This window comes from Gymnoscopelus braueri (assembly GCF_963280865.1).
Source record: "Gymnoscopelus braueri genome assembly, chromosome: 2".
Classification (NCBI taxonomy): domain Eukaryota; kingdom Metazoa; phylum Chordata; class Actinopteri; order Myctophiformes; family Myctophidae; genus Gymnoscopelus; species Gymnoscopelus braueri.
Genome location: NC_137604.1, coordinates 54,230,903 through 54,370,561, shown reverse-complemented (window position 1 = coordinate 54,370,561; position 139,659 = coordinate 54,230,903). Strand labels below are relative to the sequence as shown.

Genomic DNA, 139,659 nt, shown 5'->3' with positions numbered 1-139,659 from the left:
TGAATTCCGTAACCACTTGGTGCAATGTACTTCACAAGCAAAGCAGCTTAAAAAGCAGATTAAACTATTCATCATGGAAATAATACAATGGCCAAATTCTAATAATACGAAGTTACTTGCATCAACCTTTTTATTGCAATTTTGTGTTATTTCCCCCTTGTTTGCAGGCATACTGATTGCTTTGTCTCTACCAGAGTCAGACTACGTGTTATCTAAGCTTTTTCCGGCTCTGCATTCCTAATTGGTTCACCTTGAGACATCTGTCTGACATACGACCTTGGGGAAGAACTTAAAAACATCTCCCATGTTTTATCTCCCAGGTAGGAGGAGTCCAGGCTTTGGGAGGGACCGGTGCCCTGAGGATCGGGGCAGAGTTCCTGCGTCGCTGGTACAATGGAGTCAACAATACGGAAACTCCCATTTATGTCTCGGCGCCCACCTGGGGTTAGTATGAAGCTCGGGGCCCTCATACTTCCGTAGCAGTATTTTCCTTTAGACAAGAGGAAACGTTTCAAGGGCAAGAACACTTTGGTAGAGGTTTGGGTTGTGTAGTTGCCTAGCACATGATGTAACTCCAAGAAAGGTGTGCAAGAAATAAAAAATAATAGCTGACTTGAAATTGATAAATCTAAATATGCTCCTCATTGACTCTGCACAGGGAAGAGGCCAAACAAACGCAAACAAAGCTAATTCTGACAATACAGAACTTCACCAAACCCGGTACAATCTTTTTTATAAAATGTCAACTTCCTATTGATTTTACTAAATTTGACGCTCCGGATGTGTGGATCCAGTCTGGGTTTTCTTCCTTATAAAAATGGCTAAATCAACAGGAAGCTGACATTTTTATTAAAGTGTGTATTTGAGAGCGGTTTCACTGTACAATGCGAGTCAGTGAGGAGCATATTTTGAATTATCAATCACTAGTCAATGGAGCAATTATTGTTGGTTTCTTGCACACCTTTGGAGTTACATCATGGCATGGTAACTACACAATCCAAACCTCTACCAAATCAGTCTTGCCCTTTTTAAATGGTCACGTGTTCACCTGAATCTCATCGTTCTGTTGTCATTTCATTTATTTTGTTTATTTGGGAAGGACAGTGTACATTAATAAACGGAACATTCAAATACAGCTTAGATTGCGGTGTAAATATACAGGAGTTGGCAAGAAAGAATCCTTAGTCCCTGACATGAAACAATAAAATTGTTTGCAAAAGTGGAAAGTGTAGATTAAAGTTCTCAGTCGTCACGACTGATTTCAGTCATTTGGATTCCATAGAAGCCAGCATGTATTCAATGGAAGCATGTTGCGCACCGAAAATAGCAGATCTACAAGCTCACGACGTGTTGTGAGCTTGTTGATCGGCTATTTTCGGTCATTAGTTATTTTAAGATGAAAGAGTATTTGAAATGGTCAAACTAGCAATAGAATACAAGGTTTAGAAGCATCTTCCATTAACATGAATGGTCTCAGAAATGTCATGAAAGCAAAAGGTTAAAGGCTCAACCTGTGATTTCTTCAACTTGTTGCCTGTATGTAGAACAGCAGCAACAACATAGGTTTACAATGATAATACCTTAACATCATTACATTTGCAGTCATGAGATTTTTATTTAGCTTTCTTCCATGGGAAAAGCTTCCCTGTGGCTTTGAGAACACACTGGAATGTGTCCTTCAGCTTGTGATAGGTTGTGACTGATTCTTGTACTTGTGCCCAAACAATATTGGATTTGTACTCCTCTGTTGATAGATGTGACCATCTCAGATATTTGTTTGACTTCATGGTATGACAAATACTGTCATTACCTTGGCTAACCACTTGGCACAATGTACTTCACAAGCAAAACAACTCAAGACTTTTCTTTAAAAAAAAAAGTTAGGAATATGATGGCTGATTCCATCACTATTATTATTATTTGAACAGGGTATAATTTTGAGTTTACTTTTCATGAAATGCTTGCATGGCAATGCGTGCTTGAGCAGACAAGGGCGTTCACAAATGATTGCAAATGGCATCCAAACATCGGTAGCATCCAAACATACATCAGTTTTCCTCATATACCATCTGTCTGAAACTGAAAACTAACTGAATGCTTATCTAGCAACACACTCTTTTTTTTTAATTTTTTTTTTTAATTTTTATCCCACGATTTTGTAACCCTATTTTTTACACCCAGTGCCAATTGTCTATGTAATCCTGGGCACGACCTTCCCTCTGCCAACCTAGGGAGGCCAGGGCCGAGCTCATGCCTCCTTCAATGCATGAGAGCCAACTGACCTTCTTGTCACCTGACAGGGGAGAGTTTCCCTGGTAGGACGTAGCGCGTGGAAGGAACACGTTATTCCAACCAGTTCCCTTCCCCTCCATCAGGCGCCCCGGCTGGCCAGGGGGGGGCAGTATAGTGACCAGGATTACTGCATGTTTTTGTGAGGGTACCTACCCTAGGAGACACGGGGAGAACATGCAAACTCTACACAGAAAGGCCCTTTCGCCAACCCCACCTAGGGTATGGGCACTGATGACGCGGAGGAGAGAACACACCCCCAGCGCCCACAGCGTCCCCTGCGGGAATCAAACCCAGGACCTTCTAGCTGTGAGGCGACAGCACTACCGACTGCGCCACCGTGCCCCCCTAGCAACACACTCTTGTGGGATCTAGTATACATACTGTAGGACGTTCGCGAGATCAGACGCCCACACAGGAGACCATTTGTAGGATTTGGGTACCATTTTGCCTCTAGTGGTTCCAATTGGGATGGTGTATCTTCATAAATTAACCATCTTTGATTCAGTCTAGTAGCCTTCAGATTTTGTACATGTAGTGTAATGTGTGTTCTCTTGTCCCCTTCCTTCCAGAGAACCACAATGCGGTGTTTGCCGACGCTGGCTTCAAAGACATCAGGCCCTACCATTACTGGGACGCAGCCAACAGAGGTCTGGACATCACTGGTCTCCTGAACGACCTAGAGGTATGTCTGGGAAGGAGAGGCACAGCAACATCCTGAGTTAATTTAACTCTGAAGTAATGTAGACATGGACCTAGGGATGGGACGATAATCGCTATTCTCGTTTATCGTGAAAAAACGTATCGCAGAGATTTGAATTTATCGTGAAATTGTCCTCCAGTCATACACTAGGATTAATTGGCTTCTGTTGAGCTGCAAATTCAGTACCACTTAAACCCTCTATACTTGATAAAACTGACCTGTAAAGAGCACATTTGGTACACTCTTTTTTTCACTCTACACAAATCAATTCGGCAAATCTACAAGCTCACAATGTTGTGAGCTTGTAGATCGGCTATTTTTGGCGAACGTTTCCCCAAGAATAGGGATGCTGGGGTTCAAATGGTTAACAAAAGCTGCATTTTAAGTTTTAAGCATGTTTTGATTATCGTGATGATATCGTTAATCACAATTATTTTTACCACAATAATCGTGACATGTAATTTTCATATCGTCCCATCCCTACACGGACCTGTAATGTTTACACATACATACTTTTTACTGTGTAGTCAGACTAGGTTGAAAATAAAATTGGGTGATTATTTTCAGTGATGACTTGGATAAGAGAAAGTAGAGGAAAGGATATTAATAAGGGACAAATGTCATGATGTGACCATGTCATTTCATCCTCCCAATCTTCATCTACAGACCGCTCCAGAACATTCCGTGTTTGTCCTTCACGCCTGCGCCCACAACCCAACGGGAACAGACCCCACCCCGGACCAGTGGAAGAAGATCTCAGAAATCATGAAGGTAAAACTCATAAAAAAACCTTCAGTTCAACCTTCCACCTCCCTGAGAATCAAGTCAGACATGGCAACCAGTGTTGCCATGTTTTTCTATTAGTTGCTTGTAAATATTGGTAGTTGGCGGTTATCATTCTTTTGGGGCTTGTTGGGGCTTGTTTCAAAAGTGTAGTTGCTTATTTGGGCTTGCTTCCAAACTTTGTAATTATTGTTTAACCCAGTGGTTCTCACTCAAACATTTTCATGTCGAGGGCCAGAAAGATTTTTTTTTGGGGGGGGGAAATAGCCGATCTAGAAGCTCACAATGCGTCGCGATATGCGACGCATTGTGAGCTTGTTGATCGACTATTTTCAAATGGCCAATCTACATGGGTTTAAAGTGCTCATGTGGCCTACAGTCGTTTCTTTTGGGCTTGTTTTCATAGACCTGAAACGCATATTAACATCTGCATGCTTTTCTGTCTTTCTGTCTTTCTGTCTCTCTCTCTTTCTGTGTCTATAGAGGAGGAATCTGTTTGTGTTCTTTGACTCAGCCTACCAGGGCTTTGCCACTGGCTGTCTGGATAAGGATGCTTGGGCCATTCGTTACTTCGTGTCTGAGGGCTTTGAGCTTCTTATTGCCCAGTCATTCTCTAAGAACTTCGGCCTTTACAGTAAGTATTCTGAAATGTACCAACCTCCTGGGGCAAATACTACTTGGGGAGAAATATTACTAGCCAAATAGTGGTATATTTTGGATTTTCTTTTTCTTAACCTCGGCTGCTTGCCAAGTGTGTCAGGTAGCCAACTATCATTCTCGGGTTTTATTCTGTTAAAAAAAAAACCTAGTTGTGTTTGTAATGAAAATATCAGATGGTTAGGTAGTATGTTGTGCTTGACATTAAAAAAATAGTCTTTTGGTTTAGGGTCCTTGAATTTGAGACACACACACACACTGCAGGCTTTGCACTGAAACACATTTGTTGTTTCCTACAGTACTTTAAACATAGGACATTCTGCATATATTTCAGTGTGGGTATTCATGAATTCATTCAATATCTGAGATGAGTTGTCCATCTATAACAAAGGTTAAGTACATTGAGTTTTAAATGCTGTCCTGTGATTGCAATTTGGACACTGAGAAATGCAAGTCCTTAAGCATCTGTCTCTGTGCTCCTCAGATGAGAGAGTGGGGAACCTGACAGTGGTTGTCAAGGACAAGGAGAACCTGGCCCGTATCCAGTCCCAGATGGAGAAGATCGTCAGAACCACCTGGTCCAACCCTCCATCCCAGGGTGCACGCATCGTCGGCAAGACCCTCAACTGCCCCGAGCTCTTCGCCGAATGGTACGCTCCACAACGATGTGACATAACAAACATTATTATAAAATAATATTTTTGTATTCATATTTTCTCACATTTTGTGACTATCATAATCTCAGATATACCGTACTACAGTCGCTCCATGTTTGGGCAAGACTGACCTCATCAATATGAATTCAGATATTCACACATGCTGTTATTAGACCCCATCTTGTTTTACTGTTATGGAAACATTGTTATAGACCACCGAAGTCCTGACGTCACTCGTTCATCCCCAGGTTCGTAAAGTAATTTCGCTATGGAGAATAACATTGGGTCATCTTAGAATCGTCTCATATAAGAATTGTGGTCCAAAAATAAACAAACTGTCTCGGCGAAATTGTCAGGGAGGAGGTTCTGTATAGTTTATGATAGTCAGTCACTTATATTTGATACAGTCTGTTTCTGGGGGGAAAAAAAACTAATTCGGCGGAAGTAACATTAGCGTTTTCTCACCGTCAGTTGATGCTTCGTATCCATAAGAGTAAAACCGCCGGGGTCATTTGTTTATTTTTGGAACACAGTTCTTATTTGACGCGATATTAAATACGTCTATGGGATTCAGAATAGGGGTGGAAAACTGCGAACCAAGTAGACAAACAAAGGATGTGTAAATTACGTCAGACTTCGGTGGGCTATTATTTCCACCGAGGTTGAGGTGTGGACATTTTATTGAGGAAGACCGGAGCATGAAACAAAGAAGCAGCAGCAAAGTTTTAGGTCTCACTGTCCTGTCCCTGTTGTTGACTGGACTCGATGAATAGATGGGTGACAGAATTCAAGACGCTAATGTTTTTGAACAAACCGTATTATGCACATTTGACATTCTCAAAATTTCTCCCACAAAACTCTATTGCACCAGTGAGCCCTGCAAAAGCCCATCCAGGGCGACTGTTTGCGACTGTGATGAAAACGCATTTACATTCCATCCACTGAAGTCTGGCGAAATGAGTTGTTTGTAGGGTTGCAATCGACTGTTAAATAGGATTACTGAAGAAATGTACGGGCCTCCTTGTGTGTGTGATGAAGCTTTTGGATTCAATTTTCACTCCCGTCTCACTCTACCCTATTATAGTTTTTACTCTCATTATTTTCCCATAGGAAAGGCAATGTGAAGACCATGGCTGACAGAGTTCTGCTGATGAGGGATCAGTTGCAGGCCAAGCTGCAGGGTCTGGGGACCCCTGGAACCTGGGACCACATCACCCAGCAGATTGGCATGTTCAGCTTCACTGGGCTTAATCGTGAGTAACATGCACTGCCACACACACACACACACACATGCTGACATATCGTTGCTGTCGGGCAGAAACCTCATATCTCATTTTTTTTGTAAATTAATGCCCTAATTTGTCATACTACAGTGTTGCACTAAAGTAGCAAAAATAGCAGAGCTTGTAGATCGGCTATTTTAGAAAAAAAAATCAGGTGGAAGTTGTTAAGTTGTACCTTTTCGTGACACAAATCCTGAAACGGAAAGGTTTCTTTCCTTGGTTTTCCCGAATAGGTTGATTATAAATTTAGACTTTTTTCACCTAACAAGCCTGTTTTTCTAATCAAGACTTGCCCCTTACTACTCACTCTCTGCACCCTGACACGGCATACTTGCAGTGTTTTGTAAGCTACCGCCTCCACCTGGCACTTTGTTATTCTGTTCAGGCTTTATCCCAGGGGGGAACGCCCCTAATTCAACCTGCTTACTGCTGGATAAGAGCAGCAGGCTTCTGGACACAATCATACTGCCAAACATACTGTAAATATATTGCATCGTTTAAGCTGCTACTATATGCAAGCTTTGACGAGAGTGGTCCTGACTGAATTGGGTTTTTGGGTCAGAAAGTCAGCAGAGGATTTTGTCCTTGTTGCTGCATTAGCGACTCCTGCTGGTTGGTCGGGGCATCTGTTCATTGGGTAGCTATATGCTCTACTTCAGGGATCTTCAACAGGGGGTCCTCAGAGTTACTACAGGGGGGCATCAACATTTTTGGGTGATCTCCCCTATTCTGAGGGGAACATTAGAGCTTGTAGATCTGCTATTTTTGAAGCAAAAATCTAAAATGCCTTTCCCGGGTTTAAGGTGTTGGAGATTCTGAATGAGCGTGGTTATGTTCTGTTTTCCTACTATAGCCAAGCAGGTGGAGTACATGATCAAGGAGAGGCACGTGTACCTCATGGCCAGCGGTCGCATCAACATGTGTGGCCTGACCTCCAAGAACATCGACTACGTCGCCCAGTCCATCCACGAGACCGTCACCAAGGTCCAGTAGAAGAAGACACCTACACTCCGCCCAATTCCCGCTTCCTGTCTGCTGCAGGAAGCATCATGTGAGCCCCCCCCTTCCCCCCCTCCTTGTGTTTGTGTGAATGTTGCACTTTTCTCGACTTCTCTGATTGGCTAAACTGCTACACTGATTGTTTTATGTGATAGAACCAGCTGGGATGCCTTTCAGTTAAGGAGTCAGAAGAGTGCGTATGACTCCTCCAATCTAATGAAGTGATATTTAGAACAAAACGCACACTCACACTGTTCTCTGTGTACGTAATACTCTGTACAGTACCAGCACATAAAGTTGTAGAAGTTCAGACATTTCAGATGGTATAATTCTAGTTCTCATTGTCACCACATTACTGTGCCATCTATGGACAATACCACTCCTGTCAAATCATTTCTGGTCACACTCCTACATTTTTGTTTACCCCAATAGATTTGGTTTTTGTGTCATGTTTTGTCCCAACTATAAAGTCAGACCTGCACTTCAGTGGGTGGCGTTTGGCCCATTATTTGTCTATAGCACTGAACAAAATGACAGTGCTTTTGAGTTACTGTGAAGGAAAGGCACAAAGTCACAAAACCTTTAAATGTAACATTGGTGTATTATAGCCTTATCCTCCCTATTTTAACTGTTTTTAAAAATGCTTTTAGATTAGCTGTTGGAACAAACGGCTTAGAAGCACATTCAACTCGCTCTAGGGCGGTCGAAAGCCTGATCTATACTTGATTACGTGCCAAAAATAGCAGATCTGCAAGCTTGAAGATCCGACTATTTTCGGCGTGTGACATGTATACTCTCTATAAATCAGGCATAATATTGATTTGTCATGAGAAAGGCATTATCGGTACAGCTCTTATTGTCCCTTCCTTGTGACTGGAATGACAGCTCTTTTCTGTGTGCCTACAGGTCAAGTTGTTTTGTGTGTCTTATTTTTCTGTACCTTGTGAAACCTGTGCAGCTACAGCACATACTGTATGATTTTTACCACCCGACAAAGTTGTAACGGGCTCTGAACTCCTACTTGGTGTGCCGACAACAAACAAATAACGACTACAAATTGTTGTTGGTTGTATTTCTGTTGCAGTGCCCTTATGTTACTGAAACCCTGACTCAAAGTTGTTTGTTGTAATGAACAACTGATTAGCACATAGTCACACTCCTTCATGTGCCACTGTTTATGGCATAGAAAAATGTGTATTCAAATAAATTATAAACTATGGAACTAAGCGTCTGCTCTGTTTTCTTTTCATTACTAAAACGACCAACCAAGAAATGTGCACACAGACAAGCCTTGAAATGCTAAACCTCAATATCAGTTTGCATGATCTTTTGTCATCTAGGAAACGTAATGCAGCGAAGTGTTCAAATGCAATCTTTTTCATCCTATGACGAATATAGCTTAGAAGTTATGAAAGACAATCCGTTGATCAATAATTGTAACGTTATGTGCTCATGCTCATCCACAAAAAAGTATTTTACTTCAATGCTGTGCTGGATCCATAGCAAAGAGACTCTAGTGGAGTTTAATATGATCCCCACTCAGGAAACATTTTCATCTCTCTGTCTTGACAACCTGACCTTTAAAGAACATGATGTCCATTTTGTGTGCAGCCACGTTGGGGCTTCTGTCTTCCCCAGGAGCAACATCAGGGAGGAAGACTGAAACCGTTTGGCTGCACACAAAATGGACATCTTGTTTTAACCACATGAACCCTAGCGTCCTATTCTGGGCATGTCACAATAGGCAAATATTCACCAACAATAGCAGCATCAACAAGCTCACGTTGTGAGCTTTGTAGATATGCTATTTTGGATGGGACCAAGTACCCCGCGGGACCCCAGTCAATGAAGTATACAGGGTTTAAGTTGTTAAAAGTCACTTTGCGACTCAAATAACAGTTTATCATACTGTAACGCAATAACTCACATTTGATAAGGTGAGGAAATTCACATTGAAAGTTGGATTTGGTTCTTGATTAGTTTGGCATACCAGAAATTGTTACTTTTAAGTCACAATGAATAGGAGTGTCAGGCCAATTTCTAAAATATAATTGGACTGTAGAAAGAGGACTTAAATGTACATTCTGATGCAAAAAGCATTGCTTTTTTTGTTGTCATTTGTCAGTAGTCATAATACATTACCGTAAAATCATGAACCCATATCCAGACTTAATTTCTTTCTGTTAAAAAGGATTAATCTGTAATCCATCTGGAACATACAGTAATATCCATCTCTAGCACATATCAGAAAACTCAAAACTGAAAAGACTTGTTGGGATGCACGCTCAGAAATATTTGAAATGTGTAAATTAAGTGAAGGAAGGCCGTCGGGAATCAAAGAGGTTTGTTGAATCTTTAGCTTTTTGCGGTGTGATATAATTGGGTTTGCTGAAGGTTCAGTCAGGACCTTGGATATCTCTATTTGTTTTGTTTTTAGAATGTGGATAGCTGTTTCAAATGCTGTGTAATAAGGTGTAGATTTCTTAAATTGAATTGCAGAGTCCAAAGTGAGAGGCTAACGGAACCACTCTCATCCTCCAAGCTTATAGGCTGAACATCAATGGGACAGTGTTTTAATCAGAGCAAAGTAGTCGTCCACATCTACAAACCAAGTAAAAGCAGGTGCTGGATCAAAGGAAGACTTATCATAAAAGAAGCAGAGGAGATTCACACATTGTTGTGCAAATGTGTTGGCATATCCTATATATAACAAAGGTATTTCCACAAGCAGCTACAGTGTAGCAAATCTCCTTTTGTTTCTTCAGGCAGTGTATTTATCTCAATGAAGGTTTGGTTTTGTGACTGTGACCTTATTATGATTGCCTGTAGCCTCTGCTCCAATGCAGTAAAGTGACTCAGCATCTTTGTTCCAGTGCATTCCTCCCCCTTGCATTAGCCAATGGGTTGAGTTGAAAGCATCCCTCCCACTCCTCCGCCCCTCCTCCACTCCTCCCCTTCCTCCTGTCCCTCCATCCAACAGCCAGATCCTCCTCTCCTCTCATCTTTCTCTGTTATCTTGTCTCTACCACCGCCTCCTCCTCCTCCTCCCCTCTGATAGAGCCATGCATTTGTCCGGTCCTCACCGTGTGGAAAATCAAGGCTGATTTATACGTTGTTGCCAGTGGTGTAAAGTAACTAAGTACATTTACTCAAGTACTGTACTTAAGTACAATTGTTTTGGTATTTTTACTTTACAGGAGCATTTCCAACTTTCAGTACTTTTACTTCTACTCCACTACATCTCAGAGGCAAATATTGTACTTTATACTCCACTACAATTATTTGAAAACTTTAGTTACTTGCAGATTTTCAAACATTTTAATACTTTTACTTTTGGTACTTTAAGTATATTTTGATGCCAATGCTTTTGTACTTTTACTCAAGTAACATTTTGAACACAGGCATTTTACTTGTAAAAATATTTTTATATTGTGGTATTGCTACAAGTATTGCTACTTTTACTTAAGTAAAATATCTGAGTACTTTTTCCACCACTGGTTGCGTAACGTGGGCAGCCAGCCAAGTATAAATCAAGCTTTACAGAGTAGTACAGGAAACCTGTCCAGGCAGAAATGGCTTTCACCAACAGCTTGTTTTGTGAGTAGAGCACCTCTCTAGCCAGAGAGGCATTTAAACAATGTGGGGGACCACAGTCATACGTTGAGCTCCATAACTGCCTGATTAAGCAACACAAAAATCAAGTAATGATCATTGTAGCTCCATACCCAGTGATTCAGTGCAGTTGTTCTTCTTAAAGTGGGGTCCAGGGACCTTCAGGGTTCCTTGAGGTAGTGTGGTAAGCTGATGGTAGGTGTGGAGCTCCACCTCAGTAAATCGTCTCCCAGGGGTCTACTCTAGCGCTTTGTAACAGGGATAAACTCCCACGCACTGGCTGATATCGACAATAAGCCTCTCCGACCTACTTACTTATACTCTCAGAGTTATGGCGGTCCTGAAATTTTTGTCTGAGAACCACAGATTTTGTGTTAAAAAGGTTTGTCTGGGTGGCGTGTTGATTGTTTGAATACTTCAATTAGTAGTTTGCAAAAAAAAAGCACAGGAAAGTACAGTTCAATACAAGGTCTATTTAGAGGATTTAAACCCAAGAAAGCCTATGGCTTGTTTCCATTGGGGTCCTTTGTACTCAATTCATCTAAACATTAATGACAGACAAATATACAATACTATGCAAAACATATCAACAGTTAGAAGTCAAAAAGAAAAATATGTACAGTAAACAGTGGGGGGGGGGAGGGGGGTTACACTCCTTTACGACTGTTGGTAGGGTGTTCCACAATTCAGTGGCATAGCAGGAGAAATAATTTAACCCCTTGTTTGAGCCAAATCTGGGTTGAACGTGATTAGTGGAGCTCCCTCTGGTGTTGCGATTGTGGACTTCATTGACGTTTTTGAAGTAGTTTGACAGGTACATGGGTGTCTTTGTGTTTGAGGTGTGGTGTATTTTGTAGAACAGGCCCATTGCAAGTTGCTGTATTGTCCTCTATTCTGAGCCAGCCGACCCTAGCAAAATAAGCAGGGGTTAAATGAGTTGTAGGTGTAAGGCCAAGCTATAGCCTGACCAGTTAGTTTTGGGATGTCTGGAGCCTTGTTTTTAAGGCCTTTGTGGTGCTATGGTACCATGAGGTGCATGCATAGTCGAAGTGACTTTGGATGAGTGCTCCTGTTAGAGTCCTCAATGTAGGCTATTCTTACTGACCAGTCAGGTGAAACTCATGCCCACCAGTGGTGCCTCCGGCTTGGGCCGGGCGCTCCGACACAAACCAACTCAATTAGCAGTGCTGGCAGCAGGTGGCACACGGGCCCCGGGCAGGAGATGTTGTCCTCGTCTGTCCCTGCATTATTAGCAACTGGTTGGTGCCTGTTCCCCGTGAGCCTCCTCCTTGCTGTCAGATGAAAAGAAGCAGCTGGGGACTCCATGTGTATCAGAGAGGAGGCATCTGGTTGTCTCTAGAACACCCTCCTCCACAGGACAACAGGTGGGGGGGTTGGCACACAATGGAATGAGGAGGACCACAATGAAAATAAGCCTTCTGGCTTTATTGATTGATTGAATAAATACTTTAACAGTTTGCAAATAGTACAGTGGTACGATTATACAATGATGCTAAAAGGATGATACCAAACAAACCTAAGGGCCTGTTTCCATTGTGGTCCTGTGAAAGCTATGGTTCCACTGGGACTGATTTCATTCCAGATGGTTAAGTTTAGGTAAATGTGTTTAAGGTCAGGTTAAGAATCTGGGGGGACATTCGCCGGGGGAAACACTGGGGCATTGAACTCAACAGAACACTGGCTGACGGCTTGTATCCTGAGCTAGGTTGGCCTAGACTTGTTTTCACATAGGTACTATTAGTTTTTATTTCCTTTTAATAGACTTTTGTAAATCGTAAAGTGTTTATAAATGTATATAAATTACATCAGTCTGATACAACTTTCTACTTATGAAGACATATTAAAATCAAGTTTAGCTGTCATTCTGTGTTTTAACCTCAAGGTGTCACCTCACATTCAAGTATGGAGCAGTGTGCTACTTCTCTTAATCGATATGGAGGCTACTTACCATTCATCTCCATCATCCTTCATTCACATTGTGCTTCGTGAGGAGAATGTTAAACTATGCTGGATAGAAAAGGGTGACCAGAACGCTCGCCCCCAAAACACACTCACCCCAGCGGTTCTTGTATTTGTTTCACTGAGGTTAAGGTTAGGAATAAGTTTAGCCTGGGTTAGGCATAGTTTTACTGAGGTTACTATTAGGAATAAGGCTAGGTTTAGGCATAGTTTTACTGAGGTTACGTGTAGGAATAAGGCTAGGTTTGGGCATAGTTTTACTGAGGTTACGTGTAGGAATAAGGTTAGGATTAGGCATAGTTTTACTGAGGTTACATTTAGGAATAAGGTTAGGGTTAGGCATACTTTTACTGAGGTAACGTTTAGGAATAAGGCTAGGTTTAGGCATAGTTTTACTGAGGTTACTATTAGGAATAAGGCTAGGTTTGGGCATAGTTTTACTGAGGTTACGTGTAGGAATAAGGTTAGGATTAGGCATAGTTTTACTGAGGTTACGTTTAGGAATAAGGTTAGGGTTAGGCATAGTTTTACTGAGGTAACGTTTAGGAATAAGGCTAGGTTTAGGCAAAGTTTTGCTGAGGTTACTATTAGGAGTAAGCTTAGGTTTAGGCATAGTTTTGCTGAGGTTACGTTTAGGAATACCTGACTGCGACCGTTCCGAGCTCGCCGGATTTGACCCCGGGGCGAGCGTGTTTTGGGGCGAGCGTTCTTGTATTCTAGAAAAGTAGTAATAATGGATGAGTGAGACCTCAACATTCAGAGAGAAAGGAAGCCACGGTAAAGTGGAGCAGGCATTTTTTTTAATCCAGTGAAGAAAAAGGCTAACATTGTACAGAACACTTGAAATGTTTTATTATGGTCTCTTGATCCCTTCAAAAAAAATAAGCTCTGTGTGGACTGGACACCAATACACAACATTCTCTTGGACATATAATACTCTTTTGTCCATAAATTCACATTCAAATCTCTGTCATCTGGGTGTTCAGTATTGCTCTCATACATATTTTTTTGGGGGTAGCGATGGCTTTGTTCAGGCGATGGCTTTGTTTCATTTGCAAGAAAGAAAAAAAGAAGTACGCTTGGTGAACGCTAGCCACTTTCCCCTCCCTCTCCCCTCTACCCACTTTGTCTTTCCTGCCCCAATTTAGTCATGGCCTGTCATTGGCAGACTTTACTTGTTGGTCTTGTGGAGAGTGTGTAACCCAGTGGTTATCAAACGTTTTCATGTCGGGGACCCCCAAATTAATAGGCATCATTTGGCCCGCGGACCCCCATCTGACAAGGTTTTGTGCCAGGGATCCCCCATACAAGATTTGTGTTGTTAAACTATTTAAAGAATATTCTAAATATTTCAAATCTTTTCAAGATATTTTGAAAATAGCAAATCTATAAACTCAAGGGGGATATCCCATTTTGAAAAGTCAAAGTTCTCAAAGTGGGGTCCGGGGACCCCCAGGGGTCCTTGAGGGGGTTCCAGGGGGTCCCCAGCCAAATGATTGATAGCTTAAGTAGGTACCAGTTGGACTCTTATGGGTCTGATTAACACAGATGATACTACAGAGTAGATTTGTGTCCGAGAGATGCTCTGCTGGCACATCTTTTCAAATGGAGGTCCACGGGCCAATATGTGTCAATTTGGGGGTCCTTGACATGAAAACCTTTGAGAACCACCGGTGTAGACAACCACCTGTTTCTTCCGATACACGATGGCCACTTCTTTCCAGCTGACAGTGAGTGGGAGTTTCACCCGGAGCACCTGAGGCATGTGGAGGAACATGCTATCCTCGGTTCCACTTCCTGTGGAACAGGTGCCCTGACCAACCAGAGGGTGTTGCTATTGCTGAGACAGAAAACCCCCCAGCGGGGGGCGGTGGGGCACATGCCAATAGGCTCTATGCACAGCAGCCATATTGGAAAGAAATTGAGCCCCTTCCTTACTTCCTTAACAGGTGTTACCAATGATACTGATGAAGGCTCGTTCCATTTAGTGGAGCACAGTGGTTCTCAAACTTTTTGATTTCAAGGACCCCCAAAACTCTGAAAGTGTACAAATGGAACCAAATGGTAAGGGTCCATTTGGTTCCATTTGTACACTCTCAGAGTTACACACCCGTAAGGAGCCATTTGGAACCCCCTCAGGGAACCATGAGGGGTCCCTGGACCACACTTTGAGACCCACTGGTGTAGCAGAGTGTTTCCAGTGAGCCAACATGCACAATATCAGCACCCTGACTTCGTTTGACCAGAATGGAACAGAGCCTTCATTAGTATCATTGGTAACACCTGTGAAGGAAGTAAGGAAGATCGAGGCCCAATTTCTTTCCAATATGGTGGCTGTGCATAGAGCCTATTGTGTTCGTTGGCGCGCCTGGCCAAGCCGGAGCTGTGGATGAATTGAACCCCAGTCTCCACAGCGGTGGGCATGACCTTTACCCCTGTGCCACCCGGACCCCCCACTTTTAAGTGGAGTATGTTCACAATCACCCATTGAAACTCTGAAAAGTGAGCACCATGCTGAGTTGGCAATAACTAAAGCATGCATAATTGCATATTGGCAGAGACTCTGTGGTAAAAAGGACTTTTAACATTTTCATTGTAAACCTTAAAGGACGACTTCACCCATTTTCAACCTATCTTCATATCGTTGGTCCTCGCTAATGCTCATTATAATAGGGTACCATTTTTGTCTATTCACTCTGTGTCTCAGAGGAGGGCTGTGGACGGTTCAGAAACCCGCCTACCAGTGACATCATCGATGGGGAATCCAAGCTAATAGAAACTGCAGGCTTTCTACTCCTGGAAAGTTACCATGCTATTAATGGAAGCCATTGTTCTCGCGATAATAAAAATCTAAATATTTTGTTTAAAAAAAGAAATCGGCCTAACGATGATGTCACTGGTAGGCGGGTTTCAGAACTGCCCACAGGCGGAGTAGAATTTATTTTTGTAATTTTATCATGAACATTAGTGAGGAGGACCAATTACCGTATATGAAGATAGGTTGAAAATGGATCGTCCTTTAACCCACCCCAGCCTAAGTATCCATAGTATTGGTCCATGCAGCCAAAAGGTATCATCATTTCAACTTGAAATATAATACAACAATATAGTATATATCATCAATGAACGGATATATCGCACACAAAAAAAGAGATTGATAAACACATCCCATCTTGGATTCCATCCATTAATCTTGTCTTCATAGATGAGACGTTTGGAAATGATAAATGATTGAGGTGAGATGTTCTGGGCTAAATGTGTCTCTGTCGTGTATAGGTCTGGAATGCGTGAGAGATCATAAATATCGTCTCTGTCGGGTGGAAACCTCATATGTTCAAAAGTAGCAGATCTACAATCTCGAAATGCGGCACATTTTGAGATTGTAGATCTGCAACTTTTGATGCTTTTGTATGATCAAGTAGTAAGATTTTTTTTTTAAACCCTAAAAGTTAAAATATGGAGATATGAGGTTTCTCCCCGACAGCGACACTATGTTCTTTTTACGGCATGGCTCTGAAGGAGTCTAGCCTATAAGGGTTTATAAGGGGGTCTGTGTGTGTGATTGTCCGGAGGTCCCCTCGCAAACAGCTGGACCGATCAGCACTAGAGTTCTCAACAGGCCTGAAAAGTAAGGCCTGGCCCTAACTGGGCCCGGCCCGAACAATTACCATAATTTTAGGCCCGAAAACCAGAAAAAAAACAGAAAGAAAAATAATTAGCATACATTATAGCCCCGGCCCGAAAAGGTCAGGTCGGGTAGGGTCGGGGTCGGGTTGATACTTTTACTACTTAAGTAAAAAATAAATCCACCACTGCCTGTATTTGGGCACGACTGACATCCACATGGCATCCCCGCCGGTCTTGTTATTTTATTGTAGATGCTATTTGGTGGACTCAAATGTACCTAATGTATAAGCGAGATAAAAAAAAAGTACCTAAATATTCAGTAAAGGGTTTAAAGCTGCATTGTGTGATGTTTTGGATAGTCACAAGTTCTGAAAATATTATGGGGGCTCTTAAGTAATTTTTTCATGCAACGTGCTTTCCCATGAAAAACAAACAAATTTGCATTAAGGCAACAAAAATGGTTATAGTAGCTTAATTTCACTTTGAACAAGAGCACTCATTTATGAGTGACTGCTTTCTCACTTCAGGGGACCTTATGAAAGTGAACAATTTCACCCGAAACAGAACCCAACACAACTCTATCTAATAGTCGGGTCACACTCAGAGTAGGCCTATTACTGATGTGTACAGTTTAAGCCTAAATTATAATTTGTTGTAAGCCTGCCTCGCTCAGTGAAAATAACATATTTCCAAGTGAAAATTGTGATACAACGACGCGTCATGTTAAAGGGATAGTTCACCCATTTTTTCTATCAATTACACACCCCATGAAGCCTTGAATTCATGGATTTTTTTCAGTTTTTGTCGCATTCCTAAGCCAATAATTTGATGACCGGGTGTATTTCCGGTAGGAGACACAAAAAAGAGTCTACTTTGTGTCTCCTACCGGATACATTAGAACCTTTCTGCTGGTAATCAAATTATTGGCTTAGGAATGCGACAAAAAAAAAATCCATGAATTCAAGGCTTCATGGGATGATAGAAAATAAGTATTATTTTGGCTGAACTACTCCTTTAAGTATAAATTACACTTTACAGTATACCTCTTCGCAAGAAATGCTGTACCGTTGCACTATACTGTGTTGTTCAGACAGAAAGAGCTGGATGTCCAATAAATACAAGTACGAGAGTGTTAGTGCTTTGGATGAGGAGACGCCACAGGAATGACACAGATTCTGCATGAGAGGACTCTGGGTGCAATTGGCTGAACACTATGGCGTGCAAGGTGACATCTAAATGTCTGGTTTCAGAGCTCTCCTCTCCTGTGCATTTGAGAGCGATATAAAAAGATGAATGTCTTTGGTGTCCTTCAGCTTTAGCTTTCCCCTTCACATCCAAAGAAAGTAGCGGTGAGGAAATACGAGCGTATATGTATATTTGTATAATAAACTCTAATCTTATTCCGCAATTTCCCTTTACATTCAGTCATTCAGGAGCATCAACATTATGAGGCTTCTGAGAATGAAAGGCATAACAGTATAATGACATAATTGCCAAAAACCACTCCTGCTTTTTTTTTTGCTGAAATGGTATCTTCCAGCTCACCGGGGTCGTCCCCCACACAGGACCACTCCATCTTGAGCTGAAGTGGGGGTGTGTCTGCAAGTATCGATCTCAGATGAAACTCTGATAGAGGTTGTTTACCAGCCGACCAACAGTGTCTTCTTAACGATCAACCTGAAGAACAATCTGCTCTGTGTGTGTCTTCTCTCTTCTGAACCGCATAGAGACACACACACATGCGCTAGGTTTTCATCAGTGGCTGTTCTTGAATGTCCTCGGGCGTCTTCTCCCCCTCCCGAGACTTTTTCCTCTTTTTGTGACCTGTTTGGGACAAAGGAGGTTGGTACTGTATCAGCAGACAGTCAGATTTAAAGGACCACATTTTTTGTGTTTGTGTCTCAGAGGAGGCACTATCATTAGACATCATCGTTAGGCAGGGTTTTTTTTTTCAAACAAGATTTCAAATTTTTCTATTTAAATTTGTATTAATGCGAGAACAATGGCTTCTATTATAGCGTGCTAACTTTACAGGAATAGAAAGCCTGCAGTTTCTATTAGCCTGGATTCCCCATCGATGATGTCACTGGTAGGTGGGTTTCTGAAGTGTCCACACAGACACAGACCAAGTAGACCAATTATATGAAGATAGGTTGAAAATGGGTGAAGTCGTCCTTTAACAACATACTATATTGGTTCTTCTATTTGTTTTAAAAGGAAAGTGGGCAGTTCACTCATTATTTAGTTTTTCTAACTGAGACAGTAGGATGGCTGAGTGGGAGTCAAAATACAGTAAAAACAAGATATGTTGTTATTTTTACAAAAAACGTTATGTTGCTAATTGGATTTTGGTTATGCTATTGGGTTATCGTGATTATACAATCAGGAGAACTGCATTGCCTTCCAATCGGGTGTTCCAAATCAACAGTATTATATAACATTAATGTATAATTTATACTGTATATATGATATAAATGTTGACTGAGGGTTGACTCTGGCAAAATGGGAAGCGGGCCTAATCTCTGTCTTTGTGACAACAGAAACCATGAGGGGCCTTGAGGGGAGGCCGCCCTGTTGCCAAGAGTGTGTGTTTGTGTTGATGTGTGTGTTTGCGTGCATGTGCGTGTGTGTGTGTGACTTTCAGTGCAAATGTGTGTGAATGGAAGCCAAAGGGGCCGACCTGGTATTTTTTGGCCACGGAAAACAGAGAGAGAGAGAGAAAAGGTTCAGTGAATGAGTTGCCAGGATACAGCTTTCCATAAGTAGCTCTCAGAAAACGCACACTGATGCTGTGTGTGTGTGTGTGTGTGTGTGTGTGTGTGTGTGTGTGTGTGTGTGTGTGTGTGTGTGTGTGTGTGTGTGTGTGTGTGTGTGTGTGTGTGTGTGTGTGTGTGTGTGTGTGTGTGTGTGTGTGTGGGTGGGGTGTGTCCTTGTATTACTATACTTGAGGGCCAAATGTCCCCACAAGTATGGCAGAATGTGAGACAGACATTGCGAGGATCATTTTCTTGGTCTTTCTTGAAGAAATGGTTGTTTTATTTCTTTTTTATTTGGGGAGTTAGGTTTATAATTGGGAAACGATTCAGGTTGGGTTCAGGACTAGGCATTTAGAGGTTAGGTTTGGGGTTAGAATTAAGCCTGATTTGCACTTAGTTGCATGCGGGTGCACACCAACAATAGCTGATGTACAAGCTGACAATGTTGTAGATCTGCTATTTTTGACTTTAAGGTTACGATTTTAAATGGCATTCATGAAATCGCCGTCCTAAAATGTTTATGTCCTCGCAAGTATAGTGGATACAAATCTATGTGTGTGTGTGTGTGTGTGTGTGTGTGTGTGTGTGTGTGTGTGTGTGTGTGTGTGTGTGTGTGTGTGTGTGTGTGACTCACTGATTTTGAGCAGTAGTTTCTTTCCCAGTGTGTCCTCTGAGCCGCTCAGCGACAGAGCACTGATGAAGGGAGATGTGTCCGTTTCTATGGGAACAGAGGTGTCTGAGAGAGAGGGAGAGAGAGAGAGAGAGAGAGGGGGAGGTAGGGGGAAGAGAGAGAGAGAGAGAGAGTGAGAGAGAGAGAGAGAGAGCCTCTATTTACATCTTGTCATGTGTGCTGTTATTTATAATAAACGTGGGGAAGCAGCTTTTAGCTTTCATGCACCACATATCTGGAACAAACCCTCAGAAAACAGCAGGTCTGCTGCCGCTCTTATTTCTTTCAAAACACAACTAAAGACCTCTCTGTTTGCCACTGCCTTTGATTGAGTTACTTTTCTTTTTTCTTTCTCTTCTAGCTTGCACTGCTTTGCATGGTCAGGCCCCGAAATACCTAACCGACCTGGTCCCACGTTATGTGCCAGGGAGGGCCCTTAGGTCTGCTGAAGAGGGTCTGTAATAGTTCCCAACACAAATCTAATTACAAAAGGTGACAGAGCCTTTCGGGCTGTAGCTGCCAAGCTGTGGAATGCTCTTCCACATGCCTTGAGAACGGCAGCCTCTGTTGACATTCTTTAAAACAATCTTAAAACGCTATTATTTGAACAAGCTTTTGCAAATGTTATTTGATTGTATGTCCACGTTGTATCATTACTTGCTGTATACTTGAGATTATTGTACAGGCTTTTACTGTTCTACTTATTTTAATACCTTGTTTTGTTTTTAATCTCTATGTATGTGAAGCACTTTGTGAGCCATCTCTGTGAGAAGTGCTGTATAAATAAAATGTACTTACTTACTTACTTACACTGTAACTGTTTCTTTTTTTGTATTTTTTCTTCTTTTGTTTTACGCATCCTGCATAATTGTGTTTAATTTGCTTGATGTTCTGTGTGAATTGCCTTATGTTGTAATGTGCCAAACAAATAAAACTGCCGTGCCTAAAACTGCCTAGAACCATTTCATCATATCTCTGTGTCAGACAGCTGCCTTTTCATAAGCTGTATGTTCCCCTGTAACAGTTCTTCCACTGTTGTTTTACTCTCTGTTTACTGCTGCTGCCCCTAGACTCTGGAGTAGTCTTTCATCCCACATTCAAGTCCTGTCCTCTTGGCTCTAACAAGGGATTACATTCGTTCTACTGCTATGCCACCAAAATGTGGAATGCCCTACCAACAGTTATAAAAGCATGTGAATCCTTACTCTCCTTCAAAACCGCTCCAAAAGTAGCCTGGTTCCAGACGAATCTGCCTTTGCAAAATTGCATCGCACTTTAGCCCTCGGCAGATTAGGTCTGGCCCCCCTCAATAGAGATTTCATTTCTCTCCCTCCGAAGTCGTGAGGGACCAATCAGGGCCCAGTATCCAAATGTGGGCGGGCTTATCACCTTATTTGGAGCAATGACGTACAAGGAAGCACTGCTCTGATTGGTTCGTACAAGGAAGCACTGCTCTGATTGGTTTAGGTCTAACCAATAGAGTCCGTTTGGATCTTTTTGTAAAAAAATCTATCGTTGATAGGGACCAGACTAATATCCACGCAGTGTGTCGTGTGATATTGTCTGGCCACGCGAGGCTACTCCAAAAGAGCACTTACAGGTGGCTGCAATTCGGAACTGGCCCCTGTAAAAAGTCAAAGCCTTGTCTGTCATTAAATGTTTCGATGAATTGAGTACAAGGACCCCAATGGAAACAAGCCATAGTGCTTTCTTGGGTTTAAAATCCTCTTAACAGACCTTGTATTGAACTGTACTTCCCTTTTTTTTCTCTTTGGCTTTTAGTTCAGTTGCGTCGTGGTTTTTGTTTCAAGTCCAATTTATTTTCAACGTCCTCTCGCAGAGTTTTCATCTGTTTGTTTTATTTAGTTTCTCTTTAACTTTAGCATTTTTACAACACCCCATGTTATGTGTATAAAACTCTGTATCTCTGTTTTTACGTCAGAAGAATATATCTGGAACCATACTTTTCCGGCGCTTGTAAGATCTCTTCTCTGGAATAAACCAAAATACTATTATAATACGTTTCCTTCCTCCGTTTATTGATGTAATTAATTCACATCTGACCGATAGATATAGACCAGTATTTACTAGGGAAAAATAAAGCTATCACATGCTTTTTATCGTTTCATTGCAATTGTATAGATTATGATTCATTATAGCTATGTTTTTAGTTTGGTCATCTGCCACGATTGGAAAGAACTTTGGGGTAACTCCTGTTGTTTTTAAATTAGCTATAGTGGTTCTCAAAGTGGGGTCCGGGGACCCCCAGGGTTCCTTGGGGGGGTTCCCCAGCTAAAGGAGTTAATATAGCATCACAATCATTTTAACCACTTTATCCATTTATACGTTGCCTACTCAAAAACAGCAGATCTGCTATTCTTGAAACTATCGACTGTAGTTTCCAGTATTTATGGGTCCTTCTTTCATTGCATTTCATGGACTTCAGTGGCCAAGCAGGTCTTCTTTGTTTCATTCATTATTCAGACTGAGCAGCAGTACTGTGAATGGTTTCAGTGGTTCTTACCGGTGGTGGCTTCACTCTCAGAGCGGTCCTCTCTGATGTAGGGAATCTCATCCATCCTCAGGAACACAGAGTCACTGGGACTCTTCTGGCCGTCCGACTTACTGCCTGCCATGAGCCAAACAAACACACACACACACACACACACACACACACACACGCACGCACACACACACGCACATACACACACACACACACACACACACACACACACGTTACATTAATGTGTATTAATGAGCGTTGCGTACAGACATGCGCAGAGCAAGTTCTGTCAGGAAACTCAGTGCAGTTGCTGGCGGCCGACCATTGGGCCGCCTCAGCTCCACGTTCACATCCACTCATCCAATCACACTCATTTCCTTCTCAGACCGCTCTATTCAAACTGGAAGTTTGCACAACTCATTCCTGCTTGCTTTTGCTGCCGCTCATGCTGATGCTGCTGTCTTGTGCTCAAACATGGCTGCTCACCCTGCACCACCCCAGCTACCACCTGTCGTTTTGGATCTACTGTTTATGTACGGGGGATTCGGAGTCCCTATGGTTGGGAGATGCGCTTTATCAGAGTACCTAAAAGCAGATCCAATTCATTGTCAAACCATAATAAATGTATTGCTCATTTTATATTCAATACAAATATTTTATCCATTCATGAGTTGTCCTGACTGAACTATACTTGTGACGACATGAGTTATGAATGACATTACAACATTTTTGCTAATGAAAATAGCATATCTACAAGCTTGCGGGTAGCCTATAGTGCCTATAATACAATGTACTGTATGTATGATCAAGTAGGGCGTTCATTTGCAAAAAAAACACAAAAAGTTAGAATATGGAGATAAGCGGTTTCTGTACGACAACGATAATTATATTATTGAAGATGATGGATCATAACCAATTAGAATACAAATAGAACAAATCCCCTTGTTATGAGGGGGACATACACCGTCGCCCTGTTTTTCTCCTCCTTAATATTTTATCCTCTGTTGAATTGAATACATAGGACCACAATGAAAACAACGTCCTAATAATAATATCAGTCCAGGCTACTTACGGACGATGCAGTTCTTCTCGTTGAGCAGCGAGGTGCTGTGAGGGACGCTGGACTGCTGGGCTCGGGTTCGGGCCGAGGCGGGCCGACCCATGTGGTGGTCCCTGGGGGGCATGAGGGTCCCGGCGTACTCTGGTGCCGGGGGGTCCGGGGTGGGCGTGTTCCCCTCCGTGGGACGTCCCTCCGCATCGGGGGTCTGGGGAGAGCTGTCCATGCGGGTGGCCGTCAGAGCGTTCTGGTACTGGCTCCGTGTGATCTGAAAACACAGAGTAACCAAGGATTATTACGGTGGCATTCTGACTACATTTGAGACATTTCGGTGCTCTTATGGAAATTAAGTTTAAACAACTGAGCTACTTGGCAGTTGATGAGACATTGATCAGCTGTTGTGGGGCTTATGTTTGTTATAGTATCTTTTGGTTATGGTTCCTCTAACCACTCACCTTTTATTCGCATTATACCATCTCCCTAATACTGAGTTGTTATGAACTCTTTTGCTAAATCAAATCCTTCCCTTACATTTTCATCTACATTTGTGATGTTTCCATGTACATGGGTGACGTTATATATATACAGTATACTATATATATACTATTAAGTATATTATTTTTTTAAAGCTGGGAGCTACAGTAGATGCTTCATAAATCATTGTGCATAGTGTATTTGACTTAAGTAAAGTGACATTGTTTATTAGTGTTTTGTTGTTCTAATTAATTCTATGAAAACATCTTGCAATGATAACAGTAGCTTGCCCATTTTTAAATTAAACTAAATGAAATATGTTTTATTTCAGTATGGTCAAAGGAGAGGGCATCAACACAATCTAGCTGTGGTTGATGCTAGCTTTAACAGGGTCAATTTTGATTATGTAATCAAAACAACTATGCTTGTGTGTGAAACGGAAAAAAAACATTCAAGTCTATGGAGGAGCTTTCTGCGTGGGAAACCCGTCTCTATCACGTTCATTTCTAGGTGTCACAGCCAGTCAATGGACTCGTCTGCTTTTGCAGATAGAAGTCTTTGTCTAGGGGACTTCACTCTTATCATGAGTGTCTACATTCTGTCCTGTTGAGTTATTGCAGCCAAGGTCATTTTTAACAATAAAGTCTTATGTGTGCGTATGAGAAACGTCCTCCCAACTCTTGAGCGTATGAGAAACATCCTCCCAACTCTTGAAATCTCACCAGCCCCCCGACAGACACAGAGATACTCCCATGTGTCAAAACTCAAAACATGCTCACCAGCTTTAAACTAGACCAGTGTTCTCAGACTTTTTAATTTCAAGGACCTCCATACAGTAACTGTCTGTGTAAAAAGTGTAAAAAAAATTGGTTCCGTTTGTACACTCTCAGAGTTACAGACCTGTAATAATCCATTTGGAACCCCCTAAAGGAGTCCCTGGACCCCACTATATGGAAGCACTGAACTAGACCAAGAGTGATGTGTGGAAAACTGTGCATTCATCTGTATTGATTCATTTAACCAGTATACAGGGTTCATTAAGTGTGCAGTGGAACTTATCCATGTCCACTGTGAAAAGGTTCCATCAGCTGTTTCTCTGTTTTTTTATTTGTCTTCCATAGAAAACCAATTGGTTCTCGATCATGGTGGCGAGGTATTTATTACATTTATTTCTATGTTTATTTGACAGGCACAATGCAATAAAAACATTGTTACAAGTTACGATAACATGAGACCGATGTATAGCATAATATATAGGGTTTCTGGCCAAGGCTAATTTGCGACCCCTGTCCCTGGTTAAAGGCCTTTATACAGCTACTAAAAAATACTCCAGTTAAAATAAAGACATGAAAAGTGATCTGATTAAAACAAACACAAAAAGCGATAACATTCCCAAAATGATCCCAAAATAAACCCACAAAAACAATGACATTCTTAACATTATAGAGTAATTAAATCACATTTCTGCGTGTGTATGTTTGCATGCGCCTATACGTGCAGGGCAAGCATATGGCTAAGCGTGCATGCGATTATTAACACAAAAACTAACAAAACGCACCTGGGGTGATAGGGCTTTTTCAGTTGCAGCCCCCTCCCTTTGGAACTCACTCCCACCCACTCCCACCTCACATCAAATCCGTGTTCAAAGCCTCCCACCTTTTCAGACTCGCTTTCCCGTGTTCGCTTACAAAGTGCTTAACAACTTCAAATCAAACAGTACAGTCTGCATGGCAGCGTGGCCCCAGAGAAAAAGCACAGATGCAGCTGAGCACCCTGAGTGACTCCCAAGTCGGAAATAGCAAGACATGCCATCTCTGGTTTACTTCCCGTATCTGCGTGACGTAGGCCGACGCCTTTTTAGGAGACCGTAAGCAAGTTGGAGTCTATTGATTCCAATGGAAGAGTGAACGTGAACACAGGTTCTGAACCATTCTTTAGCTCTATGGCCACTCAACTAAATATTTGACCCGATCGTCAAGCCACACAATCTTCCCAAGATTTTCATACTAAAATGGCTTTTTAGAGAGACAAAACAAGAGAAAATCTACTTTATTATCAACCTTTCTCTGTCCCATGCAACACACTCTCACGGGATTGAGCACCAGTAAACATCGGACGTTCGCCGGCGCCCATAGGAGACCATTTGTAGAATTTATGTACCATTTCGCCTCTAGTGGCTCCAATTGGGATGGTCTATTTTTATAAATTAACCATCTTTGGTGACTCTTACCTTGATGACCTGCAGGTGTGTCAGCTGTCTCACTGAGTAGTCCGGCAGGTAGACGTTGCCCCCTCCGTTGAGTTGGCTCATGCTGCCTCCATACAGCATGGATTCAGAGCGGTCCAAACCACTGCTGCGAGAGGGGGATCTATGGACTGGAATATTGGCAGAAAGAAACCCTAGGATGAGAGCAGGGAAGGTGTTTTTACATCTAGCCCTCTTGGTTTGGAACAGCATGGTCTTGTTGTTGGAAGAATATCATTGCTGTCAGGCAGAAACCTCTTATCTCCATATTTTAACGCTTTTTGTGTTTTTTTCGTTAATTAACGCCCTACTTGATCATACTACAGCGTCACACAAAAACATCAAAAGAAGCTAATCTAAAAGGTGGAAATGTGGCGTGAAGCTTGTAGATCTGCTACTTTTGCTGTTTTCGAATTTGAATCCTGACATTTTGAACATATGAGGTTTCCACCCGACAGAGACGATATACATATTCATGATATACCGTATATTATACGGTTGTACCCAATACCATTGTCAAAGTACTTAGTAGTAAGTAGCAAACGTGGAAGAAGATACTGGAGCAGTTCGCACAATAAGCCTCTTTATTGACAAAGGTTATATTAATAAAGAGGCTTATTATGAAATAAGAGGCTTATTAACGTATATACACACCTGTGGGCATAATTGCAGGCACACCGTAGTAGGCAAACGCTCCGTTCTCGAACCTCAAGGCCTCTTTACCGAACTCCACCTCCACTCGACCCTGAAGCACAGACAGAAGATGATACACAGCCAGGTTTACCTAACTGAGTTGACCATATGGCTATAATTACATTTGTTTTACTGTATCTAATAAGAACCATGCAATAATTAGGATATGACACAAATAACGATGAGAAGTCCAGTAAATGTTTGGTGATTGTCTCATTCTGTGCAGTCTAATGGATAACTTTTAACCACGATTGCACACTTAGTCGTACGATGGTCTCATGTGAAAATAGTGAGCTGCTCTACAAGCTATATAGGAACTTTAGTGTTCCTATTAGTTAGTACCTGGAGGACCAGGATGAAGTAATCCACTGGTTTGTTGCGTTGGAACAGGAAGTGCTGCGGAGCTCGTTTGTGCTTGTCGTCATACTTCAGGTCCTGCACCACACTGGGATGTTTGATCAAACGCAGCAAGATCTTCTCTGACAGGCTGGCTGGTTTGAAGGGCTCCACCTCTGATGGAGAGAGAGAGAGAGAGAGAGAGAGAGAGAGAGAGAGAGAGAGAGAGAGGAGAGAGAGATGAATGAATGAATGAAGTGATCAAACAGTCGCATGCTCCTGGGTGGCGGTGGGTGGGAGGTATATTTTCTATTTCGGTGGCTCTCAAACAGTTTCATATCAAGGGAATCCTACTTGAAAGGATTGTGTGGCAGGTAACCCCCATAGGAGAAGATTAGTCAAGATTTGTCGAAAAAATAGCAGCTCACGTTGTGTGTCAAAATAGTAAAAACTGTCAAAATATTAAAAAGGGCTTAATTGTTATTTTCTGGGGACCCCTGGCTGGAACCCCCTCGAGGACCCCTCGAGATCCCCAGACGGTTCTATACTAGAACCGTCGCACGCACGCACGCACGCACGCACGCACGCACGCACGCACGCACGCACGCACGCACGCACGCACGCACGCACGCACGCACGCACGCACACACACACACACACACACACACACACACATAGAGAAGGCAGTTGATACCTGTTGAGAGGAAGCGATGCGTGGCTAGCAGCAGCTGAGGAGAGATCTTCACCAGGTCGTTCTGTGCCAGTTTGAAAATAGAGAAGTCCTGGTGCTTCCTCTCATGGTGGGAGACACGCCGCTTGCTACGGTTGTCAGCTGGACACACACACGCGCACACACACGCACACACACGCGCACACACACACACACACACACACACACACACACACACACACACACACATCATACAAATGATATTAGAGTAATATTAAACAAATATCACAAGAAAGTGGTAAGTCCATTATTATGATTGTGTCTTGAGTGTGATTTTGTTCTCCTTGTGTATGAGCTTGTGTGTGTGCATACATTATATTCCAACTGTGTGTGTGTGTGTGTGTGTGTGTGTGTGTGTGTGTGTGTGTGTGTGTGTGTGTGTGTGTGTGTGTGTGGACGAAGCAAAATTATATTATTATATTGCTTAGCATTGATGAGCTTGTTTTCCTAAAAAGCTGTGCAATGAGAAACAGGGCTTAGTCTGCTATCTGCTTATGTAGGGCCAGAATGTATAGGAGTACAGGTCGTAGGTCACACCGCTGCCGCCAGTAGAGTAAGCTTTTGTTTTATGGCTGTGCAGGGGAGAGATATGTTTTAGCTCAGTAGAAGAGATCAAAATAATTTATTATTGTTTTCCTTTAGCCAATTATAAGCTGACAGTCAGGGAAGAGCAAGTCAGTCTATCTGTGTGCTTTGCTGGTGTAGGAAGTACGTGTATGTTGTGTGTGTGTGTGTGTGTGTGTGTGTGTGTGTGTGTGTGTGTGTGTGTGTGTGTGTGTGTGTGTGCGTGTGTTTAGATTAGATTTTTAGATAGGCAATTGCATTTTTTTTATTTGAAGTTCTGTGTTGTAATAATCAGCAAAATAATTCAGTGTTTTTAATGGCACCTGTCTTTTTTTAAACCTGTGATCATGCTGAGAGCTGAATAAACATAAACAATAAACATACTGTAGAAGTCTGTCTCGTCCAGGATCTCAGATTTGATGATTTCTTCGATGACGTCCTCCAGGGTGACGATGCCCAACACCTCGTAGAAGGGGTCTCCCTCGCCCTCGTTGTTCACACGCTGCACGATGGCCAGGTGGGACTTCCCTGTGTGAGACCACCCAACAGTTACAACCAGTGGTGGAAAAAGTAATCACATTTCTTACTTAAATAAAAGTATCAATGCTGCAATGTAGAAATACTCTGTTACAAGTAAAAGTCCAGAATTTACTTGAGTAAAAGTACAAAAAGTATTGGTACCAAAAGTAGAAAGTACTCATTATGCAGAATGTCCCATTACACAAGTTTTCAAATGTATAAAAACCTTTTGAAAATAGCCGATCTACAAGCTCAGAGAGAGAGAGAGAGAGAGAGAGAGAGAGAGAGAGAGAGAGAGAGAGAGAGAGAGAGAGAGAGAGAGAGAGAGAGAGAGAGAGAGAGAGAGAGAGAGAGAGAGAGAGAGAGAGAGAGAGAGAGAGAGACAGAGAGACAGAGAGAGAGAGAGAGAGAGAGACAGACAGAGCACTCACACCATCCAACAAAAAAAACAATCAAATACTGCCATGGCAATTTGCATATAAAAACGCAAATTAATATTAATGTGGCTGCATTATGTGGCCCTTTGACACATGGGTTGCCACGCTAAAAGGCTGAAATCCCCCAAAAACAGGGGAAAAAAATGAGAAATGACCGTCAAGGAGTCGTCAAGGAGGAATGGTAAAATAAAAGGAATCTCCTTGAGGATGCAGGAGAGTTGGCAAGTATGCATAATGAAGTACATACTATTATTATTCATTGTCAAACATGATACAAACAAGGGCACCCTTGAGGTGTTTGACTTCATCTTACATCATGTAGGAACAATGCAGAGATGTGATGAAATGGTTTGAGACAAACTTTCAACTGCAATCAGTCTCATCCTGCTGTGATGAATTAGTTCAGACATGAAGTAATGTGTTCATCAATAACTGACCTTGATATTGAGTTATAGATCTCATAATATGACGTTATGATGAGTGTATTGAGTCATTACAGACAGCTGACTACATACATACAGCAATGGTTCTCAAAGTGGGGTCTGGGGATCCCAGGGTCCTTGGGGGGGGGGGGGTAACAGGGGGTCCACAGTCACTGTTTCACTATTATTTCAACAGCTAGAAGTTAGTCCAATGAGAGAATGTAAAAGAATGACTATTGAGATCATAGCCGATGTCATCAGTATATGCCCGGTTATGGGCATGCATGCCCCCTTTTGTGCCTATAATATGGAGCTGACTGATTTGTTTGCGCCTGATGCCATGGTGACACATTGAGGTTAGACAACACACTCCATTTTTGGGCGTAGCTGGGTATCATTAGGAACTCATTAGGTTATGGCTGAGTCATGGTGACACGAGCGTGACAGCGTGGTCCCCCGCCTGCTGGTCCTCCCTTAAGCCAATTAATAGAAGAAAAATATCTTCTATGACTCAGTGGGAGTGGAAATGCAGTGGGTTGTCAATTATTAATGTCTCTGTCTTTAATATCAGGAGGTCAGATGGTCAGAGATTACAGAGCACAATTATTGAAAACACAGTTTCAATGCATCGTTAAGCATTTTGGAAACACATTCCTAGTAAAGTCCTTTTGCACATGCACATACTTAGGACAGGTGCGTATAGGAGTGAACAGCTAACGCATAGGAAGAGGAAAGATTCCTGCACTCTGTCTTCACTTACAGCAGCGTTTATTGAAGAGAACACAACCTTTTGGTCGAGTCTGTGACTCAGTAGACCTTATAGTTATTATTGTGTTCTCTTCCATTTACTGACTTGCTGAAATGTTTTTGTTGTATTATGTAGTCATGTTTTAATATTTACAGTGGACTTAAAGGGATGGTTCAAACCCAAAATGACTATTTTTCTATCGATTAGTCTCCCCATGGAGACTTGAATTCATGGATATTTTTTTGTTTTTGTCGCATTCCTAAGCCAATAACTTGATGACCGGCAGCGGTACCGGTAGGAGACACAAAGAGTCTCCTTTGTGTCTCCTAACGGTACCGCTGTCTACCGGTCCACTGGTCATCAAATTATTGGCTTAGGAATGCGACAAAAACAAAAAAATATCCATGAATTCAAGTCTCCATGGGGTGACTAATGGCCCATACTACTTGTATGAGCCATCCTCTTCCATGGTAACTGATTGGCGTGGCTCCATCATTGGACTTATGTATGTGTGTCTGTCAATCAATTCATTCAGACACCTGATGAAGGTCAGTTGACCGAAACGTTGTGTTCTCTTCAATACATTTCTGCTGTAAGTGCAGACAGTAGTGCAGGATTTCTTCCTCTTCCTATGTGGAAACACATTCCTATAATGTGCTGAATTTCGCTGAAATGTAATTAATTAGACGCGGTGACAAGTCTATTTCTAGAGATACAGTGGGTGGTGAGGCAATTAAAAATGCATAATCCTCGTAGCTCTGCTTGCTGCAAAACTACTCATATTCTGCTCCAGAATTTACAGAGGAAATAAAAACAGAAAAACTGAGCAGAGATATTTGTGAAACAGAGCATTTGGCCTGCAGTCCCGGGGCAGGATACCACTGCACTCTAGTCTAAATGTAATAGAGATATCACTGAAGGAAGATCGCTTGGTAAGCTTTAGGAAGGATACGGGCTGTGTGTGTGTGTGTGTGTGTGTGTGTGTGTGTGTGTGTGTGTGTGTGTGTGTGTGTGTGTGTGTGTGTGTGTGTGTGTGTGTGTGTGTGTGTGTGTGTGTGTGTGTGTGTGTGTGTGTGTGTGTGTGTGTGTGTGTGTGTGGGGCAGACGTCAGACAGAAAGGTGGCGGGGCTGCAGACTGCAGCCGGTGTGTATTATTCATCATCCGGTCATTACATAACTCACAGCTGATGCTTCACACACGTGCTTCACACGCACACACGCACACGCACGCACACATGCACACACACACAAAGGATCCTTGTCCCTGGCCATCGCCCCCCCCCCCCCAAGGTTGGCTCAACTTGCTTTCTCTGCTGCCCACTCTGACTGCCAAATACTACCTCAATCACTTTATTGCACATACACACACGCACGCACGCACGCACGCACGCGCACACACACACACACACACACACACACACACACACACACACACACACACACACACACACACACACACACACACACACACACACACACGCTGACAGACACTATTCTGGCAGTGCTGTGGATATGGCTAAAATGGGTCACTCTTTAGATACAGTACAGAGAGAGAGAGGAAGAGAGAAGCATTAACCACTTCAACCTGACATCCCAAAAAACAGCAGATCTACAAGATCACGACGCGTGGCGAGCTTGTAGATCGGCTCTTTTCATCACACTACACAAGTTCAAAAATGTTAAATACATTTGCAAAACCTTAAAGAAAAAAGCTAAAATAGTAGATCTACTGTTAAACGTGACACACTGTGAGCGTGTAGCTATTCTGTGAGCTTTAGCTAATTTTGAAAGTTTTTAATGTGTATAATTATTAAAGCCTGTATTTTGATTATTGATACCGTTCACTGTCAGTCACTTTCACTCATTTGTCTTTTTATATAAATTATTTGTCATAATCTGCCCTGGGCAATGTTTATTTACAAAGCCTTTAAAGGCAAACAGAAATGTATATATTTTTTTACATTCCAGTGTTCAATGTAAAGAGGAGATTGTGTGCACATCGTGTAGGCTACCTGCATCGTGTAGGCTACCTGTATGTTTAGTTGACAATGTCAATTGTCAACTAAAATGTTATAATTGTGACAACCCTACCGGTATGTACTGTAGGGCAGTGGTTCTCAAACTTTTTTTGTGTCAAGGACCCCCAAATTGATATGTATTTTGCCGCGGACCCTCATCTGAAAATGTTTGTGCCAGCTAGGGGACCCCCAGAATTTGTGATAAAAGAAAAATCCATACTATTCAAAACTTTTCAAACACTGTGACGCTGTGAGCTTATATATCTGCTATTTTTAAATAGCCACGGTAACAAATTTAGCTGGGGACCCCCTGGAACCCATCCAAAGACCCCTGGGGGTCCCCGGACCCCACTTTGAGAATGTATGTCCTAAATCTTGGAAAGACCCAACTCAAATGAAGGCAAATGGCTAAGTAAAATCCTAGTCAAAACTTGTGATATGCATCCAGTATTGGTCTGACTGCGTGAGACCTTGTAGTGATGATGAATAATGAACGTTCATTTAGTTACTCTCTGATTGGACATTAACGTCTATGTAACGTGAACACAGGCCAGATGGCAGTGAGAGTGCACACTGCACAGTGAATATTTATCATCCTGGGGGGAATGTATGGTGACAAGGACAGAGGACAGAGAGTACAGTGGAGACCGGCGCCTGTTTAATTAAAGGACACTGTGTCCCCCCACTATTCAGTCCAGCCAAAAAAAAAATAATAATAATAAAGTTTTTTTGTATCAATTTTTTTATAAATAATAAAATCAGTCCAGTCCCCCGCACCTCGCGACCACCGCGAGCCCGAGGCGAACCGAATAAACCGAAATAACCGAATTATCCCCCCCCAAAATCAACAAACCCACCCGAAGTAACCGGGGGCTTCGCGCGCGGTCCATATGCACAGGTCATATTCCATTCCGGCGCCCCTGAGAGGCATACAGTACAAGAGGGAGGTTCCCAAACATATGGGGTCATGACCCATTTTGGTGTCGCAGACCTGGTTTTCTGGGTGGCAAATTTGTAAATCAAACCTTTTCATGTCAAATACCCCCAAAATGATATGTATTTGGGGATATATATTTTGTGCCAGGGACCTCCAGAAGCAAAGATTTTAGTAAAAGAGATAAGGCCAATGTCTGACTGTACCACGTGCTGTTTACATTTCTGACTAATAAAGAATTCAATCAATCAATCAATCAATCAATCAATCAATCAATCAATCAATCAATAAATCAAAGACTTTGAGAGAGAGAGAGAGAGAGAGAGAGAGAGAGAGAGAGAGAGAGAGAGAGAGAGAGAGAGAGAGAGAGAGAGAGAGCGTGCATGGGAGGCAGAAGAGGGGCCATTGTAAGAAACATCCTCCTTATATTTTTATAGAGCTCAGCATTTAGAGAAAGTGTGTGTGTGTGTGTGTGTGTGTGTGTGTGTGTGTGTGTGTGTGTGTGTGTGTGTGTGTGTGTGTGTGTGTGTGTGTGTGTGAGAGAGAGTATTGAGTGACATGCTTATTGTATCATGAAGACATATGCCATGATTTTGTGAATGTAACCTTAGTGCACCTATAATATTTGTGTCCTTGTATGTTTCTTCTTTATGTGGACAAAAATAAATGATTCAAATGTCAGTGTCTGTCTGTCTGTCTGTCTGTCTTGTCTGTGTGTGTGCGCGTGCGCGTGCGTGCGTGTGTGTGTCTGTGTGTGTGTGTGTGTGTGTGTGTGTGTGTGTGTGTGCGTGTGCGTGTGCGTCTGCGTGTGCCTGTGCCTGTGCCTGTGCCTGTGCGTGTGCGTGCGTGCGTGCGTGCGTGCGTGCGTGCGCGTGTGTGTATGTAAGAGAAGTAGTGAAGTAAGGGAAGGGAATTAGACAGAGAGAGAGAGAGGCAGAGAGCTCACAGCTCAGCCCCTGTGAGCATGAAGGTGTCCTCTGGTGTTTACCTCCCTGTCTTCATGTTCTCCTCTCTCTCTCAGTACAAACCCTGCAGAACAGAGTGCTGACTCTGCTCTCCGCAAACACCCTGCCAGAAGGGGATGTCTGTCTGTGATTGGCCGCTGGGAACCCCACCTCTTTTAACCATTTTGAGCATTGGTTCTCAAAGTAGGGTCCGGGGACCCCCAGGGGTCCTTGGGGGGTTCCAGGGCATATAAGAGGCATCATTTTAACCTCTTTATCTATTTATATGTTGGCTATTCAAAAATAGCAGATCTACAAGCTCACGGCATTTACATACATTTTCTCTTCTGGGGGTCCCCACGCTCTCATACTGATGCACACATTAACGCTTTGAACTTTAGAGCAACCGATGCCTTCTAGTGTTAAAGTTAAACTTTCAACGGTACCCCGACAGCAGAAAAAAAACAGGTGTTCACGGGCGATAAAAGTAGTAAATACAGTAAATACTACAAAAGTCCTGGTGGGGCTTCAAGAATCAGCAGAATGAAACACAGAAGAAAGAAAGAAGAGATCCGAGCATTAAAAAAAAATCAATAGCAATGAGAGCAAAAGTGAACTGGTCTTCATCAGGTCAAGAGCTTAGTGGGTATTTCAATGGGTCTTAAGCCTACGCAACTCTAACCTGAAAACGTTATTATATATCGTTGCTGTCGGGCATAAACCTCCTATCTCCATATTCTAACTTTTTGTGTTTTTTCGTAAATTAACCCCTACTTGATCATACTACAGCGTCACACAAAAGCATCAAAAGTAGCTTTTTTTTTTAGCTTGTCGATCTGCTTCTTTTGCTATTTTTGAATTTGAATCCCGAAAAGTAACAGTTTTGGAGGTTTCCACCCGACAGAGTCACAGAGACGATATATGGCGTCTGCCATCACACATTAAGTGAGATATATGGTGACTGGCAACTGTCCTAAACAAGAATAAAGGGTGCAAAGCTTTAACCATCACAACAGGAGCCAAGACATTATGCACATCTCCATGGTAACCATTAATGACCCACTAATTGGGTTTATTCAGGCCCTGCTCTGCCCTGCACCGGCTCATTGGAGCTGTAAGGCTTGACTGAGAGAGATCTAGGGCCACAACTATCCATTATTCAAGAAGCATTTTTTTATTTAAAAAAATATATATATATCAACAAATAAATTAAACATTTAAGCCCTATTTTAAGTCGCACAACGGTGTCATAAAAATGGACGATCTATAAGAGTAACTCTCAAGAGTTATGGGCGTCCTTGAAATCAAAACGTTTGAGAAAGACTGCTCTTACAGATGGCTGACCTCCTGCAGAGTCATGCCATAAGAAGGACAAGGACCCTGATTATTTGTCATCAGGGGGATTGTGATGGTGTGACACCAGGTACATGGCAGATGGGGGGTCAGGGAACATCTGTGTGATGCAGGACACCTCCCCTCCCCCATAGGCTCCCTCTGAATCGTCTCCCCACTGTGACAGCCCTGCCCCTCTGCCTCCACTGTTGGCTAGTGGGCAGCCTCAGTGGTGATCAGTGCAGAGTAGAGCAGGCTGTCAGACCAACTCAGTACAGCTGGGTGAGGGGTTTTGGGAAAGTATATAACAAACTACCTCTCCTATCATCCACTGACTATCTCTCGCTTTCTCTGTCCTCCTTTTGAAGCATTGCCTTACATCTTTTTATACAACACTCACACAGCACACTCCATACATCCATACACTAGACATGACTGATTACTGACTTGCTCACACCTCATACCAGTTTATGTTTTGATTAGTGTCATTCTTTATTTAATTTAAATCAATAAATATAACTTTAAACGTTTGACTTGTGTGTGGACTCCCTTGTTTTGCCATCTGTTCCCTAGTACATGACACCACCCAGTGCAATTTGGTGGGTTTAGAGTTTCACTTTCCTTTCCTTTCCTTTCATTTCATTTTCTAGAATGCAACATTGCAACATCCATCTCACCATCATTCCCTATCAGCAGCTCACTTATGAACACATCCCACATTGTATCAGTGTTTAAGCCCCTTTTCACTTATGTTTGGTAATACATTTTCAAATAAAAACAAATGATTTGCGTCTGCTTTTACAGTATGTTGTACCTGTACACAAGATGTAACACTAAAGCACAACCTTGAATACAGACAGACAGACAGACAGACAGGCAGACAGACAGACAGACAGACAGACAGACAGACCGACAGGCCGACAGACCGACAGACCGACAGACAGACAGACAGACAGACAGACAGACTGACTGACTGACTGATTTATTGATTGATTGATTGACCCAGTGACCCTCCTGTCACTTTAGGCTACCTCCCCCCTAATTAAGTTCTCAGGGCTAACCTAACTCCACACTCACTGAGTGAATATCATCATATCATATTGCAACAACCCATACAGAAAAAAAATTATACTGTTAAGAACAGTAGCCAATATAATAAGTACTGTACACCTAGGTCTATGATGGACCTAATCCCAGACCTTTCCAAGTACTTGGAAATCATTTTCACTTAAGATAGACCGTCTGTCTTTAAATGAAAATGATTTCCTATTACTTGATTACTTGACTCCTGCCAAGTTTAGCCTACATTGGCTCAGATATTCCATATCATATGGAACAAACAACAAATTAATGTAATCATATTGAACATCAAATGTTCAGTTGTTTTCCTGTGCATTCACTTGGCCTACATTCATGCTGGCCAGGCTACAACAGCCAACATCAGGTTCTCATAGTGAGGTCCAGACAGAGGGTTCCTTGGGTTGAGTCCAAATGTATCCTTACATGCAGGTCTGTAACTGAGAGTATACAAATGGAACCAAATGGACCCGTATGGGTTATATTTGAACACTCTCAGAGTTATGGGAGTCTTAGAAATTAAAAAAAAGTTTGAGAACCACTGACCAACTGTAAATACTGTATCTTACTGCACATATATTTTTTCTTGTATTACTACGAGTAGGCTATATATGATGTTTTGCATTATTGTTTGTCTTTAAATGTCTCGATGAATTGAATACACAGGACCACAATGGAAATAAGCCCTCAGGGCTTTTTGTGTTATCCTTTTAGCACCTTCTGTATAAATCTGTACCACTGTATACCTTTTTTGCTGGAGAAATCGGCCCATGTCGGCCCATTGTTCGTGGCCTATGCCCAAAGTTTGGCTATAGGCATAAGTAAGTACCTTTTTTGCAAACTGTTAATAAAGTATTCAATCAATCAATCAACCAACCAACATGTTTGAACGGTGCCCTACCTTTCTTGAACTCCTCCAGCATGGCGTCCAGCTTGGTGTCGTTGAACACGCAGTGCAGCGGGTGCTTGTAGAACTGCGTGATGGTCTTCAGCGGCGTGCAGTCGTCCGAGTCCACGAACGCCAGGTCCTTGACGAACAGGATGTCGATGATGTTGCTCCGCTCGTTCTCGAACACGGGGATGCGCGTGTAGCCGCTCTGCATGATCTCCGACATGGCGTTGAAGTCCAGCACGCCGTCCGCGGGCAGCATGAAGCAGTCCATGAGCGGCGTCAGCACGTCCTCCACTGTCTTGGTGCGGAGCTCCAGCGCGCCCTGGATGATGTTCAGCTCCTCCTTCACCAGGTCGTTGTAGCGGTCGGTGACGCGCAGCATCTCCAGCAGCTTCTCGCGCGTGTAGAAGTTGGAGATCTCCTGCTGCAGGAAGAGGTCCAGCAGCTTGCTGATGGGGTAGGAGATGGGGAAGGAGAGCACCATGAGGAGGCGCGTCAGCCAGATGGTCTTGGAGGCGATGGCCAGGCCGTGGCGCGACGCCACCGACTGCGGCAGGATCTCGCCGACGAAGAAGATGCCGAAGGCGCAGGTGACGGTGGAGATCCAGGTCATGCCCAGGATCTGGCACGTCCACACGGCCAGCGAGGCGTTGATCAGCGCGTTGCCCAGCAGCAGCGTGCACAGCACGTAGTTGCCGTGGCGACGCACGGACTCGATCTTGCGCGCGTGGTTCTGCTCCTTGTCCGTGCCGCTGTTCTGCAGCACCTGCAGCTCCACGGGGTCCAGGGCCAGCAGGCTCAGGTTCAGCCCGCTGAACAGCGCCGACAGGCCGAGCAGCAGCACCGACACCAGGACCTGGGGAGAAGAGGAAAGAGCACTTAACAGGTGGCTGTGATTCTGAACTGGCCCCTGTAAAAAGTCCAAGCCTATCACCAGTGGTGGAAAATGTACTCACATTTTTTACTTAAGTAAAAGTATCAATACTGCAATATAGAAATACTCTGTTACAAGTAAAAAGTACGGAATTAAAAATGTACTTGAGTAAAAGTACAAAAGTATTGGTATCAAAATGTACTTAAAGTACCACAAGTAAAAGTAGTCATTATGCAGAATGTCCCATTTCAAGTTTTGTATAAAAATCTTTTGAAAATAGCTGATCTACAAGCTCACAATGCATCGCCATGCTTGAGCTTGTAGATCAGCTATTTTCAAATGGCCGAAATGCATATCGGGCTTAATTGGTTAATGTATGTTTTGTAATAATAATCAGAATCTACCAAGTAACTATAGTAACTAAAAATTTCAAATAATTGTAGTGGAGTAAAAGTAGAATATTTGCCTCTGAGATGTAGTGGAGTAGAAGTAAAAGTATTGGATATTGGAAACCACTGGAAAAGAGCACTTACAGGTGGCTGCAATTCTGAACTGGCCCCTGTAAAAAGGCCTATCACCAGAAATGCCCCCATTTTTCTGTTATTTTTTATTTTTTTATGTTTTATGTTTATGTTAAAAGGTTAAACCTCTATATTCATTGCTATAGAGTGTTTGTTCAGTAACAGGAGTCTCTCCCTGTCTCTCCAGCTCTTTAATAAACAGAAAATACATTTTCAGGTAGGTGCACAATTTCAGCCAATCAGGAGAGTACCCATTTATCAGCTTCATTTTGATAGTGATCCAGTTCCAATTTTGTCTGCTCATTTATTTGTGTCATCACTTCCAGTTGCACGTGTTTAATCAGTATCCTGACTGAGTTCTCTATCCTGATTAGAAACAAATTGTATCCTGACCTGAAAATGCATTTTCTGTTTAATAAAGAGCGGTAGAGACATGGAGACACCTGTTACTGAACAAACACTTTATAGCAATGAGTACTATCAAAATATAGAGCTATTTAACACTCATTCTAGCCAAAGAAAATCACTTACCCTACCTTTAAATGTTTTGAGGAATTGAATACACATGGATCACGGACCACAATGGAAACAAGCCATAGTGCTTTCTTGGGTTTAATCCTTTTAGCAGACCTTCTATAGAACTGTACTTTCTGTGCTTTTTTTGGCCAAACTATTAATAAAGTATTCAATCAATCAATCAATCAATCAATCAATCAATCAATCAATCAATCAACCAATCAAATGGCAGTAGTACTGTGCAGCTGACATGCTTGTTCAATCCTCCAGCTATGTGAACATAAAATAAAATAAAAACTTGACCACAAAAAAAGAATCAATCAATCAAATCAAACCTGCAGCCAGAGGTCCGGCGCCGACGAGCGCTCCACCACCGCCACCCAGAAGTCCCGCGTCCGGTAGTGTTCCCACTTGGAGCCGTCGAAGGCGCACATCGAGTAGTGCTTGATCTTCTCTCCTTTCCGCAGGTCCTTGGCGATCAGCTCCACCAGCACCGAGTTCTGGCTGGAGGCCGACCTGAACGAGCCCATCACCTCGATGTCCGACGTCCGGGCGTGCTTGTCCATGCACAGGTTCCTCTTCGGGTGCATGACCTGCCCCTCTCTCCCGGGAATCGGCTCCTCGATGAAGGCGATCCAGGGCGCGGCGTTGTTGGCCCGGGGAGGCTGCTGAGCCCCCTGAGCCCCCTGAGACCCCCCCGCTGCGGTGCCGGTGCGGTTGATCTTCTGCGCCGGGGACGCGGAGGAGTAGTAGACCCGCAGCATGAAGCGGGTTCCCTCGGTGGCTTTCAGCACCCCGTCCTCCACGGACAGCTCCGCGCCGGTCTCTTCGGGACGGAAGCCCAGCATGCGGCCGTGGGCCGGCTGGGCCGCCAAGGGGAGCAGGACGACCAGCCACAGGGAGAGGAGGAGAGAGAGGGAGGGAGCCCTCCGGCCCCGGGAGGAGGAGAAGAGGCAGAGGACGGCCGCATCCTCCGCAGCCATGATGCGGTGTGAGGAGCCTGTCTGTAAGTGAGGAGGTGCTCGGTCACTCCGAAATGAGCCAAAGTCACGTGAGACTAGGGACTGTGTCGTTCTGCTTCTCACGCGCCATCTGCTCAAGACTCTCCATCTGCTTCTGCTCGTTGGTTTAGAAGGGGGGGAGGGGGGGATGATGATGATGATGATGATGATGATGATGATATTATTGTTGTAGCCTACTACTGTATCCTACCACAGCGCCCTCGTGCAATTTCGTTCGGAAATAGTCACTCAAAACTATGGGTGGAATAAAATGTATAGGCCTACAATCAATTAAAAGACAGAAGGGCTTTTGCTAAAAAATAAAATATATTACGTATGTTTACTTTTTTTTCACCACTTTTATCAATCCTGTCCTTTGGTCTGTTCCGAACAATGTCATCATGTCAACTAAATGGAAGTTATAGGCTATAAATCTTCTAGCCTATAGTCGATGGTAAACCTCCCTTTGAGAGTTTTGGTCGTAGGCACTCTTCTCTTCGCAGATGAGTGAGGTTGGGAACGAGGCTAGGTCATAGGGGGCTTGTCTGGGCTTGTCTCAGCCAATTAAATCCAATGATGATGATTTGCTGAAAAAACAGGTGATTCTTCGAGAATCATTCTGACATAAGTTATAATCTTTTACTATCTTCAGTTATATATATTGTTAAAATCCAATTGATGAGTAATATACTAATTTCAGTAGACTTAAGGTCCTTGCACACTGGTGCGTCTTTTCGTTGCGTTTTATTTTTTTTCATTGTTTTTTCAATTTTTTTCATTGTTGTAAAAAAAACGCAACGAAAAGACGCACCAGTGTGCAAGGACCTTTACTGCTTGTCCATGAATTTATAGAAGAAATGTATTCTGCCACTGCAGGGACTGGCCTGGATTTCAAAATAAGTGTAATGTAGTGTTTGTCCACTTGGGGGCAGTATTGTATAGGCAAATCGTGGAGTATTGCCTCAAAATAAATTCATGCAACTATGCAGCAGGACTGAACCTAAACTTTACCGTACAATTAACAGAGGAATGACCTTTTAACAATTCACCTGGAAAAGGTGAATTAGGATGGGAGGGATGAAAGTCATACAATCATTCATCATAGCCTGGACATGTTCGAACATGTTCAGTTCAGACAGAGAGACAGTCCTACACTAACACCCAGTGGTGGACAGATATAGTACTCAACCCCGCAGTACTTCAGTCTAAGAATATTATAGGCTACTCAACTACAAGTGTACGTTGCTCAGTCTTGTAATTGAGTTAAAGCACTCGAGCACTTCCTCAAAAGTAGGCCTACATGCTTAACAAAGTAGCTTTGATTGATTGATGTACTTTATTTAGTAAGACATGAGAACATCAGTACATGGAAGTACACATTCACAATACAAGGTCTACTAAACTGGGAGACTCATTAAGCACTGAGCTTGTTTAAGATGAGATCCCAGCTTACAGGTTACTGGTATGAAGAGTGAAAAAAAATTACAAGAGAAGAAAAAGAAATGGGGGGGGGGGGTAGGGGGGGTAGGTTAAGACTTAGACAGGGGCCATTTTCGAATTGCAGCCTCCTGAAGGTGTATCTTTAGGGCAGTTTTTAAAGTGAGTAGGGTTTTACACTCCTTTACTCCTTTTGGTAGGGCATTCCACATTTCTGATGACTAGCATGAGTTCATTCCCTTTGTTGAGCCAAATCTGTTGCACATGATTTGTGGAGCTGCCTCTGGTGTTATGATCGTGGACTTCATTAACATTTAGGAAGTATTTAGACAAATACAGGGGGATCCCAATGTTGTGGTGTATCTTGAAGACCAGGCCCATAGCAAGTTGCTGTACTCTGTCCTCAACCCTAAGCCATCCAATCCTAGCAAAATGAGCAGGGGTTAGATGGGTTTTGTGATTGAGGCCAAGAAGTAGCCTTACTAGTTTGTTTTGGGATGTTTGGAGCCTTGTTTTTAAGGCCTTACGTTTTCTTCTTTAATATCATTTCATTTCTGTACACAGAAATACTATAACGTAGCCTAGTACTTCCCCCCCGCCCCAAATGCAAGATTTTCCAGAAATTCAGTTCAAAGAATATCAATAATAGTTTAAATGGGGCTTAGGTTAATTCAATTCAGAAATGTAGGCTAGTGGTCTGGAGTCCTACAAAAGTTGTCTTTGAAATGTGATGGAGTGAAAGTCATTTAATACTTTATTAACAGTTTGCAAAAAAAGGTACAGGTACAGATAATACAATTCAATTCAATTCAATTCAATTCAATTCAATTCAATTCAATTCAACAAATAAGCTACTCAAGTAAAGTAGGCCTATACATTTACGCAACAAAAATTACAGTACTCAATGTTGGCTACTGTGTTACTGTCCACCACTGTACAATCCTACTAACACTTTAAGCTGCTTTTAATTTAGACTGATGACAGGCGTTTTGGGGGCGGAGATCTCTAAACCGTAAATAAACTACAATCATGGCGCTCAGCATGCACTGCAACCCAACGTCAACTAACTCTCAACTGTAAAACGCGTTGACTTGACTTTCAAGTAACATTTGGGTTTGTCATGTTAGTTATAATGAAGTTATGGTACGTGCAGTCTGTGTGCATGTGGAGGATCTCGTATATGGGGGCGACATATTGTTAAGACACCTCTTAAGTTAACTGCTGTCTGTGGTGTGGTGTGCTATAGTTGCTACTACTAGTAGCCTAGCCTGCAGAGGTTAGAGCAGGGAGCAAGTTCTTTCAGTGAACTGTTTGTGACCATTTCAAAGTTCATCAAATCACAGAGTTTGTCAATATTTAGTGAGGGAGTTAGTCATTAACTGAGAGAGAGAGAGAGAGAGAGAGAGGGAGCTGCAGTTGCAGTTGCAGTTGTGGAGTAGCTTTGTGCACTGAGACTGAGTAGCAAACAGGTTGTCTGTTCTCAGTGGTGCAAAGTAACTAAGTACATTTACAAGTACTGTACTTAAGTACAATTTTGAGGTATTTTTTTGTTTTTACTTTACTGGAGTATTTCCAATTTTCAGTACTTTAACTTCTACTCCACATACATCTCAGAGGTAAATATTATACTTTTTACTCCACTACAATGATTTGAAAACTTAAAGGTAGGGTAAGTGATTTTCTTTTGTTAAAATAAGTGTTAAATAGCTCTATATTCTGATAGTACTCATTGCTGTAGAGTGTTTGTTCAGTAAAAGGAGTCTCCTTCTCTCCAGCTCTTTATAAAACAGAACATGCATTTTCGTTTCAGTTTCAGTTTCATTTCCAATTTTATCCAATCAGGATAGAGAACTCAATCAGGATATAGATTAAACAAGTGAAATTGGAAGTGATGACACTAAGAAATGAGCATGCAAATTTGGAACTGGAACACTATAAAAATGAAGCTTAAAAATGGGTACTTTCTCCTGATTGGCTGAGATTTTGACACCTACCGGAAAATGTATTTTCTGTTTATTAAAGAGCTGGAGAGACGGGGAAACTCCTGTTACTGAACAAACACTCTATAGCAATGATTACTATCAGAATATAGTGCTTTAACCTTTTAACAAAATACTTTTTGTTTTAACAAAAAAATATCACTTACCCTACCTTAAGTTAGTAGTTACTTTGTAGATTTTGATTATTATTACAAAACATGCATTAACCACTTCAGCCCTCCATTTGAAAATAGCCTATCTACAAGCTCACAATGCGTTGCGATGCATTGTGAGCTTGTAGATCTGCTATTTTCAAAAGATTTTTTTATACATTTGAAAACTTGTGGAATGGGACATTCTGTATAATGAGTACTTCATACTTTTGGTACTTCAAGTACATTTTGATGCCAATACTTTTGTACTTTTATTCAGGTACATTTTGAATTCCGGACTTGTACTTGTAACTGCAGTATTTCTACATTGCGGTATTGATACTTTTACTTAAAAAATTAGTACTTTTTCCACCACTGTTCTGTTTCTGTTGTCAGAATGTTTGGTGTCCGAGCTTTACGAGGTCTCGGTCCACTGGTCAGAGGATGTGGTCAGTCTGGTGGTCAGTCTGGTCACTGGAAACGGACCAGAGCTCACAGACTGGACATCGGAGGGATCAGAACCCACACAGCGGCTCACAAGCTGGACATCGGAGGGATCTATCCGCCCATCGCTACTCCGTTCACCGTTAAAGAAGAAGTGGACTATCAGAAACTTGAAGAGAACCTGAAGAAGTATGCGCAGATACCGTTTAGAGGTAAACAACAATACAGATTATGCTTAAAGGGGTAGTTCACCCAAAAAACTACTTATTTTTTAATCAATTATACACCCCATGAAGCCTTGAATTCATGGCATTTTTTAAGTTTTTGTCGCATTCCTAAGCCAATAATTTGATGACCGGCGGAGTCTCCGTTAGGAGACCCAATGGAGGCTCTTTGTGTCTCCTACCAGAAGCTCCGCCGGTCATCAAATTATTGGTTTAGGAATCCGACAAAAACAAAATACTCCATGAATTCAAGGCTTCATGGGGTGAGTAATTTTTGGGTGAACTACCTCTTTAAATATGAACTCACGTCACACTGAACCTTTAAATCTCCTTTAAACCCTCAGCTTAGGGTTCTTTGGGGGGGGGGGGGGGGGTTCTTAATGCACCTCTATAGGTCTGATCTGATTGTACAAATGGAACCAAATGTACCCTTATACGGCCCATTTGTACACTCTCAGAGTTATGAGGGTCCTTGACATAAAAATAAAAATAATTCAGAACTACTGTTTTAGATGAATATAGCCTACAATTTCTGAGATCTTACGTGTGCATTAATAGGCCTACAACTTATGTTGCTTGCAAGCCAAATTGAGTTTAATTTTTTTGTCATATTCAAATGGCAGAAAATGTTGAATCTGAATCTGGAAGCAGTGTTTTATGAGGCAATGCATGCAGTCAGTTTGCTTAGGGGCCAGAAGGGCCAAAGTGCTCCCTTCATTCTGCCAAACAAATGGAAAAGGCATTCCCTTCCTCAGTGTGTGTGCGCCCTCTGGTGGATTCTATCGTGTAGGACATTTCAGGACCGGTGCTGTCCACCACTGGTTCATGGGTTTATGGGCACACTTTTCAGAGCATCCTATTGTAAGCTCTCTGTCAGCAATACTGTGCTTTATATTCATAGATTTTAACACATTAAACCATTAAGAACCTGCATGAGGCCGATTCTACAAATGTCTTCTAAAACCTAACGTTTCTTTTTGTTGCTATTTCAGTGGTTCTCCAACTTTTTCATGTTAAGGACCACCCAAAATGTATTTGGCCGCCGACCCTCATTCAAAATATTTTGTTCCAGGGACCCCCAGAAGCAAAGATTTGAGTTAGAAATGTTCGCTTAAAGAATATATATATTCAAAAGATTTGCAGTTGCACACATCTTCACGATTTTTTGCCGCGCTATGAGCTTGAATATCTGCTATTTTTGAATGGCCAAAGTATAAAGATATGGTTAAAGTGGTTACAATGATTGTGACACAGATGCGTTCCCGGATTGAATGGGTTAACCACATTGTGAGCTACCCTATAAAACGACATTGCTAGTAAAGCATGGCCTATTATCCTATAAAGCAATATTTTCCACACAAAATTGTTATCTGTTGTAAGACCCGAAACACCCAGTGACTCCAGGAAACAACACTGATGATGTGTCCAAGGTTGTGCATAAGTACTAGCCTGGTTCCAGACCACTCTCTGAGTGGACATTATCAGCCTGAAGCTCCATGCAGCTTCAGGCTGATAATCAGGCTACATCAGTACATGTTTCTGTTAACTCTTTTAATTTGGCAGAAGACTATTTTGGTACTGTAAGTTCAGCTAGGCCTACGTAAACTCTATATACTTCGTTGGCTATATGGTACTGGTCCCCTCCTTTTTTTGCCCCTACAACAGATCTCCAAAAATAGCAGATCTACCAGCTTTGAAGCAAGGTTTGAAGTGGTTTTGTGTGGACCCCAGAAAGACTAATGGGGATCCAAATAAAGAATGAAAGAATTAATTACAATTAAAGTACAAGCTCACGTGACGTGTTGTAGATCTGCTTTATTCTGCAAATGTTCGTCTATTGTGACTGAGAATAGGGACGATAGGGTTAATGTGTTTAATTTGAATTAATTAGTATAGCACATCCTGGAATCACATTAAACACACCTTACTATTTAATTCCATATCATTCTTAATCAATATTGTGTGCTGTGCGTGTGTGCGCTCGTGTGCATGCGCTCGTGCGTATTCTGCAAATGTTCGTCTGTTATGACGTTCCCAGAATAGGGACGATAGGGTTAACATGTTTAATTGTAATTAATTAGCACAACACGTCCTGGTATCACATTAAACACACCTTACTATTTAATTCCATATCATTCTTAATCAATATTGTGTAGTCCTTATAACAGGAAAGTGATTTCATGTGAAGGTCATGGAATGAGCTAATTTAGCTCATCATTTCTATAATTGTGACTGCAGGTTTTGTTTTGTTATATTTTATATATATATATATATATATATATATATATATATATATATATATATATATTTTTTTAAAGTATTGTATTTGTTTTTATATACGTCACTGCTATTATTATTGTTAATTTATTTTCTTACATTTTTTTCTCTCTTTTCAAATTCTCATACTTTCACTTATTAATTATTCCCCTGATCTCTTTAAATTATGTACCCAATTTATTAGATTTTATTATTGTTGTTTGTATGTCCGGCCTTGTGGGGAAAGATGGTGGGTGGATGAGGAGGAATGGGGAGGGGTGGAAGGGAGTCGTGGAAGAAAATGTAAAACCAAAGAGTTGTTTTATTTTTTGTAACCTGAATACAATGTCATGTGTACTCTTTGAATACATTTTTCTTAAAAAATATATTGTGCAGTCCTAATTGCGTGTGTGTGTTGCAGGGCTGGTGGTGCAAGGCTCCAATGGGGAGTACCCCTATCTGAGTGAGGGGGAGAGGGTGGAGGTGGTCCGACGGGTCAGGCAGTCTTTGCCCGGTGACAAACTGGTTATGGCTGGATCTGGCTGCGAATGTAAGTCTGTGTGCGTGTTACTGAACTTGTGAGAGCCAAATATCCTCACAAATATATATAATAGAATTTTAGCGCAGTGGTTCTCAAACTTTTTCATGTCAAGGACCCCCAAATTGACACTTTTTAGCCCACGGACCCCCATTTGAAAAAATATACCAGGGACCCCCATAAGAGAAGATTTTTACAGCATAGCAGTGATTCTCAACCATTTTAATTCAAGAACCCCCAATTTGACATGTATATTAGGCTATATACGGACCGTCGGACCCCCATTTAATGGAATTTCTATCTCGGACCCCAATTTATATTGTAAAATCAATGTTAATTTAACTCTGAGAGTGTACAAATTTGGTTCCATTTGTCTCCTTGATTTGGCTCCTAACTATCTATCATTTAGGTGGGGAGTGGGGACCCCTGGAACTCCCTCAAGGACCCCACTTTGAGAACCACTGTTTTAGAGGACACCATTTTTTTTGGTCCTCACAAGATAAATGGTTGTTTAACAATAACGAAAAAACATCACATGGATGCACCTGGGACGTATCATCTGTGTTGTAGCCTGGGGTCATAGGATGTTTCAGGTCTCGCAACATACACCCTCGCCCAGGTGACCCAGCCAGGGTTGATCAAGCCCGACTTACGTCCCAGGTAGCTACCCACGGTCAGTCCTAAATTGGGAAAGACAGGGCCACTCAATACGCTTGTCCGAAACTACTCTGCCAGGAATGGGGGAGAGGAGAGGCTCTGGCACGTGGAGGGACTAGGCTCTGTGGATGGCCTCCTGGCCGGGCTCCTCCTCCATCTCACCAGGTCCAGGACCTGAGCGTTGCACCAGACTCCCCCGCTCCAAACATTTCATTCTGGTGTGATGGTGTCTTGGCCCGTGGTGGTACTGCAGGCTCCCTTTGCGGCTTGCTTGAATGGTCCTCCTAAAGGCCTCACCGTGGATTTGTTGGGCTTCTTCCTCACGGAAGACGCAGACTGAGGCGCCAACCCAAACTGCTCCCGGATGCCGTTGTTTTAGGGTTAATAAAGATTTGGGGAGTTAGGTTTACATTTTAGGAAAAGATTCAGGATGTGGTTAGGGGTTAAGATTAGACATTTAGAGGTTAGGTTTTTAGGGGTTGGAGTTATTTATGCCTGATTTATTCTTAATTTGTGCTGGTGTCATGCATCGCAAATAGCGGATCTACAAGCTTGTAGATGCCATTTTCAGCTTTAGGGTTAGGGTAAAAAACTGCCTTAATACATAATTGCCCTCTATAACTAAAATAAAAAATTTAAAACACTAACATTTGTATTTATTTTATAAATAGTTCATCTTTCACTCAAGGGGGACAACGCCCGTCGCAAGTAGTTGATGTCATTTGTCCATGTGTGGTCCAGCCCTAAGGAATGTTATTAGCATGTCTTAATAAAAAACTACTTAATACTTCCTAAGGTTAATATGAGCATCAAAACAATATTTTAAATACATTTTATTAGCACATGCATTCCATACATTCCATAGGGCTGGACCACACATGGACAAATGACATCATCAAATACTATATTTAAGCAGGGTCCCCACGGTCATGAAATTCCTGGAAATATTTTGAAATTGAAAAAAAAAAAATCCAGTACTGGAAAAGTTTTGGAATTGATCAAAGGTCCTGGAATTGATCAAGGGTCCTGGAAAAATATTTGGCTATGCATTGTTTTTGGCTATTGATTTTGTTAATACAAAACATTTTCATAAACATGTATAACATTACACGAAATTAGTAGTAGAAAGTAGTTTTTCGCCGAACGGGCTGTGTGATGGCAGCCTAATGTATGTCTCAATTAGCCTGGGCACCATTCCTTTTCGGGTATATGATCCGGTCGGGAGCTCTACGTCATCCGCGTCATCAGCGACCGGATCGCGACAAACCGGAAAGACGTCTCACCCCAAAATAGGTCCGTCCTATAAAATCCTTGATGTGGCGTAGTTTAGCTTATTTTTTAAATATAAATGTGAGTGTACTTTCCGGAGACTATTTAGCGTCTGTATTATCCGTATTATCCCACGGGGAAATTCTATTCCATTTAAATAGGGATTGGGGAACCAAAACAAAGCGGCACCGCAAAACCGGATCGCGACAATCCGGAAAGAGGATTCTTTTTTCTTTTTTCTTTTTTCTTTTTCAGTAGGCGTGGCCTAGACCGGATCATATGGGTCTTTAGTAACGAACACCAGGCTTTCCTCCGAGGTGGAAAGACTGGTGATGCGAGGTTAGTCTCAATTGTTAGGTTGCACTGCATAGGGTGCCAGGTTGGTGTCACGTGATAAAAATAACAGATCTACAAGCACACAACGTGCTGCAGCGTGATGAGTAGTTAGCTTGTAGAGCTGTTCGTTTTGTCACGTGACACCAACCTGGCAACTTGTGCAGGTTGTGTGTTTGCTGTCCCAACAAACAATTGCGAGCAACACGTGAATCGTCGGTGAAGCGTAAACGATTGAATGCAGTTAAAATATATCGGTTGAACTAGTAGTATGATCCACAATGCCGGGGAAATGTTCGTTTAATAATTTGTGGATTACAAATGAAAAGTTTAAAGACTGGATAAAGCGAGATGAGGACCCGAATAGAGCTGGCTGCAAGTTATGAAAAAAAAAAAGAAACATAGGAAACCAACAACAAAAGTGTAATTTAAAACGCCCTTGCATCCTTCATTACTTTTGAATTAATAAATGGGGCAAATGCAAGGCAATATTATTTAAATAAAAGAAGTCAAATAATGAGTCTTCTAGTGAGCTATGCCCTAATTTTGCACGAAATTTTGAATGAAATTGTACTATTCTATATTCTATGCTTTATTTTTGCTACACTGCCTATCTTTGGGCATTCTACATAGGAGTAAGAGACACATTATTGCGCTGAATGATTGTTATGTAGGCCTGGAAATTGGGCTAAATATTCTGGAAAAGTTTTGGAAAAGTTTTGGAAATTCATTGCTAAAAATGTGTGGGGACCCTGTTTAAGGTGTTTTACATTTTAAATGTTTTTCTTCAGCAAGGAAATATGACCACACGCATTTACGTATGAATTTCCAAATGAACACTGAGGATTTTACTGTGTAGTGTCGAAAAATTTAAGGAGAAAGGTCCAAGGGATGTGATTAAGGGTGGGTAGAAGAAAACGGAGAGAATGCAAAAAACAAAAGAGCAAAAATGAAGAAAAGGTAATAAAAAATGATGGCTTTGAACCTGGGTTTTTCCACATGGGGGTATTCCCATGTGGAAATAAGGAAGTGGAGCTTTACATTTTGACATATGGCTGAGACTTATCCGGGGCGACTTAAAATAGCTATGTTTATATCCAAGTAATTTTATGCAAATTACAATGTATCACATAAGGAAAGCTGAAGGATAATGGAAAATATCCACTATAACACAAATGTTTTCACCCAACGCTTGAACTCTTTGTTCACAACAAATTGTTCCGATAAAGGAAGCTAGGAGGAAGGTAAAACGTATTTGTCACCTTAATAACGTGCCAACATTTAAACAGTAATTTTGCCCCAAAATTTTAACTCTGTTTCTTCCCAGTGATGTGTTTTCTAATGTAGCTTTGGTGGTCTATTTGCTCCAACCCAGCTGTAAGAGATAAAAACAAATTGTATTCGATCTTGGCAATGTTTCAGAGGTTTGAAGTTGTCAATTTGATGAAAACTTATATTCAAATGAACACAGGAGTGGAACAAGGTAAACTATATATATTATCCACTTAAACCATGGGGCCTGAGGAAGAATTATACATTATATTATATTGTTATTATGGTCGTTTATATCGCATCACGTCGCGTTTTGAGCTAGCGGATCTGATACTTTTGATGCTTTCGTCTGACACTGTACTAGTATGATCAAGTAGGGCGTCAATTTGCGAAAAAAACACAAAAAGTTAGAATATGGAGTTAAGAGGTTTCTGGGTCCCTCGGCAGAGATGGTGATGATCGTCCGCATGTTCATTTCGACCGCATGTTCATTTCGATCAGCTATCTTCGACGAAGTATGAATGGGGCTTAATGTGTGTGTTGGGTCCCTCCCTCTGAGCCGTGCAGCCACCAGAGCCACAGTCCACATGACTGAACAGATGGCGGGAGCCGGGGCGGACGCAGTCCTCGTTGTGACGCCGTGTTTCTATAAGGGCAAGATGGACAGCCAGGCTCTCATCCAACACTTCACAAAGGTTAGCTTCTTACCACACACACACACACACACACACACACACACACACACAATCTCAACATTGCTATTTCCACTATTTTATTATATTTCTGTTTGAAAATAGATGAAAAATGTTCAACATGGAAATGATTATGATGATTATGCAAAAAGTTTTGTGATTAATTTGTGACAGGCCTAGCCCTAGTCTCACCAGTGGTGGAAAAAGTACTCAAATTCTTTACTTAAGTAAAAGTACCAATACTGCAATATACAAGTAAAAGTCCAGAAATAGAAATGAACTAAAAGTACAAAAGTATTGGCATCAAAATGTACTTAAAGTACCAAAAGTAAAAGTACTAAAATATTTGAAAATAGCCGATCTACAAGCTCACAACGCGTCGCAGCTTGTAGATCGGCTATTTTCAAATAGGTCTAAATAAAATGGGCTAAAGTGGTTAATGTACTGTATGTTTCATAATATAATCATTTATATCTGAAAAGTAACTAAAGTTTTCAAATAATTGTAGTGGAGTAAAAGTACAATATTTGCCTCTGAGATGTAGTGGAGTACAAGTATTGGAAATACTCAAGTAAAGTACAAATACCTCAACATTTTACTTAAGTGCAGTACTTGAGTAAATGTACTTAGTTACTTTCCACCACTTAGTCTCACTAGGGCAGATGGTGATGGCTGATGAGACTAGACAGGTCCTGACCCAGTCTCTGTGTGCCCTTTACTGCAGGTGGCTGACAGCAGCCCGGTGCCAGTGGTTCTGTACAGTGTGCCAGCCAACACGGGCCTGGACCTCCCGGTGGACGCTGTGGTCCACCTGGCCCAGCACCCCAACATCCTGGGCCTCAAGGACAGCGGAGGAGACGTAAGAACCCCAAAGACACAACCACTTCATTCATTCTAAACCAAGTACAGTGATGCAGTGTTGATTTCGTCGACTAAAACTATGACGAAAAATGTTCGTCGACTACCTTTTTTTACTGACGAAAACGAAATAAAAACTGAGCTATGATGACTAAAACTAAGACTAAATATATTGACAATTTCTTCAAGTGAAAATAGCAGATCTACAACCTCACAAACTCGTCGCGCTACGACACGTTGTGAGCTTGTAGATCGGCTATTTTCAGCATGCAACCAAGTGTAAATCAGCCATTACGACGCCATCGAGGCACCGGCAAAATATATTTTAGTCTACTAAATCAACTGCAGATTTAGTCGACTATAATCTTATGATATTTAGTCAACTAAAACTCAATCTGGGAACCCATCGTCAAATAAAAAGGAAAAACAGCGCCCTCTGCTGTTTTTCACTTTTCCATTTGACTCTGGGCTGAGCTGTACGGAGGACCCATGCTCACGGGAAACCGGGGTTTCTTCTGCCCTCAGCCCTCCACTTCCGGTGGTGCGCCTATGTTTTCATTCCCACGAACAAAATTTCTCCACGGAACACTAACACCATTTCTCCCAAAGAACATGGATTGTTTTGGTTATAAGCCCACTTGTTTCTATGATGAAAGACCAAGTTAAAATGTTACTAACTTTCCGTGGTTTTGTCGGCTCCGAGGACGCTATTGTTAAATGAGTTTCGGTTTGTTTCCAGTGGGAAACGAGCCGCACACATGTAAATCCCGCCCACTACATTTGATTGGGTAAAGCGTGGCCTGCTTCCTGATCTGAAGGCATGCCCACTTGTAGCCAATGTGCATGGGTTGTCAACACGGCTCCCGACAGATCCAAGCGCAGCTGGATCTGTTCTTGAGAGATGAACTAAAACTAGACAAAAACTAAAACATTTCAGATGTCTAAAATATGACAAACTAAATGGAATTTTATTCAAAAGAATATGACTAAAACTGAATAAAAAATTGCTGTCAAAATCAACACTGCATTGATGTGGACATGGCAGGACAGAGCCACATGACTATGATATGATTATTTCAAACCTTTGCTTCGATTACGGTTAATGAACAATTATTTTAAAAACAAAAAGATGTAAAGTGAAAATAGCAGATCAACTATTTTCGCGAAGTAGCATTCCAGCTGTTCCACACGGCTACATATTTGGTCAAGACTGATGTCCAATTGAAGATGCCATATCTTTCATCTGGGCTGTCTGGTAGGGTTTTTCGGACCGTGTTTCTTTAAATGATTTCAGCATCCTCTGCCTAAATGACTGAAACTCTTGTCACAGTATTTACAGAGGAAAGGTTTTTCTCCGGTGTGGATACGCTGGTGTGTCTTCAGGTTACCTAACTCACTGAAACACTTTCTGCATTGTTTACAGTAGAAAGGTTTTTCCCCAGTGTGGATACGCTGGTGTGTCTCCAGGTTACAAAAATGACTGAAACTCTTGTCACATTGATTACAGTGGAAAGGTTTACGCTGGTTTACGCTGGTGTCTCTCCAGGTTCGAAAAATAACTAACACTCTTGTCACATTGTTTACAGATGTGAATTGTCTTTCCTGTGTAAGTCAGCTGACGTCTCTTTTCCTCAGATTGAGTTAAACTCTTGGTAAACGGTTGATTGTTTGTAGATCTTGATTCTTCTGTGCCTCCTTGCTGCTTGCTCATTGTCGGGAACAGCCAAGCTGATTCGATGCATGTGTCATCATATGATGTCATTGCGTCGTCACGATGATATCAGTCCAAATATAGAGTTCCATGGCAGTCATCCTATTTGTTCCCCGGCAAATGCACATATATGGAGTCAAATGCACATAATGGAGATCAACACTGCACTGCACAACACAGCACTGAAGTTAGACAAAACATAAACCAAATGCACATATATGAAGATTTGAGTTTCAACATGCACTGATGTCAGAGACAACAAAAACCCCAGGGTCCTCTGTCAAATGCATATACATGGAGTCAAATGCCCCCGTGTTTGAAAAAACGGGTACATTGGCCAACCAAAACGACGGGTGCAAATGTTGACTTGACATGTTAATGTGCGTCTCCACCCCCAGAAGACACACTGACACACAAAAACCCAGTGGTGTCGACTACAGCCCAATTTAAGATACTTAACACATTCCCTGCCATAGACGGAGATCTCCGTCATTTCAAATCCAACCGTCGTTGACCGCCATTGATGGAGATACATTTTTGAAAATTCCACAAGAGGGCGCTAACACAACTTAGGAATGATCCCTTGACTCTGAGAGAAGGAATGGACGGATTTGACGTCATCCCAAAATACGTCACCTTCGTCCACTCCTATGTTGTTTTTTGTAGAAAAACACCTAACTCGGATTTCTCTTTTTTTTTGTGAAAACAAGCCTTGTTCAACGGGCGATAGCAACAAAATGGCCGATCGCGGTAAAAAAAAGTTTTGTTCCGTTGGATAGAGGAGACCCTCCCCCACCCCTCAGACACTCTTTGTTTACATCTGCGTGCACAACTTGGCTCCCTCGGCTCTCCGAAGATGGCTTGATATGTGCTTCTCCACCCCCAGAAGACACACTGACACACACAACCCAGTGGTGTCGACTACAGCCCAATTTAAGCTACTTAATTATTATATGGTTCTTACAGAGACCTATTTTCTTAATTTCCACGATTTCAAGAATTTAAGAAATGAGTCACATTCTACCAGTCCCAGTCATATACCTTCTATTCCAAATCTGTTCCAGTCATTATTCCAGATCCCTTCCAGCTGTTCCACATGGCTACATATTTGGTCAAGACTGATGTCCAATTGAAGATGCCATATATTTCATCTGGGCTGTCTGGTAGTGTTTTTCGGACCGTGTTTCTTTAAATGATTTCAGCATCCTCTGGAGGACAGAGTTGTGAAGTGTGGATACGCTGCTGGTGTGTCTTCAGGCTGTTTAAATGACTGAAACTCTTGTCACAGTATTTACAGAGGAAAGGTTTTTCTCCAGTGTGGATACGCTGGTGTCTCTTCAGGCTACCTAACTCACTGAAACACTTTCTGCATTGTTTACAGAGGAAAGGTTTTTCTCCGGTGTGGATACGCTGGTGTGTCTTCAGGCTAACTAATTGACTGAAACTCTTGACACACTGTTTACAGTGGAAAGGTTTTTCTCCGGTATGAATACGCTGGAGTGTTTCCAGGTTACAAAAATGACGGAAACTCTTGTCACATTGATTACAGTGGAAAGGTCTTTCTCCGGTGTGGATACGCTGGTGTCTCTCCAGTTTCGAAAAATAACTGAAACTCTTGTCACATTGTTTACAGATGTAAATTGTCTTTCCTGTGTAAGTCAGCTGACCTCTCTGTACCTCGGATTGAGTTAAACTCTTGGTAAACGGTTGATTGTTTGTAGATCTTGGTTCTCTCTGTCTCCTTGCTGCTTGCTCATTGTCGGGAGCAGCTGTTCATTGTCAAAGCTGCTGCTATCCATGGTATGTGGGCCAAGAATCTAACTTGTGATGTCTGACCTTACAATACAGGAATTATTACAGTGTGATTACCAGTAGAATATTAAGTCTATGGATCTCTTCTGGAATTTTCCTCTTGTAGACGGTAAAGGCTTGCTTGATGTCTGTCCTCATTCACGGCGTGTCGTCTACCTTTAAGCCAAGCTGATTCGATGCATGTGTCGTCATATGATGTCATTGCGTCGTCACGATGATGTCAGTCCAAATATAGAGTTCCATGGCAGTCATCCTATTTGCCCCCCGGTAAATGCACATATATGGAGTCAAATGCACATATGGAGATCAACATGCACTGATGTTAGACAAAACATAAACCAAATGCACATATATGGAGATTTGAGATTCAACATGCACTGATGTCAGAGACAACAAAAACCCCAGGGTCCTCTGTCAAATGCATATACATGGAGTCAAATGCCCCCGTGTTTGAAAAAATCACACCCAGTGTGAAGTGGGCGGTGTGGTCACAGTGGTCATCACAGTAATGGAAGTTCACTTAAAGAAAAGTAATATTGTGGACCAACCATTGTACACCCCTAACTTAAAAAAACCCATAAATGTGTTTTTTTTTAAGTGCATAGTCCTATTTATAGGGCTATGCACATGTGTCATGTTTCACTAGCCAATCACAGTCCTGAATAGACTGTGATTGGCCAATCACGGTGCAGGGTTAGGGGGGTACACTGGTGGCCAATCACAGCGCAGGGTTGGGGGGGTGCAAATCCCAAACCTCACATATAGGGGGGGTTTCACCGCCCAAAAACGGGTACATTGGCCAACCAAAACGACGGGCGCAAATGTTGACTTGACATGTTAATGTGCGTCTCCACCCCCAGAATACACACTGACACACAAAAACCCAGTGGTGTCGACTACAGCCCAATTTAAGCTACTTAACACATTTCCTGCCATAGACGGAGATCTCCGTCAATTCAAATCCAACCTTTGACCGCCATTGATGGAGATCATTTTTTGAAAAATCCACAAGAGGGCGCTTTAACACAACTTAGGAATGATCCCTTGACTCTGAGAGAAGGAATGGACGGATTTGACGTCATCCCAAAATACTTCACTTCCGATGTTATTTATTGTAGAAAAACACCTAGCTCGGATTTCTATTTTTTTTTGTGAAAACAAGCCTTGTTCAACGGGTGATAGCAACAAAATGGCCGATCGCGGTAAAAATGTTTTTGTTGCGTTGGATAGAGGAGACCCTCCCCCACCCCTCAGACACTCTTTGTTTACATCTGCGTGCACAACTTGGCTCCCGCGGCTCTCCAAAGATCGTCGATATAAGGTAAAATAAAGCTGGCAGAAGCTGATGAATTAATTAAATAATCCTTGGCAGCGAATGTGTTAATTATTATAAGGTTCTTAAACAGAAACCACGGGTGCCAAAACCACGGGTGCAAATGTTGGCTTAACATGTGCCTCTGCACCCCCAGAAGACACACTGACACACACAACCCAGTGGTGTCGACTACAGCTCAATTTAAGCTACTTAATTATTATAAGGTTCTTACACAGACCTATTTTCTTAATTTCCACGATTTCAAGAATTTAAGAAATGAGTCACATTCTACCAGTCCCAGTCATATACCTTCTATTCCAAATCTGTTCCAGTCATTATTCCAGATCCCTTCACGGCTACATATTTGGTCAAGACTGATGTCCAATTGAAGATGCCATATATTTCATCTGGGCTGTCTGGTAGTGTTTTTCGGAACGTGTTTCTTTAAATGATTTCAGCATCCTCTGGAGGACAGAGTTGTGGAGTGTGGATACGCTGCTGGTGTTTCTTCAGGAAGCCTAACTGACGGAAGCTCTTGTCACACTGTTTACAGTGGAAAGGTTTTTCTCCGGTGTGGATACGCTGGTGTGTCTCCAGGATACAAAAACGACTGAAACTCTTGTCACATTGATTACACTGGAAAGGTTTTTCTCCGGTGTGGATACGCTGGTGTGTCTTCAGGTTACTTAACTCACTGAAACACTTTCTGCATTGTTTACAGTGGAAAGGTTTTTCTCCGGTGTGGATACGCTGGTGTTTCTTCAGGTTACCTAACTCACTGAAACACTTTCTGCATTGTTTACAGTGGAAAGGTTTTTCTCCGGTGTGGATACGCTGATGTGTCTTCAGGCTGCCTAACTGACTGAAACTCTTGTCACATTGATTACACTGGAAAGGTTTTTCTCCGGTGTGGATACGCTGGTGTCTCTCCAGGTGCCAAAAATGACTGAAACTCTTGTCACATTGATTACACTGGAAAGGTTTTTCTCCGGAGTGGATACGCTGGTGTCTCTCCAGGCTCGAAAAATAACTGAAACTCTTGTCACAATGTTGACAGTGGAAAGGTTTTTCTCCGGTGTGGATACGCTGGTGTCTCTCCAGGTTCGAAAAATAACTGAAACTCTTGTCACATTGTTTACAGATGTGAATTGTCTTTCCCGTGTAAGTCAGCTGACCTCTCTGTACCTCGGATTGAGTTAAACTCTTGGTAAACGGTTGATTGTTTGTAGATCTTGGTTCTTCTCTGCCTCCTTGCTGCTTGCTCATTGTCGGGAGCAGCTGTTCATTGTCGAAGCTGCTGCTATCCATGGTATGTTATGGGCCAAGAATCTAACTTATGATGTTTGACCTTACAATACAGGAATGGTTACAGTGTGATTACCAGTAGAATATTAAGTCTTTGGATCTCTCTGGAATTTTACTCTTGTAGACGGTACAAGCTTGCTTGATGTCTGTCCTCATTCACGGCGTGTCGTCTACTTTTAAGCTAAGCTGATTCGATGCTTGTGTTGTCATATGATGTCATTGCGTCGTCACGATGATGTCAGTCCAAATATAGAGTTCCATGGCAGTCATCCTATTTGCCCCCCGGCAAATGCACATATATGGAGTCAAAAGCACTAGGGGTCTGCCGATATATCGTCCCGCGATATATTGCGATACATTTTCGTGACAATATGTATCGTTTTGGAAGAAAAAAATCGTATATATATATATCTATATATTTTTTTTACAATAATAATAATCAGGCATGCAAACAGCCCCGAGGTGAAAAGGGTGACAACATGTTTTTTTTTTTGGGGTCAGGTGTCACACTATTGCCCTATTTGCATGTCTGAATAATGCAAAAACAGAAATATTTATTTGCATTTGCTTTTTTTCTCCCCCATATATTTTCATAATAAAAAAGTGCGTATCGTATCGAAATCGCATCGAAATCGTATCAAAGTTGTGTGCCCAATATCGTATCGTTTCGTGAAATTAGTGTATCGGCACACCCCTAATGGAGATCAACATGCACTTATATTAGACAAAACAAAATGCCCCCGTGTTTGAAAAAACGGGTACATTGGCCAACCAAAACGACAGGTGCAAATGTTGACTTGACATGTTAATGTGCGTCTCCACCCCCAGAAGACACACTGACACACAAAAACCCAGTGGTGTCGACTACAGCCCAATTTAAGCTACTTAACACATTCCCTGCCATAGACGGAGATCTCCGTCAATTCAAATCCAACCGTTGACCCCAATGGTTGGAGATCAATTTTAGAAAATTCCACAAGAGGGCGCTTTAACACAACTTAGGAATGATCCCTTGACTCTGAGAGAAGGAATGGACGGATTTGACGTCATCCCAAAATACGTCAGTTCTCTCCACTCCATGTTTTTTTTTGTGTGAAAACAAGCTTTGTTCAACGGGCGATAGCAACGAAATGCCCGATCGCGGTAAAAATGTTTTTGTTCCGTTGGATAGAGGAGACCCTCCCCCACCCCTCAGACACTCTTTGTTTACATCTGCGTGCACAACTTGGCTCCCGCGGCTCTCCAAAGATCGTCGATATAAGGTAAAAAAAACGCTGGCAGCAGCTGATGAATTAATTAAATAATACTTGGCAGTGAATGTCTTAATTATTATAAGGTTCTTAAACAGAAATCACGGGTGCCAAAACCACGGGTGCAAATGTTGGCTTAACATGTGCCTCTCCACCCCCAGAAGACACACTGACACACACAACCCAGTGGTGTCGACTACAACCCAATTTAAGCTACTTAATTATTATAAGGTTCTTAAACAGAATTATTTTCTTAATTTCCGCAATTTCAAGAATTCAAGAAATTAGTCACATTCTACCAGTCCCAATCATATACTTTCTATTCCAAATATGTTCTAGCCATTATTCCAGATCCCTTCCAGCTGTACCACTCGGCTGCATATCTGGTCAAGACCGATGTCCAATTGAAGATGCCATATCTTTCATCTGGGCTGTCTGGTAGTGTTTTTCGGACCGTGTTTCTTTAAATGATTTCAGAATCCTCTGGAGGACAGAGTTGTGGAGTGTGGATACGCTGCTGGTGTGTCTTCAGGCTGCCTAATTGACTGAAACTCTTGACACACTGTTTACAGTGGAAAGGTTTCTCTCCAGTGTGGATACGCTGGTGTGTCTTCAGGCCGCCTAATTGACTGAAACTCTTGACACACTGTTTACAGTGGAAAGGTTTTTCTCCGGTGTGGACACGCTGGTGTTTCTTCAGGTTACTTAACCCACTGAAACACTTTCTGCAGTGTTTACAGTGGAAAGGTTTTTCTCCGGTGTGGATACGCTGGTGTGTCTCCAGGTTACAAAAATGACTGAAACTCTTGTCACAAAGTTTACAGTGGAAAGGTTTTTCTCCGGTGTGGACACGCTGGTGTTTCTTCAGGTTACTTAACCCACTGAAACACTTTCTGCAGTGTTTACAGTGGAAAGGTTTTTCTCCGGTGTGGATACCCTGGTGTGTCTTCAGGCTGCCTAACTGACTGAAACTCTTGACACACTGTTTACAGTGGAAAGGTTTTTCTCCGGTATGAATACGCTGGTGTGTCTTCAGTTTACAAAAATGACTAAAACTCTTGTCACATTGATTACACTGGAAAGGTTTTTCTCCGCTGTGGATACGCTGGTGTCTCTCCAGGTTCGAAAACAAACTGAAACTCTTTCCTGTCTTTCCTGTGTCAGTCAGCTGACCTCTCTGTACCTCGGATTGAGTTAAACTCTTGGTAAACGGTTGATTGTTTGTAGATCTTGGTTCTTCTCTGTCTCCTTGCTGCTTGCTCATTGTCGGGAGCAGCTGTTCATTGTCGAAGCTGCTGCTATCCATGGGATGTAATGGTCCAAGAATATAACTAATGATGTGTGATCTTACAATACAGGAATGGTTACAGTATGAATACCAGTAGAATATTAAGTCTATGGTTCTCTTCTGGAATGGTCCCTCTTGTAGACGGTAGAGGCTTGCTTGATGTCTGTCCTCATACAGGCTGTGTCGTCTACTTTTAAGCCAAGTTGATTCGATGCTCGTTTCGTCACTATGATGTCAGTCCAATTAAAATGGACTAATAGGTGGGTCGGTCGGTGGAGCACGGCCCCTGAAGTAGGTGCCCCCCGGCAAATGCACATATGGAGATCAACATGCACTGATGTCAGACAAAACATAAACCAAATGCACATACATGGAGATTTGACATGCGCTGATGTCAGACACAACAGAAACCTCAAGGTCAGCTGTCAAATGCACATACATTACATGGAGTCAAATGCCCTTGTCTTATTGCCAGACCCAAGGGGTCGGCCTACATGAGGCGTTGACCCATTTCGTCCATACATGGGCATAAAAGTATGTCCATCTTGTCCCTTTTTTGACCATATATGGACACATTCTGGGTCTGGCAGAACCAGGTCACCTGGTCTTGTTTTTAGGTGTGTGGGCCACGTGGCTACTGTACGTGGCCCACACACCTACGTGACTGTCGCACCACCGATCTGACTGATATGCCCATATACAGTATGGAGATCTCTGTATATATCAGTCCTTGCCCCTTTTATTCCCATAAATGGAGATCCCTGATGTCATCAGTATATGCCCATATATGGAAATACTGATATGCTCATATATGGAGATCTCTGTATCCGTCAGTCCCAAGCCCCCAGAGCCATGGTAGAACAGTGAAGCTGCCGTCGCCTGGTGGTGGTGGAAGTAGAGCGTTCTTCCAGGTGCTTCAAACGCCAGTGAGCAACTTTCATTGAATAGCTGATCTGCCAACCTTGTCCCTTTTATGCCCATATATGGTGATCCCTGATGTCATCAGTACATGCCCATATATGGGCATGCCTCCTTTTGTTCCCATATGCGGAGCTGACATAGCCTGGGATCAGACGAATCTGCCAGTGCAAAAAGAAAATTGCCCTCTGCGATTTGGATCTGGCACCGCTCAGTTGTGAATCCATTTCCTGCTCCTGAAGTCTGGGGTGATCAATCAGGGGCCAGTATTCAAATATGGGAGACTGCAATTGGTAGTTTGTTTGCGTCCAGAGGCATTGTTTTGATGCTGCCCCCTTGGAAAAAAACCTTCCTCATAGAAGCACCAGACTCATATCCACGCAGCGATATAGTCTGGCTACGTGAGGCTAGAGCTGACTGATTTTTTTGCTGATGCCATGACGACACTAAGCCAATTTTAATATAGGATAACACAACGACACGTTGTGAGCTTATAGATCGACTATTTTAGAATAGCTAAAGTATACATTTGGGGTTAAGTGGTTAATAATGCATGTTTTGTAATAATAATCTAAATCTGCAAAGTAACTTAGTAACCAGTGCTGTACTTGAGTAAATGTACTTAGTTACTTAACCTGCTGGTCTTTCCAAGGTTACAGACACTTTGTGTGGTGTGTAGTGCAGCAGTGATTGGATGACTCAAACAAAAGCAAAAACATATTGTTTTAATTAATGATTATTAAAAGAGGACATGCGGTTTCATATTCACCAAATGTAAACAAACCTCCTCTGGGTCAGGCAGGGTTAGGTTGCTATGGTAACAACAACGCGCACTGTCGCTGAACCATAATTGTGAAACATCTTACGGCAAAGTTCTGACGATTGACGACTTATCCCCACCTTATGACCACCTGAATCTTAGCGTCCCTGTTCTGGTCATGTCATAATGGGTGTTGTGACTTGTTGTGAGCTTGAAGATCAGGTATTTTTGGGAAAGAGACTTGTTGGGACCCTAACTATATTTTGAAAAACATTTAAAAAATAGTGAAAATAGCCGATCTCCTAGCTCACAACGCGGCTATTTTCACTATTTTAACCCATTATAACAGGGAAAGCATCTTTGTAATTTTAGATTTTGGTTATATATCGTTGTTGTCGGGCAGAAGCCTCTCATCTCTGTTTTACTTTTTGTTTACTTTAAAAAAAACAAAACAATTATTGTGTATTAAAAAGCCAATCTTAATTACTTCCTATGAACACTATATGTATCTGAAAACATTTTAGGTTAGAAATAAGCAACTTGGTAACGAACACAGGTTCTTCTACCGTGCCATAGCCTGAAGGGATGGAACCTTTTGATTGGTTGGGAGGCCGTTTCAGACTGAAACTTCAAAATAAAATGTCCGAAAATGTCATTGCACTGGACCTTTAAGAAAACTTAGGTCAGGATTTAGAAGGCGTTTCTAGAATCAGCCTCAGGTCTAAATGGGTTAAAAATGTTTTTAAAAAACAAAAGAAAATGGCTTAATAAGATTAGGCGCCGCGCAAGATAGGGCCCTTGGTGTACAGTGAAAAAAGAAAAACCAGTCAGCAAAAACATCGGGCATTTGTCACATTGGAGAAACACAAACAGGGTACAAAGCTTTGAGCATTAAAAAAACAACAACAGTGAGTCCCAGATAAAGACGCAAACATTCATTTTCCTTAGATGAACCACTTATTTTTCAAGTATAAATTTAGACGTAGTCAGTGTGGCAGAAAATAGACTACAGTGGGTTCAGCGAACCTCAAAGCATGTGGGAACCCTCAGCTGTGGCTTTGAGCGAGTCCCGCGTGGTTTCCCACAACAAGAGGTGCAATCATAACAGTATTGACGTTATTTATTTCTGTACTCATTTGCACAATGTGGACTTGCTGTTGTCAACTGAATGGGTGATCTGACCATGAATTGATTGATGATGTTCAAAATCTATGTTTTGTGGCCTTGGTCGATCCACCCTTTTGCATACAAGGTAAGTAAAATAAAGGGCACTGAAACATTGAAATGATAAACTACATGGATATGTCATGATGCCATTACATGAAACCGTTTAAAGAGAGTCTTCACTAACATATTATGTACGGCTATGTATTTACACACAAGCGCGCGCACACACACAGACACACAGACACACAGACACACAGACAGACACACAGACACACAGACACACACACACACACACGCACACGCACACGCGCACACGCACACACACACACACACACACACACACACACACACGGAGGAACAAGAGAACAAGTTCCAATCAACGAGCCAGGGGAATCAATTAGCATCATAATGGTCAATTAGCACGTAGAAGGAGACCTATCCAGGTGAAGGTAAAGGTAATGACAGATGTTAACATAATTTATAAATATAAAGTAAAACATCAGAAAATAATCAACACAACTGGAAAAGTATTTTATTTAATTGTTTACAAATGTAAATGGTGCACAGCAGCAGTCTCACAGTAAACATGATCAAAATGTAAATAAAAAGATGTACCCCAGCATTCAAGCGTGAATCTAAATATTACGTCCTGGTGGGTTATGCATCAATAGCAGTATATACATTTAGGGTATAGTTCACGATCAAAGGATCAAACATATTCAGACATTACCAACAGTATGATCAGTTGTGCCACATACTGTAGAAGCACAATAACAGGGGCATCGCATAATAAAAAAAGGACCCCATTGAGTTAAAACATACAGCATATCGTTGCTGTCAGATATAAACCTCTTATCTCCGTATTTTAACTTTTCAAGCTTGAAAAGCAACGCGTTTTGAGCGTTTTGAGCTATTTTTAAATTTTTATCCTGAAAAATAACAGTTTTGCATATGAGGTTTCCATCCGACAGAGATGATATACTGCTACTACTAATATAAGAACAAAAAGAACAAAAAGAACAAAAAGAACATAGTGGAATTGTAAAATAGAGTAGAATGAGACAGATACATGAATATGCATCACCGCTGATTTTGAAAAGGACTCTAAAATGAAAAAGCCATGAAAATATTATAACGATTACACTGGGGTAATAATTCTTCATTAAGGCCCTCAGGAGATCCGGTTTGCTAAGTAAATATCCAATAAGCTTCCCTTCTCTTCAATAGTAAGTCACGGTCTCTGCCTCTTGAGTGGTAGCGAGAGACCTTCTCAACGCCACAAAGCCAGAGGGAGGATATGTCATGTTTCATATCATTATAATGCACAGCTAGAGGGTAATCCCTATCTGTGCTTTCTGTAAATTGCACTCTTATGCTCGCCATTTGTGATCATATGAATCACTGGTTGTCAACGTTGGGCCCGGGGACCACCAGGGGTCCAAAATGGACCTTTTACGGGTCGGTAACTCTGAAGAGCATACACACACGGAAGGTTTAGAATCGCAGAATTTTAAATCATATGAGACCTGCATGTGATTACAATCTTGATCGGGAATTAAAGAATGTTTAGTTAAACAATCCTATATGAATGGCCTCCTATTAGCCAATTTTAATATAGGATTGTTTAACTAAACATTCTTTAATTCCCGATCAATTCCCGAATTCCCGATCAAGCGGGCCGGCGGGCGGACGTCACTCTGACGTCACTCTGACTCAGCCATAACCATATAAGGAGTTCCCAATGCAGCTACGCCCAAATATGGAGTGTGTTGTCCAAACTCAATGTGTCGTTATGGCATCAGCCGCAAACAAATCAGTCGGCTCCATATATAGGCAAAAAATGGGGCATGCCCATATATGGGCATATACTGATGACATCAGCAATCTCCATATATGGGCATAAAAGGGACAAGGTCTGACAGATGCAGAGATCCGGTTGTCCAGAGCCACAGATCAGACCACTATGCCCATATATGGTTATGTACATATATGGGACCGACCGACTTCAAACTTGGCGCGCGCAACGGCAAGGACGTGTCAAGCAATATGCCCATATATGGGCATTCCAACATATGGGCACATTCTGATGACATCAGGGATCTCCATAAGGGCATTAACGGGACATGGACTGACAGATACAGATATCTCCATATATGGGCATAAAAGGGACACAGGTAGACCGACAGAAACAGACATCTCCGAATATGGGCCCAAAAGAGACACAGACAGACAGGTACAACGGGTACTCTGACAAAGCTGTGCAACGTTAGGAGTAATGTTACAACTACAGTACTTTGATGTACACATACAACACACATACATACATACATACATACATACATACATACATAGCTTACAGTACATAATAATTATGTCAGTGAAGACGGTTTCATGTAATGGCATCATCTACTGTATGTAGTTTATAATTTCAATGTTTCATTTAGTCCATGAGCCAGACAAGATTTCATTATCAAAAGAGTGGGCAAAACATACCTATATTAAATTGTTTATAGGGTCAATATAAGTAAATAAATATATGATAACCTTTCCACAGGAGTAGCTTTTTCATATTTATCACACATTTTGTTATTTTCATTCACATGACGGGTGAAAAAATGACAAAATTAAAAAAATAGTTATCATAATGAAACTTCCCCAGTTGATTACTTACATGAAGACAATCATTTATCGTATTACAAGTTTTATGAAATTGTATATTGAAATATGCAAATGAGGTATTAGGAAAATACGCCCCAATTTGCATAACTTTCCAGAATCAGCATTGGAACATTGGACAAAGCCAGAGTGAACATTCTTATTTAATTTTGTTACGATGTTGGAGTCAAAGGTTTTTAACGAGGGAATATTCAATATTTGGCTCAATTTTGGGGCTCTGGCTCATGGACTAAATGCCTAATTTGCATATTTAAATATACAATTTCAGAAAACTTGTAATACGATAAATCATTGTCTTCATGTAAGTAATCAACTGGGGAAGTTTCATTATGATATATTTTTTTTAAATGTCATTTTTTTCACCTGTCATGTATGGGGAAAATAACAAAATGTGTGATAAATATGAAAAAGCTGCTCCTGTGGAAAGGTTATCATATATTTATTTACTTATATTGACCCTATAAACAATTTAATTTAGGTATGGTTTTGCCCACTCTTTCAATAATCATTGCTCAATTTTGGGGCTCTGGTTCATGGACTAATTGCCCTTTCCTTATTTTACTTCCTTGTATGTAAAATGGTGGATCGACCGTGCCGGTCAAAACATAGATTTTGATATCATCAATCAATGTATGGTCAGATCACCCATTCAACTGACAACGGCAAGTCCACATTGTGCAAAAGAATACAGAAATAAATAACGTCAATACTGTATGATTGCAGCTCTTGTGTGGGAAACCACGTGGGACTCGCTCAAAGACTCAGCTCGCTATTCGTTGGCACGGGAGGAAGGGAAAAGCCTTTTCTTTTTTTATGGAGGTTTTCTTCAATTCTTATTTCTTTCTGAAAACATTATTTGAGTGGTCTCCGGGGCTAAAGCAAAAAACGGCAACCCTCCCCAGGCATAGTTGGAATTACAGACTTGCTCCCCTAGACGTGAAACATCCGGAGGGGACCAAATGTACCAATTCCAATCATCTTTACACCCACCCTTCATTTGTGATCCAAATGATCTAGAAATAAGGCCCAGGTTTAAAAACAAAAAACACAATTACCCTTTGCTTTCCAATCAAAACTAGAAAAAGTGCTACTCGGAGCACAAGTCTCCGCCAGGTCAGGTAGGTTATTGTGGGCCAGCAATGTTCGGAATTCGCCAATCAGGATAGAATATGAAAAATCGGACGGATCCGTCTTGATCACATGACTATAGAGATACGGTAATGTGTACCGATTTGCGTGATGTTTGGAATTTTTTTTTAGGAGTAATATAAATAAAAAAAGCAAAGATCTGCCTCCTGGTGGCGCTATAATAGGGCAATGTGAAACATTTGAGATAGAGGTTCTGCTCTGGCATCCAGGGAGTGTGTATGTGCAGTTTCGCTGCGATCAAGCCAACCGTGCTGGAGATTAGCTGGTCACGGACGGACAGACGGACAGACGGACGGACGGGGTGCAAAACATAGTCTCGGCCATGCCTTCGGCCTAGCGGAGACGATGAACAAGCTACTGTGTACTGATGATCTCTAGTTTTCGGTTCAGTGTATCCAAACAATTGAAGAAAGTCTTGAGTTTTGAAAATATGGCATTTTTAAAGATCTGTGAAGTGAGTATCCAAGGTTTAGAAAAATATTCTGAAGTTTCAGTGTTCTGAAATTGTCATCAAAACGATGGTGGAAAACTGTAATTAATGCTAAAAGACCACGGTTAAAGTAATGAGTAGTTCTCTGCCACCTGGGTGGACTGCAGTCTGTGCCATGCTGTTTTTACACAGGTGACAAATATAGTATATCGTCGCTGTCGGGCAGAAACCTTGTATCTCCATGTTTCAACTTTTTCTTTCGTAAATTAATGTCCTACTCATCATACTAAAGTGTCGCACACAATTTGTAAGAATAGCAGATCAACAAGCTCACAATGCGTCACATCGCGATGCGTTGTGAAATTGCGAAAGTGGGTTTAAAGTCAGTCTGTGGATTTTATAAATGTTGAACCTTGTGACTAAATAATTGGACTACATTGGATACATTGGAAAACAGGTTCTTTTTTTCCATTTTCTGAAAAGTAACAGTTTTGGACATACAAGGTTTCCACCCGACAGCGCTGATATACATACAGTATATTATATTAGGGTACGGACCGTATTCACGCTGTTAGCAGGGACCAGCGGGAGCTCTTATTATAGCCCTGCCTGAGTGATTGATCAATTACAGGCCCTGTGTGTTTTTGAAATGACTGATTGGTGGATTGACTGACGCCAGCTGGTTAAAAATAAATCCTCCCATAAGTAACGGTAACAGTGATGGACGGTGAAACTGGAGTCATTCCCCACGGAATGTCATCTCCCGCACGAAGCAAAAGTGGGGAGGGGGGGCATGGGAAAAGGGAATTATCTTACAATTCCCTTTGAACATTTCAACATTTCAGGTTTATTTGGATATAGCGCTTCATATCCAGATTGACAAAAGAGAATACGAAAGGCAAACAAAATAGTGAGGGGATGAATTTTTCATGAGCTCTCCCCATCCTCCTTTTTCTTTTCTTTTTGAAGTTGCCTCTTCTCTCTGGGGGACTCCTCTCTCTCTCTCTCTCTCTCTCTCTCTCTCTCTCTCTCTCTCTCTCTCTCTCTCTCTCTCTCTCTCTCTCTCCACAGCTCACGCTCTCCCTGACTCTCCCCTCCTCCTCCATTTTGGATGCAGAGAAGAAGATAGCCCTCCAAAACCCCAGACTCATGAGAATTTGGGACTGTTGTTGTTGGTTCAAGTTATTTGGTTTCTAGTTCTCTCTCACTCTTAAAGCGAATTCGCGCTTTGAGGCATGACACAATATGCTTGACAAAAATGAAGTATTTTCTGAAAAACACACGTCAAAGGGGTATATGCAATGACGTATAAATTAAGCGTGGGTGACAGCTACCCCAGAGAGTAAAATATTAGCCCTGACAGCAGGGAGAAGTGACGAAGATGAAGCGAACAAACATTTGAGTAAGATGAAACATTTTTCCTTTGTCTTTTATTTTATTTTAACATGTCTCTCTCTCTCTCCCTCTGTTTCTCTGTGTTCTACCCATTCCTCAGATCACACGGATCGGCCTGATTATACACAAAACCAAAGCGCAGGATTTCCAGGTTCTGGCTGGCTCAGCGGGGTTTCTCATGGCTGCCTATTGTGTTGGTAAGAAAGAACCCCTGGATGATGGTGGAATGTTATGACTGGTACACACAGTGGTGTAAAGTAACTAAGTACATTTACTCAAGTACTGTACTTAAGTACAATTTTGAGGTACTTCTACTTTACTGGAGTATTTCCAATTTTCACTACTTTATACTTCTACTCCACTACAACTCAGAGACAAATATTGTGCTTTTACTCCACACAATTATTTGAAAACTTTAGTTACTAGTTACTTTGCAGATATAAATCATTATATTATAAAACATACATTAACCACTTCGGCCCTATTTTATACCTAGGCTATTTGAAAATAGCCGATCTACAAGCTCACAAAGCGTCGTGTAGATCTGCTATTTTCAAACATTTTAGTACTTTTACTTTTGGTACTTTTACTATATTTTGATGCCAATACTTTTGTCCTTTTACTCAAGTAACATTTTGAACACAGGCCTTTTACCTGTAACAGATTTTTATATTGTGGTATTGCTACTTTTACTTAGGTAAAATATGCGAGTACTTCTTCCACCACTGGGGACACACTGGGATGAAGGTTAAACTTACATTCACAAAGTTAAAGAACAAAGGTTAGTGGACCATGCCAGTGGTCTGGCACGTTTAGCATTGACTCACGGTATACTTGACATTACTCCCGACCGCTTTCCAAAGGATACTGTGCTTTGTTTTATTGTTGAGGAGGTCATTGATCAAATCAGTCAGGCCTGTTATTTCATCACTTGGCCTTTGATGTTGTCGATATTTTGACGGTCCAAAGCCAAATTAATGCCAGTGCAGAAAGGCCATCAAATAAAACGATGATCTTTTAGTCCACAGAAATCATTAGTTGAATTTAAGGGTTAAATAAATAAATAAACAGATTATTTGAATTATTTGAATCACCAAAGTAATAGTTTGATGTGAAATATTTGCGACACATTTTCGTATGGTTTATTCATCACACTCCCGGTGTGTAAGGGCATTATGTCTGTGTTTACACGGCAACGGTCCCTGCAGAAAATGGCAACCTTCTGTTGTGATGTGTGATACCAAAATTGCTTGCAGACAGAGATGGAAAAGTGATTGAAAACGCTGTAGTGTGCAATGCATGCCAGTTGTCGTGTAAACGGCACCTAAGAGATACGAGATTTTCCTTTTTAACTATAAAAAATCATGCTCTGCAACCAAAAGGCAATTGCCCAGTGAATTATGGTGTTTAATTTCCTAATGAAATCATGATAACCCAATGGTTGAGAAGTTGAGAAGTTTAATTTTCTCAGATATTTTTTGGCATTTTCTAAATTCGTGTCAGATCTTGTGTCTAGGTGAGACATGACCTTTTGACACAATCTAAATGTCTTAATAAAAGAGCAGGGAGACAAAACACAACCACCCCAAGTTATTGAGGACCAAAGACTGACGTCACTGCCGCTAGAGGGCGCTGTTCCCCTGGGTCGTGGCTTTATTTTTGGTGTTGATATCCCCATAGGGGAATCTTAGATCACGTCATGTAAGAACTGTGTTCCAAACATAAACACACCACCCCGGCATAGGAGGGTGGCTCTGCATCGATTATGATATTCATTCATATTTGATACAGCCTGTTTCTGGAGAAAATGGAAAAGTCTTAAGAACTACACTTCCGGGTCTGAAATCACTGTCCCTACAGCAGCCGCGTTCATGGGAAATGTAGTCTTTGGGTCGTTTGACTCGTTTGTAGCGGGGGGACAGCGCCCTCTAGCGGCAGTGACGTCAGGACTTCGGTGCTCTATATCAGGGGTTCCCGTCCGCGGGACATGTACCACAGGTCCGCGAGAACGCGGCCGGGAAGTCCAAGTTTTCCCCGTGGTGAATCTATAACCTTGCGTCGCAAGGATTTTCCACAGAGCAGAGAAAAGTTGAGTCGTCACATGAAGATACCAAGGATTAGTCAGTGATGTCACCGAGGTTTATAAACAGCTTTGTCCCTGCTACTTCCTGTAGTGACATCACTGTTGAATCCTTGCTATCTTTATCTTTGCCTTTGTTTCAAGGCGCCCCCGCCCCCCGTTGACAAACTGGCGCCGGGGGGCACCGAACCAGGTCCAAGCTTGATTTACATACTTGTACTGAAACGCCTCAGAGATTCTGCTTCACTTACAAACCAAAGTAGATCAGCTGAGTGGTTTAGAGAGGCCGTCTGGGGAAACGGAAGGTCCCCGGTTCGCATCCCCGGCCCGTTCTACGCGTCGGGAAGTGTCCTTGAGCAAGACACTTAACCCCTTAACTGCTCCCAGAGGCTCTGCCCCCGTAGCGCCCGCAGCCATGCTCCATGATACTTAGGATGGATTAAATGCAGATACCACATGTACCACATACCGCAAAGGAGTGCGGACCATATGATTGCTATTATTATTATTATCATTATGAATATTTTATGTCGTAAGAGGAAACATTCCGTGAGAATTGTGCAATTTATGCAACGCTCCACTGCAGTGGAACACAAGCAGAGAGATACGATGTGATGTGATATGATACCAGTTTCCTCATAAGTGCCTGCTTGCTATGTCAGCCACGTACGGTTACACCATAGGCACGGGTTAGATAACACATTTGGGGATAGGCATCGATATGATGCTCAGGAACTTAACCCATTAAGACCGGGAACGCGTCTGTCATTTTTGATTTTAACCATTATCTTATACTTTGGCTATTCAAAAATAGCAGATATACAAGCGCACAGCGTGGCACCGAGTGCCGCGCTATGAGCTTGTATATCTGCAATTTGTTTTAAATCATGAAAATGTGTGCAAATCTTTGAATATATATTTTTCAAAGCGAACATTTGTAACTCAAATCTTTGCTTCTGGGGATTCTACAAATATCTTCTAAACCCTAAAGGCGGTTACACACCGGCGAATATGCGAATATACGCAAAATTCGGACTCGTTCCGAATAATTAAAAGACGCTTTTTTCGCTCCGCGAAACTGGTGTGGAAGCTTGCATTGACTTTATAAGGTTTAAAAAAAAAACGTATTATTCGCATGAAAAAAATCGCTCCGGTGTGTAAGGACCTTAACAGTTAAAAAAAAAAACTCATGTTGCTATATATCAGTGGTTCTCAAAGTGTTTCATGTCAAGGACCCCCAACATTATATGTATTTGGCCGCGGACCCCCATCTCAAAATACGTTGTTCCAGGGACCCCCCAGAAGCAAAGATTTGAGGGAAAAAATGCGCTTTTAAAATATATATATATTCAAAGATTTGCACAAATGTTCACGATAAAAAAAAAATAGCAGATCTACAAGTTACTGTATGAGCTTGTATATCTGCTATTTTTTAATAGCCAAAGGATAAAATAATGGTTAAAGTGGTGACACAGATGCGTTCCCGGTCTTAATGGGTTAATGAGTCATGTTCTGTGCCTTATAGCCCTGTCAAAGACACGGTTTCTCCCTGTCTCACATCATGTGCACGCACACACACACACACACACACGGTCATACTTGTACATGCACACACGCAGAGTTCTCTCTGATCTCTGCTCCCTGGTGTGTTCTCGTTTCCATGACTGAAATATGAGAGTAATGTGTGTGCGTGCGTGTGTGCGTGTGTGTGTGTGTGTGTGTGTGTGTGTGTGTGTGTGTGTGTGTGTGTGTGTGTGTGTGTGTGTGTGTGTGTGTGTGTGTGTGTGTGTGTGTGTGTGTGTGTGTGTGTGTGTGTGTGTGTGTGTGTGTGTGTGTGTGTGTGTGTGTGTGTGTGTGTGTGTGTGTGTGTGTGTGTGTGTGTGTGTGTGTGTGGGCTAAGTGACTGACACAGCTACTGCATCGAGGGTGATCTGCATAGAGGTTGAGTAGCAACAACACCCGACACTGAACGACTGATATTAACATGTTCAAGATGTCGGTGTGAAGTTGGCGTGTGCGTACATGCGTGCACGAGAGTGTGTTTGATCAAAAGCTTTTGATGTCCCAGGGTCTGCAGTCTCAGAACTCCCTCCTATATCCCCCAAGGATTTTTAGAAAGGAGGAGGAGGGTGGGGGTGCAGGGGGGGTCTATCTGTCACTCAGAAGAACTTCCGATTTCAAAACCAAGGAACTTCAGAGCTGTCACATCAAGATGAGGCAAGAGTGAGTGAGGAGGAGCTCTCTTTAGACTGTCCATCGCTAAAGTTAACCCATTAAGACCGGGGAACGCATAGGTGTCAGATTTTAACCATTATTTTATACTTTGGCTATTCAAAAATAGCAGATCTACAAGCTCATAGCGCGGCACCGAGTGCTGCGCTATGAGCTTGTAGATCTGCTGTTTTTGAAAAAAATTGTGCAAATCTTTGAATAAATATATATTTTTAAACAAACAACAAAATATTATGAGATGGGGGTCCGCGGCCAAATACATATCATTTCGGGGCTCCTTGACATGAAAATGTTTGAGAACCACTGATATTATAGCAACATACAGTAAGTATTTCAGAAAAATGTTTATTTAGAAGACATTTGTAGAATCCCCCAGAGGCAAATATTTGAGTTACAAATGTTTGCTTAAAAAAAATATATATATATTCAAAGATTTGCACATATTTTCAAAATTCTTCAAAAGAAAAATAGCAGATCTACAAGCTCGTAGCGCGGCACCGAGTGCCACGCTACGAGCTTGTGTATCTGCTATTTTTGAATAGCCAAAGTAATCTTAAAATGACACAGATGCGTCCCCGGTCTTAATGGGTTAAAGTATAGGCTCTGGCCCAAGCCGGCCATTTGATCTGTGCAGAGCACAGGCCAGATGCCCTTGTGGAATCGCATAGCGTTTCTTTTTTTTTTCGACGATCAGTCGCCATTGGTCTGCTGTGCTGGCAAACTGCACAGAGGCCAGTGGGGGAATGTTATCTGCAGTCATCATTTTCTCTCACCAGACAATGTCATCCTACTGTGGGAGGAAACGCTCACATGTTTTCTCTCAAAACTATGGGATGGGATATACTTAATTCTTATATAGTATGTGGCCCGGGGGCCACATACGGCGTCGCAGTGCGACGAGTTTTGAGCTTGTAGATCTTTGTAGATCTTTGTAGCTTGTAGATTTTTGCTACTTTTGTGTGACATAGAATGGCGAAGTATGGCATTCATTTACGAAAAAAGTTAAAATACGGAGATAAGAGGTGTCTGCCCAACAGTATATGCAATGTGTCCCTCTGGAGTGAGTGTGGAAATATAGTGGCCCTCTCCATCATCAAAGTTGCATCCCCCCTTATATTGTATAATATACTTACTATACTTATATTCTCATATGGTACTGTACTGGTATGTGTTATGTTCTTCCTGTGTAGTGATGTCAAGTGGTTTCAACAGTGAGTTTGTTTGCTCTGCAATAATAGACTGTAATTAAAGGAATTTGCTTATCTCAGTGAGGGGGAGATAGAAAATGCCCTGCTGATGTGTGTGGGCCTGTGTGGGAGTGTTTAATAAAACATTTAAATGTCCTTTTTGATGATCCGATTAATTTATCTATTTTTATAGGTGTTTCTACAGGCCTTGTATAGCATAGTGGTTCTACAAGCAAGCACGTCAGTGCATGTGGTTTCAGAGAGGTACAGTTCCATAAATTCATAGTGAAATGTTAACTTTTTCTTGTACTTTTTTAAATACTCAAGTATATTTAAAAGCAGCTACTTTTGTACTTTTACTTAAGTAACATTTTGACTTTTAGTGGAGTAAATTTGACCATTAGTGTCTGTACTTTTACTCAAGGGGTCAAGTACTTCGTCCACCACTGGCGCTGGCTAACGTGTAGGTGTGTGTGTGTCTTGTATCTACACACAGGTGCAGTGGGCGGTGTGTGTGCGCTGGCCAACGTGCTGGGCAGAGAGGTGTGTGAGCTGGAGCGTCTGTGTGCGTCCGGCCGCTGGGAGGAAGCCAGAACGCTGCAGCAGCGACTCATTGAGCCTAATGCCGCCGTGAGTACATTATACGATACGATACGATACGATAATACTTTATTATCAGCTCACACTGAAATTTGTCTTGAGACCCAGAAGCAGCCATGTATGCAACACATATACAGTACACACATTTGACGTGACAGAAAAACTCAAACTATAATACATACATTAAAAATATAAAGACAAGAGCAATGTCCACAACTCTACCTACCCCTGGCCTAAACTCCTGATTAAGCCTCAATGTTGTCTGATGGACAAAGGGCCTCTTCAGTTTGACCTTATTGTATGTTGAAACACCTTATCTCCTTCCTGAAGGCAGCCTATACCTATATTCTCCATACAAAACATGGCTAGTGTTTGAAGTGATATTCCTTGCCAACCTTAGCATACTGTTATTATACGTAGCTGTATAGAGCCTCTGAAGTGGTTGTCCAACAATCTTTGAACAAATGTTCAGTAGCTGCAGCAGTTGTGACTTTAAGGCTACAGACAGAATAACATTTTGTGAATAACATTTTATGTTGTCCAATCTTTTATCAATCAATCAATCTTTATTTCAGACTCTAATAGGTCCATATAAAATACAACACAGGGGACAACACAAAAATGATTAAAACGACAACAAAAAAAGAAAGAGGTATATCTAAAAAACATACAGACACTCGCTCCAATGTCTCCAGAAACAAGAAGAGTACCTAATGCTGCTCTTCTTAAGTTAAAGACATTATAATTTCATTTTTTGAGTCCTTCAACCTCATCATAAAACTGTACATCAGATTCCTGAGAACGGCATCTACAGTGGGAACGCCACTGTTTACAAACAATAGTTAAGTTGTTATGTTAAACTTTTTCAAGTCAAGGACCCCCCAAAAAATCCCAGTAGTATATATGTCACAGTACGTTTGGAGAACCAGTACGATTGAAGACAGAGCGCTCGTTTTTAGGCACGGGGCTCCTTCGGGGCGAGGCGGGGCTTTTCGAGACAGGGTTTATTAGCGAGGCTCGCGAGGAGGAGGAGGAGGACGGCGCTGCGAGGCGGGGGGTTATTACGCGAGGCTCGCGAGGAAGAGGAGCCTCCTCCTCCTCCTCGCGTTTTAAACCGTCCCGTCCTCTCCTTCTCTCCTTCTCCTCCTCCGAGGAGGAGGAGAAGGAGAGCGCGGAGAGGCGGGGCTTTGATGCGCCGACGGAGACCTGTCTTTTGTTGTTCCCCCCCACATAGCAACCAGGAAGCTACGCTAGGGGAACCATAATATCTATGAGGGGAACGCTGAACACGCGTTCACACGCACGGCGCGCCGACTTAGTGGAGCTTGAGGCCGAGGAAGCGCGCCCTCGCGCCTCCAGGCGCGAGTGCCCGCGGTGACCGGCCGACGCTCCACTAGTCGACTCAGCGCCGTTTGATTTGTAAACCGATAGGGACAGAATAGTTCTTTTCATGGATCACTGTGTGTGTGTGTGTGTGTGTGTGTGTGTGTGTGTGTGTGTGTGTGTGTGTGTGTGTGTGTGTGTGTGTGTGTGTGTGTGTGTGTGTGTGTGTGTGTGTGTGTGTGTGTGTGTGTGTGTGTGTGTGTGTGTGTGTGTGTGTGTGTCAGGGAGAAAGTAAAACAAAAGCCAGAACACAATAAAAGTATCTAAACAGTCCTGCTTTCAATAAACCAAAAAAAGCATGAGCGCGTGCGCGTGTGTGTGCGCGTGTGTGTTTGTGTGTGTGACTGTGTGTGTGTGTGTGTGTGTGTGGCCATATATGTTTGTGCACAAGCCTGGCTTGTGGCTCCCTCTAGTGCTGGGTGGGTGGTAAAAACGAGCGCGCATTCTTCAATCGTACTGGTTCTCCAATCATACTGTAACATATATGTACCATATTATATAATATGAACAATATGGCTTTGTACCATATATTGTACTTAATAGAGTGATTATAGCACTACATCTTGAGCAAATTTTGGGGGGAAAAGAGTCGATAATGGATTTAATAGTTTTTCATTTCATTTTTCAGTAGATATGCATATATGGGCATATACTGATGACATCAGGGATCTCCATATATGGGCATAAAAGGGACACAGGCAGATCACAGCCCCCGACACTATGACTCAGACATAATTGGTCGGATCGGCAGTGCGGCGTAGGTGTATCGGCCCGAAACTCTAGTTATTAAAAAAAAAAGCAAACGGTTCCGTTTCCACACTCTCAGAGTTAATGGTGGTTCTTGAAATGAAAACATCTGAGAACCACTGCTCTACAGAGGGAGACTAAACTGTAACAGTGTCTGGATAGGTAGAACCTCTGGAGTACAATGGCCAACAAGGTCTATCCTAAGCCATACAGTATATATGTACCACATTAGGAGATCTAATATGAACAATATGGCTTTGTACCATATATTTTACATAATAGAGCAGTGGTTCTCATACTTTTTCATGTCAAGGACCCCCAAATTGACACTCATTAGCCCACAGACCCCCATTTGAAAAGATATACCAGGGACCCCCATAAGAGAAGATTTTTACAGCATAGCAGTGATTCTCAACCATTTTAATTCAAGAACCCCCAGTGTATATTAGGCTATATACGGACCCCCCATTTAATGGCATTTCTATCTCTGGGACCCCAATTTATATTGTAAAATCAATGTTAATTTAACTCTGAGAGTGTGCCAAGGGAACCAAATGGACCCTAAAGGGTCCATTTGGTTCCCTTTGCACACTCTCAGAGTTACAGACCCATAAGGGTCCATTTGGTTCCTAACTATCTATCATTTTTAGGTGGGGAGTGGGGACCCCCTGGAACTCCCTCAAGGACCCCTGGGGGTCCCCGGACCCCACTTTAAGAATCACTGTAATAGAGTGATTATATAGCACTACCTCTTGTTGCCAGTCTATCCTAAGCCATACTGTGTCATCGTCTCTGTCGGGCAGAAACCTCTTACCTCCTTATTTGAACTTTTTGTGTTTTTTCCCCCATAAATTAACGCCCTACTTGATCACGCTACAGCGTCACTCAAAAGTAGCAGATCCACAAGCTCGAAACGTGGCTCGGAACGCGGTCGGTCTGCTACTTTTGCTATTTTTGAATTTGACACCCGTCAGAGACACGGTATGTACCCACTTTAGGAGATATAATATGAACGATATGGCTTCGTACCATATATTGTAACGTATAGAGTGATTATAGCGCTATACCTTCTTGTTGCTAGGTGACCAGGAAGTTGGGAGTGCCCGCTCTCAAGCAGGCGATGGAGTGGTTTGGTTACCACGGTGGCACCTGTCGATCACCTCTACAGCCACTCACAGAGGCCCAGGCACAGCTGCTAAGGCGGGACTTCTCCAGTAATGGCTGGTTGTGAGGAGACGTGTGTGTGTGTGTGTGTGTGTGTGTGTGTGTGTGTACTTGTGTTAATCACTATACTTGTGAGGGCCAAATGTACCCACAAGTATAGTAGAATTTGAGAAAGATATTGTTGTGAGGACAATGTTCCTGGTCCTCATAAGAAGATTTTTAGCATAGGTTTGCGATTAGGAAAGGGTTAGGATTAGACATTTAGAGGTTAGGTTTTAGGGGCGTATGTTTAGTTGTGTGCCGGTGTTTCAGGCACCGAAAATATCTTATCTACAAGCTCACAGCGTGTCACAGGAGGATATTTTCGGCTTCAGTGTAGTTTTTTCAATTGTTTGAAAATATATGTAAAATGGCATTTATAAAATCCCCTTCCTAAAGTGTTAAATACTCAACGTTCTGGGTTTGGATGATCAGTGCAAGTGTGTAAGGTAAGGTATGATCTACTTTACCTACCTCCTACCTACCTAGCACGCTGGGCAAGACAAGGAAATGACGTTGACGTTTTACAAATCTGTTTACGTTCTCCGTGAATGAAACAAGTGTTGTGATTGGCCGAAAAAGTACAAAAGTCACTCTCAGTCGTGACCAGGCTTTTCTCGTCGGAGATGAGTAAAGGCTGGGAACGAGGCTACCTTCCTAGTAAGGCGTAACGTGTTGTGAGCTTGTCGATCTGCTGTTTCCTGCGAAAGCTTTCCCCACAATACGGATGCTGGGGTTCAAGTGGTTAGTATTGTCGACGCTGTCGCCGAGCAGAAACCATGTACTGTATGCCCCAAACGGTATGATAATACTTTTCATTGGTGAAGTCTTTATGTACATTTTTCTTTTCAAAAATGGCAAAAATAGGCCATCTAGAAGCTCACAACGGCTCACATCGCAATGTGTTGTGAGCTTGTAGATTTAAGGCTACTTTGCGTACATTTTCATTCATGAAAAAACATTCAAAATTAAATATTATGGAGATAATAAGGTTTCTGCCCGACAGTGACGATATTATTTGTAAGTACAGTATGTACGAAGAGTAAAGGATAAACTGTGACACTGAAAAAAACGATAATAAATTAATAATGATTTTTATGGTAAGGATTTGCCAAGGATTTTCAAACAATGTGAGTTGATTTCCTTTCAGGTCTCCCCAAGGCCTGTCGCTGACATTGATGTGATGCTTATGACAAAACAAAAAATGAATGAATGAATGCATTTATTTGAAATAAAGAATTAAAAAAAGAAAGCTGAGGTTTTGAATCCCTTTGAAGGCCAGGGCAATAAAGAGAGCATCGTGTCTTTCTCCATCCTGCCTTTTCTTAAATAAAATGAAACATCATGAGCATCCTTCAGATGAAAAAGGAATATTGATTTGACAAAAAAAAAAAAAAAATCATTTTCATAGCCAGCCTGCTGCTGCTGCTGTTGTCGCTGTAGCTGACCACACGGGGGCAGCGCACCCCACCGTGCGCTGCTCAGATCATCAAGGGCAACTCTCTGATCTCAATTAGTGGTTCTAAAAACCCCGGGTGTGTGATGCTATGCCCCTGACAGCCATGAGGGAGGGGGGGGGGGGGGTGGTTGGGGGATACGGGATGGATGCGGGGATGAGCAGAGGAGAGAAGTGAAGCAAGGGGGTGGGGATCATTGTTGCCATGTCTGCTTATTCTAAGCGACTTTAGGCTTGTTTTTCTGTAGTTGTCACTTGGTAGTTGCGGGTTGCAGTTTTTTGGGGGGCTTGTTTCTGAAGTGTAGTTGCTTATTTGGGCTTGCTTCCATTACATTTTTTGATTATGGTTGAAACCAGTGGTTCTCAACCATTTTCATGTCAAGGACCCCCAAATTAATATGTATTTGCCTGCAGACTCCACATTTTGTCCCAGGGACCCCCGTACCAGATTTGTGTTGTTAGAATGTTTTAAATAATATTCCACATTTTGCACTTTTTTTCCCCCGAGACATTTCTTTTTCAAATAGCAGATCTACAAGCTCACAGCATGTCGCATCGCGATGCGTTGTGAGGTTGTAGATCGGCTATTTTCAAATAGCCCATGTATATATACAGTAAAAAGTGTGACACAGTCACTTCTGTTGGGTTTGTTTTCATAGACCTGGTTGCTTGTTTTTTTTCTCACAATATCTGGCAACACTGGTGGGGATAGATAGATGGCTGGATGGATGGATGGATGGATGGATGGAGGGGAGAAATCCCACTCTGGGCCCGAGTGGCGAGTCAGCAAAGCTGCTGCTTGGCAGCAGAGCTCAGCAGGCTGCCCTCTGCACCGTCCCTGTCACATAAAGATGACGTGTCGTGGGAGAGAGGCAGGGAGATCAGCTGACACCAGGGCCCCTTCCTGTGTGTGCACACCTCTCTCTCTCTCTCTCTCTCTCTCTCTCTCTCTCTCTCTCCGTCTACAATCAACGTCTCACATCTGGAAGAGAAATCTTGTTTCTCTCAAGGTCTTCTCTCCCTCTCATCATCATCATCCCTCTTTCTGACACAAGTTGGCTTTGCCTCGTTCTTTTCCTATATAGTTTCATGTAGCTTCTCTCTGCTCTTCGTCCTCGCTATACCCACCCACCCACCCCCCTCTAGGCGATGTAGTGACCTCTCTGTGAAATGTAGCATGTACAGTATAGGGCCCAGCTTCTCTCTCTCCCTCTCTCTCTCTGCTCTTTCCTTTTTCTGGCTGCGCGCCCCAGATTAAAAACACGCTCAAAAGATTTTCTGATTTCATCCCCTCCCCCCACTTGTCTTTGACTCTCCTCTCTCTCCTCTCCTCTCCTCTCCTCTCCTCTCCTCTCCTCTCCTCTCCTCGCTGCCCTGCTGTTTTTTTATTTTATTGATTGAATACTTTATTAGTCAGAAATGTAAACAGCACGGTGGTACATAAAAGGATAACACAAAAAAAAAGTCCTGGGGACTTGTTTCCATTGTGGTCCTATGTAAGATAAGATAAGATGTCTTTATTATCCACAAAGGAAGATCGTTTTGCTCAGGTCAATGCATACATTCAAGACCATACATAAATATACACCACAATTAACCCATTTTGGAACCCCTTTTTGTATCTATACCTTTCAGGACGGGAACCCCTTTTGGGGTTCTTGTTGCTATCTACAGTAAATAGCAACATACATTTTTTGTAATTTTTTTAATAATTATTGGAAGTTTTTCAGAAAACAGGATTTAGAGGCCATTCTTAGAATCGGCCTCAGGTCTAAATGGGTTAAAGCACCCAGCAAAGCGCTTAAATTCTATAAAAGGGAAAATTCTAAATTTAAAAGGGTCTTTAAAAGAAAGCAATATCCTCTCCACACTTGTGGAACGCCCAGAATGTGTTTGTGTATGATTTCATGTGTGTGTGAGCATGTTTGTATGTCCATGGAGCTATTAGCTATTAGTATTCAATTAGCATAGAAAATGTACACAATAATAATACATGTCATCAACAAATACAAACACTGTATGTACAAAAGAGATGGGAAAATTACATCTACCTCCCACTGTGGTCTGACTCGAACGCCTGCCTCACACTGACTGTCTCTCTCTCTCTCTCTCTCTCTCTCTCTCTCTCTCTCTCTCTCTCTCTCTCTCTCTCTCTCTCTCTCTCTCTCTCTGTGCATTTTCTGCTACAGTCACTTCCCAGACTGACACAATGAGTTGCCACTCATTGTCCCACATCCACATTGGAAAGGGGAACGAGAGGGAGATAAAGAGGCAGAGGGAGAGAGAGAGAGAGAGTAATGGAGGGGTGGAGGAGAACAGGATGAAAAGACAGGGGGGAGAGGAGAAGAACAAGCAAGGAAATGAAAAGAAGAAAGGGAAAAGGTGTGTGTATGTGAGTCTGTGTTCGTGAAACCTTTTTTTTTAACATAAAAGGGTCTGATTGACCATCAGAGGATAGAAAAGGACTGATGATGATGGTAACGTGTATGGGGGAGCCGAAGAAAAGAGGAAAGAGCACAAGAGAAAGTAAGAACCAGAAATCGATGAGAAACCCTGGACCCATGTGTGTGCGTGCGTGCGTGTGTTCGTTCCATTAACTGGGGCTGTTCCATAGCAAGGCCTGTGCGAAGCATCTCTGCGCTCATGCTTAAAGTAGGGCTGCACCTTTGTTCCGAATCACACAGAATCAAGACAAGACAAGGCTATTAAACATTTACTGATACATGACATCTGATGCAACTATTCCCCCGTGCAGTTATAGTTCACTGAGTGAGGAGAAGATCAGTACATCAGTGGACACATATGTAGATCATGTCTTCACCTCCCTCGGTACACTACACAACACACACACGCATGCACGCACGCGCATGCACACACAAGATCAAGAAAACCCATATTCTCTCCTCACTTGAGCTGAGCTCAAGTGTCCCTTGCCCTGGCTACATCTCTGCATGCAACTCCATTCCCAGGGGCGTCATTTAGGCTTCCACGGAATGGAAATTGCCACCCCCCTAGATTTCGCAATTTCAACCTCAACATTCAGGTCCCTTTTATTCATTTTTCCTCCACCTCTGAATGTTTTTTCTTCTGTTTTTTTTTGTAGATTAATCCGATTTTAGATCGACACTTATTTCTGCAACCATGCATTCCTTAATCACTTTAAAACTGGCCTGTTTTTGGGCATGTCATTAAATTACATAGTTTTTTTCTCTTTTTCTTTTTTCATAAATACCAGAAATAGCCGATCTGCAAGTTCACAATGCATTGCGCTGCGCTGTGAGCTTGTAGATCGACAATTTTTGGGTATTTATGAAATTGGGTTTAAGAGGTCACTTTTTTTGCCACCATCTAGTTTTTTTTAATGAAATGACGCCTCTTTCCATTCCTCTCTTTTTTTCCTCACTCCTTTTCGTTATCCTTCTCTCTCTTCATTAGAAGGCCAAATGGAGCAATGCATGCTGCAGCTAAAGGAAGCATGCTGCACTAGTGCCCGGAGGGGGAAGTAGTAGTAGTGGCATGTACAAAAAAATAACTGTCTAAATGCGACCATAAAGATAATGTGTGCTGGCATTAAAATCAGCAAAAAGATGCACCATGCAAGCAGTTAGCCTGAAGGAGACCCTGAGCTAAAATATATTTTTTACTACTGCACTGTAAAATCCTGAGTATTAATTTAAAGGAGTAGTTCACCCAAAGAAATACTCATTTTCTATCAATTACACAGCCCATGAAGCATTGAATTCATGGATTTTTCTTTTGGTTTTATCGCATTCCTAAGCCAATAATTTGATAACCGGCGTCTCCTTTGTGTCTCCTACCGAATACATTAGCATCTTTATTATTATCTTCAAATTATTGGCTCAGGAATGTGACAAAAACTAAAAAATCTCCATTAACCTTTAAATCTGTGAGTGTACAATTTGCATTTGTACAGTCTCTGAGTTACAAATGGATACATTAACACTAAGGCAATAGCGCTCACACTGTTGAAAAGATTAATTCCCAGAACTGTGTGTGTGTGTGTGTGTGTGTGTGTGTGTGTGTGTGTGTGTGTGTGTGTGTGTGTGTGTGTGTGTGTGTGTGTGTGTGTGTGTGTGTGTGTGTGTGTGTGTGTGTGTGTGTGTGTGTGTGTGGGGGGGGGGGGGGGTGGTTGGGGGTGGAGGGCAGCCAAGTTTGAATGCAATTAAAATCAGGCAAAATCAAAGTCGTTTTCAATTGCGTTGCGCGCTGTGAGCATGCGTCCCTGCAGTTAGTGCGTTAGGACTGGTGTTATCAGCATTCTGTGTGCAGTTCCTCAATAATAAGATAACGCACAAAGGCCTCTCTTTAAGAAACGAGCCCAGTGAGAAAAACAAGGACATCTCTCCCCTTGGCAGTTAAGACTTGAAGTTAAAGGGATAGTTCACCCAAAAAAGTGTGAAGCCTTGAATTCATGGATTTTTGTTCTGTTTTGTGACATACCTAAGTCAATAATTTGATGACCGGCGGAAAGATGCTAATGTCTCCGGTAGGAGACTCAAAGTTGACACTTTAGTCTCCTATCGGAGCCGCCGCTGGTCATCAAATTATTGGCTTAGGAATGCGACAAAAACTAAAAAATAATGCATTTTTGAATTCAAGTCTCCATGGGGTGTGTAATCGATAGAAAAAAAGTTATTTTGGGGTTGAGCTATCCCTTTAAGAGAGAGAAATTTGGACCCTATAGGTTTATGGATCAAGAAGGGTTTAATTCGTCACTTAACAGTGAAAACGTTGGCAGGACTTGTTCGGCAGAACTTTGCTAGCATAATAAAAATAAGGATAAACATTATATGGGTGTAATAGAAATAAAGGTTATGGGCTCTTAGACAGCAGGTACAGTAGCAATATCTTTTTAACCCATTTAGACCTGAGGCCAACTCTAAAAACGCCTAAACGCCTAACAAATATTTATTCAAAAATAACAAAAAAGGTACTGTATGTTGCTATATAATGTACATAGCAACAGCAACCCCAATCCGGGTTCCCGGATTGAAAGTTATAGTTACGTATAGGGGTTCCTGGTCTAAATGGGTTAAGCAGCAGTGTCAAAAATGTGCAGGTACAATGTGCAGATACGATATATTATATCGGATGAAATGAAATGAAACAATATCTTATTCTATAGCAGCAGCAGCGTCAAAAAGTACATAAGGAGAGGCATAACATATCCTATATCTTTCTATCTTTAGCAGCAGACAGTGTCAAATCAAATGTGCAAAAAGCATATCGTTGCTGTCGGGCAGAAACCTCATATCTCTATATTTAAACTTTTTTTTGTGTGTAAATCAGTGCCCTACTTGATCACACTACAGCATCACACAAAAGTATCAAAAGTAGCAGATCTAAAAGCTGAAAACGCGTCGCTTCGCGCCGCGTTTCCAGCTTGTAGATCTGCTGCTTTTTAATTTTTTTCCATTTGAATCCTGAGAAGTAACAGTTCTGGACATACAAGGTTTTACCACTCGAACAGAGACGACATACAGTACATCCATAAGAAAGAAGAGTCATTTGTCTCGTTTCATTCTGTTATTTTCTTTTGTTTCCTATATGCTTTTTCTTTTGTTTCTTGACCATGTCCTCCTCCTCATTTAGGGCTCCGGTGGAAAATAATTCATTTTTTTGTCAGGGAACAAAAGAATGCATAGACTACATGCGCTCGCCTACACGCACACACATGCACGCGCGCGCACACGCACACATAACTGCCACTTCTGAACTGTCAGGTGAAGACGAGCCGCAGAGCATATTTAAATAGGCCTACTTCGCCATGGCAACAGGCTCTATGATTAGGGCCAAACAGGCAAAACTGCAGCAGCTACTTGGGATTGAGATGATACAAATTAAGGGAACTCTGGACGGTCGCCATGGAGACGGAATAGGCGGAGGGGGTTAAAGTCCACCCTAAACACACCTTAAAGCTATTTTAGTGACAGGCAGAACGAAAGAGAGAGAGGGGGAGGGGAGGAGGAGATGAGGGAGGGAGGGAGGAGGAGATGAGGGAGGGAGGGGGGGTTTCTGTCTGCAGAGCTGAGATGTGTGATCAGAGTTCAAAATCCTGTCTGTGTTTGTGTAGGCGTAGGGCTGGACAATTAACGAAAATATATGAAAAACTGATATGCATTTTTAATAGTAACTAGGAAAAGTGCTCCTGGCGGGGACTGCACAGGTCTCCGCCAGGTCGGGTAGGTTATTGTGGGCCAGCAATGTTCGGAATTCGCCAATCAGGATGGAATATGAAAAATCGGACGGATCCGTCTTGAGCACTTGACTATAGAGATAATGTGTACCGATTTGCGTGATGTTTGGACAATTTTTTTGGGAGTAATATAAGAAACAATTGTTTTGCAAAAATCTGCCTCCTGGTGGGCAATGTTAAAAGGGTGGCATTTGTTCCTCAACGTAGTGCGAATGTGCGTGCAAAGTTTCACCGCAATCGGTTCATGATTTGCAGCCTTTTGTTCAACACGGGCCACTCCTGCAAACTTTAGATGTCAATCTTAGCCAATCAGACTGGAATATAAAAAAATTAAACAGATCCGTCTTGATCACATGACTATAGAGATGATGTATTGTGTACACACACATACACACACGGACGGACAGACGGACGGGGTGCAAAACGCATGCCTTCGGCCTGGCGGAGTCAATAATTGAGATGCAGTTTTTTTTTTATGTAAATGTTTATATCGTCAGTGTCCAGCCGGGACCAGCTAACTCCATTTTCAGTTTTTTTTTTTTTTTTCATAAATCAACGCTATTGAACCCCCTCTACATCTGTGTAAATTTTTTTTTAATAATAACATATGAAAAGTATTAAAAAGCGCCTCTGACGAAAACTCCTAACTCCATTGGACCCTCAAACTGTCCGTCAAAAACAAACAACTCCCCCCTCCTCTCAGGCTCTCGAGAAGCTCTGCTCTGTATGAGGCAGACAGGGAGAAGATTTTTCAATGCTTTTGGGAGAACATAAACTGGGAAGAGAAGAGAATGTATGTGCAAGGTTTGATAGATGTCACCCCAGTAAAGAGGAGAAGGGTGTCTTCACAAAGGTCATCTGCTCGTGTTTTCTTTTTAAATGTTAATGGACAGAGAATGAGTGTGTGCAGGAGTTTGTTTCAAACATCTCCAAGAGCTCAAGGAGATCATGCCAAAAGACTTTCACAGCTTTTATGACAATCTAAAGCACTAAGAAACACCCACCACACACACGCAACACACAACACACAACAGTGTGATAATAAAATGTTGATAGGTATATGATAGGTAAATTCAACTGTGGTTGTTATTGTTAGTGCAGTAGGCTACAGATTTGACAGATTCTATTTTTCATGAATGTATTTTGTATTTATATGCCATTTATTTATTGTTGGTGTGCCATGATCGCTTTTGTTAAATACATGATTGAGTATTGAGGCAGAATTGTTTGTTGCACTCAACTGTAGAAGAACAACAGTGGTAACAGTTAGATCCATGGTTTACAATGCATGTTAAAATAAAAGTTGTTTAAGTACAGAATTCAGCTTGATCTATAGTATATGAGGATGGCGCTCACCATAAATAGCTGATCTCCAAGCTCACAATGCGTTGTGATGTGTTGTGAGCTTTGAGATCCATTGCCAGCTGTTCTTATCAATGATGGACAAAACCTCCTAACTCCACTTGCACTGGATTTGGGTAAAGTGGTGATAATATAATGACACATGCAAGTATCTGATAATATATAAAGTCACAATACCAAGTTTGATGAGGCAGTATTGCTTTGTTTTAAAAATATAAGGTTTTCTTCATTTTCTGAAAAATTGATATTTAGTTTTTCATTTCCTGAACAATTACCATTTTGGATTTAGCTGGTTCCGGCCGAACAGCAGAGATATTATATTTCGACCTGATGGCCTATTCTACAAAATGCCTTCTAAATCAGTAGTTCTCACACATTCAAGATTTTTAAAAAATGTTCAAAAATAGCAGATGTACAAACTCGCAGCGCGGCACTAAGTGGCGTGCTGTGAGCTTGTATATCTGCTATTTTTGAACTACAAAACACTAAATAGCGTACAAAAATAGTGTACAACAATAGCGTACAAAAATAGCGTACAAAAATAGTGTTAAAAAATAGTGTAAATAGCTCACACAACGTTGTTGGATCTACTAGTTTCACTATTCTGTTTTTGTTTTATTTCATTACTCGTAATCAAGGCAATTTTTTTTTTGAAGTCATACCTGCCCAGCCGTAGTTGGGATTGCATGGATTGCATATTGTTCTGAGGTTTCAGTGTTACATATCGTCTCTGTCCCGTGGAAACCTCATATGTCCAAAACTGTTACTTTTCAGGATTCAAATTCAAACGTAGCAAAAGTAGCAGATCTACAAGCTCAAAACGCGTCGCTTCGCGCCGCGTTTCGAGCTTGTAGATCTGCTACTTTCATGCCTTTGTGTGACGCTGTAGTATGATCGAGTAGGGCGTTAATTTACGAAGTAACACAAAAAGTTAGAATATGGAGATAAGAGGTTTCTGCCCCAACAGCAACGATATGACTCATACGTGCCACTCACACCTATTGATGCAGTAAAACCAGTGGCGTAAAGTACATTTACTCTACTAGTACTGTACTTAAGTAACATTTTGAGGTATTATTTACTTTACTGGAGTATTTCCAATTTTCAATACTTTATACATACTACTCCAATACCTCTCAGAGGCAAATATTGTACATTTTACTCCACTACAATTATTTGACTTTAGTTACTTTGTAGATTTGGATTATTATTACAAAACATACATTAACCACTTCAGCCCTTTTTTGAAAATAGCCGAACCACAAGCTCACAACGCATCGCGATGCGTTGTGAGCTTGTAGACCTGCTATTTTCAAAAGATTTTTTTAATATATTTTGAAAACTTGTGAGTATATTTTCATACCAATACTTTTGTACTTCTACTCAAGTGCATGTTTATTACCAGACTTTTACTTATAACAGAGTGTTTCTACATTGCAGTATTGATACTTTTACTTAAGTAAAACATTTGAGTACCTTTTCCACCACCACCGAGTAAAACCACAACTGGAAACAGACCTGGTTTAAAACAGCTTTCATTTTTTATTTATTTCACTTCAACGTAATACCCATGCAACAGCTTCTTTTGTTCACCACACAGTTCATTTGTTACATTTAAAAACTTCCAAGTGCTGTCTGTTTGTCGTCAAACCCTTTTTCGCACCAGGAACAAGTGATCCTATGGCTTCTCCACAATGGGCCTCATATATCAATATTTACATAAGATTTAAATCTTTTAAAGGTGCAATAATAGAGGCTCTGTCAAACATACATGTACATGCAAGAACAACGCTGTCTGCCAAATGTCTTGCACAGATTATTTTTTCTTTCTGATTGTCTATTAGATTCTGTACAATAAATCCTTTTAGAGTATTTCAATTTAGGTATTTATATATACTGTATGCATAAGTCCCGTTTGTGTATAGTTGATTATTCCAAGTTGCTCTGACTGAATAATTAACAATTAATTTTGTGTGTGTTCTCGCCATTATTAAGCATAGGCACAGGGTTCATTATAATTGTTTAGATCTAATGGCATACATTTAGTTTGCTAATCAGTATGCAGTATTTCCAACCTGTGGAACAGGGAATAGCTTATTTTTTTCTCTTTCCAGCTAAAGCAGATACTGTATGGTTTATAATGAGAATGTCTGAAAGCAGCCGAATCTTCCTCCCACGTTTAAAAAGCTGATGCTGAAATCGTCACGTCAAAAATAATAAGCATTCATTTGACACACATCTATCTCTACATGTTTGATTCTGATGCTTTTTTTCAGTTCGATTATTTTTTGTATTATTCTCAGATAAACGAGGCTCCACTCATAGTGATGTAAGGTGTTCTGGCTAAGAATGGAGCCCCCAAAGCAACACAGGCCTCTATTGAGTCAATAACCTGTGGTGGGTCTTGTCATTAGAGCTAATAGACTATTATCCCACCAGCACACAATGTACTGGTCAACCAGCAGACACTGAAACAGCTTGTTCCCCCCCATGTCCGTCATTACAACTCGCCGTAAAGCAACAACAGCAACAACAACAACGACAACAATGACAACGATTACATAGCAACTATTTTAGAAAGATGCGGTTTAAAAACAGTCGTGACAGTATTCAAATCACAGTAGAGGTTCATGTTCAGGCACTCGTTAAATTCCCTTCCGTGTCATTTGTGTATTTTTTAGGCGTGGCTCTGTCTGTAGGAAGTCTCCCCCAACTACAAGTACCTCCACATATGTCATCTCTGTCGCGTGGAAACCTCATATGTCCAAAACTGTTGGTCAACATTAAATGACGGAATTTGTTTTGGAGATATAAGGTTTCTGCCTGACTGCAAAGGTATATACTGTATATTTGTTTTTAAATATTTAACTTAACTATGATAATGGGAGTCAATGGGGGCTCGTTTCGGGCTGAAAACGTGCCTACATTTATAGTCATTATGTCATAGATAACTGTCTCTGTCGGGTGGAAACCTCATATGTCCAAAACTAACTTTTCAGGATTCAAATTCAAAAATAGCAAAAGTAGCAGATCTACAAGCTCGAAACGCATCGCTTCGCGCCGCGTTTCGAGCTTGTAGATCTGCTACTTTTGATGCTTTTGTGTGACGCTGTAGTGTGATCAAGTAGGGCGTTGATTTAGGAAAAAAAAATAAATATGGAGAGGTTCCTGTCCGACAGCAACGATATATGATGTCATAGAAGAGATGAGTGATGTCATAGTTTGGCCACATGAAGCCACACCGTTGTTGTTAGACCCAATCTTGTTTTTGTATTCAGTGTCCAAGCATGGCAATTATGTAAGCAGCCAGGAATGTGCTGCAAATTTAGTCATTATGATGATTATGGTGATGGCTTTTAGTGTGTGTGTTTGTGTGTGTGTGTCTGAGAGAGGGAGAGAGAATAATGAAGTTGATTGCATCTATAGTTCTATGTAAATTGGGTGACAAATCAAACACCTTTTCAGAGCAGATACAGTATCTACGTAGCACAATACAGAACATAGCTTAGTGCTCCCAACTCCCAGAGATATAAATAGCAGAAATCTATGGAAAAAGATACATTCAACTTAAGACTTACAAAAACACAGAAGTTGTTATAAACAGTCATACAGCCTCCAGGAAAGAAATATAATATCTAAAAGTAAACAGTTTTCCTTTTTTATAGTAAACACTCATGGAAGGCATAATTCAATTCCCTCAGATTGATTTTTTTTGGGGTGAAAAGGTGAAAAGGTCACGATCATTATCGCAGGAAGGGAGCAACGTAGAAGAACAGATCAGAGAGAATGATACCGGGGCACTTCAGGAGAGACTACCCAAATAAGATACTGGAGCACTCGAATGGTCTACACCAGTGGTGGAAAGTAACTTAAGCATTTACTTAAGTACTGTACTTAAGAACAATTGTGAGGTATTTGTACTTTACTTGAGTATTTCCAATTTCCAATACTTTTACTTTTACTCCACTACAATTATTTGAAAATATTAGTTACTAGTTACTTTTCAGATATAAATTATGATATAATTACATTTTATACATAGGCTATTTGAAAATAGCTGATCTACAAGCTTGTAGATCTGCTATTTTCAAACATTCTACTACTTTTACTTTTGGTACTTTAAGTATATTTTGCCAATACTTTAGTTCTTTTACTATATTTACAAATATTTTGAACACGGGCCTTTTACTTGTAACAGAGTATTTTTATATTGTGGTATTGCTACTTTTACTTAAGTCAAATATCTTTCATATTATTTCTTCCACCACTGGTCTACACATATTTATTATTTTGCAGGGATGACCGAGTCAGTCAAAATATGTGGGTCGCCTCGTCTTCTATCCCCAAATGAGTGTTCTTTGTCAGTTATGGCAACAGCTGAACCAGAGAACAGACCCGCATGCCTGGGAACTCGTCCATGTCAGTGTAACATACTATAGATACTGTACTGTATATCCAACAAAATTAGTCTCTCATTCATTGCCAATGGAACAGCTCTGCAGCGGCGTGTATTGACATTGCATTATGAGTATATTGACCCTGGTTTTTCTACTTTGTAAGTCACTTGTAAGGCTCGTGTTCGCGGGGCACCTTGAAAATTCCGAGCCATAATTTAGGATTGATTTTTTGCCTTGAACCCTTGGCCGTTTTGTGGTCACAGTGGAGATTGATTTTAATGATGTTTTGGATGGGATCCATGAGCCCCAGCGCTCATACAAATTAGACCATAATCCTTCCTTTAACCATGAGCCCTATCTTGTATTTTTGGAAAATATCCAGTCTACAATTTTTTAAAGACATTTTGACAATGTTTGGGGGAAATTTTGAAAAGAATTGAAGACATTTAACCTGTTCAACTATGATGCCATATTATAATACATCAGTGCATATTGTGCCCACTCATTTCATGGCCCATCTGATGCTAACCTTTGAAGACCGAGAGCGAGCTATCAAACGGAGGCTTTGATGGCACTCCCCGAGAGACAATCCATGGCAACTAGACAGACAAGCCAATATAACAATATCTTCATTTGGATCCACACACCAATTAAAGGTGTGATCTTTCTCCATTGGCTGCCAGGGAGTCTTCATATTTCCTATAGTGTCAATTTATTCCACACAGCGGAGGCAGCAGCCACATGGAACCCCTCCCAAATTAATCACAATTGGAGATAATCATATAAGCAACAATTAAGTCTGTTTCCTTTTAACCCCACCCCCTTGCCACAGCCACAAAATACAGTACATATGTACGACAACACTGTACACAGTACACACCAGTCTCATCACGCACGCACGCACGCACGCACACACACGCACACGCACACGCACACACACACACAGATTCCCGGCAGGCACTATACATGCGTGAAATGTGTTGGTTCCCGCTAATGACTCGGTTCGTTAGCTCACAACAGTAATCGTTTCTCTACTTTTTTCATCCCTTCTTTTTTTCTCTTTCTTTCTTTTTTTTTTGCATTTTCTGTGATGAATACGCACATGGAAAAACAACATTAAAGTGACATCATTAATAAGCACCGCAGTGAAAAACTAGAAAAATCAAGTCACAGGAAGTGGCCGAGAGCGTATCCTCCCTCTCTCTGCCCAAATAAGGTACTAGTATATAGTGCACAACCGAGTTTCATTCCAACATGAAACCTATACAACCTGAAGCCTAATTTATGCTTTGTCGCTTTTTACGTAGTGTTGTTGTTGGCTTGAGAATCTGTCATGTTCAGTCAGCAACACTGTAGAGTGACAAAGTGTAAATTACACTTTAGAAGCTAGGGGTCTTCAACAGGTTTTCTTTTTTTTTTCAGGCCAAGGACCCCGTAGCTGAGAGAGAGATGAAGCAGGGATTTAATTTTGTTGCAGATTAAACTTTTTCATAGATTTGATAGCTTCACTGACTATCAGTGTTGTGTAAATGAATGATTTTTGTGTATTTTCAGACATTTAACTGACTTAAACCATCAATCGAACTTGACCTTTGGCTCTGCAGTTGGTTTGCTCCTTTTCCCCCTCTACACCAAACCACTTTGCCGAAAATAGCAGATCTACAAGCAGATCTACAAGCTCACAATGCCTCGCAGCGCGAGGCATTGTGAGCTGCTTTTTTCGGCTAAAGTTAACCAGCCACTTAGCTAGGGTGCTAAGTGGTTAATCCCGGACCCACTGTTGAAGACCCCTGCTTTAGAAAGAAAAAAATTATAATCATACCCACTCCTTCAAAATGATTCTTGGCATTTTAAGTAAAGTAAAGCGCACTGTGGTTTATACTATTACAAGTCATCTGTAAAGACTGCTGCTTGCAAAATAGTTATTGTAAAACAAAACAAAGATATTTTGACATGAATTTCGGAATGGCAACATTTTTTTTTTTTTTTACAATGTTCATATCATTTTGGAACAAAATCCTTCAAGTGTATACAGACTAGAGTGATCTGAGGTGGAGCCTTTAAAGGGCTAGTTTACCCAAAACATTACACACCCCATGAAGCCTTGAATTCATGGATTAATGCATTTTTTAGTCGCATTCCTAAGCCAATAATTTGATCACAAACAATGACCATCAAATCAATCAAATTAGAATGCGACAAAAACAAAAAAATCTCCATGAATTCAAGGCTTCATGGGGGGTGTAATTGATAAAAAATATGTTTTTTGGGGGGTGAACTACTCCTTTTAGTCGAAGTTAAGAAATTGCACAAATATACACACACAGAGCTGCTTTTCCCAGATAAAGCAAGCCAGCTTTGGGTTCCATATCATCTGAAACCAAACAGAAAGACTCATCATCATGCACTGCAGACGACAACTTATTCTTAAATTGTCTCCCAAAAATTGTAATTTCACTGTTGGAATTCTGCCTGCAACACTGCTAGGCCCTCATACTCCACTTGTTAATGCCGCCACTCAGCATAACCAAGTGTTAATTTAACTATGAGAGTGTTTTTTTACACTCTCATAGTTAAATTGGATTCAAGAAGAGTGGGCACTATGGAAGAGTGGGTACCTCGATGTCAAAATTTTTTTTTTTCTTATTCAAAATGTAAAAACAATAAAATATTGTCTTAAGTAATGTAAAGTAAACATGATGTGAACATGCACGATACATCATTATCCGACTTAAATTTACCTTGTAATGCTCAAAATTATTGGATATACAGGTTTTGTAGCAATTTGTAGATATTGGAGAAATGTTAGACCTTAATTGTCACACGTCAAAGCATGTTCTAATCATGTATATGTTCTAATCATGTATACTTTCATGTATACTTTACATTACCCTTTTTTTTCACATATTGGACAAAATAGCCAATTTTACATTGAGGTGCCCACTCTTCCCTAGTGCCCCCTCTTCCCGTTACGGTTAAATTAACACTGAGGATCTCCCTCCATCTCCCATCGCACCACTCTGTACCCGGGCTTCTCAGGTGGACACGGTTGAGTTGCTGACTCCAGATCAGCTCTAGTAGCCTCTTGGCACTGTTGTGATTGGCACTGAGTAAGATGTTCTAACTGGTCTACGGTCAGTTTGAGCCGTAGTGGCACTGGGTGAAGAAACAAAAACATACTGCAGCCGAATCCGTACTTCTCGTGTCCTTTTGACAATTTGATTGATTGACTGACTGATGTTTTTGGATTAGTAGCACAGCTAAGAGGAGAGGCCTTAGGATAAAAAGACTAGGGGACTGTAGTACCCTCCTGGACTTCTTGGTTTTGTGACTGCAATAGATTAACTAATGCAGTCGCAAAATCAGCCAAGTCCCTCACTATCTCAATACCTATATATAGGTATATATTCCATACATGTGGAACATAACAAAACAACAGTGCTTGTGATTTTGGCTAAATATCATTTTTTTTTGGCATGAAATGATATTCAAGCCATGCATCGAACTATACCTGCTTTGTTAGAGACAATTACCCCTCTAGCTTGCCAGGAAATATTACTGCCAAAGACCAAGCAAAACATTTTCCAAAAATAAGGTTTTTGCATGAAAGTGTGAATACAGTTTAACACAATGTAAGGGAAAGAGACTACTAAACAAGTCACTTTAGCACAAAGCAAGGCAGAATGGCTTCAATACCTCAACACCTTTTGAGAAAGTAAGAGAGTTTCAACTTTAAAATCACTTTGATGAAAAGGCGATTTTGTTGTGAGAGTTGATGCTTTCTAAACTGATGTTGAATTATGGTGAGTTACGTTTAATCCAGGAATCCAATAAAGTATTTTTTGCTTTAATGTAACGTTGATGGAGCCCATTGCATTTCTGTTCCGGGGAAGGACAAAAGAAATGTCACTAGTATATTTTCTCAGTAGTTCTGTGAACTATACAGCTTGCCCGCAATGCAAAGATGTTATACAGTATGTGACTTTGTTGTCATATAATCATTTGCTGCTAAGATAGTTTCACATAATTTCACCTAATTGTAGCACTGCTTTGGAAGAAAAATTCTACCATGCCCACTCATTATAATTACCATTTAGTTTTGTAGTTAGTTTGTTCTTAGCCTGAAAGCCACCCCCGAATGAAGCACTTGTGGTTGTAATAAAAGATTTAACAATACAAAGAAAACTATAGGCTACTAGCGTAACCCCGGTTCTTTGATATTATGAGTGAGATATCTCACTTATATGGGAGATATTGAGCGAATAATAGAAAAAGAACTGACATCTTGGAGGGAGTGAGGAACGGCACAGAGTGGTCGTAGAAAGGGATTTAGCACCGGGGTGTTGCAATAATGAGCAGGAGGTGGATAGAACTCCGACGATTCTGAACCAATGGATTCCAAGCTGACTTTGATGAAAGGAAGAATTTAAAGCGTTATTTAAGTCAGTGGTTCTCAAACTTTTTCATGTGAAATTGATTTGTATTTGGCCGCGTATTTGCCCCCCCCCCCCCAGGACCCCTGGGGCGCCCTCGGACCCCACTTTGAGAACCACTGATTTATGTGATCCCTATAGACTCCAGGGAATAGTGTAATCTATGTGGTATAAAAAAAAACGTTTATACAGTTCCTGGATAATAATAATTAATGGGAAGTATGCTGTAGGTGCTAGTTATGAAAAGGGGAAGAAGAAAAAAATATGTGGTAATTGACAGAAGAGTTTAGGGAAGAAGAATATTCTATTCTATTCAGAAGAATGAATAGATTTATATTATGAAAAACAAACTCAAACCCAGGAGAGGATGGATGGTGTGAAAGATCCTGGTGGGTGGTGGGTGGATGGACGGTGTTGTTGAACCATGGGGTCACATGGTCAGGGTCACATGGCCAGGGTACGGGCCCTGGCGGCTGCCCCGAGCGCCCGCTGCACGGCCGCCTGGCTCTGGCTGCTCTCTCTCCTCACCAGCTGGTTGCTCTCAAACAGACCCTCCTGGCTGCTCCCCCCGCCGACACCTGGGCCACCGCCGTCTGTGAACGTCAGGACTCCTATAGGGAGGGGGACCAGACACATCCTATGTATGGTGGTTTAGATTGTACATAGTACAATATAAACCACCATAGAAACCTCTTATCTCCATCGTTTTCTTCGTAAATTAACCCATTCAATCCGGGAACGCATCTGTGTCATTTTAGATTTCTTTGGGCTGTTCAAAAAATTGCATTTATACAAGCTCATAGCACGGCACCCACTGCAGCGTTATGAGCTTGTAGATCTGCTATTTTTGAAAATGTGTGCAAATGTAACTATATAACTCAAATCTTTGCTTCTGGGGGTCCCTGGAACAAAATATTTTACAAATGTTTGCTTGAAAAAATATATTTTCAAAGATTTGCACAAATATTCACATTTTTTTTGTTGCAGATCTACAAGCTCAGTGCCGCACTATAAGCTTGAATGGGTAAACGCCCTACTTGATCATACTACAGTGTCACACAAAAGCATCATATATAGCAGATCCGCAAGCTTATAGATCTGCTACTTTAACAATTTTTTTATTTGAATCCTGAAAGGTAACAGTTTTCGGCATACAAGGTTGCCATTAACTCTCTCAGTGCCAGACCCCGAGTTATCCCGAGTTTTTGGGTTATACCCTCAGTGCCAGAACGAGAAATCCCGAGTTTTTTAAAAAAAAATAAAAAAATTGGAAAAAAAATGTTTTTTTTTTTTTTTTCTTGAAAAAAGTGTTCAGAACCCAAGATATCATTATCTGAAGATTTGCAGCTCCATCCACTCTTTGTTTAACCTAAAACTGAAAAAGGCTGTATCTCGCTTCCTAAGCACTTTTTATTTTCTTTGAAAAAAAAAAAAAAAAAAATCTGGCAAAGTTCGCAATAATTTTTTTATTTCATTGGCACTGAAAGAGTTAATGGTTAATCAACCATCAGCCGATAAGAATAAAATGTATAGGCTACTATTTAGAATGCAGGAATGTTAGTGACTCACTCAGGTCCCAAATTAAAACCCACTAGTAATGCATCTGCAGTCAAGACACTACGAGAACCCAAATGCGGTTAATTGTAATTGGTGAGTAAATTACCCATAGGAAAATACAGCTCACTTCATATGTACTTTAATAAAAAAAAGTTTAAGGACCTTTTTTCATTGTACAAGGAAACAAAACAGCCAGAAATGTTGTCTAGATCTACTACTTCTCACTACTTTCAGAATAATGTACTGTAGCTTTCAAGTATAGTTCAGCAATTTCTTTTGTCACCACGTACAATAGCTGGGTAGCTTGGCAAAAGCTATTGATTGATTGAATACTTTATTTGACAGAAATGAAAACAGCGCAAGGTCAGACATTTGTGCTACAAGGATAACACAAAAAAGTCTCTACATTTCAGCTTAAAAGAACCTAACAGACGAGTTTTGAGTGCAGTTCATCCATCACAAACCATCCATTTGTGTCTATGTCTGAGTCTTGAGTGGATGTTGTCCATTTACACCAACGAAATACGCTTGTATGTTTTAGTTTTGAATGGATTTGTTTCCATCTTCATCCACTTCAAACACAACATAAGCTTGTGCTCTTATCAGCCGGGTGCTCAAAACGACAGCAAAAACCTTTCATTCATAGTATATATAAACATGTAAACACTTCACCTTGCCAGCCCGCCCTCAATACTTTTCTCACAAAGATGCTTCCATGCTAATGGCCCATGCACAGAACAGCGTATTATTTAATGGCAACTACATTCTACCAAGCCCCTACCAAGGATGTGACATTTATATACAACTAGATTCTGACAAGTCCCGGAAAAGACGCGCTGTGATTGGCCAGTAGTGACTTTGAGTGGCAGTTGGGGCAAACGCTCACCCCAAAACATGATTTACGATTCTGTGTCTATCGGACGGCGCTGAGTCGGCTCAAGCCAACTTTGCAACGTTCGGCATGGCGACTTGCTCGCTTTAGCTCGCTCGTGGCTCAAGTTCGCGGTCCAAAACTATACTTAATGGGCAAAAGAAAATAGTTCGCGATTGTCGGAAAAAGAATGCATGAAGCGTGATTTGATCACGGGGGGTTGGGGTCAGCATTCCAATACTTAGTGAGGCACACCACCGGACTAAGTGCAAAATTTGGGTTTTGGGCTGTTTTAGAATGTGACAACGCCCCCACCATCCCTCATGGTTCCTTGAGGGGGTTCCAATTGGCCCCTTACGGGTGTGTAACTCTGAGAGTGTACCAATGGTTCACTCTCAGAGTTATGGGGGTTCTTAAAATTAAAAAGTTTGAGAGCCACAGTGCTACACTACATGGAAAGAGAGCCTTCATTAGAAGAATCATTGGTATCCTGAGAAGAAAGTAAGGAAGGGGGGCCCAATTTCTTTCCAATATGGCTGCTGTGCCTGTAGAGCCCATTGTGTTCGTTCGAGCGCCCCACCAAGCCCGGAGGCACACGGGCGGAGGAATCCAACCCGCCATCGCACACTATTTTAATCCAAATCTTTATGTATATATATATATATATATATATATTTGTGATACAATGGAGAACCAACCTCGATGCATTGCAATAAGTTTGACAGTATTTTGATTTGATTATATATGCATGTATATAATGATCAGAGAGGGTTTTTTCTTATTTCTTATTTTTTTTCTTTGACGTGTCTATTTTTACACCTTAAAACAATTGTTCTCGATCAGCCGGTTGTGACACTCCCTCCTCCCCCAGATGTCCTCCCAACATAAACGTGTTGATTACCCCCAGAGACCTTCTTTAACACACATGGGAGCTTTACACCCTGCATGAGCACAGCCAGATAATTAACACTTTCTGAAAAAGTATTAGAAAAATGGTTGGAATCCATACCTTAACCTTAGTCACTCATACCTAATAATACATTTTATAAAACTTTCCATCCATGAGGAAGAAAAAGTAAAAAAAAAAGTAAACAAATTATGCTACTTTTTAATTGATAGCAGCAGGGAGATGGCAATATTTGTAGGCTTCAAGGAAATTAATCAAGGTTTTGTACTTCAAGGTGTGAATTGAAACTTTACCATAACCGTCGACACTTCCACTTCTGAACTCTCCCTCAAACTTCATTCCATCAAACCGACTGAAGACGCCCGTGCCTTGGAATTTTCCCTGAACAAATTCACCTTCGTACCTGGAAAATAAACAAGCGTGCGCGCACACACACACACACACACACACACACACACACACACACACACACACACACACACACACACACACACACACACACACACACACACACACAGGCGCATTTAGGAGTGCTTTTGCAATTACAGCAACCAAACCTTGAAACCAATTCTAAAGATGTTGCACAACTGCAATTTAGCCGCTTGTTGAGACCTTAGATGTTTGCATGCAGTTCGTGTCTTCCGGTTGATTGTGTGCGTTTAAGTAACAGTGGCTGGCTCCACTTAACTTACGACCTAAATTAGTTTACTCACAGCTTAGACATAACATAAATGTCAACACAATGAGGTAAGTAAAAAAGGCAGACCTCTGTAAGAATGACCCTGGCCCTGGAATGTTATTTCTATTCAGAGCGCACTCTCAGTCTCAGTCATGTAATGTCCTCCACACGCCATAACCCTATAGCTCCCGAAAAGAGAGGAAATCATAATATGCTCTAGTCTATAAAGCCCCCGTTTCTGAGGGTCGCGAGGGTCTTCCTGTTCATTTCACTTCAATTTATTTCTCGGCATTCATTGCTATTGTTGCATTTAACTGGTTTAAAAACTCAGTGTACAGAAAATGTGGAGAAAACATGGAGTTATGTAGTTTGGAATGAAATGTCATTGCAAGAGCAGACTATGTTATTCATATTCACAGACACAACAAAGTCAGAGGTTGTCTGTGTTAGTTTTTACTGTGCACAATTTTTCTTTACACATCTGTAGCTGGATATTTTAAAGCAAACATACTGTAGCCTATCTACTGTACAAGCTCGCAATGCGTTGCAGTGCGATGCATTGTGAACCAATAGATCAGCTCTTTTTGCCATTTATTTATTTGAAATTTTGAGTAAGAGCACAGGGTTAGTACATACTACCTCCTGAGGGTTCTCAGACCCCAAATTAGGTTCTGAAAACCTCATCTGAAATGGAACCCTATGGAAAACAAATCCAGAACCCCTGAAAATACGTTTCATATGGCACTGTTCACATAGTTCTTGTAGTGGGAAAAGAGCCATTAGTTTGTGTGATAAGGTCAAAGGTCAGGCACTGACTTGGAGCCATCAGGGAAAGCTAGGACCCCGCAGCCGTTGAAGAGGCCATTCTCAAACTGCCCCGTGTAGCACGTCCCATCGCTGAAGGTCAGCTGACCCAGTCCATGACGCAGACCTGAGACAGGAAACACAAACAAGGCTAGGTTAAGTTTCTGTTCAGTGCAGCGATTCCCCGTCAGGATATTGCAAGCGGGCTGCCAAATAATTGGCGAAATACAACGGTTTTAATGATAATATAACATTAATATAAACAAATGTAAAACTGTAAAAAAAAAAAAAAAAATCTGCTATTTTTCCTATTTAACCATTCAATCCGGGGAACGCAACTGTGTCATTTTAGATTTGAGCTAAAACCATTATTTTATACTTTGGCTATTCAAAATTAGCAGATCTACAGGCTCATAGCCGCGCTATGAGCTTGTTGATCTGCTATTTTTGAAAAATCTTGAACATTTGTGAAAATCTTTAAATACATATATTTTTGGAAACAACATTTTTAACTCAAATCTTTGCTTCTGGGGGTCCCTGGAAGAACATATTTTGATGTTGGTCGGCGGCCAAAAACATAATTTTGGGGGTCCTTGACATGAAAAAGTTTGAGCACTGATATATAGCAACAAGATTTAGAAGACATTTGTAGAATCTAAATATTTTGTTCCAGGGACCCCCAGAAGCAAAGATTTGAGTTAAAGATGTTCGCTTGATAAGATTTGCACACATTTTCATGGTTTTAAAAAAATAGCAGATCTACAAGCTCATAGCGCCGTGCTATGAGCTTGTCGATCTGCTATTTTTGTATAGCCAAAGAAATCTAAAATGACACAGATGCATTCCCAGATTGAATGGGTTAAAACCTTGAAAATGAGTTTTCATTGTCAGACATGCAAAAGTGTCACTTTTCAGCTACAGTCACCTTTTTGAACCCAAATAGGGCAATTGTGTGACACCTGACTCGAAAGAAAACAACATGTTGTCACCTTTTTCACCTCGGGCTGTTTGCATGCCTGCATTGTGATACCGATAAATAGGAAGTTAAAGTAGGGTGTACTATGTCAGTTGAATTGATCCAAACCTGACAATGCATGCTGCCCACCCATCATCTGACCACTTATCACGAAGTGGTCAGATGGATGGGTGGGCCGGCGAACGCTCCGAATGATTTTCAAGTGGGCCCTAGCTGGTCAAGAAAAGGTTGGGAACCACTGGTTCAGTGAGTCTTAGTTTACACCTGGCCATGAAATGTGTCTCTGGTTCACACATTAAAGGTAGGGTAAGTGATTTTCTTTGGTTAAAAAAAACAAATGTTAAATAGCTCTATATTCTGATAGTACTCTAGTGCTATAGAGTGTTTGTTCAGTAACAGGAGTCTCCACGTCTCTCCGGCTCTTTATTAAACAGAAAAATGCATTTTCAGATTGGGATACCAATGTTATCCAATCAGGAGAGAGAACTCAGACAGGATACAGATTAAACAAGTGAAATTGGAAGTGATGACACAAAGAAATGAGCAGACACAATTCGAACTGGAACACTATAAAAAAATGAAGCTGATAAATGGGCACTCTCTCCAGATTGGCTGAAATTTGGTCACCTAACTGAAGATGTATTTTCTGTTTATTAAAGAGCTGGAGAGACAGGGAGACACCTGTTACTGAACAAACACTCTATAGCAATGATTACTATCAGAATATAGAGCTGTAAAACCTTTAAACAAAAACCTTTTTTGTTTTAACCAAAAAATATCACTTACCCTACCTCTAAACACGTTCAACCTGATATCCATATTTTAGCCATGCCATTCATGTATATCAGTTGTTTTCGCTATTTGTCGTACAATGAAGTACTGTATTCTGTATGGTTCTTAAGTGGTTAAAATGTGATCTCTCAAGCACCACTGTGTTTTGTCACTTGATTGCTTTAGGTTTTTAGCACGCTGCTTTGCAAAAGTTAATAACCGCCCACGCATTTCAACTCAGTCCTCTAGTCGTATCAAAACAAGTGACAGCTCACAGATATATAACAAAGGCTGGTGTCAGCTGCCAGGCAATCACAGTAGCGTTATATAATTGACACAGTTGCAGTTAAGAAAGGCATCAATATGTTTAAGGTTAGTAAATCATAAATAATCAATAGCATTGAATATTCCCTAACAATATACAGTGGAACAATATTTATAAATGTTACAATATTATAAATACATTGTTGTAAAAAAAAAAGTGCAGTATCTAGTGTTTCTCAAAGTGGGGTCCGGGGACCCCCAGAGGTCCTTGGGGGTCTTGTAGGTTGGCTATTTTCACAATATGTATCTGTGGAACCGAGTCAAACTAAATTGAATGCCTCAACTCCTACATTCCAAGTGCTTGTCAGGGTGGGAGGTCCCCAGTTTAAATATGATTATTTTGGGGGGTCCCCAGTTCAAATATGATTATTTTGGGGGGTCACGGCCTGAAAAGGTTGAGAACCACTGCTGCAGAGAGCCGTATAGCTTTGCGACATTTTTGGCATGAGGAATGAAGCCAATTTATATCCAAACCCTGAAGTGTCTTGAAGTGTTTTCAATTCAAGACCTGATGAGAGATGCATGCTAGATAAATTGAGTGGCAAATTTTCAAAACATGAACTCAACTATGACTGTTCTTGTGTTATTGGGAAGACGTAGTGAAGCGTGCGTGCGTTTCCGCCAATTTTCAGAGACAGGAATTACTGTTTTTTGACAGGATGTGACACTTGAAAAGAGAGAGGAAGAAATAAATACAAACTGTGCCAGTGAGGCTTATCTCACTCCAAAATATTGAATATAATAAGACACAAGATGAATTTAACAAGAAGAATTAAATAGTGAAAAATAAGTAAGGAGGAGATTCTCTACACTATTTTAAATTGCTCTGCTGCTGATTATAATTGGACAATTGTATCATAACAAAACTGAAGCTATGGTAGTGGTGAGTCAATCAAGAAACTCATTTAAAAACTAAATGCAGTGCAGGAGTGTGTGTGTGTGTGTGGGGGGGGGAGGGGAAGGGGGGGCACTGCCATGCGAGTTATCTTCAAATTAAGACATCTGGGAGGTGGGATCGTGTTCAACTTTCACACATAAATATAGTTAGTTACGCAGAAGCACAATAAAACAATGTTAGAAAGTGCTTTAGAGCAGGAAAATTAAATGCAGACACAGTTACATACATACATATGGCTGTATAACCGTGTGTGACAGTTGTGTCAATACCAAAGCATCTGAGGGGTTGCAGCTGTCAGCAGCATCGTAACATTATTTTAACCCTTTCAATCCGGGAACGCATCTATGTCCTTTTAGATTTGAGCTATAACCATTATTTCATATTTTGGGCTATTCAAAAATAGCAGATATACAAGCTCATAGCGTGTGCCGCGCTATGAGCTTTGAATATATATTCAATATTTTTTTCAATATATTATCTTTTAAATATTTGTAACTCAAATCTTTGTTTCTGGGCGGTCCCTGGAACACAATATTTTCCAAATGTTCGCTCGAAAAAAATATACATTCAAAGATTTGCGCACATTTTCACGATTTTTCAAAAATAGCAGATCTACAAGCTATGAGCTTGAGCTTGTATATCTGCTTGTATAATATACAAGCAGATATACAAGCTCGTAGCTTATATTATAAGCTACGAGCTTGTATATCTGCTGTTTTTGAATAGCTCAAAGAAATCTAAAAATTACACACATGCGCTCCTGGTCTTGATGGGTTAAGACAGCGTCAGACAGCTGCAGATGCCTCTAGATGCTGACATTTTGTTAAAAGGGGAAAAAAACCTGTCAAAGCAGGAGCAACGAGCAACACATGATTGGAGCAAAATTCTATTGTTTGGACAGTATTTCACCACGTGGAAAAGTTAGACGAGGGCTATAGATTCGGAAATGAAAGCAGCACTATGTAACTTTTCTTTTAATGAATAACATTTAATGTTGTCCAATCTGTGTGGGAGAGTATGTTAATACAATATAACTTATACAATTGGGGTGGTTGTATTTTGTCTCCCTGCTCATCCATTGAGATCGTGTCAAAGGTCATGTCTCACCTAGACACAGGATCTGACAACAATTTTGACCTGATGGTCAAGATCCCATTTCCCCCCCCCGAGCAAGCAGGCCAGCTAAGCTCTATTAGCTCAATGGTAAAACATTGCAGCACTTGCGCAGGAAACCGTGCTTCTTATTGTGAGCAGAGGTCATTATTGGAATGGAACTGTGTGCACCCTATCGTACATGATCTAATAACATGGCTCACACTTAACCCAGTAAAACCGGGAAAGCATCTTGTGTCATTTTAGATTATTTTAGGTAGCAGATCTACAAGCTCACAGCACGTCACTTCATTCCACGCTATGAGCTTGTAGATCTGCTATTTTATAAACATCGTGAAAATGTGTGCAAATCTTTGAATATAGTATTATTTTTTTATATAACATTTTTAACTCAATTCATTGCTTCTGGGGGTCCCTGGAAGACAATATTTTGAGATTGGGGTCGGGGGTAAAATAGATATGATTTTGGGGGGGGGGGGGGTCCGTGTCATGAACATTTTTGAGAACCACTGATACAGCAACATACGTTTTTCAGAAAACATTTTTAGAATCTCCCTCAGGTCTTCATGGGTTAAAGTGCCTGGAGTTTGTGCTGAACTTGGTGACTCCTGTGCCCTACCTCATGGATTACCCTGCAGGGTAGAACAGAACACTGAAAACAGATACTCTAGTCGTGTGTTGTCCATGGGTCTCTTTAGGTCCATGGTGACCACAGGCAAGCAGGTCACCACAATATGTCATTGGTTTCAGATGTTTTGTTCTTAAGTTGTTTTGTTTTTTAAATATCTTCGCTGTCTCCAAATGTAATCGCTTTAAGTGTTTGTTTATTTTTCACGAATGAATGCCCTATTTTAACTGTAGGGAACATAGCCGATCTACAAGCACACAATGTATGGCGATGTGACCCGTTGTGAGCTTGTGGATTTGCTATTTTTGCTATTTTTGACAAATTTGTAAAATACTTTGAATAATTTCTTAACATTTTCACCTACATGGCCAAAATAGCGATGCTGGGTTTGAAGTGGTTAAGTGTGTCTGTGTGGGTTTGATAAATATTGAACCAATGAAAAGTATTAACAAGATGTGACTATATAATAATAACTACATTGGATCCATTGTTGGAACACAGGTTCTTTTTGGATTTGTTTTGGACAAACAAGGTTTCTGCCTGTCAGTGACGATGTGCAACACACTGTGATGTTGACGAAAGTATTGACAACACTGTAAATGTGTTTAATGTCATTTTGAGAATAAATAAAGCTTGAATTAATGAATTCTTTATTTGTTTACTTTTACTTTCAAACGAAGATAGCACCCGATCTATACTGTAATTTACGTTGACCTTGTTGCTCAATTGTTCAGTAACGGGCGTTATGACTTCAAATCAATATTTGCTTATTATTTAAAACTTTTGCTGATGAATACAAAAGAAATGTGTGAAAATAGCAGATCGACAAGCTTGTTGGTCGGCTATGTTCGCATGGCACCATTGTACAACAAAGTGCAATACAGGGGCTTGAGTGGTTAAGTCGAAACTAAGCGTTTTGTGTTGATTCGTTTATATAATAAGAAATTTGAAAAACGTTATCAAAACAAAAACCTGCTTCTCAATTATTCGATTAACCTACTGTAGCCTACACGAGCAAGATAAAGTCGGTTAGACGTTGTAAATGTCAGTTTCAATAATATATCGTCTCTGTCGGATGGAAACCACAAATTCATCAGCAGCAGATCGACAAGCTCAAAACGCGTCGCTTCGCGCCGCGTTTCGAGCTTGTAGATCTGCTACTTTTGATGCTTTTGTGTGACACTGTAGTATGATCAAGTAGGGTGTTAATTTACCCAAAAACTCAAAAAGTTAGAATACGGAGATGCAACAGCGACGATATTTTCAGTGAATTGCCCAGCCATACAGTAGCATGCCATCGCCTCCTCTTTGCCTCCTGACAGCTGCACTGTCCTATCCCAATACAAAATGATCTAAAGCAGTGGCTTTCAAACATTGTCATATCAATGGACCCCCAAACTGACATGTATTTAGCCACAGACCCCCATCTGAAATGTATTCCACATTCTTCACAAGTCTTAATTTTTGGGGGGGAAATAGCCGATGTACTGTACAAGTTTACATGCCAATCTACAAGAGCTTGTAGATCTGCTATTTTTGAAATAGCCTATAAGTATAAATTTGAATACAATTTGTTAAACTGATTTTGATACTACAGTATATTAACACATTTTGCCACAGTACCCCCCCCCCCCCTGGAATCCCCTAAAAGGAGCTCTGCTGGGGTCCCCACTCTGAGAAAAAGGAAAAAGGGGAGAAAAAAAACTTAAAAAGACAGCCCCATGACATTAGTACTGGATCGTTGCTGCCGACACTACATTGATCCCTGTTTGTAGTGGGTGTCTGAAATAGAGCCAAACTATGGCAGTACTGCTGACGGTACCTTTGTGCCAGAAGGTCATGGTCTCCCCTGCGTGTGTTTAAGAAGCTAATGCAACATAAAGAGCTTAGAGACCTACCCTGAATGAAACATGCCTCCCACTGGCTCTACTACTACAGCAACACTGGTGGCTTATTCGTTGCTTCTGCTTAAAGCCAAAACATTAATTATATACTGTCAATGGGCTTTTTTTCAACCACTTAAGCTTTCTAAATATTTTCAAAAACAATGGAAAATAGCCTCTCTACAAAGCTCACAACATATCGCTATGCGTGGTGAGCTTATGTTATTTCAAGATCTTGAAATGTTTTGAAATCTTTTGTCTATAATAATGCTCAAAATAGTGTTAATGCACATGTCCAAAATATAGAGACGTCAGGTTGAAAGTGGTTAAGCGATTTAATTTGTTTCTTACATTTAGCTTCTTTTGTTCTTTGGTATATTTACTATCAAACTTCCCCAAAGACCATACATGTATAACACGAAACAAAACAGAAAGCCTTGGTAAACTCTCTTGGTTGCAGGTGACTATTATATTCGGGGTCAGAGGGTTTTGAAAGGGCTTGGTTTGTTTGCCAGAAGCAGAGGGTGTACACTTGTCAGCTTTCCCAGGTATTAAAAAAAAACCTCTGAGAGAGCCCATTTTTACAGTCTACATAAATTAACACTTTTTTAGTTGATCAGCTAATCTCTGCATTTTTGTGTGACACATCATACGACCAAGTATAAAACACCCCCACCCTCCCAAAAAAAAGAAAAAAGAAAACGAAGAAAAAAGGAAAATCCTGACCTAAATGCCTCCTGCTTGAGTGAGATTATTTAAGTAGAAAAGTTATATTTTAATGTCACGCTTCAGCTGTCTTCTCTGCTTCCTTAATTACCTGCTTCCCAAAAAGGACTCAATTGCTGACAAACATTTAAGGGGAGGCTCACTCTGAAGTCTGAATAGAAAGAGACTAGGCTTTAGAAGATGATCAAGTAAATTCCATCATATTTTTCCTTTAAGATTTTTTTTATTTTTTATATATTCATAGCGCTGGCCCCCAGTACATTATTTAAATGACAAAGACGTATATTTCTCCTGCCAAATTTCACAGAGATGTTTTTTTTGTTGGGGGGGGGGGTCAATGTTGCTTACTGAAAACAACTCATTTTCAAGCGACAATGTATTATTTTTGGTGAGTGACACACCATCATATGACACAGTATATATTAGGCTTTATTATAGGCTTTGGATTTAGGAGAGTGACGACTATGACAAGGATCTTGTATTCTTCATGTATACACTGTAAGTATCAACATTTTCAATGGTGTAAAGTAACTAAGTACATTTAGTCAAGTACTGTACTTAAGTACAATGTTAAGGAATGTTTACTGGAGTATTTTCAATTTTCAATACTTTTACAACTCAGAGACAAATATTGTACTTTTTACTCCACTACAATTATTTGACAACTTTAGTTACTAATCCTTTTTTATTTAGATTGTTATTACAAAACATACATTACCCACTTCAGCCCTATATACATTTTGACCATTTGAAAATAAATGTTTTCAAAAGAGTTTTATACATTTGAAAACTTGTGAAATGGGTCATTCTGCATAATGAGTACTGTCTACTTTAGTTTTTTAAGTATATTTTGATACCAATACTTTTGTACTTTTACTCAAGTAAATTTTATTTCTGGACTTTTACTTGTAACAGAGTATTTCTATGTTGCAGTATTGATACTTTTACTTAAGTAAACAATTTGAGTACTTTTTCCACCACTGAACATTTAACCAATGAGCTGGTGAGATGGCCAGCAGCAGCACAGTGACAGCCCCCCCCCCCCTGTCAGTAGATTGGGATTAACCACTTAAAGCCCATATGGTTGACCGGAGTCCCTCAGGGCTCTGTACTCACATCTTTCCTGTTTTCTGTTTTTGTGGGTAAAGCTTTTGCAGGAAAATAGCTGATTGACAAGCTCACACAACGCGGCTATTTTCCTGCGAAAGCTTTTCCCTCAATACGGATGCTGGGATTTAGTGGTTAAAGGAGTAATTCACCCCAAAAAAATACTTATTTTCTATCGATTACACACCCTGTGAAGCCTTGATTATTTTTTTCCCCGCATTCCTAAGCCAATAACTCGATGATAATAACTCATCAAGAATGCATGAATTCAAGGCTTTAATTGGTGTGTAATCGATAGAAAATAAGTAATTTTTTGGGTGAACTACTTCTTTAAGGGAGGGGGCGGTGCAGCCTGTTGGCAGGTGTACAGTAAAGCAACCAAGGGAGTGAAGCAAGCAGTGGTGAGGTTTTAGTGAGTCTTCCCACTGTGGGGAAGTAAATTAGGCAGTCCATCTGTCAGGACTGCTTAAAGTGCTGCCCTAATCTCAGCAGGGTTTTTCACAGGAGATTTGGAGAGGAGATTTGACCGAGTTCAAACACTTGCATCACGTAACTCTGCAGAGAGCTTGCTACTCGTTATTTTCTTGGAACCGTGAGTGTCTGTGTGTGTGTGTGTGTGTGTGTGTGCGTGTGTGTGTGCGTTTGCGTGTGCGTGTGTGTGCGCGAGCAGGCGGACGCACGAGCAATTGTGTATGCGTGCGTGTTGCCGTGCACCACAAAGGTGTGTCAGACTGTGTGTAGGCTGTCACGATTACAGAACACAACAAGTTGACGATTAAATGTCATACAAATAATTGCGATTAACAAATTAATTGTGTTTTTGGCATTAAACATCGGAACATATGAATACACGTAATTTCTGTTTGCCTTTTAGGCTTTGTAATCCAAAATTGCACAAAGCAGATATGACAAATAACTTAAACATACAAAGAAATTACTGACATATTTGAAATAGCTGAAATACCATAGTTCACTTCGAACTATGAAGTGAACTTCGTGACACGTTCTAAGCTTCTAGATCTGCTGTTTTTATTTTTAAAACATGTCATAGTTCAAATAGCTGTCTACAAATTCACAACGTGTCGATGTAGGCATTTCTTTTTCACTTTTTTTTTTTTTTTTTTAGATAGCATGTTGTTCAGATGCTACTGTTGGTTTAATGTTTACTTGGCGGTTACTTTGTAGCACTTGGTTGTTTCTTTGTGCTCTAATTTCTTGTCCATTTATTTTAGCCTGGCATGGCCAGACTAATTATTCTGGAATCTCTGTGTGGAACCTGCATTTCGAAGGGGCGAATTAATTAATTATAAAAGAAAATGAAATGCTTCTAGTGATAAACCCACCCACAATTAATATTTGCATACTAGGCCCCCGATTGGTCCCTCACTACTTCGGAGGGTGTGAAATCCAATCACTACTGAGCGGTGCCAGACCAAATCTGCCAAGGGCATTTCTTTTTTTTGCAATGGCAGATTTGTCTGGTTTCCAGGCTACATTTATTTACCCTGTCGTTTGTTAACAAGGGTTCCTGCCATTTACTGGATAAGAGCATCTGCTAAATGCCTAAATTGTAAAATCGTATAAACTGCAAGAGCCATGTTGACAGTATGAATAGTGCCATTGAAATTTATTAAATTAATGTCAGCTGGCAAAATCAAAAAGCTATTTACACACCACTTAAAGCTGATACTATTTTTCCTCTTCCTCTAAAGAAGGATTATCAGTGAAGCGCTGTTTGAATGGACTGGTATCTATTTCTCTCCCTCTCTCCCTCTCCGGTCTGACTCCTCCAAACTGCTTCAGACAGACTCTAATCTGTCGTTCAACCCTTCCCAACGCCTCGCTCCAATCTCATGTCAGGTCACGGTCTCCGGCTAATTAGGGTTTAGCTGAATTTGTCCGGCTTTTATGTCAATCAATAGTGGTAATGCATGGATGTTAAATGGCCGTGTTGGTGCAGTAGTAAATGGTCCACACAGCCCCCCATGCTCTTGACTGAGGATGTACACCAACCTACTTCCTGTAACCTGAGATCGGCCACATAGGACCGTGTTCAACCATTTCTCAGTTGAATTATTCATATGACACTAAAGCCAGAGAGTTATACTTAGTTGGCGCGCAGGTGTCGCGCATGGAAAACATCAGATCTACAGGCTCATAGCGGCGTCTCAGCGCTACCCGTTGCTAGATTGTACATCGGCACATTACAGCACGTGTGACACTTGTGCGCATTTAAGTATAACTCAGGCTTAACCCATCAGACGCAGGGTTCAATTCCAGTCTAATGCGCAACTAGCCTGAATGTTTGTTTGTGTGCAAACAGTGTGTATGGGGATGGGCTGTGACACTGTCACGGTACATATGTAATGTATGCATATATATACACACACACACACACACCCCTCACCCTCCCCCCGAACCAATATATTCAACAGACTATTTTCACTAGTTGGGTCTCAAGCTAAAACATTTGGGAACCACTAGCTTCGATGAATTGAGTACAAAGGACCCCAATGGAAACATGCCATAGTGCTTGTTTAGTTCTTGGGTTGAAAATATATACACACACACACCTCTCACCCTCCCCCCGACCCAATACGTTCAACAAACTTTCACAATACTCAAAATGTGCATAAAAGGATAAAAAGTGTGCTACTTCTGAAATAATCTAACAGCTTTTGCAAGTGTCTCCAGACAGGGAGAGAAATTGTGACGACTTCTTTCAAACTAACTTTATAAGAGCAACCATATGTTTTCCCCAACCACTCGCCACCCCTGATATAGCACAAAACTTTTGTTCTCGTTTCTTTGTTTACTCTTACCCCTTAAGCATGTACATCCATGTGGTTCTGTCAAACTGCAAAGACTGGTTCAGCTAGTGCTATTTCCCATCACAGGGGAGCTCTCAGCAGTCTCCGCTTGACACCAGATGGTGTGTGTGTGTGTGTGTGTGTGTGTGTGTGTGTGTGTGTGTGTGTGTGTGTGTGTGTGTGTGTGTGTGTGTGTGTGTGTGTGTGTGTGTGTGTGTGTGTGTGTGTGTGTGTGTGTGTGTGTGTGTGTGTGTGTGTGTGTGTGTGTGTGTGTGTGCGCGCGCGCGCGTGCACACGTGCGCGCATCTGCATACTTGTGAGTGTACAGAATTGCCTATGGTTATATTTTTTTCTGCTCCAGTTTTACACCATTCCTTTGGCTGTCTCTGTTTGCCCAAAAGCTGAAATCTTTGTGTGTGTGTGTGTGTGTGAGAACACACAATAAATCACTTTCAACTTTATCACTTATTCGTTTACTTTGCAAAGCACTTTTGAGTTGATATAGCCAACACCAGAGATTCATTTGCATCCCTCCATAGGCACATGCATGAAAATAGGCGAATATTCAGCGAAAATAGGCGAAATTTCAGTGAAGATAGCATCGCGTTAAGTTGTGTTAACTAATTCCCAAGTGGAAATAGTCCCACTACCATCTGAACTGAATCCTTTTTGACACATTAGTCAAATGATGCGCTTGAATTGGTAATTAAGATAGTTTTCAAAGGCTATAGATTAAATGTTTCCGCTGCAAGCGATTAAATGAAAAACAGCATAATATGTGATAAATCCATTTAAATGTAATGAGGTTCAAAGTATGATTATAACATCCAATTTTCACTTCCTCAGCATCACGTTTGCACAGATCATTGACTGAGCCTTACCTTAAGCAGTTATTTACTTCACTTACTCATTTATGAACACAGTAAACTAGTTTGTGTTCATTTAACTAGTTAGTGTTCACTTCATTTGGACCCTTAAGGCTCCATTTGGTTCCATTTGTACACTTTTCGTAGTTAAATTAACAATAACAATGCAATCGTCGGTAAGACTTTACTTAAACATACTGTACATACAACCAAATTATGGGCCACCCACGCGTGGTGGGTTTGTATGAGTCCATCCGCCTATGAGCACTCATCCGTGGGCGTAGAAGGCACAGAAAAAAGCTGATCTACCAACCCACCACCAAGCGTGGTGGTGCATATGAATACACGTATGAAGTACATGTATACAATGTTCTCCTTCCACCTCAAGAACATTGTCATTCTCTGCAGCTGAAACACTCATCCATGCATTCATCAGTGGTGGAAAAAGTAGGCTACACATTTCTTTTACTTAAGTAAAAGTATCAATACTGCAATGTAGAAATACTCTGTAAAGTAAAAGTCCGGAATGAAAGATGTACTTGAGTAAAAGTACAAAAGTATTGGTATCAAAACGTACTTAAAGTACGAAAGTAAAAGTACACATTATGCAGAATGTTCCGTTTCACAAGGTATCATATGTATAAAATGTATTAGCTCCTCACAACGCGTCGCATCGCGACACGTTGTGAGATTGTAGATCTGCTATTTGCAAATATCCAAAGTTTGAATAGGGCTGAAGTGGTTAATGTATGTAATAATGAAAATCTACAAAGTAACTTGTAACTAAAGTTGTCAAATAATTGTAGTGGAGAAAAAAATCCAATATTTGCCACTGATATGTAGTGGAGTAGAAGTGTAAGTATTGAAAATTGGAAATACTCCAGTGAAGTAAAAGTACCTCAAAATTGTACTTAAGTACAGTACTTGAGTAAATGTACTTAGTTACTTTACACCACTGGCATTCATTACATCCCGGCTCGACTATGGCAACAGTATCCCCCATGGGACCACCTCTAAAGTCCTCAACAAACTCCAATATGTCCAGAACTCAGCTGCCTGCTTCACCAGTACCCGTTCCAGAGACCCTATTACACCAGTCCTCCACGACCTTCACTGGCTTCCAGTCAAACAAAGAATCCACGTCAAAATACTTCTCACCACCTACTGTATAAGGCCAAGAATAATCTGGCTCCCCACATCCCCTCCTCGACCTCCTCAAACACCATGTCCCCAAGTTTCACTGATCCACTGTATTTATTGATTTGAACCCTTAGTCTTAGCCTTTTCTTAGTGTTTTTCCACATAAAGTTGATTTTCTTTTGTTGTTTTCTCCTCCATGTAAAGCGTCCTTGGGTATAGAAAGGCGCTACATAAGTTTTTGATATTATTAATATTATTATTATTGTTATTATTAATAATAATAATATTGATATCCTTAACTAATTATATTTTAAGTTGGTTATGACCATGTGACTTCACCATTAGTTAAGGAATTAATTATGAGGTCATGATAAATTTGTGATGAATTAACGTATATGAGTTCATCATTAATTCATCAGCAATTAAATGTTAATTACGTGTATGAATTTGTATTCTATAAGTAAAGTGTTACCATGCGGGTTTAGAATGTTTCTTCACATTTAGAACATATACAGTAGATATATACTGTACTGCAGTGTTTCCTAAACACTGGGTCGGGACCAATGTTTTAATGGGTCACAAGTAAAAAAAAAGTTAAATAATAATACAAAAAGGTATTTATTAGTTTTCAAAAAGTACATAAGCAAATCCAAAATAAAATGTAAAAGAAAGAGGATTTCATACATTTCCCCCGAAAATCTGAGACATTCCATCAATTGAAGACATTTTTAAGAAGTAGTGAAAATAGCCAATCTAAAACTGTAGATCGTCTATTTTCACTATAGGGTCCCGAGGAGAAATCTAATTTCTCTTTGGGGTCTCAAGCTAAAACATTTGGGAACCACTAGTTTTGATGAATTGAGTACAAAGGACCCCAATGGAAACAAGCCATAGTGTTTCCTTGGGTTTAAAATCCTCTTAACAGACCTTGTACTGAACTGTAGCCTACTTCCCTGTGCTTGTCTTTGCAAACTGTTAAAAACTGTTAACTGGTATAAAGTATTGAATCAACCAATCAAAAACCACTGCTGTACTGTACACCACTGAGCATTCTAACATCATTCTGGTTGTTGTTCCGTTTGGCCGTCCAAACGATGGCAGAATGAAACAGTTGACTGTAGAAATTATATAAATATGGAGATGCGATAATAAGTAAAACAGGGTTATGAGCAAAGGTAAGAGGAGTCTTACCTTCTTTCCATTCTCCGTGGTATTCTTCACCGTTTGAGTAGGTGAAGGAACCTCTTGTTAGGGTCATGGGTGTCCTCCTGACACACACACACACACACGCACGCACGCACGCACGCACGCACGCACGCACGCACGCACGCACGCACGCACGCACGCACGCGCGCGCGCGCGCGCGCGCGCGCGCACGCACACACACACACACACACACACACACACACACACACACACACACACACACACACACACACACACACACACACACACACACACACAGAAATGCACAATATTATCTTAATGTGCAACATTGTTTTCTCACTCAACAGTATCAACAGTAAACAAACCCACATACAGAATAAGTGTATACAGGGTATTTGCACATTTCATTTCTAAAGTGACAATTTAAGGACTTTTGAATGCCTCTAAAATAGGAAAAATTATTAACAAAAATAGATGAATAAAATTATAAGACCATTACTACGTCAAAAGTAACCAACTACAGTAACTATTGTATACTATAAAAACTGGTCAAACATTGGCCAAATTGTCAAATAATATAAGAAGATGCAAAATAAATTAAATAGCCCTGAGCTTGTAGTTCTGCCATTTTCACAATATTTATCTGTGGAACCGCGTCAAACTAAATTGAATGCCTCGACTCCTTTACATTGCTTATCAGGGTGGGGGGGGGGGGTCACCTGCAGTTGAAATATGATTATTTTATAACCGCTGCTTTAATGCACTGGTTCTCAACGCTGGTTCTCAGAGTTACAGACCCATACAGATCCATTTGGACCTCTGGTGGGCCCCGGACCAGGCATTGAGAAACACTGCTTTAATGTAAACGACAGTCATTTCCTTTGTGTTGTTAAGATGTGATTGTTTCCTGCCTGCATTGATGACAATGACAGAGAATGACAAAACAAAGTCAAATGTATAATAACATGTTTGTTACATGTATTGTTTTAGCCTAGTGTCGTTGCTATTAAAATAATAATGCAGACTTGGCTTGGGTCCTTTGTCTTCAATCAATAGACTGCCTCTCTAACACTAGGGCTAAATGGACATTTATAGATAACAGTCATTTATTCGGATGCATAGCCTAATGCTTTCAGATGAACACGCCACGCTGTGAGATGTGTGTGTGTGTGTGTGTGTGTGTGTGTGTGTGTGTGTGTGTGTGTATCCCTCCATCTCTAATGTTGCCACAGTAACGGCACCATATCCTTTCATCTTGCCGGCATGATAGCGCTGACATCATAGCCTCCTAGGCTATACTGCCAGTCCAGATGATACACAAACAACATGACAACAAGACAATGTGAGCAGAGCAGCAGCAGCCCTGATTGAGTATATAAACAATCATTTTGTTTTTTACCTTTTAGGTTATTTAAGAGAAAACGACTTCCCCTTTTTCTACATCACACATCACTCAACAACAGAAAACACGGCGGGTGGTGGTGAAGCCTCGGCACATCTCATCTCTCAGTGACAGTTAGCTTCCGTATAGCATCCTCCTCCTCCAGCTCACAGCCTCCTCAGCATCAGCATCTTTTCCAAGGTGCCGCAATCCTATTGTGTATCTTCCTCCTGACCTTAATTCAAGCTGCGTTCCTATTGGCTAAGCGAGTCCATCCCCCCCCCTTTCCCCCCCGCCCCCCTGTGGAGGAGGAAGACATGTTTCTAAAGGGTAATGTTTTTGCCCGAAGTTCAACGACTTAATTAGCAAGAGTGCTCCACTGTAAAAAAAAGAAAGAAAAAAAAAGGAAAAGAAAAAAAGAGAAAGAAAAGACCGTTTGCCCTTGTCTTTTATGTGGTTAAGCTACCTATGTCTCTGAAGGGTTATAACACGTCACTCGAGGTTCTTCTGTTAATGATATTATATGATTTCCATGCATCAATCTGGTGATTAAGCTCTGCATGTGTTTGGGCTGAATTTTTATTGAACTTGATTTATGCTTCCTCCCCAATGCGCAAAATAATAAATAAATAATAAAACAGCTGCAAGGCAGGATGCCAGTGTGTTGTGTTTCTGTCAAATGAGATGATGTCTTTCTTTCCAAACCAATAAGCCAAAGTAAAAAGGAAAATCCAATTATGTTCTGCAAAAGAGAGCCTGACATGTTAGGCTATAGGCTACCAATTCTTCCGTAGCATACACTTTAAGAAAACCAAACTCTTGTAAGTAAAATTTCTATAATGTGGTCCAAACTATGATAACGTATAAAGCTAATAATAATAATAATTAATTAATTTAATAATGAATTAAAGTATATATATATATATATATATATATATATATATATATATATACACACGTCGAGGCTATATCTACACACACTTTAACTCTTATTGACTTATTTTATTTTAATTTTATTTTTAATTTTATTTTAGCTTAGTTTTGTGGTGTGAATTATCTAGTTCACGGGGCTAGTTATTAATAACACCGTTATTGACCACGCACCGGCTTTAGGAAATGCAAAACGCATAATCGAAACACTGCGCATTCAAACACATGGTGCCCTTTGACACACATACACACATAGCTTTAATAATCCATAGCAAATTTGGAGCAACACAAAAAAGGCACCCTGTGCTTAATAGTTGTTCATGACATTATTATTATAACAAATACATGCAGTCCAACATTCCTTTAAACGGCCGATATTACTGTACATCGTCACCCACCCACCCCATGCAGGGGGGCTTTTTGGTGGGTGGGACAAATCAGCGCTCTCTCTCCACAGCGTTGCCATGTCTGCTTATTATAAGCGATTTTGGGCTTTGTTTTTCTGTAAAGTTGCCTGTAAATATTGGATAGTTACGGGTTGCATTTCTTTGGGCTTGTTTCTAAAGTGTAGTTTAAAGTAACCAGTGGTTCTCAAACGTTTTCAAGTCAAGGACCCCCAGTCCCCCACAAATTTGTCTACGGACCCCCATCTGAAAATATTTTATGCCAGGGACCCCCACCCCCATACAAGATGTTAAAATGTTTCCAAAAATATTCCAAATTTTTCTTCAAGAATTTTTTTTAATCGCATTTCTCGCTTTGTTCTGCACATTTCGCAACTTTTCACATATTTGGCATTTGGCATATTTCGCAACTTCCCGCATATTTCACCTCATAAAATCAGCTAAAAACCCCGCATATTTCATCGCAAAATCGAGGATTTTTGCCCGCGTTTTTCTGGTGGGGTCAAGAATCTTGACCCCGCCAGAAAAACGCGGGCAAAAATCTTGACTCAAGATTGAAGAAGCAAGTCGCTTCTTTTGGGCTCGTTTTAATTGACCTGTTTTGCTTGTTTCCCTCGCAAACCTGGCAACGCCGCTCTCCAAGGCAGCATATAGAAAGGGATGCTGCAGCACTAACTCCCCTCATATCGTATCGCTACTCCACCCAGCAGCCAAAACTATTGGTGACGTGCGCGCAGCCAGGGAAGCACCCAGCACTATGTTGTGCACGCCCGCGGGAGGGGCCGATAGAAAATGGCGAGTCGTCTGTGCAAAAGGCAGCAATGCACGGTAGAGAGGCGCGGCTTTCGGCAGGAACTTGACTCGTGGAGGCACAAACTCATTCACTGTGTAGGTAAGCTATTCGTTAAGGCAATGTTACGGGGGCTCGGCCGGGCCGGACGGCGAGGATATGCGGGGTTCGGGGGAGTAAGTACTTAAAATTCTGCTGTTATGGTTTTTTTTCCAGGGAGGAGAAAATCTATAGCTCAGTGCGGAGCTGTCATCTTTTTTTTTTTTTTACGTGCGGCTGTTGCCTCGGCACTGCCCGCCTCCCACCGGACATATTATGGCCAAAAAAATATTCCAAATTTATAAGTTTGTTTTTGGGGATCATAATTGTTATCAGTTGTTGTGCAATGTCAGTTATTTCTGTGATTGTTTGGTGACAGTGTGTGTGTGTGTGTGTGTGTGTGTGTGTGTGTGTGTGTGGGGGGGGGGGTGCTCTTAAAATGTGCCCAATCTGGACCTATAGGCATACCCCCCCCCCTCTCTTATATTATTTCATTGCTGTTTATTTATTGTAAGCAGGGCGTGTCACGTGTACCAGATGGAGCTGTGGCTCAGCCAATCAGGTGGCTGGCTGCTGGGCTCAGGCTGTGCTGTGTCGGTGCGCGCCTCCGCGTATTGGGTTTTTTTTTGTGGTGGGGGGAGGGCGGTGCGCGCTCCCGCTGCTCTGCTCTCCAAACTGATGCCGGTGGAGCTTTGGCACCAGAGGCACTATAGGCAGCGTTGCCAGGTCTGCTTATATTATAAGCGACTTTGGGCTTGTTTTTTTTCCTGTTAAGTTGCTTGTAAATATTGGTTGTTGCGGGGTGCGTTTCTTTTGGGGGCTTGTTTCGATTGATTGAATGATTGATTGATTGAATGATTGATTGAATGATTGATTGCAAAAAATGCACGGTGGCACAGATTTATACAAAAGCATGCTACAGTCTTGTTTCTAAAGAGTTGTTGCTTGTTTGGGCTTAATTGTTTCCTAAATGTTGTTTAAACCAGTGGTTCATAAACATGGCAAGGACCCCAGATTAATATGTATTTGTCCGTGGGCCCCCATCTGAAAATATGCTGTGCCAGCCAGGGACTCCATACAAGATTTGTGTTGTTAAAAAGGTTTTTAAAATATTCCAAAATTACCTTTTTTCTCCCAACATTTTTTTTCGAAAATTGCAGATCACAGCTTGTAGCTTGTAGATCTGCTATTTTCAAAAAGCCATAGATAGCCCAATAGTCGCTTCTTTTGGGCTTTGTTTTCATAGACCCTGATTGCTTATCTCTCTCGTCAAATCTGGCAACACTGGCTATATGGTGCGCGCTGCCGGCGCGTTTTGCCCTCGAAATCGGCGTTTGGGTCGGGAACGCGCATTGCTGCATTGGGGAAATGTCAGTGAAAAATAATTTTGTATTTTAGGGGGAGGTGGGGGGTGACAAGGAAAAATAGGGCTTTGCTTTCTGATCGCCCCTGTGCACTGCACGAATGAAAGCACGTTTATTACTACTTGTTGAAGTGATTCTTTCATTGAAGCCCATGGTGATGATAACTCGACAGTTGAGGATTTGTTCAGCTCAGTTTATGAAGCGATGTTTATGATTTTTCCTTCTTAAGAGATATAGCTTATATATACACTATAGAGGCTTGTTGCAGGTGTGATGCAGTGCTGGGTTATTATAGGGGGAGATGTATGAAAATGCTGATAACTCGACAGTTGAGGATTTGTTCAGCACAGTTTTTAAAGCGATGCTTATTCATATAACCTATATATAATATTATACACTACTGTATACCATAATGCTTGTTGCAGGAACACTCTGTGATGCAGTACTGGGTTATTATAGGGGATGATGTTTAAAAATAGCTTCGGTTGCTGTATAATTGCAGCGAATATGAAAAAAACTGCATCAAATTTAGTTTTTGTGTTTTTTTTTACAGTTTTAATCGAGTCCGTGCGTTTATTTAGTTTTTTCCATGCTTCTCTCTCAACTCGCCCCCCCTCTCCCCTCCCCTCCCCTCCCCTGTTTCTTCTTTCTGGTATTTCATTAGCTTTGTTTAATCCGGTTAGATCGTCGCGTATCCGATGTTATTGCGAGATTATCATCCACTCTTCGCCTCTGATCTCCCAACCTCTCTCTCTCTCTCTCTCTCTCTCTCTCTCTCTGTGGTTTCTTTCTATGGCTCTGGCTCCTATAATCTGGCTTTTATCGACACACTGTGGGAAATAAAAGGGTGTTGCGGCTTTCACAATGTTTTTGGATGAATTTCCCTCAGTCCAGATGTTCTGTGTGACCCATCACCCACTTAACCATCCAACCGTTTTATTGTAATAATAATAATCCACATACAGTACAACAGCCTATTGTTTTGTTGACATAGGCCTATAATTATGTCTTTTTTTTTTAAACGAATAAACATAGCCTCTAATGCTTTCAGGTTTTGGTTTTAGTAGTCTTACAACTGTTTACATAACCAACCATAACCACTTAAACCCCATGTGGGCAAGGGAGTCCATCAGGAGTCCATCAGGGCTCAATGCTAGTGTCTTTTCTGTTATTGTGGGGAAAGCTTTCGCTGAAAATAGCAGATCGACAAGCTCACAATGTGACACCGCATTGTGAGCTTGCTGATCTGCTATTTTCAGCGAAAGCTTTCCCCACAATACCGATGCTGGGGTTTGAGTGGTTAAAACGAATATCATAGCCTAATGCTTTTGGGTTTTGGTTTGTAGTAGCCTACATAACCTTAAAGTAATTAGTAAACGGAAGATTTATAGCTACAGCCACAAGGTTATAATTGCTTTCGGCGACAGAAACTAGTTCTTTCTTTTAAAAAGTTAAATAAGTCAGTCTACTCTACACACGTTTGTCATGGGGTGGGTATTGATGGACTATTACTGTCAGTGTCACGTCTACTTAATTAACATTTCTCTTTGTCTGACATGGGTGTGCTTGTCTTGTTTTACACTAAAACTATATTTAAGGATATATTTTACTCAGTTGTGGTTGACTATGCTTGTTGTTATTATGTTGTGTAGGCTATTATTATGAGTGAATTATGTATTATTACAGCTGCCCTACAAAGGTGGGTTTGGTTATCAATGCTGGTTAGATTGAATCCTGTAGGCTACTTATAGTTTGGAGGATAATCGGCTTTAAAAGCTGTGAAACACTAGGAGCACAGAAGCAGCTGGCCCAAACACTTTTTTTTGTTGCAACAATCCAGATAAAACCATGAAAATGACACTTTTTATTGGCTTCCTGTTTTGAAAACAGTAATAAAGCACTAATATGTGATGTCTGTGATTGCAATAGCTTTCTACCATTAAAGATACAGTTAGATACAGTATTTTACACACACATATATGTGTATATATATAATTAATTACACACACACATATATGGTACATTGTATATACTGTATATGTACTGTATATATTCACAACTCTGAGAAAAGGTATGAGCTGCCAAAACATTTAGTTTTGACACAAAATAGTGTAATGCTGTTTAACAACTTAAACGTCTTATTCGCTTTCAAAACAAAATACATGATCGCCATTAATCCGAAATTGCAGTGTATTGGAATGAAACCGTTGGTTTGGAAGACTGCCCTTTAATAGGTTGCCTAAAAAAGGCTAGATATTTAAGGAGACCAGCACGTGCTTCAAAGTGGCCAGAACTCACTCACTATGTTGTATTGATGTGTGAGCCACATGCAATAGAAAGGTTAATGTCATTAGAATGTATTAATTATAGGCCTACTGCTAATTCCTTTGGCACATATACAGTAGGCAGCCGACTATGACTAATTCGATTGCTCAAGGGTCGTACAGTAGTATAAAGAGAGAGGGAGGTAGGGAGGGAGGGAGGGAGGGGGGGTTGTTGGGTGGTTGGGGCGAGTCATAGTCCCACATTAGAGAGGTTACACCACAAACTTATCGTTGAAACCTCTTATCTCCATATTCTAACTTTTTGTAGTTTGTTTTCGTAAATGAACGCCCCTACTTGATCACACTACAACGTCACACAAAAGTACCAAAAATAGCAGATCTACAAGCTCGATCGAGCTTGTAGATTTGCTGCTTTTGCCGTTTTTAAATTTGAATCCTGAAAAGTAACAGTTTTGGACATATGAGGTTTCCCCTCGACAGAGACGTTAAGTTACAATGCCCACATGCACCACCACATCTCTCTCTATCTGTCTCTTTATCTCTCTGTACTCCTTTCCCTCCCTCCCTCTCTCTCTCTCTCTCTCTCTCTCTCTCTCTCTGACTCTGTCTCTCTCTCTCACCCGCTTCCTCCTCCTCTCTCGCACCTCTCTCTCCCTCTCTCTCTCTCTCTCTCTCTCTCTCTCTCCCAGAGTTTTTAGCAGGTCGCTGCATGGTATTTCAGTAATGCGCGCCACACACACACACCACAGATGGACGGACACCCCTGGAGATTTACCCTCTCATACTTTTCTCTCATCTTGTTAATTCTCTTCATGGGTTTTTTTGCGAAAAAGAAAAGGAAAGGAGAGGAAAAAAAAAACATGTGGTGCATTAGCAAGAGAGAGGGGGTGGGGGGGGGTGGAGGGAGTCAGGGGGGGGGGGCGATGTTGTAGAGTGGTGTGTGAGTGTGTGGATGAGAAGCAGAAGGGTGTAGGATGGATGGTGTTGATCTGAGATTTGATCTCTTGCATATAGAGCAGAGATCATGACAGGATCTGGTGATCCTATGGGGATCACCATTGTTTGTATCGTCTCTGTCGGGACTGGAAACCTCTTTCCAGTAATGTGTTCCGAAACTCTTACTTTTCAGGATTAAGAATTAAAAAGCATCAAAAGTAGCAGATCCGTAAGCTCGAAAACGCGTCGCTTCGCGCCGCGTTTTCGAACTTACGGATCTGCTACTTTTGATGTCTTTGCGTGACGTTGTAGTATGTGATCAAGTAGGGGCGTCAATTTACGAAGAAAAAAATTGGAGATATGAGGTTTCCAGCCCCGACAGCAGCACCCATATTACGATGACAAAAGGCCCTTATGGTGATGATCTCTGCATATAGAGTAGAGGCAGATCATGGCAGATCTGATGATCCTATAGGGGTCGTTCGCCATTGTATACGGTTGACAAAAGGCCCTTATAGTGTTTGTTGTTTGTTGGTCCGGGAGGGGCCATTATGTGTGTCACTTTGACTGTAGCCTACAGTGTGTGTGCTGCTGTAAATCCAGCCATCCATCCATCCATGCACCACTCACTGTATGTATGTACCCCCCATGTGCCTCTGATGATGACCTAGACCCAGGCCGTGGTGCAGGGGGGGGGTCCCTTCCCATCTGTGCACTGCTGCTGTCAGGGGGGCAATGCCAACCCGGCGGGGGCCTCCCTCGTCCTTGGGGAGGAGGGGGGAGAAGGGAGGGGGAGTGGGGGTGGTGCTCCTGGAGGTGCGTGCTGCTGGGGGTTGGGCGCCGCACGCACACTTAAACGCTTTCAATCAACCTGGCGTGGCGTCCCCTGTTTTGTCCATGTGATTTAAAGGCAAAATATTTCCCCCCCCCAAAAAAAAAAAATGTTAATATTGTTAAAAAAAATATCAAAATATTTTTTTCTGTTGGGTGGAAACCTCATATGTCCAACGCTGTCACTTTTCAGGATTCAAATTCAAAAGTATCAAAAGTAGCAGATCTACAAGCTCGAAACGCGTCGCTTCGCGCCGCGTTTCGAGCTTGTAGATCTGCTACTTTTGATACTTTTCTGTGACGCTGATGAAGAAGGGCGTTAATTTACGAAAAAAACACAAACAGTTAAAACATGGAGGTTTCTGCCCGACAACAACGATATGTAGAAATATTCAAAAAGAGCGCTGTGAGCTTTTAGATCGTACGTCAAAGTGTATATACTGTATATATATATATATAGCGGTTAAATCCAAGATTGGGTTAAGTACAAAACACCTCTGGCACTGACTGAATGTTGACTGAAGCTGTGTGCGTCTGCATGTGCATGTGCGTGTGCGTGTGCGTGTGTGTGTGTGTGTGTGTGTGTGTGTGTGTGTGTGTGTGTGTGTGTGTGTGTGTGTGTGTGTGTGTGTGTGTGTGTGTGTGTGTGCGCGCGTGCGCGCACGTGTGTTTTAGAGAGATGTGACAGGTGGGGGGGGTATGAAAGACGAGAAATGAGAAGGGAAACATGACAGCGATAATAGTTGAAAAATGCATCTTTAATGTGGGCTTTTCAAGAGGCATCCTGTATTCCTAAAACAGAATTGTCTTGTTTTTGTTCCTCAAGACATTAGAAAGGCAGCCGAGTTGCAGGTTTCGTTTTTTTTTCTCTCTATTTTCTTTTCAATCTGTTGTTGTCGTAGGAACTCCATGCAGTCTTAGTAAATAGTTTGCGTGTTTGTCGCTGTTTATTCTTCACACTGAGGAGGACTGTCATGTTCTTTTCAAAACATTAATGGAATAAAAATACCGCAGCCATTAATTGCCACTCGCGAGGCTTTGTCCGTGTCCTAGAGAAACGTTGTTGTTGAGTGTTTATTATTTTTTATATTTTTTAACCCATTCAATCCGGGAACATATATTTAGATTTTAGATTTTTATTACTTTTTATAATTATTTTATACTTTGTGCTATTCAAAAATAGCTATTGAGCTTGTAGATCTGCTATTTATTTGGAAAAATCTTGAAAATGTGTCCAAATCTCTGAATATATATGTTTTTTAAAGCGAATATTTTTTACCAAAATCTTTGTTTCTGGGGATTCTACAAATGCCTTCTAATTCCTAACAGTTTTTTTGGAGAAAAAAAAATGATGTTGCTATAATATCAGTGGTTCTCAAACTTTTTTCATGTCAAGGACCCCCCAAAATGATATGTATTTGTCCGCGCACCCCCCCCATCTCAAAATATTTTGTTCCAGGGACCCCCAGAAGCAAAGATTTGAGTTAAGAATGTATATATGTATATTAAAAGATTTGCACACATTTGCACTCTGTGCCACGCTATGAGCTATGAGCTTGTATATCTGCTATTTTTTGAATAGCCAAAGAAATCCCAAAATGACACAGATTCGTTCCCGGATTGAATGGGTTAATCACCGATCGCGAGGCTTTGTCCGTGTCCTAGAGAAACGTTATTGTCGAGTGTTTATTATTATTCTTTTTTTTATATTAACACAGACATTTATAGATTGGTTTGTGGTTGTCAAGTTGTCACAAGGACGGTCCCCAGTGATATGGCATGCCGTTTTGCTGCTTGGCATCTGATCGCTGTCTGTGTGTTGTTGAGCAATCAGAGCTGTGAACAACAACACTAATGCCATGATTTATGCTTTAGTTACACTGCGGTGTGGCGAAACCAAAAATAAGAAGATCTTCAAGCTCACAACGCGTCACAGCCCCTGAGTGTTGTGAGCTTGTAGATTTGGCTATTTGTTTGTCAGTGCTCCACACTTCCGGCACGCTACTAACTAAGTATAACCCTGGCTTAACTGAGACATCGTAAACCTGAATCTTACCTGAACTTTGGGCAAAAATCTCTCTCTCTCTCTCTCTCTCTCGCTCTCTCTTTCTCTCTCCCTCTCTCTCTCTCTCTCTCTCTCTCTCTCTCTCTCTCTCTCTCTCTCTCTCTTTCTCTCAATCTCATGCACACTCCTTGCCCTTGCAAAATGATCAAAGTCCCCCAAATCCTTAAAACCAAACTTTGAACCCGCATGTACTATGGGCTTAACCCTAAATTTACGTAAGTGTTCCTTCCCCTTGTGTGTGTGTGTGTGTTTTTTGTGTGTGGAACTGTCTCACCTTACATAAGACAATGGGCCAGTGGAGAGTGTTTTGTTGGCTGTGGGCCTCGTGCTGTGGTATTTTTTTGGACATTGTGTATATATATCGTTGCTGTCGGGGCAGAAACCTCTTATCTCCAAATTTTCACTTTCTGTGTTTTTTCCTAAAATTAACACCCATACTCGATCATACTACAGCGTCACACAAAAGCATCGAAAGTAGCAGATCCGCAAGCTTGTAGATCTGCTACTTTTGCTATTTTTTAATCCTGAAAAGTATCGTTTTTAGAGATATGAGGTTTCCACCTGACAGCGCCGATATATGGGTTCATGCACTGTTTCAAATGTGTTTTGAATACACACACAAGTGCTTGCTTTTTGACACATGCACGCGCGCCCGCACACACACACACACACACACACACACACACACACACACACACACACACACACACCGAGCCTCACAAGGTGAGAGACAATGACTAAAAATGAGGGCAAGTCTATTCTTTTGTGGAACAGGAATGGAAACAGGAATGTTTGCTTCTGCCCTCGTTAGAAATCTCAGTCAAATTCCTCCCCAGTTATTCAATAATGGATCCTTTTGTGTTGGAAGGAAATATTTGAGCTAAGAATCGTGTTTCAATGTATTTGATCGATGGCACAGCCCAGAGTCAGTTTGTAGTACTTGTGTGTTTTTCTCTGTCGGTGTACAAACACTTATATATATATATATATATATATATTGTCGCTGTCGGGTGGAAAAAAAACCTTGTATGTCCATAACCATTTCTTTTTTAGTATTATTATTTAAAAAAAATAAAAATAATAGTGAAATCTACAAGATATACAAGCCGAAACCGAGTCTGGGGCGACACTCTTGTATGATGAAGTAGGGCATTGATTTATGAAAAGAAAAACACGATATGTGTTTCTGTGTGTCTGTTTTGTCCATGCTGAGCTTGTGGATCTGCTATTTTCGAAAGTTACCAGCTTTGGACATATGAGGTTTCCACCCGACAGAGACGACATACTGTACATACCGTATACATTCTGTTAACAAACCAAAATGTATTTGTTGTTTATAATTAAAGTACAGGTTGTGCATATGCAATAGTGAGAATTTAACTGCCAGGGTATATATGTGGTGCAATCCCATGGTCCTCCAAGGCCAAATCATAATAATGGAGCCCTAGTAATTCAATCTTTGAATTGCAAATAATTATGCCTTGTTTCCGTGGCCATTTGTTGTGTAAACCCCCCATCGGCCATCTTCCTTCCAGACGTGTTGTTGTGAACATGTGCCATGCTTTACGAGGGACTGGGAATGCTCTTCTTTCAGCCATTCTTCTCTGTGTTATTATCATCTCTTTTTACTGCTTCAACGTTCCCATCTGTCTGTCTTTGAGAAACGACTCTCCCCCTGCAGCCTGTACCTGTGGGCAGTAGGGGCCCTGGCACTGTGCCATGCCCAGTGGGCATGGGATCTTTAAACAAACATGCCCAGATTAACCCCCACTCAGTAACGAGTGACTCTGTGGTACCCAGAGCCTGCCCACAAACACACACAGGCACGCCGCACACAGACAATACACATACAACTCATAAATTAAACACATGCAAAGACACACGTTCTGTACACAAAACACACATGTAGAGACACAAACAAACACACACACACACACATGCTATAATGGTTCCTACATTGCTGGCGGCAGTTAGCGGAACACTTCCACAACCATGCATACAGTGTGGTTATCATCAATTGTTAGGTATAAATGCCCAGACTGAAGAGTAATACCTGTCAATGGAAATCCCTTTGTCTAATTCTCTAGCTATATGGTACAAATGAAGACATCTTCCTTAAATTGAAGAGAATTTGAGTGTGTATGTGGTAAAAACGTGAAGGTTTTAATTTTCATTTTGTGAAAGAGCAAGATAAGAAGATTAACAATTATGATTCCTCACACATTGAGGAGGAATGTGTTTTACTTTTGCCTCTTTACTCACAACAACATTCACAAATGTGAGTCTAAATTGAAATCCCTGCTTTGACATTTTCATTGAGAAAATGTACCTCTCTCAAAAGACTAAATGACCAGGTTATTACAGTATGTTTTGTGGATCATTATAGACGAGTAGTTTACTTATAGTTCCCTCTATTAAGTCAATTCTAGGCCAACACACCTCACAGGAAAACAACTGCTGGGCCAAATCTCAAAGACCACCCTATTGTTATCTGTTTTCACCGTTGTTTGTAATGCAAAGGAATGTTGCAGAGTGCAGATCGGCTATTTTTTGCTATTCCTTATACAAAGAAGTATAGATAGGGCTTAAGGTGGTTACTGAGAGGTCATTCCCTTTCGCTTTTGCTTCTATTCATCAAAGAAAAAGTCACGTGGCAAAAAGAGCTTTGTCTCGTTGGGCAATGGGATCCCGAACTGACCCTTTAACACCGGGAAAGCATCTGTGTCATTTTAGTATTTTTGCGTTGGCTATTCAAAAATAGCAGATATACAAGTTCACAGCTGCTATTTTTGATCATTTTTGAAAAATCTTGAAAGTGTGAGAACTACCGATTTCGAAGGCATTTGTATAGAATCGGCCTCAAGTCCTGAGGCCGATTCTACAAACTAATGTCTTCCAAATCCTAACAGAAAAACACTTTTTCATGTCCACCCAAAATTATATGTATTTGGCCGTGGACCCCCATCTCAAAATATTTAGTTCCAGGGACCCCCAGAAGCAAAGATTTGAGTTACAAATGTTCGCTTTAAAAATATATATATTCAAAGATTTGCACAAATTTTCACGATTTTTCAAAAAGATAGCAGATATACAAGTCCATAGTGCGGCACTCAGTGCCGCACTATGGACTTGTATATCTGCTATTTTTGAATAGCCAAAGAAATCTAAAATGACACAGATGCGTTCCCGGATTGAATGGGTTAACACTGTTCACAAACAGCCCTAATAATAATAATTCACTCACAATTCACTTCCTTTCATTACGTCGTTACGACAGCGCTCTTGTCAAAGACATGCTCAGATAGTACTTAGCAATAATTAGCATGTGAATTACTACGTCTAAATTACGTTCATTTTATTCATATTAATACAATAATTTTAATAACCAGAAAAAAAACCAACGATTAAGGAGAACAAAAAATCATTAGCTCAGCTGAGGAGGACCAATCCAAGCATGGAAGCTCTGGAGGCTTTTAAATCCTTTTAAAGCACCATCCTCCATCCAACATGTGCTTGAGTGAGTGTGTGCGTGTGTGCGTGTGTGTGTGTGTGCGTGTGTGTGTGTGCGTGTGTGTGTGTGTGTGTGTGTGTGTGTGTGTGTGTGTGTGTGTGTGTGTGTGTGTGTGTGTGTGTGTGTGTGTGTGTGTGTGTGTGTGTGTGTGTGTGTGTGTGTGTGTGTGTGATGTGGTTGTCTAAAATGTAAGGCTGCTTTTGGAGCAGTGAGGGGGAGGTGAATATTACAGCCTAATAAGCCTCACATTTATTCATCCTCCGGCTCCTAGCACTTTTTAAGGGTTCACTCTATTGATTTGGCAAAGACACACACACACACACACACACACACACACACACACACACACACACACACACACACACACACACACAGCACGTTTGTTTTATTATTCTTGTGAGGACATCAACGTATTAGGATGCCATTTCTATGAATGCCATTTAAACAAACCAAAAAATTGCCATTTTTAACTGTAAGACTAAAGCCGGAAAATAGCCGATCTACAAGCTCACAACGCATCGCAGCGACGCGTTGTGAGCTTGTAGATCGGCTATTTTCCGGTGCAGGACACCAGCGTGCAGCTAAGTGTAAATCAGGCGTAACTCTTATCTCTAATCCCTAAACCTAAACCTCTAAATGTTTAATCCTAACACTATCCCCAACCTGAAGCTTTTTTCTAATTGTAAACCTATATCCTAAAAATCTTTTTCTTGTGAGGATCAGGAAAATTGTCCTCACAACGTATATTTTTCACATTCTACTATAGTTGTGGGGACATCTGGCCCTAACAATAACACAATACACACACACACACACACACACACACACACACACACACACACACACACACACACACACACACACACACACACACACACACCGCATAGGGATGTACTGGGCCATATGGACAAAATAGCAGATATCACCGTATTCTTTTATGAAATGCCTCGCTTTCTTTTATTTTTGCCGCATTCCTGAGCCAATAATTTGACCTTGTCATCATGGGTCAGTAGGAGACTTTTTCGCCGGTCATCAAGTTATTGGCTCAGGAATGCGACAAAAACAAAACAAAATCTCCATGAATTCAAGGCTTCATGGGGTGTGTAATTGAAAGAAAACAAGTAATTTTTTTGGGTGAACTACTCCTTTTTAAGTGATTAGAACCAGGAAAGGACTATACTTTAGCCATATACAATATTATGATGTGCAAGTTTCCAGACGATATCTGCAGTAGTCTCATATCACAATATCAATATAGTATAACAAAGATTTAAAGGGATAGTTCACCTTTTTTTCTAACGATTAGTCACCCCATGGAGACTTGAATTCATGGATATTTTTTTGTTTTTGTCTCATTCCTAAGCCAATAATTTGATGACCAGCGGACCGGTAGGCAGCGGTTCCGGTAGTAGACACAAAGGAGAGTCTTTGTGTCTCCCACCGGAACCGCTGCCGGTCATCAAATTATTGGCTTAGGAATGAGACAAAAACAAAACAATATCCATGAATTCAAGTGTCCAATGGGGTGACTAATCGATAGAAAAAAAGTCATTTTGGGGGTGAACTATCCCTTTAATGGATTAAGAGTGACTGTCTTGAAATGTAAATAGCATGATGGTTTCCTCCTCTGTAACCTGCCAGTCCATCAGCAGCCATCTGTCCTCTTCAAGTGCTCTCCACTGAACCACCGCATAGGAATGTATATATGGGCCATATGGACAAAATATCAAATATCACCATCTTTTTGATGAAATGCCTCGATTTTGTCTTGTTTTTGTCGCATTCCTGAGCCAATAATTTGATGACCGGGTCATCGGTCAGTATAGGAGACTCCTCCGGTCATCAACTTATTGGCTCAGGAATGCGACAAAAACAAAAAAATATCTCCATGAATTCAAGGCTTCATGGTGTGTGTAATTGATAGAAAATAAGTACTTTTTTTGGGTGAACTACTCCTTTTTAAGTGATTAGAACCAGGAAAGGACTATACTTTAGACCATATACAATATTATGATTATGTAAGTTCCCAGACAATATTTGCAGTGGTCTCATATCACAATATCAATACAGTATAACAAAGATATTAACCCAGCTCTACCTCTGAACTATTCATTGTAAGGCAATAGTATGAATACAAGTATCAACTACTGTAGTAAATGCCTAGAATACAATACATTTCTATAATGGGAAAAAGCAAGACAGAATTTCAAACCCTTGAACATCATGACCTTTATGGGCAAATTCCTTTCTCCTTCTTTGATAAGCCTTTCATTGGAACTCATTCTACCTTTAGCTGGCATCCTCTCAAGAGCTGCTGTTTGCATTGACAACTTTCATTGACTGATTCTTTAACCCATTCAATCCGTGAATGCATACTTTGTCATTTTAGATTTTTTAGGTATAACCATTATTTTATACTTTGGGCTATTCAAAAATAGCAGATATACGAGCTTGCAGATCTGCTATTATATTCAAATCTTTGAATATGTATGTTTTTAAAGGGTTCTTTTAGGTCAAATCTTTGCTTCTGGGTCTTCTGAATCCTAACAGTTTACTAAGAATACAACAATACGAACAATAGCAATACGAAAACCTCACAATAATGTATCCCTCTATTTATTGAAAGGACCCGGCGGGCAGCACTGTGAGTACTGTGTATAGAATATAATATCAGCCTTCCGGTTAATATGGTGACGTGTGTGTGTGTGTGTGTGTGTGTGTGTGTGTGTGTGTGTGTGTGTGTGTGTGTGTGTGTGTGTGTGTGTGTGTGTGTGTGTGTGTGTGTGTGTGTGTGTGTGTGTGTGTGTGTGTGTGTGTGTGTGTGTGTGTGTGTGTGTGTGGCTGTTGTGTTGTGCTGTAGATGGATGCCGGGAATTAATTGATGTCACCATGGACCTTGAAGAAGAGACAGAATGTTTGAGGCCGCTGCCCTTTCCATAGTTCCACTAGCTAGAGCGTCGTTAGGCATGTGACCTCAACTGCATTGATTAAAGCCGGATCTATACGCTATATATCGTCGCTGTCGGGCAGAAAAACCTCTTATCTCCATATTTTAACTTTTTGTGTTTTTTTCGTAAATGAACGCCCCTACTTGATCATGCTACGGCGTCACACAAAAGCGTCAAAAGTAGCAGATCTACAAGCTCGAAACGTGTCACTTTGCGACGCGTTTCGAGCTTGTAGATCTGCTACTTTTGGCGCTTTTGAATTTGAATCCTGAATAGTAATAATTTTGGACATATGAGGTTTCCACCCGAGAGAGACGCTATGTAGTATGATGTCGATTGCCAAAATTTGCTGATCTACAAGCTAACAACGCGTCATATTGCGACGCGTTGTTAGCTTGTAGATGAGCTATATTTATGGCTAAGCAACACCCTCTTGTCGATGGACTATAAATTAAGCTTCGGTCGTCTCGAGAGTCGATTCCCCTTGAGCTATCGGAGGAATAGAGAGATAAAACAAAAAAAAAGCCACGGCCCTTTGTCACGAGATGCAGTGAATTTAATCATCATTTTGTTTTCTCCGTCCATAACATGAAACTAGATTTGTGGCTGTTATCTTGCTAGCTGCCATTCAGATAGTACCTATTATACCATGAATTTCATCTATGGTCTCGGCAGTGAATAGGGAATAGTGTACTTTGGGTGAACGGTAAATGGACTGCATTTATATAGCGCTTTTCTCCTAAAGCGCTTTACAATGTATTTCAAATTCACACATTCACAGTCACACACCGATGGCAGAGGAAACCATGCAAGGCACCAACCTGCTCCTCATCGGGAGCAGTTAGGGATTCAGTCAGTGTCTTGCTCAAGAACACTTCGACGCGTAGCCAGGAGGAGCCGGCGGGGATCGAACCTGGGACCTTCGGATTCCAAGACGGCACTTAGTGCCGCGCTATGAGCTTGAGAATATGCATTCTTTTGTTGAAAATGTATATTCTTTTTAATGCGAACATTTGTAACTCAAATCTTTGCTTCTGGGGAAGCAAAGGAACTGGAACAAATCATTTTGAGATGTGGGTTTGCGGGCCAAATACATATCTAAAAATGTTTTCTAAATCCTAACAGTATGTTGCTATATCAGTGGTGCTCCAACTTTTCCATGTCAAGGACCCCAAAATGATATGTATTTGGCCGCGGACCCCCATCTCTAAATATGTTGTTCCAGGGACCCCCAGAAGCACAGATCGGAGTTAAAAATGTTCGATTTAAAACATATATATATTCAAAACTATGCACAGATGTTCACGATTTTTCAAAAAAATAGCAGCTCTACCAGCTCTTAGTGCGACACTCGGTGCCACGCTATGAGCTTGTATATCTGCTATTTTTTAAATAGCCAAAGGAATCTAAAAATGACACACAGATGCATTCCCGGTCTTAAAGGGTTGAGTGTAAAAATGTATGCAAATTGGTGTGTTACTGTGTGGCCTATGGAGCAAAACAAACATACGTATGCACACACACACTAGCGCGCACCCACAATAAGTGGAGGTGACAGGGCCAACTGTGTCTCTCAGGGGTCTAGTTTGGCTGGGCTGGAGGCTTGGAGTCTGTGTGGTGGTTGTGTCACCCTTGGTTAGGTGTCAAGCGCGCAAGGCTGAACATTCAAGTAAAACTGAAGGTCAAAGCCACAGACCACGTGCATGCTGGCTGTGCCACCACCACCACCATCACCACCACCATCACCACCACCATCACCGTCACCGCCATCACCGTCACCATCACCACCATCACCACCATCACCACCATCACCACCATCACCACCATCACCGTCACCATCGTCACCACCAGGAGAGAAATGTCACCAAGTGACTTTTCTCTTTCCCATTTGCATCTTCTCTTCTCTTCTCTTCTCTTCTCTTCTCTTCTCTTCTCTTCTCTTCTCTTCTCTTCTCTTCTCTTCTCTTCTCTTCTCTTCTCTTCTCTTCTCTTCTCTTCTCTTCTCTTCTCTTCTCTTCTCTTCTCTTCTCTTCTCTTCTCTTCTCTTCTCTTCTCTTCTCTACCCCCGCCCCTCCCCCTTCTGGAATCCCTCTATTCTTTTCCACTCCATTCCCTCCTTAATTTTATAGCCAGAAAAGATCAGAGAGGCCCCATGTCTTGTGACCGTGCCCCCCCCCCCCCCCACACTTCAAGTCCACATTGATGGTTCTATCATGAAAAAACTGAAGGAGAATTCTGTCCTTGAGTTCAGAGGTCACATCTCCCATATATCGCCTCGTTAATGGTTCTGGCCTCGTTATGGTTTTTGTGGTCCCTTTTTTGTGTCACGTAATTCAATTTCAAGCTCCTATACTTTATATTTGGAAGTGGAACACAGTGGCTGCTGGCTGCTGCAACTATGGAGGTTTATATACTTTATAACGCCCACCTCTCTCACTGAGAGAGAGTGCACGTACATACATACATACATACATGCACGCACACACACACACACACACACACACACACACACACACACACATACAGTATACACAGGGTGAAGTGGCAGCTGTAGACGTTCTGTCCTCTCTCAGACATGATTGATGCGTGGGCAGCATGCCACGACGGCAGTCGGTTTTGAACAGAAAAACTAAGATGGTCCGTCCACACACACGCACACGCACACGCACACGCACACGCACACGCACGCACACACACGCACACGCACACGCACACGCACACGCACACGCACACACACGCACACACACACTAGAATCAAGATCCTATGAACCTTATATTTGCTGCAGTGTTTTGAGTCGACCTAGCGGCACGGCAAACACCAGGCGAACTAACACCTATAACCTTGCTTCTGTCTGACTCATGGATTAAAGTTCTCTCAGTCGCCACGACTGATTTCAGTCATTTGGATCCCAATTGCACCGGAAACAGCAGATCTACAAGCTCACAACACGTCGCAGTGAGCTTATTAGATCTGCTATTTTCGGTTATTAGTTATTTTAAGATCAAAGAGTATTTTAAGTGGTCAAACTAGCAAACATATTTTCACCGGTTCTGTGGAACAGCAGCAATATATATTTTAGAATGATAATACCAGACATTATAATTTTATATACTGTGTTAAAGCTGCACTATGTAACTTTCCTCTTCTACCCCGGATTTGAACCCGGTTTCCTGTGCAACGGCTGACATTTTTACACGTGCACAGAGCAGAGAGCATGCCTTTTGAAATCAGCCGTACATGTTGCTGTGCTGCTCTCTGCTAGGACTACTGTACAATTGTACTACTGTAATAATGTACGAGATTTAACGACTCATCTTGTTAAAACCTCCAGTGTGCCTGGTAGGTTTTTGCGCATAGCCTAGGACTGCAAATGATTAATACTATGCATGTCGTGTGTGTGCGCTGTGCGCGTGTGCGCACACACACGACATGCACATTTTGCTTCTCTTTATCATATTATTGCTGTCGGGCAGAAACCTCATATCTCTCTATTTCAACTTCTAATGTTTTTGTGTGTTAGTAATTTAATGCTCTACTTCATCATCATACTACAGTGTCACACAAAAGTATATAAAAAATAGCCAATAGGAGCTCACAACGCGTTGCATCGTGCCACGTTGTGAGCTTTAAATTTATATTTTTGCTATTTTTGAAAAAACTTAAAGGGAAAGTGGCTTTAAGTCGATCTGTGGGTTTTATGAATACTGGACCAATGAAAAGTATTAACATAAAGAGCATGTGACTATAACTACATTGGATCCATTGGAACACAGGCTCTCTTTTTCCCATTTTCTGAATAGCGTATAGTAACTGTTTTGGACATACAAGGTTTCCACAAGGATATTTCAATGCTGGCCCTGGGTTTTGGGCACATGCAGTGATGGATGTTTAAAAGACTTGAAGTGCCTGTTCTCAACCGTATCAATGGCACTTTAGACCGCCTTACCTTTGGACTGTATGCAGAGCAAGCACACAAATTGGGCATGCTGGGTTTTTAAGACAAGAAGGGTTCAAGGATAAAGGCCATAAACACCAGAAAGTGTGTGTGTGTGTGCGTGCGTGTGTGCGTGCGTGCGTGCGTGTGTGCGTGCGTGTGTGTGTGCGTGTGTGCGTGTGTGTGCATGTGTGTGTGTGCGGCTGCACTCTTGCGGGTGTGTGTGTGGGTACAGTAAAATCGTCAGTGGCAATTTAAGTCAAAGACTTAAATTAGGCTAACACTGCAGATTTGTATGTGTGTGCGTGCATGCGTGGGCGCGTGTGTGTGTGTGTGTGTGTGTGTGTGTGTGTGTGTGTGTGTATGTGTGTGTGTGCTGTGAGCAGCAGCGCCCAGCAGAATGTTCTTCCATATTAGAGCTAATATCATCTAATATTAATGACATTCAAAAGGCTCCTCCACTGCTCTGTGGCTCTATGTAAATATTGAACACTTTAGTTATAGCACTGCACTCCCACCTCTCGCCCTCCCTCCTCCACCCTGCCCCCTCCCTCTCTCTCTCTCTCTCTCTCTCTCTCTTTCATTTTATGACTCCCTCTCTTCCCCTTTCTCTCATTTCCTCTCTCTCTCTGTCCTTGCCCTCTCCCTCTCTGATTTTATTACTCCCCCTCTCCCTATATCTCCCCCTTTCTTGTACTGTAGTTCCTCTCTCATTTGATCACTCTCTCTCTTTCTTGTCATCTCTCTCTTTATATATATTTTCTCACTCTGTCTTTAATTATCTCTCTCCCTTATTTTCTCCTCTCTCCCTATCTTGCACCTTCTTCTTTTGCCACTCCTTCCCTTCCTCCCTCCCAGTGGTGGAAAGTAACTAAGTACATGTACTCAAGTACTGTAGTTACTAGTTACTCTGCATAGCCGATCTACAAGCTCTCCGTTGTGAGCTTGTAGATCTGCTATTTTCAAAATATTTTAATACATTTTAGACATACAGTATGATAACTTGTGAAACAGGCCATTCTGCATGATGAGTACTTTTACTTTTGGTGTACTTTAAGTACAGTATATTTTGATGCCTATACTTCTGTACTTTTACTTAAGTACATTTTTATTACCGGACTTTTACTTGTTGTAACAGAGCATTTCTGCATTGCAGTATTGATAATTCAATTCAATTCAATCTTTATTTCAGACCCAGGGAGATCCATATCACAGTTACACAACACAACACAACACAACACAATAATGATACCTTTACTTAAGTACAGAATTTGAGTACTTTAGTTTTTCCTCTCTCTCTCTCTCTCTCTCTCTCCACACAGTGCCAAACTGAAGGAGTATAATAGAGGCAACCTTTGATTTGCAAAAAGGGAAATATTTATGGCCGGTTGTTAAAGCTTTGCACATGCAGTGTTGTGTCACTGCGGGCCAATGCTGACATTATATTCATCTGATAGCAAAGTGGAAAACACTCCCCTGGAGTCAGAGGAGCCTTGGTCAGTCCAATGAATCCATTCTGATAGCGTTGTTGTTGTCGGGCAGAAAATAAACCTCTTATCTCCATATTTTAACTTTAT

At 41.3% G+C, this 139,659-nt stretch overlaps 5 protein-coding genes across 6 annotated transcripts in view; 3 read left to right on the top strand and 2 right to left on the bottom strand.

Annotated features, from left to right (window-relative positions):
* The window catches only part of LOC308099470 (aspartate aminotransferase, cytoplasmic-like), a 14,184-nt gene extending 5,592 nt beyond the window's left edge, over positions 1–8,592 (top strand). The window contains exons 3-9 of the mRNA XM_080448215.1: positions 321–444; positions 2,862–2,974; positions 3,659–3,763; positions 4,259–4,409; positions 4,917–5,082; positions 6,199–6,341; positions 7,225–8,592. Of these exons, the coding sequence (XP_080304341.1) occupies positions 321–444; positions 2,862–2,974; positions 3,659–3,763; positions 4,259–4,409; positions 4,917–5,082; positions 6,199–6,341; positions 7,225–7,364 (942 nt within the window). The 3' untranslated portion in view covers positions 7,365–8,592. The remainder of the gene's footprint in view (positions 1–320; positions 445–2,861; positions 2,975–3,658; positions 3,764–4,258; positions 4,410–4,916; positions 5,083–6,198; positions 6,342–7,224) is intronic.
* A 9,638-nt stretch (positions 8,593–18,230) lies between these two features.
* Positions 18,231–40,834, bottom strand: LOC308106108 (metal transporter CNNM1-like; the record flags this gene model as incomplete). Its single annotated transcript, XM_080457143.1, has 11 exons — positions 18,231–18,413; positions 19,980–20,081; positions 22,540–22,640; positions 23,587–23,843; positions 26,280–26,425; positions 26,949–27,039; positions 27,330–27,499; positions 28,018–28,155; positions 29,002–29,145; positions 37,950–38,796; positions 40,187–40,834. 11 exons carry the CDS (start codon positions 40,832–40,834, stop codon positions 18,334–18,336), a joined length of 2,724 nt encoding a protein of 907 aa, XP_080313269.1. The 3' UTR covers positions 18,231–18,333.
* A 2,507-nt stretch (positions 40,835–43,341) lies between these two features.
* hoga1 (4-hydroxy-2-oxoglutarate aldolase 1) lies at positions 43,342–80,756 on the top strand. 2 transcript variants are annotated; one of them, XM_080451046.1, is made up of 8 exons: positions 43,342–43,402; positions 44,817–45,076; positions 47,766–47,894; positions 51,981–52,108; positions 52,830–52,964; positions 70,240–70,336; positions 76,135–76,268; positions 79,450–80,756. In XM_080451046.1, the coding sequence occupies exons 2-8, from the start codon at positions 44,818–44,820 to the stop codon at positions 79,597–79,599; spliced, it is 1,032 nt and encodes a 343-aa protein (XP_080307172.1). In that variant the 5' UTR covers positions 43,342–43,402; position 44,817; the 3' UTR covers positions 79,600–80,756. The 2 variants fall into 2 exon arrangements, with proteins under 2 accessions (XP_080307172.1, XP_080307171.1); XM_080451045.1 differs by lacking the exon at positions 43,342–43,402 and adding an exon at positions 43,646–43,905.
* Positions 80,757–97,880: 17,124 nt separating this feature from the next.
* Positions 97,881–116,754, bottom strand: LOC308101639 (uncharacterized protein; the record flags this gene model as incomplete). The annotated part of the gene is made up of 4 exons (XM_080451066.1): positions 97,881–98,047; positions 101,065–101,174; positions 102,267–102,381; positions 116,688–116,754. 4 exons carry the CDS (start codon positions 116,752–116,754, stop codon positions 97,881–97,883), a joined length of 459 nt encoding a protein of 152 aa, XP_080307192.1.
* A 3,416-nt stretch (positions 116,755–120,170) lies between these two features.
* Positions 120,171–139,659, top strand: part of lcor (ligand dependent nuclear receptor corepressor) — a gene marked incomplete at its 5' end in the record, with an annotated part of 92,505 nt that continues 73,016 nt past the window's right edge. The window contains 1 exon segment of the mRNA XM_080453032.1: positions 120,171–120,270. Coding sequence (XP_080309158.1) covers positions 120,171–120,270 — 100 coding nt within the window.

Excerpts from the sequence above, each read along its gene's own strand:
- hoga1 (XM_080451046.1), top strand. The coding sequence starts at position 44,818 with ATGTTTGGTGTCCGAGCTTTACGAGGTCTCGGTCCACTGGTCAGAGGA. Across the intron at positions 45,077-47,765 it reads TGCGCAGATACCGTTTAGAG|GGCTGGTGGTGCAAGGCTCC; the intron begins GTAAACAACAAT and ends TGTGTGTTGCAG. Across the intron at positions 47,895-51,980 it reads GGCTGGATCTGGCTGCGAAT|CCACCAGAGCCACAGTCCAC; the intron begins GTAAGTCTGTGT and ends TGAGCCGTGCAG.